The following is a 108,022-nucleotide window of genomic DNA, read 5'->3' as shown; positions in this document are numbered from 1 at the left end:
AGAATAAGTTCTCAACCCCAAAAAGCAACTCTAATAATGAATAACTTCATCCTGAGAGCCATTTTGGACAATAAGTCTGAACTTTTCAAAGCCTGAAATTAAAGTGGATCTGTTGAGGTTAATGATCAAGTTGAATATTTTTCATTTTTATTTTTATTTTTATTTTTTAATACCACCAACATTCCTTCTTGTTTTGTGGAGAAAATTAAAATAGGAGATCTTGGGGATCAATTTAGTTGTATAGACAGCCAAATGCTAAAAAAACATACCATAAGTGAAGTATATGCAACTCATGAGGGTCTTAATGATACACTTAGGCTTAGCTGGCCTGAACCAAATGCCAGATTCTACTACTATATGGGCCATGTGTTCGGGCTCAACTGAGAAACTGCCCACATGTAGACCTTGGTAAATGAAATCTTACATGGATCCAAAACAATCATATAAGAATGGTATGTGCATTCCTCTATCAGGATGGGATAGTTTGATCGACATTTACATTTGGATTTTAAAAAACTGGTTTTTATGTATTGGATCTTGCTGACACAAAATTCTGGCCATATCTAGGTCTAGACCCAACAGGATCTAATCAAACCAGATTTGACAATTTTATTGTTCATCACCTGAGAGAGTACAACTTCATGATTTTTTTGGGTGGTTTAACAAACTCCAATAAAAAATGCAATCTATTAATTTCATTAACCCATCACATGCTACACAATTTTTTTTAGTGTCTTACAATAATTTTAAACTCTTATGAGCCCAATCAACCCAATATATCTTGTGAATATTTTATTAAATATTCATATGGAAGGTTCATCAAAAATTCTCTTTTTTGAATCTTATCTTAAAATATAAATATTTAATTCAATTAATACCATAAAAATATGAGGTGGTCTTTTGGCTACTTCAATCTTTTATAAAGCACCTAGATGGTGCTTGTAGTGCTCCGCCTCGATTAGAATATTTTTTTTAAACGCAGTGGAAGACTTTTTTAAATCAATTTGAAATCATCCTCAGACTCAAACGCGTCACAAAGTTAGAATCAAATCATAACAATTCAAATATTACAAAATGATTTCATTTATATCGTAAATAAAATTTCAGAGTTTGTATATAAAACACTAAAAAGAGACAAGAATACAATCCAGTCTAATACATCAGGCCTCATGTCTCTAGACATTCGTCTACCTATTTCTGTAAATCTGAAAAGAGAAAAGAAATGAAGCATGAGACATATAATGTCTCAACACAATTTTGCAGACTCTTACTAGGTCTCAACAAGCAACTCATTCACGTGCATATATCAAACATACAATATATGTATACATTTATATATGGTTAAATATAAAATCTTACGCAAACATCAATGTGTAAACGAAGCATACAACTTACACATCTCATTATGCGTAAGTATACATACAATTCAAACATACAAATATATGCACTTGTATTCATGCATACAATTATGCGCATAGGACATTCAAACATAAACTTACGCTAGCATATCAATCCATGCAAATAATTAAGCATTGATCTCTTTTAAGTATGCAATCATGCTCACACGTATTTCATGCATACAATTATGCAGATATCAAATTAAACATACAAGCATACTTATAACAGTTTAATTGCATACAACTATATAGTTATGCCATGACTTACCCTATGCATGAATAGTCTTTCTTTCTTTTAGTTAACTTTCTTTTATAATTCATACAATGTTTGCAAACATTAAACTTAAATTTTATCTTGTTACCCCGAGACACCACGCCCAACCAACTATAAGTACTTAGGTCTCTCTGTAGTATCCATTCAAAATATTTACATTTTTTATATTTTAAACTCCAAGAACAAGAGACTAACACTAGAGTTTGAGACACGTCGTTCCTTGGACTGAAACACCGTATGCGCACTACTATAGGCATATAGTTGTAACTCAAACTCTGCCATATATATCAGAGCATAAAGTTTCCTTAAACCATCGTGGTAAAAAAAGGGTTCACATTTGACCTGACAGGACTACAATAGTCTACGTTCAACGGGATTGGTGTAAATGAAGGTTCACATTTAACCCACTTGCTCAACCTTAATAGTACGAGTCAATGTCACATCATCTTTTAGAGTAACGCATATAATGCAATTTTCTTAATTTTTGAAGACTTGATATCAATGCATATCATTTCACAAAGTAAACAAATATGCTAGGCAATAATCCAATAACAGTTGCACACAGGTCAATACCTATAAATTTTATATTATAAAATCATACATATCATGTATCACACATGACAGAATTGCAGATCAAAACACAAATAGCAAAAATTTAATACATCAAGCAATAACTTAAGTCAACACCCATAAATCCATGCTATTTGATCATGCACCACGTGCGTATATCGAACTTGTCATACTTGCAAGATTTAATGTATATTACATAATTTTGATAAACAAAATAAATATTGAGGTCAATACTAAATACAAAACATGTCTTTTGAATACTCATCACCTTTATAACCCACCATTTGCCATATTCACAAATGTCAATCACGCATCATAAGGTTTCATATTTGAAACCATCGTAAGGGCTGATACATGTTATGTATATTACATATATGTCATCCACCTACGAATATTCGATAAAAACTAAACATATATCTTATAATGCATGCAAATAATTCTATGCAGTTAATTTCTAATACATGAATCCATACATTCTGTCTCATTTCATATATTATCTCACAATTCATGTATAATAATAAACATACATCACATTTGTTCGTACGCATACTAATTTTTACTACAAGAAAATAGGTCATTGTTGACGATATTTATCATCGACAATATATGATTTATGGTAACCAATAACATAAATGACGATAAATATCATCTCTTGCATCGTCAACTTTTTACAATCGTTTATATTATTATTTTCAATAATATTTATATATCATCGTGTATCTAAAAATAATTTCGACGATATAATATAATCGGTATAAAATGGTTAGCTCTAGAATGTTGTCGATAATAGTAATTAAAGGCGACAATATTTATCGTCAGCTATACTAATTAAAAGCGATGATAAATATTATCATCTATATATTAAAAATTGATGATAATTATCGTCGTATATATATTGAAAAGTCATATATGTTTAAATAGCCAACAATAAATATCATCTGTTATATTAAGAAAATTGAGGATAAATGTCATCGCTATTAACTTTTATATAGCCGATGATAAATATCTTCGACAAAAGTCTTTTTTTTATTTATATTTTTACTGGCACAGTTTTTGCATGAAATCATGTAAATTTGCATGTAACTTTTGCATAGTTTGATGAAAATTTGCTCAATTAAAAAGAAAATTGCATAAAATCGTATGAATTTGTATAAAACTTATGCATAGTTTGATGAAAATTTACTCAATTAGAAGAAAAATCACATGGAATTGTGTGAATTTGCATTGAACCTTCGCATAGTTTAATGAAAATTCGTTCAATTAGAAGAAAAATCACATGAAATCATGTGAATTTGCATAGAACTTCTGCATAGTTTAATAACAAAATTTATAATTAGAAGGAAAATTGCATGGATTCGTGCGAATTTGCATAAAACTTTTGTATAGTTTGATGAAATTCGCTTAATTAGAAGGAAATGTGCATGGAATCATGCAAATTTTCATAAAAAATTTGCATAGTCATTTGAAAAATAGCTCAATTCTTGGGAAATTTGCATGAAATCATGCAAATTTATCTGTTCTTATAGAAACTGCTATTCGATTATTACAAAACACTTTAATTATTACAGAATACTTCAATTATTATAGAAAAATATAACACTTCAAACTTAAATTCAAATTTTAGAATTTTCTATTATTATAAAAATTGATATTTAATTCAAATAACCAAACATATAAATTGAAAACAGTCTATAACAACAATTATTACAATAATTATAATAATGCACAATGAAAAGTTTCATCGATAATCAATAAAATGTAATATTGTGCACTATATCCTCAAACAGAAACATCTTATATTTGCTTAACAAAACATTTTATTTTTGCTTAACCTAAATAGTAGAAACAAAAAATAAAATTTAATTGTTACAAGCCCCAATCATTGATCAAACACTAAAATACATCATGAACCTTTTTCATTCACTTTCTTTTCATCGAAGAAAAAATAAAGACAAAGCAAATACATCCAAATCCAGACAAAGGATCACCATGCACGTGTCCACACATGCATAAAAAAAATTCAACATGAGGATCTCAATGCAATGCTGCAGGTTGTCTCCATTTTTTTATGGTATAATGATGTGCATTAAAATCCATGTTTCTCTATTTAGTCTATAGAGATTCGGAGTAGAGATAACCTCAAAAAATCCGATGAACATAGAACAATGGAAGAAAAATGTAGATATCACACATTCCTTAGCCACAATGAGGACGAAAAATCCAAAGAAGGGAAAAGAAAAAATAGAACCACAGGAAATCATAGGAGAAGGAGGGCGTGAAACCCTTACTCTGATCGGTAGAGTTGATGGATTGTTCAAACTCTAAGTTATGGATGTGGTGATTGAGGTTGAAGAAGAGGTCCTTTAGAGCAACAGAGGTCTCGAGCTGAGAGGGAGATCAGTGGTGGCTGGAAAGAGGTTACCGACATCAATGACAATAGTAGATAGAGGGAGCATAGAAGAGAGAGAGCAAAGAGAAGAAAGACATGAGTTTTTTGGGGAGGGAATGAAAATAAAAAGGGAGGGAGGCCTTCTGCGTGAGGAGATCTAAAATTTTAACATTAGCGATGATATTTATCATCAATTGTTTATTAAGAGCGATGATAGTTATTGTCAATTTTAGATTTATATTAACGATGATAATTATCGTTGGTTTTAGATTTATAATTATCATGCATTTTCATAGTTTTATATTTTTATCTAACATTTTACCATACGAATGCAATAGAATGCATGATTTTATAGAAAGAACTTTTAAGGTTTGAAAATCAATGGCTCAAAATTTTTGCAAATATATAAGTATAAAAATCATATTTCTTGATCTGATTACGATGATCCAAAAGTCAATTCCTATCAAGTGGACCATGCAGAATGCATCTATAGGGTTAAATTTGTAAAAAAACCTATGAAAATACTGGTTCATACCAGTTTGCATATTTTGTTAGTTTACATATTTCAGTTTCCCTTGATCTAGGATAACTAAAATATGTCAAGATTTTTATAGTTTTTTTTTCTAAAATTTTACCATACAGATGCAATTTAGATGCACAATTTTATAGAAATAGATTCTTGGATCATCCGATTATGATGTATAAGAATGATGTTTTAAGGCTTGAAAATCAATGACTCAAAATTTTTATAAATATGCAAGCATAAATAATCATATTTTTTATCCCATTATGATGATCCAATAGTCGATTTCAAGCAAGTGGACAATGCGAAATGCATCTACAGGGTCAGATTTACAAAAAAAAAACTATGAAAATCTTGGTTTATACCAGTTTACATATTTTGTTAGTTTAAATATTCTAGTTTGCCTTTATCTATGGAAGTTGGCATGCAACGAGACTTTTATAGGTCCTTTTTTATTTTTTTCTAAAATTTCATGACACAAATGTGATCCAGATGCATGGTTTTATAGAAATAGACTCTTGGATCATTCGATTATGATGTATAAGAAAGATCTTTTAAGGGTTGAAAATCAATGGCTCAGATATGCTTCAATTGTATACGCACAATCACAACAAAATAACATTCATACGTATGCCTCAATTGCATATATATGAATCATAATACAACAAAATTCGTATGTATGACTTAATTACAAACATACAAATCACAATATAATATTTGTATATACGACTCAACTCTACACGTATTAATTCTAATACAATAACATTCGTATGTATGCCTCAACTGCACATGTACGTATCGTATCCCCATGATATTCATTAATAACAAACCACCCAAAATGCATGTACCTCATGAATATCCTCATTCACTCAAATATCTCTAACGATACAGGTCTTATCTAGTGCAACACATTAACTGAACTAAGCACTAAGAGGCACACCTGAGTGCAAGCACGAAGATGTAATGGCTCACTAGGGCATAATTTGCAAAGAAAATGAGTCGTAACAAGAGCCTGACCTCATAAATTGAGCACAATGAAGATATACACTCTGGGCACATGAGTACAACCAAGCATTCCCTTACGTATGTTGTAATTGCATGCATATCAACACACATAAAAGACATTTAATGTGTATGCCTTGTTGGCATATGCTCACACAACATACATTTAAGATCTACCATTACCTGCATCCAATTAACAAAATATACTAGTTTTATCTTTTTAAATATTAAGAGTTCAACCTGCAAAATAACACACTTCAAAATGTTTCTGATAAACCTGGTTCTACAATTATACATCTCGTTTGTCAAACTCAATTCTAGTTAGTTAAATATTATATTCTAACTAATTTATGAACCCAAAAAAGCTATTTTTGGGTTGTAAAGCATTTACAGGTAATTACTTATGCACCCTATGCATAATTAGGAATCCGATAAGTGTAGTAGGGGTATTGTACCCTGAGCCCTGATAAGGATTTGGGAATTATACCTCTAAAAAATATGTTCTTTATTTGACATGACTAACGAGGCAATGATGGCAATGCAGACATCGAGACAATACACGCATAGGGCGATAACGACATAGTTCCCATGGTAGTATGCAATTTATGAGGTATTGTGTGGTTTTCAAGGCAATATGTGGATCCCAAGGCAATGCATGGATCTTGAGACAACTATGACAATGGCAATGGTATGGTGGCAGCGACAACAGGTCACTGTTGGTGTCAGCGGGACCCACCTGGCCCGATGGTGGTGCGTAGACAACCATTGTTTTTCTTTTTCTTCTTCCTTTTCTTTTTTTCTTCTTTTTCCTTTTCTTCTTTTTCCTCTCTACTGACAACGAAGAAGGGGGTGGAGGAAGCTAGAACAACACAAGGAGGGGTGACATGACCGATGACTGCCCAAACCAGTGATCGAGTGGTGGCAGAAAGAGGCTGGTCCCCGATGGGAGATGGTTCCAGCGACACCTGTGGTGTGCACAATTGCACAAAAGAGAGAGAGAGGGTGGCGATAGACAAAAGCGGTGATGGCATCAGGCTGGGTGTGATCGGCACTTGACGACGGTGTGGTGGCCAGAGGGATGGCCCGACTGGTGAGGGGACATTGATTGGTAACTGACGATGGGGCAGATGGTGGCGTGGAGTTGGCAATCAAGAGAGTGACGTGGGAGATGAGTGAGAAAGGAGAGAGGTGATGAGGTTGAGATTTTTTGTGAGAGAGAGAGAGAGAGAGAGAGAGAGAGAGAGAGAGAGAGAGGAAGGGGGGGATACATGGAAGGGGAGGGAGAAGAGAGAGAGGGGAGCTGCCACATGGTAGCATCCTATGGGGTGAGAGGTCCTTTCTATCCTTTCTTTGAGAAAAGACCTTTTTGACCTTCACTTTCTCCTCTAATTCTTTAACTTTTATGATTTTTTTTCTTTTGCCCCTCACTCTAAAAAATTCTTTCGTACTTGCCCTTATGATTTTTGGATTATTTGGATCTCGATCCAAACCCAGTTTGTACATGACCCGTTTAGATCAAACAGGGTTCCTGGATTCCGGTCAATCCAAAATTCCTATAAAATCAAGCATGTAAAACACATATGTATGGCTAAATATAAAGAAAACATGAAAAAACCCTTTTGAAAACCCGGTTAGCTAGCGGTAAACTAAAAAAAATGGTTCGCAGCTACCACCATCTCTGAAGATGGACCTTAATTTTTATCCTGTTTTTTTTTTACTTCTAAAAATTATGTTTACTTCAAAACTCTTCAGTAAGCCCACAAGGTCCTGGAACACCTGGTTAGGTGGGTCAGCTTAAAAAGTAAACTAAAGGACGTCGAGAGTTCAGTATTCGGAGTACGCATCCCTTGCCGGAAACCCAAAGCAGGCCAAGGGATTTTAACCGATTGGGGATGGGCCAAACAGCCAGCATCATTCTCTTCTAGGCCCCACACTTAAATGGCCCTCGTTAAGTATATAAAAAAAGCCCAATTTTAAAATGTTCATTACGTTAGATATCACGAAATCTAATTGAAGCACCATAAAAAAAATTTAGGGGGAAAGGGTAAACTTGGTTTTATAAATTATTAAAGCATGAAATAAGAGTCTTAGGGTGATGAATTATCGGCCCCATCCTTACAAGAAGTTCAGGGATGCCAGCCAATATTGGAAGCAACCATCCCAAGTCTCTCACTGGCCACTTAAGAGAAGCCATATCTGTTAAGACACTAGTGAGTATTGCAGAGGTAGGCTTGGCTCTGTCGTCGGCCCCTTAATTCCATCATCTCACGTAGTGCTGTCAATGGGTTGGTTTTGTACCGGGTACCCGACTTGACCCGAAATTTTTGCCAGGTACTCAACCTGACTCTAGTGTTTTACATGTAATTTTAGTAATAGCGAACTTTTTAAATTATACGGATCCGAGTTTTGGATTTCTTTTTTGTAACCCGGTGAAACTCAAACCCGACAAATTGTTATTTGAGCAGGGCGGGTACACCTTGATGGGTTGGGTACCCGACCTGATGACAGTTTTTTTTTTTAAAGGAAAGTAAAAAAATATTATAATTGGATATGGGTGATCACACCAAAGGCTACAAAAGTCGAATAAAGTAAAAAAATGCAGAGAGAGCAACTAACAAAGATGTGATTAGTTACAACATCATAATTAAAGGATATTCAGCTACATCTAAATGTAACCTTCTCTTTATTCTCTTGCAAGGCTGGAAGTAGAGATGGCACCATAAGGACAGCAAACTTTACTTTTCACCCTACATTATAGAGATCATGGTTACTTTTCTCATTAAAAAAAATAATAATAAAGAAATAAAAGAAGTATAGTCAATGGGAACAAATTGCCAATTTATGTTCCAATCTTAGAAGAGTTCCTAAGGATAATAACGTTTTATTTTGGATCAAATGGATAAAGTTAGGGAGATTGATCTAGACCTATTATACAAAGGTTAGCCCTAGATGCAAACTTTCTCTGCAGACTCACTACCATGAAAAAGGGTGTATCTGGTTTGGGCCGACCCAACCCGAATTGATGCGCCGAACTGATTAGAAGCAACCTAGCTAGCCTGATCTTGATAGATTCATGGATTTGGACTGCATCTAAAATATTGATCCTTCCAAAAAATGAGTAGGTTCTTGGGTAAGAAAAATATAGACTTGAACCCTTTTGTGCTCGATCCCCCCTTTTATACCTGACCCAAATGATGCTGTGCAATTTGTATACCTAAACTTGAACTTGGTTCGTATCCAAATTCATTTCCTATGCAACCTGAACTTGAACCAACCCAAATCCAAACCTGGCTTATACATCCAAGCCAGTTACAAACAATGCTCTTTTTCATCTCTAAGTTTTGGTACGCTTACCAACAGGGTGGGGGTTAGGCAGACCCCTAGCAGTTATACAATCATACCATTTGGGGTTCGAATTTGTAACGTCCCAACACAAGGTGACTTGCATGGATGTGTGATATATAAATATAAATAGAAATAGAAATAGAAAGAGAGAGTTCCAAGAAATGCAGCCTGTAGTATTTCACAAGCGCTTCTGGATCTGCTTTTGTTTTCTTGAAGGCCTCTGTATTTTTCAGTTCCTGCATTATTTTTTATTGTGAGTTATGGCAAATGTCAAGGGCATTTCACCTCTTAAATTTAAATTCACAGCTAGCGATAGTTTCAACTTTCAAGGGCAGATTTAAGCCAAAGCCCTACTTAGACTGCCACCAAATAAATTAAAACCGGGGATGTGAACGGGTCAGATTCAGTTCATATAAGGACTTTCTAGAGCTGACCTTATAGGATTCTGGCTAATCGGATTTGTAGTTGGATTCAGATTCAGTTAGAAAAGGCAGTACTGTTTCTGGATCTAACTAGCATAAAATAGCTATTTCGATTTGTGGTTTTACATCCAAATCCGATTCAGATATTTGTTAGATATATATGGTTCCGGTTGGACTCAGATTCAGATTTGGATGCGAAACCCCAAATCTAATCTGAATCCAATTGTTAATCAGATACTCCTCAATCCACTGAATCCATCTAAACAAGTTTGGATTCAGTCAGATGTTGAACCCAAATCTGAATCATTGACATCCCTAAATACACATAACTATGAGAAAAATATGGATTGTTTTACGTTCTACACCATCCACTCACCTGATATAGTGACGCCAGTAGAGGTCTGAATGAGAAAATGTCATAATTTTGGAAGATTGGGAACAGGATATCAAACCTTTGAAGCAATGGAGCATATGCAATGTCCACCTGTTAATATGAGATTTTCACATCCCAAGAGTACCATTAGTCATTTTCATATGAAACAATCACAAACATTGCTCTCATGACTCAAGAGACCAACACATCTACAACCCAGCAAGACCAGTCCTGGATCCAACCTAGCGGGTCGGTTTTGTGTTTCATTTATGTGCATGGGATCCATGTCCTGGGCAGACCCAGATCTGGATTGGTTATTTGTTTACCATATCCAAATCTGACATACAGGGCTTATCTATGTGCATATTTGGTGCATACATATAAAGTGGATGTTCTGCGGGAGGCTCAAACCAATGTCACAAAACCTGCTTTCAAGAAAATCTTGGCAAGCCCCAAGGGGGGGTTGAAATAGTGGGGTGGGGCCTTGGCTTCTAGACGGGCAGGCAGTCAAGGTTCGATTCTCATGGGCATCGCCCCTATGCGCAAGCCAACACGTAGCATAGGCCCTAGGGGCAGGGGTCCTAGCCTTGAGTTTTACACTGCCAGCACAACAACCGTATGTATGACAGGCTGAGCCAGTGCGACCAGGTCTTTGTGCCGGGTGTGGTTTCTTCAGGTTATAAATCCAAAAAAAGAAAAGAAAAGAAAAGAAAAAACTTGGCAATGAAAAATATTGTGGTAATTTAAAAATCTGGTCTTTCTAGGAAAATTCCATGAAAATTATTGGCGTATTTAAATTTATGTATAAAAAATGTAAACAAATATTGCAAAAATTAGATATGTTTAGAAATGGGTGAATTTTGAAATTTGGTTATGATATCAGCATTTGAAAATATTTCAACAAAATCATGTTATTTTCAAAATATTGATGACATTTGTGACATAGGTTCAAACTGATAATATACAACTGCCCTCGGACCCCAAACTGAACTTGACCATGCTAGATCTGGTTGGACTCAGATCAAGGAGGGTTCAGGCCCATGGAGTTGAAGATCAATTGTATCCAGATCCCATGATTGCCTATTTCTTGATGTGGCTTGAACAAGTTGATCATTTTGAAGGATACTTGGTGCAACAGCAAATTTCTTTCAATTATAATTTCTTTGTTTTTTAATAATTAGAGTGTCCATTGGCTTACCATAGACAATTTCTGTCCCAAGAAGAAAGGGTCATCCCCATACTTGGACAGTGCAGCCTCCACTGCATCAAGGGCAGGGCCTACACATTATTTTGCAAAATTTCATCAAAATGAATAAGATTACAATTACCACCAAAATTCTAAAATAATTGCAAACAATTTTCACTTTATAAGGAATAATTTGCCATAAAGGATCCAAATACTGAGATAGCCGGACCACAGCTAGCAATATGTGAAACTGCCAGAGTATCTACCTAATGTAGAGGTGAAAAATAAGAACCCTCCTGAAGCAAGCCTCCTATTGATCACACTCTCTTTCATTCTCTCTGGCTCTACAATGTAATCTTCATCTATCTTACTGGCCCAATAGTGGTATCATAAAAACGTTAGAACGTGTGACGGCCTGATCTCCAGATCCAGGTATGTTTCTATGATTTGAGTTTGCAGTCTCATTGAGACTTTTGGCAAACACTTGGTGTGCAGATACTTTTTCTGCACATATTTCTTTTACAATGTAAACATATGCACAAGCATATGCGTTGGGGTCATGCCTAGATCTATGATCTATGCGCAGTCATAATAATGGAGACTATATATAGAGGCTATTAATATGTGTGCACAAGCATAATAGCAACTGCATGCATATCATGCACATACTGAGATGAGCAGAAATCGCCGGCTTATCTGGATCGCTAGCAGGGTTCTGAGAGCGTGAGTTTTTTCTTTTGGGTGGTCGTCGCTTTATCTCCAATGACACCTCTGGTGCATTGTCGGTTGTTTCTTCACTGGTTGTTGGCTGGCTGGATGATGCGGGTGACATAATTGCAAACAAACCAAAGAAGAAAGCGAGGGATGGCACCCTCGAGGGCCTCCTAAAGAGGGAAGCCAGTATTTCTAAGCCATCGATCACCGGAATCGCTCGCCAGGTGCTGGATGGGCTCAACTACCTCCATAGACAGAGGATCGTGCACTGAGAGATCAAGCCCTCCCATCTCATCAATCACAAGGGCAAGGTGAAGATCGCCGACTTCGAGCAAGATCATAGTGAGAACACTCGATCCGTGCGGGTCGAACGTCAGGACGTGAGTCTACATGAGCCCAGAGCGGTTCGACCCGGACGACTACCCCGGCGTTCGGCGGAGCTCATGCTGGGTACCACACCAGAGGCAGCAGAGGCCCTGCAATAAACGGGGGAGCTAGCGTCTTGCAAGACGATGGAGGAAATGGAGGCTGAGGACGGCGATGGCGTAGCTAGGATAGTCGTCGTCCGTGAGGTATGTCTCCGGTGGCCCCCCTCCTTTTTGTGTGTGTGTGTGCTGAGACATCGGCAGAGGGCACGACGAGGGGCGGCGTCGCCCTCTCGTCGGTGGGCATCGTTATCGGTCGTCGGCAACCTGGCTGAAGGGGGTTGGCGTCCTCTGTTGTGATGCCCCTTTTTTCTATCGCAGGTTATATACAAACCCCCACCACCACCACCCCCAAGGGACGGCCGTTAGATACATTTAGTGTTCCGGGGTCTCAATGAGCACCACTTAAACATCGTGGGGCTCGTATCTCCATGTTTGTCAGCATTATGTAGATCATGAAACGAACAAAAATGCCTTTCATCTAAAAGAGTAAAACGTTGGTTTGAGAAAGGATAAAATTGTCCTCCATCAAGAAAAGTGAAACGATTATTCGAGAAAAGCACAAAATGGTTAATCTTAAGGATTTAAAAAGTCCAAACATTTTGTTTTCGCTCTAAGCAGCAAAGTCTACTGGAGCACCGTTTGCCGTAATCTGCTGCTGCCAGAGCATCCTTTGCTTTCTTCAGCTGCCGTCAGAGCATTCTTTGCTTTCTTCTGTTGTCGTGAGAGCATTCTTTGTCGTTGTCTGCGCAGTGGCAGCATCGTTGCCACCATCGGCTACGTTTGCCTTCTGGGTATTTCTCCTCCACTGTTGGATTACCAAAATCATTTTCCTTCTGCTACCGCCAGAGCATTCTTTGTTGTCTTCTGCACAGTGGCAGCATCGTTGCCACCATCGGTTGTGTCTACCTTCTAGGTGTTTCTCCTCGATTGTCAGATTACCAAAACTCCTATCATTTTGATGAGTTTCGTGTAAGGTTTCATTATGCAAACGAATCGATTTATAAATCTGAATGTTAAATCTTACAATTAGGTGATCGTCTCCATGCTAAATAACACCTATTAACATACAGAAACAAATTGATTTGTACCTATCCACCTTGTGAGCATCAAAAACTGTTAGCACGATTGGTTCTTATAAAAGCCAAACATTTCAACGATATGTACTTATGAAGGTTGCGATTTATACAACGATTTGTAAGTTTGAATCCGCAACAATTTATACATTTAAAGCAATAGTGATGTGTATTTATGAAGTTACCTCGATTTGTACTTAAGTTTGTTAAATCTTATAATGATGTTTACTTATGAAGCCAAATATTGTGATGATTTATAATGTTAGTGATCATTTAACGAATGAGATAATTTGTATTAGTATATATTTGGGGAGGCGATTATAACGTATAATGATACAGTTAAATTTATGTGTTGTACAGGTTAGAAATGTTTACTGCTCGTCAGACAAGAAATAACCCTTCGTTCTATGAGATGAATATTGGAGAAGTTATCTGTCAGTCCTATCTATATGAGCGTTATGAAAGGTACCAAAATATAATAAAGGTTAAGAATGATAAAGACAGGGACAAAGCGTTGGAATTATATTATAAGAAGGATTATCCACCAGATATGGAGGCTGAAGATCAAAGAAAGAATGAGGAAAAACTAAAGATGAAGAAGAAGGATGATGAAGAGAAAGAAAAGCAAAGGAAGAAGGAAGAGAATGAAAAGCAAAGGCAAATGAAGAAGGTAGAGGAGAGAGAAAGGCAAAAAAAGAATAAGGAGGAGGAGGAGGAGAGGGAAAGACAATTAAAGAAGAAGGAAGAAGAAGAGAAGGAAAAGCAAAGGAAGAAGCATCAGGATGAGGAAGAGAATGAAAGGCAAAGGAAGAAGGAGGAGGACGAAGAAGAGAAGGAAAGACAAAAGAAGGAGAAGGAGGACGAGGAAGATAAGGAAAGAGAAAGAAAAAAGCAGGAGGAAGAGAAGGAAAGAGAAAGGAAGAGGCAAGAGGATGAGTAAGAGAAGGAAAAAGAAAGGAAGAAGTAGGAAGAGGAAGAGAAGAAAAGAGAAAGGAAAAGCAGAAGGAAGAGAAGGAAAGGGAATTGAAGGAAGAAATTGAAAAGCAGAGGACGGTAGTAGTAGAAAAATAGTGGGAGGCGACACTGAGGATGCAACACGACAATGTACTCCCACGCCTAGACCTACAAAAACAATATATTATTAACACTACAACCTCCAGCGAGCTTAGTCTACAAGTACTAAATATGTAATAAACAAATACCTAAACAGATGGCCAAAATCCACCGGCGGTTTTTGTACCCTTACTCGTACGATAAAGTTGACTGTATAAGTGAGCGAGCATAGCAGCACTCCATGCATAGTTGTCGACTTCGTCTAAGTCTTTCAGGTACTGTGGCTATAAGTAACTTATTTTTGAACCAGAACAATAAAAAAATAAAGTAAGACCAAAAAAATAAAGAAGGAAGCCGCACAACTCTTGGTCAGCTATTTCAGATACACATGTAGAGGACCGACCTTCCCATTTATTATAGAAAGAAGAAACTTTTATCGATGTAGAATTGCTTTCACCAGAAATACATTGACTTCAGTCATCCATCGACATTCCTAGAAGGGCCATGCACTTTTCTCTTGCGTTATAGTTTGAATCCCGTAATAGGACAGCACTTTCATGGCACTTAAGGCCAGTAATCCGCGCCACATCTTCTAGGGTCATGGTGATCTCAAAAGAATCAAACTGGAATGTGTTCGTCTGATGATTTTACTTATTTACCAGGTGAGTCATGGTGTTCCAGTACGTTTCAAAATAATGTTGGTCCGGAAGGCCACCAAAGTGCATATTTTGTAATTGATCCTTCTGATATACACTCAGTTGACCATACCACGACAGAACTATAGGCCACTGACACTGCTCTCTGAGCTTTTCACCCGATGCTCTACTTCTCTTCTGACCTCCCTGTAACATAAAATAGCATATTATTCGTATCAATTATAAATTAGTCTCATTTGTACTTATACACCTAGCTGTAGACAATAATCGCTATAAATAATAATCGTTGCACATACACTATCACAGTAATCGCTAACACAGTAATCACTGTACACAATAATTGATATCACAGTAATTGTTATACGAGATAATACCTATCACAGTAATCGTTATACATTAATCGCTAACACAGTAAATCAAGACAGACAAGATCGATTTACGTACCTTGGTCATACTTTTCTCTTCTTCAACCCATCCCTCCAACCTCTACCTTTCCAACCTCTAGCCTTGCGATTTGTGGTTTTCCAAAGATCGGTCGGTGGGCTAGAATAAATGTCAATGAGGATAATGCTATGTTCATTTTAGATGAGCTGCAACTAAATGAGGTAAATGGTCTAAAATCATTTACAATCGGTTCAACTTTTATCATTCAGTAGTATAAATTATTGAAATATTTAGCATTCTTAAGTAATCATCGCTGCAAGATTTTGTATTCGTTAGTACAAATCATTATCGCTTTAGCATTTATCTTTTAGTACTGTAAATTATAATAATCATTTACATTTTTAGTAACAGTCATTGTAATATATTTTGCACTTGTTATTAAAAAGAGTTTCAATATTTAGCATTCATTAGCATGCATAATTGTCTATACCTAAACCATAATCTCCAATGTACAGGTTGTGTGAAGACTGTATAGAGATAGGGAGGACGAGGACCAAGAGCTTGTTGCCGAGGGTGAGAGACTGTCTGACCACGATATTTGGTTGTTTAGCAATTATGAAGCCGAGTTGCAATATAGTAGTTGAGTTCTCCTACATTCTGGCTTGGGATAATCTATCCCAAAGAAGCCTGTGGAAGTGAGAAGGAAGATGAATAGTGGTGGGGCTAGGAACGTGAATTGACATGAACGCTACAGTGAACAATTGGATAATTGGAACATAGAAGGTGTCTGTGCCATAGCGTATGATTATAAAGAACGACAATATGATCCTTTCTATTTCCAAAAATATTGAAAACCCATGCGGCAAAATTTGGAGATTGAGAATATTGGGAACCCATGCCTCCCTCCTGTCCCCCATCATGTCGCATCCCAGCATCTAAAACCTGTTCATCATCTCCCTCCAGCTACAACAACGATTCCCTTAGTAACAGTACATGACGAAGAGCGAACACAACTCACAAAAGAGAACGTTGTCTTCGACACAAGGTTCACGATGTTGGAGAGGGAGAATAAGGACTTACGGAATGAGGTGTGCAATTTAAGGAGACAAATACAGTCACTGGTAGAGATGATGACCAGTGTTTATAATAAGATCTTGGAAACCAAGAGGCCACCGAGGATAGATAGTCCACCAAGAAAAAGAAAGATACGATTTGTATGTCATAGTCCATATGAGTCATCAAGTGCCACTAAATAAACGATAACGATTCTTTTTATCTCGATAATTATTTGTTGTAATTCTATAATGATTTTTTGTAACGTGACATTCTTTAATTGTTTAATTCTTTTTTGAATACTTCTAACACATATTTTGCTGAACAGATCATTGTAATGTTCAACCTTCATAAATAAAAGTGATCGCATTTGTTTTTTATAAGAGATCACAATTTTATTGCAATTAGTTTTATATAAGAGATCACAATTTGTTTTTTATAGAAGGTGTTCTATCACGATCTGTACAGCTTATATGAATATCCTATTGCGATTTTCCTTCACGAGATTTGTCCTAGGGAACAATACGTTACATCATGATTTGTTATCGCTTTAGCATTTATCTTTCAGTACTATAAATCGTTATAATCATTTTCATTCTTAAGTAATGATCGTTGCAGAATTTTGTATTCCTCAGTACAAATCATTATCGCTTACGCATTTAACTTTCAGTATTGTAAATCATAGTAATCGTTTGCATTCATAAGTAATGATATTTGCAGGATTTTGTATTCCTTAGTATATATCGCTATGCCTTAAGCATTTAACTTTCAGCACTGTAAATTGTTGTAATCATTTGCATTCATAAGTAATTATCGTTGCAGGATTTTGTATTCCTTAGTACAAGTCGTTATCGCTTTAGTATTTAACTTTCTTTAGTGTAAGTCATTGTAATCGTTTTTTTATTCTTAAGTAATGATCTTTACCAAATTTTGTATTCCTTAGTACATATCATTATGCCTTTAGCATTTAACTTTCAGTATTGTAAATCGTTGTAATCGTTTGCATTCATAACTCATGATTATTGAAGGATTGTATATTCTTTAGTACAAATTGTTATTATAAATAATTTGAATGATACATTACGACATTCATTTACATGAGTATTTAGTTACAATACATCATGACCAATGGTTTGGCTTAGATACAATACATTACCATCATCATCATCAAAGAAAACATACATCATCATCAGCATCAACCCACGTCCAAATAGGGATATGCTTCGAAACAGACATCATTAGCATCAACACTTTCAGTTTACTCAGTGGCCTTTGCTAGTCACTGGGAATGATTGAAGGCAAATCTATCTACCAATGGAGGTCCTTATCTGTTTGCAAGTTTTTTTTTCACGATGAATGTTGGCAGTAGATAAAGGTATGGATCCCAACATGCAAAGAAGATTCAACCTAGCCTGCACGACTAGCATATTTGTCATGAAGTATATCGAAGATTAGGCAGATATTTTTCTAACTGAAAAGTATGGTTTGCGAACTATTGAGAGTTCGACAGTAGGAATATATCAAATAAATGGTCATCAACACCCACCTATCTATCATGCAAAATATCTGTACTTGTTTCAGTATGGCGAAAAAGATTAAGGATGATTATGGTCGTTATATACTGCGTAAGCTTCGATATACTTCATGACAAATACGTCATAGTTATATGCGTCATGAATATATCGATGTATCCACAGAAGATAACCACTATAATCATCATCAAAGATTATACAAATCTTTCAACACGACATGAAACAACTACAAAATCAACATCAAACATCATCCATCAAGTAAAGGTAGAAGGAGCACAAAAGAACAAAGAAGAACAAAGAAGAAAGAAAAAATACAAGAAGAAGAAAGAAAAGAAGAAGACTAAGTCGTAAGAAAAAGAAGAAGAAGAAGTTGCTCTGCCGCAGAAAATAAATAGGAAGAGAGGTTAAATAGATTAGGGATTTAGACCTGGACAATGGGTCGGGTCGGGTCACTCCCCCACCTAAACCAATCACACAAATCGAGACGTTAAGACTACAAATCTAGGCAACTTAATAAATACAAATATAGGTTACTTAATAAATACAAACTGACTTACAACCACAATACTTTAATTTTCAAAATTTAACAATATTTGTCCAATTGTGATTTGTTGTTACGAGCTTTTTCAATGTGAACGATATATCCTATCACAATTTACACAATAACTGATTCATAAATGACGAAAAAGAAAACAATAAACCAATTGGCACGATGTTTAGACTGATACATCATATCACATTGACTAGATTTATAATAGGCAATTGAAACGACATTTTTTTATTTAATTAAAGTGCAATGCAATTAATTTGCGTGCAGTTTTTTAAAATGGGTGGTAGGTGAAACGACGTTTCCTTTATATATGAATGACACGTCGAACAAGTTTGGCAGGTTGTTCATTAGCTTTCCTTTAGAACGATGTGTACGTGAAATGAACATATAACCTGCTTCGTCACAAAGGGGTTATCGATATCGACGTAGTAGACGATGATGACTATACGTCCAGCGATGGCGCCGAAGAAGACAATGATAGCTAGATGGCCAGCGATGGTGAAAGGAGACGACCACAGCTACACGACCATCGATGGTGATTCAGACGTATATTTTCTAAACCTCGTGACTAGTTTCAACAACATTTGCCTCTTTATGGCGTATATTCGATTTATGTTGTGTACTGTAGAAAGCAATTTCAATGTCAAATACTGAATATTATGCTCGTGTCTAGGACATCCACAAAAAAAGGTGGGCGACAACGCTATAAAGAGCTCTAAGAGAACATCAATCGGATGCAAGATGAATTTACAGAAGGGAATAATATCAGTAATTTTGTACGTATGAAACCACTATCAGTTATATATTTACGTATGTCATGGGTATGTATGTTAACAAGTTCATATTTGTTACAAATAGACTATATCAAATTTCGTTAATTATATTCAAAGCAACGCAACAAGCAATACTAGACGCATTGTCACCACTTATTTCAAGGTATATATGTACTCTTATTGGTTTATTTTCTTTTATGATTTACTCTTGTTGTTTCATGGTTTAACCTTACTATTATCACTCTTTCGTTCCACAAACTTACATCCGTCAAAAGCCATACACCATTGGATTTCAAGATGCACTATCATGTTGGGGTAACGATGATCACTACAGAGACTTTTGGACAAGTGAAAAGGTAAGTGAACAAACCTCTTGTCCAAGGTTTAGGACTAACATTCCTAACACAATTTGTTTATCAATTTCTAATATATTGTATCCATTCACAGATATTAATTCCTACACTCTGGCAAACTGTTGAGCATTGGGTCTTATACGCGATAAATTTACGGGAAAAACAACTATGGTGTTACAACTAATTGGACTTGCACACTGGTGTATAACGTGACATTATGCATTTGGTAAGTTTATGTCCACAGGTGTATCATATCTTTTATAGTGACACAAATTTTACTATATTCTGCATTAACCACAAGCAGGATTCCTAAAAGACGTTTTGGGTGTCGACATTGGCGAGTGGATCTTGCTCTGTGCTGACCATGCTCCTTTACAAAGTAATGGGGTCGATTGTGGCATATTCGTAATGAAGTATATTAAAACAATATACAATGGGCGAGAACCTGGTTTCGACACTGTATGCTGTTTTTATCCTGTGTTATTGGGGACTCAATTTATATATTGGTTTCACATTACATTTTTATTTTAGGATGATATACCGGGATTCTGCACCAAACTATGCCAAAAATTGACTGAGTTTTTAAATGCGAAAGGGAAAAATAATCCACCAACAAGAGTATTTACAAGGAAATGAATGACCCGATCCCCCCATGATTATTATGATGTACATAGATTTCTAACATGTGTTGTAGACTATGTATACCAAATTTTGTAAGACTGTATACAAATTATGTAAATCTCTCTTGGTTGAAATAAAATTTCAATTTTACTAAACACGTTTGTAAATCGTCGTAATGCTTACCCTACGTAAATTAAAATCGCAAAATAGACTAGCAATGTGTGCGGTGAACAAATGCTTGTAATGTTCGCCCGTTGTATATAAAAATCCTATAAGCGATAAGAGATGTGTGTTGTTCATAAATAGTTGTAATGCTCACCCTCCGTGAATGAAAATCGCAAAATAGATTTGCGATGTATGCTGTAAACAAAGGCGTACAATGTTCGCCCTTTGTAAATAAAAATAGGTATAAGCGATAAGAGATGTGTGTTGTTCAGAAGTCGTTGTAATGCTCACCCTCCGTGAATGAAAATCGCAAAATAGATTTACAATGTATGCGGTCAACAATGGCATGTAATGTTCGCCCTTCGTAAATGAAAATGCTATAAGCGATAAGAGTTGTTTAATGTTCAGAATACATTGTAATGCTCACCCTCCGTGAATGAAAATCGCAAAATAGATTTGCGATGTATGCAGTCAACAAAGGCTTGTAATGTTTGCTTGGCATCAAAGAAAATCCTATAAGCAATAAGTGATGTGTGTTGTTCAGAAATCATTGCAATGCTCACCCTCCGTGAATGAAAATCACAAAATAGATTTGCGATGTATGCGGTCAACAAATGCATGTAATGTTCACCCTTCGTAAATGAAAATAGTCCACAACGCTAAGAGATGTTTGCTGTTCAGAAATTATTGTATTGCTCACACTTCATGAATGAAAATTGCAAAATTGATTTGCGATGTATACGGTCAACAAAGGATTGTAATGTTCGCCCTTCGTAAATGAAAATCCTATAAGAATAAGAGATGTGTACTCATGCAAAAACTTTCATAAGCAGTTTAGGGTTTTGGGTTTAGGGCTTAGTGTTTAGGTTTTAGGTTTTAGGAATTAGGGTTTGGATAGTAGGGTTTATGTTTTAGGTCTAGGGTTTAGGTAACAGAGTTTATGGTTTATGGTTTTGGGTTTTGGGTTTTGGGTTTAGGTAGTAGGGTTAAGGTTTATGGTTTAGGATTTAGGGTTTTGGGTTTAGGGTTTAGGTAATAGGGTTTAGGGTTTAGGGTTTATGGTTTATGGTTTTGGGTTTAAGTAGTAGGGTTAAGATTTATGGTTTAGGATTTAGGGTTTTGGGTTTAGTGTTTAGTGTTTAGGTTTTAGGAATTACGGTTTGGATAGTAGGGTTTATGTTTTGGGTCTAGGGTTTAGGTAGCAGGGTTTAGGGTTTAGGTAATATGGTTTATGGTTTATGGTTTTGGCTTTAGGTAGTAGGGTTTATGGTTTATGGTTTAGGATTTAGGGTTTAGATAATATGCATTTATGGTTTCGGTAGTAGGGTTCAGTGTTTAGAGTTTAGATAGTAGGGTTTAGGGTTTCGGCAGTAGGGTTTAGGGTATAGGGTTTAGTGTCTAGGCTTTTGGGATTAGGGTTTAGGATTAGGGTTCAACGTTTAGTGTTTAGGGTATAGGGTTTTAGGTTTTAAGAAGCAACCGCAATAACGATGTATCAATCATTGTCTTTGTGGATGATAGCGATACATAATATCGTGATTTGACGAGCTTTGTATTTTAGGTTTTCGGGTTTTGCATTTAGCTATTGGGGTTTAGTGTGGTGACGGGCTTTGTCTATGTGAACGATATATTCTGTCATAGTTGCAAATCAATATCACTGCAATGATTTGTCCTATCGTGATTTGTTTTGACGACCTTTGTCCAAGTTAAGGATTTTTCTATCATGATTTACACAATGACATATAAAAGACCAAAAAGAGTTTGAATGTCAAATCCAAACGAGATGTGCTATCGTGATTTGATTGCTACATCCTATCACATTGATTAGTTTTGTAAAAGGTAGATGAAATGATATTTTTTAATTTAATTAATGCAGAATGCAATTTATTGACTCATGCTTTTTGAAAACTGGCGATCAGTGAAATGACGTTTCCTTTATATATGAATTACACATTGCACAAGTTCTATATGGTGTGGGTTTGCTTTGCTTCGTGAACAAGGAACCAATAAACCAACGATTCTTTCATAAACAACGTATTCGTGAATCGAACATATAACTTGTTTCATCGCAATTGTGGTATCGATATCGACTTCTAACAAATTTTATGTACTCTACAACATAATTATGTATAAAAAATTTTACAAGACTATGTATACAAATTATGTAAATATCTCTAGGTCAAGATTTTTGGTGGAGGAAATTGGATTTATGGTTTAGGGTCACGATCTTTGTCTATGTGAATGATATAGCCTATCATAATTTATAATTTCATGCTGATTTAAATCATAGTTGCAAACCGATTTCGCTGCTACAATTTGTTTGATCATGATTTTTGTTGACGAGCTTTGTCTGGTTAACGATTTTCCTAATGCGATTTACACAATCACATATAAAAGATGCTAAAGATGATGAAAAACAAATCCAAACGAGACTTGCTATCGTGATTTGACTGATTCATCCTATCACTTTGATTAGTTTTGTATAAGGAAGATGAAATAACATTTTTTAACTTCATTATTGTGCAATGCAATTTATTGGCTCTCGTTTATGGTAACTGGCGTTATTTGTTTGAATATTGGTAGTCTGTGAAATGACGTTTCCATCATATATGAATGAAACGTCGCACAAGTACTGGATGGTGTGATTATCCTCTGCTTCGTGAACGAGGAACAAACAAACCAACGGTTCCTTTATAAACCTCGTGTTCGTGAATCAAACATATAACCAGCTTCATCATGAATGAGGTATCGATATCGATGAAGAAGATGAGGAAGGAGACAACGACAACTACATGACCAGCGATGGCGATTTAGTCGTATATTGTCTAAACATCATGTCCATTTTCTTCACAATTTGTCTCTTTTATATCGTTTATGTGATTTGTGTTGTGTACTGTATAATAAAATTTCATTATCGTTTATTGAATATTCTACTAATGTCAGTGGAACATCCACCAAAAAAGTTGGGCAAAAACTCAGCAAATCACTCTAAGACAACATCAATCGGCTGCAAGATGAATTCACAGAAGGAAACACTATCACTAATTTTGTTTGTATGAAACCACTATCAGTTATCTATTTACATATGCCATGGGTTTGTATGTTAACAAGTTCATATTTGTTGCAAACAGACTCTATCCGATTTCGTCAAGTATATTAAAAGCAATGTAACAAGCTAAACTAGAAGCGTCGTCAACCCTTATTTCATGGTATATCAGTTCTCTTTTATGTTTATTTTTGTTTTTGATTTACTCTTGTTGCTTCATGTTTTAACATTGCTATTATCACTATTTCGGTCAACAGAGTATCGTACGTTGATTGCCATACTCTATTGGATTTCAAGATGGACTACCATACTGGGTTAACAATGATCATTGCAGAGACTTTTGGTCAAGTGAAAAAGTAAGTGAACAAACCTCTTGTGCAAGGTTACAGCATAACAGTCATAACACCATTTGTACAATCGATTTGCAGATATTGATTTCTACACTTTGGCAATCTGAAAAACATTGGGTCTTATACGTGATGGATTTACATGAAAAACAACTATGGTGTTACAATTCATTGGACTTACACAGTGGTTTACAACTTGACATTTCGCATTTCGTAAGATTTCATCTATAAGGGTATCATATCATATACGGTGGTCAAGAATTTACTTTCTTCTGCATTAATCACAGGTTGGTTTCTTCAAAGACATTTTGGGAGTTGACGTTAGCGAGTGGATCTTTCGCTTTGTACACCATGCTCCTTTACAAAATAATGGCGTCATTTGTGGCGTATTTGTAATGAAGTATATTGAAGCGATATACAATGGTCGGAAACCTTATTTCGATGTTGTATGCTTTTTATTACCCTATGTTATTGGGGACTCAATGTATATATTGGTGTCACATTACAATTTTTTTGCAGATTGATATGCCTGGATTCCGCACAGATCTATGCAGAAAATTGACGGTGTTTTTAATTGCAAAAGAGAAAATAACTTAGCCGACAAGAATACCTAAAAGGCAATGAACGACGGGACCCCCACGCAGGAGTAATTTGATGTGCATTGACTTCCAACCAACTTTTGTATAAACAATTCTTATAGACTATATATACAAATTATGTAAATATCACTAGGTTCAAATAAATAAAATTTCAATTTCACTAAACACGCCAATAAATTGGACTGTTATATAGTAAAAGCAAATCATTGTTATGTTCGCCCTTCGTAACTGAAAATCGTTCAAGCGATTCACGTTGTGTAAAATGGAAATGAGTTGTTTTCTTGAACGTGACTTTATATAAGTGTACAAACATTATCTGCAAAAATATTAATAAATGGTGAAATCGTTTTGCACAATCAATCACAATGCACCTTTACCACGATTTGTGCTCATGAATAGAGTGATTGTCATCCAGTTGTGATTGACATAAATGTCAATCTATAAATCATTATACCATCGTGATTTATAAAATGGCGTCTATCTTTTAGACAATGAGCTTTGTCTAAGTGAACGATATGTACCATCGCAATTTACACAATGACCTATGAAGGCTACATGGTGTAGTGATTTGCTATTACGGGCAATGTCTATGTCATTGATTTTTCCTAATCGCTTTTACGGGCGATTGTGAAAGATGATTTAAGGATTTTGGGTTTTGCTTCAACGATAAAAAATGAGTTAGATTCTTGAATACAAATGATTTCATTCGAAAATAAAAATAAAGACATATCGTTGTCGCTGTAACTTCGTAACTACAAATCCACATGATTTACATGAATTACATGATTTACAACCACATTCGTATATAAAAAATATTAGTAGTTGGTTACAATGTCTATGAGCAGCTGAGGATACATCCTCTCCAAGTAAAGGAGCTCAGTAGTAATGGTATCCCACTGTACCTTATTTCTCAGTAAATAAGCTCTACTGTTTTGTTAAACTCTTAACAAATCCGACAATGTGGAAATTGGGTCATGCAAAGAGGCATGACAACTAACTTGATGGTAATACTTAAAAATAGTCCACACGTGATTCCTGTGTTCCATAGCTCACTTTCGAATTGATCTGAGTCTATCATAAAACAAAAATATAAGACATTGCATTAAGTTTCACAAGAAATGCAAGCATCCTTCTAACATTGATTACATACCAAAAGACTTGTAAAACTGATGCTATCGTTCTGAAAAATCTGGTCAGGAGGATCGAAGGTTACAACGTTTGAAATTACGTCTGTAGGGTATTGTTGCATGTTAGAAATTACACAAGTTAGATATTAATAAGCTTTACGTAATGCAATTTACATGGGAAGCAATATAATGTCTTATATACCTGTTCATGCGAAGGGCTTTGTTGCTTTTGATTAGAGGTTGGTTGTTTCTCAGACCTTTTCTTGCCAACCAATTGTAGTGCACCTTTTGCCCTCTGACGACTGCGATCAGAAGCAGGTTTTCTTTTGATACTCTTTGCTTGGTGAATATTTTCATCATAATCAATAACGTTCACTACTGACTTGTTGAAGATGATGTTTACGCTTCGACACAACTTTTCAGGAGTGTCAAGGAAAGCATGATTTTTACCTACGTTGTTCAATCCCATTATCTTGGACTAATATTCATGAGCTGCAACGGACCGATGATGAATTAACTGCACATTTTCAAGTAACTCCCTTTATGCTTTTCTCATGCATACATAGGCTTCTTCACTTTTCGATGCCAAATCTGCAACATGCATAAATGACCTACATAGTTGTTGGTAACGAGAGGCTATGTAGCACTTCTCATCAACACTAGATTGACTGACATTATCCATATTCGGCAGTTCAATCTTTGCTTGTATCCTTCATCTTCACATTAAATATGACTCAGGTATTTCTTGTATCTTCTCTTGATTAAGTGCCTTTAATGCATGATGACATAAAATACCTTTGAATTCATATATTTTGCACGTACATTCAACTTTTTTGTTGTCAACATTGTACGTGACATATGCTTCTTGCCTTTTCTGATGCTCTTCGCCCTCCCATAAAATATGGTATTTGTGCATATTCTCGGTTTGCACGAGTCATTTTATATTGCAATTCATGACATGTATAACATCTTTCTTAATTCATTCAAATACAGTTAGTGTATACAGATCTGCAGGTCACATCAATATTTTTATGCCCAAAGTTACATGGCGTGTATTGAAGCATTTTACATCTTGTTCAAGCTCATTTTGTCTTAGACCATTTACAAATAATTCAGATTGTTCCATGAAATGAAACATTGTTAAACATGAATACAGGGTTTTCTTCAGTGTGACATGCATAGATTCAGCTCTTTATGTGCTTATCATACCTGCACAAAAGTATTGTCTTCCATATGCCAATGCCCACTTCTCTTTTTCTGCATATAAATTTTGTAAATACAAACAATCTTCAAGGTTGTATATTTGAATCATTTTCTTCCAATCTGACATAAACTTGACCTCATCTACGCTCTCAAGTACACACCTTATAAACTTTTTGTCAAACTCTGTCTTCTGATTAAATATTTGTCTTATGTTCTTTGCTGCATTTTGAAAAATATGCCACAAATATAGGCGATGATATGCATCTGACTACACATGAAACACTGCAGCTATAATTGAGTGATCACTATCTGTAAGTACAACTTTAGGTTGCTTTCCATTCATTGCCTGTGCAAATACTCTGAACAACCACTCAAAGTTTTCTTTGGTCTGGTCATACAAAAAAGTGCTACCTAATATATAACTCTGTGAGTGATTGTTTACTCTGACAAACTGCATAAATGACCATTGTTCAATATTAATCTTCATTGTCGTATAAAAAACAAGCACATCATTGAAGCATTCATAATCTACTCTTGACTTTGAATCCGCCTAAAACATATTCACAACATATTCATCTTTATTCAGTTGTATTGCACTAAAGAAACGAGGGTCAATGCTTGATTTCTTCTATAAGTAATCAATCAAAGAACATATTTCTCCATTCTTCATGCTATCTGTCCTCTTCCTTCTCAAGTGGTTTCTTAGATCCATAAGTGTGCATGCCACATTCTCGCGACCACCATCTATGTGCGCAAACAAATTATATGTCTTTCTTGGTGCAATGCCGATGCTATCAGCTATTTTAGCCATTGCAGCATGTGCTACAATTACTTTACGATGTGACCTTAACATAGGAGTCATAAATGATGCAGATAAATCATGATTATGATCACTGATTAAAGTACGAACTAAAAATTTTCCATTCGGATGTCTTCTCAAAACCATTCTCGCTTGACATCCACATCTTGATTCTGGCATGCTCCTTGTTGGATTTTCCATTGATTTCTTTCAACCTTGCTTGGAACAAACATATGTCTTTCTCACCATGACACCCTATGCATTTTTTGACCAAGAAAACCTTCTAACACTGAAGCCAAATTTTAAGGCATAATCATTGTAACATTTATATGCAACATCCTTAGTATTAAACTCCATTCCTTCTACGGGAACAGAGTCAGGTGTACTATCATGTACATTCTCAGTGCCTGCACTTTTATCAAGTGTACTGTCAAGATCATCTACCTCATTATCAAATTGCATTTATTCTGTTGTAATATTCAAGTCAAGAGTGAATCCAATGCCTACACCCTCGTTATCATGTGCATCATTAATGTACATGTTCACTTCTTCAGGTGCATCATTAATACATATGTTCACTTCTCCATATCTTTCAAATGATTGAGATAAATCATCTTCATTACAACCAGATGATAAGCTCACCACTATTATAAGCAATATATCAATTTAGGTTAGCAAGTGCATGCATTTACTATGATTTATTCAGGATGCATATAACAATGGATACTAATAAGGTTAAGCAAGTCAAAGAAACGATTTAATGAATCGCAGTATAAAAGCAACTGCGGTTTATAAAGAAATGACATGTCGTACATGTGTGTTGATGATAGCGCTTTCATTATATCTACAATGTTGTGAAGCGAGTTCAATAGAAAACGCTAAATGAGCAGCGATTTGAATACGAAAATCGCCACCGCAAGCGCATAAAATATATTTTTGCACACACACGTTTTAAAAGTCTTTCTACAAATATATACTACAAAACACATAATATCTTACAAATCAATATACATATCGCATAATATATTACAAATTGATACGGCAATTCAGCATAATACCTTATAAATCGACACTACAAAACACATAATATCTTACAAATCGATAAATATATTACAAATTGATACAAAAATTCAGCATAATAGCAAACAAATCGATATTAAAAAACAAAATAATATCTCACAAATCGGTAGTATATTACTAAAACCACAATTTGAGATACAATGCATATACTGAGTGAATGGAGGATACCAGATGGGGTAGAGGCCCTTCCTCACATTTGTAAACAAGCATTCTTGTCAATAGTTTCCAGCGTTTTATAAATATCGATAAGTTTCCAACCATCAAAAGGACAAGATCCATCTGCAATAGCAAAACAACGCTTTAATGGCACTCAAGATGATATACGTTCTTCAACGATAGCATGATGACATGGAAAGGTACTCACGACGCCTTAATGACACTAGTTGGAATGTTTGTGCGTCATTGCTTTCTTCCATAATGCCTAACGACAAAGAAAAAGAAGAGAAGACTGTAAAAAGAGATGGCCGACAAATTCTCCTATGACACCCACCAATGATCGAACCAGTCAATCACGAACATAGGAATATTTTGTAACACAAGACAAGGACGAGAAGGCAACAATGTGTTATAAAATAGGCTAAAAAATAAGGCGGGAACCTCGACTCAAGACAATAGCAAAGTTTGCGTTGTCAAAGGGAGCTCTTGTTACAACAATTGGCGCAAAAGTTTACTGCTTAGGGCGAAAACGAAACGTTTGGACTTTAAAGAGTTAACATCATACTTTCTGGATGGAGGACTTTTTTGTCCTTTTCTCGAACCATCGTTTCCCTTCTTTTGAATAGAGGATATTTTTATAATTTTCTCGAACCGTCGTTTCATGGCGAGCATAGCAAGAAAGGGTACTTAAGTCTTTGCAACCACACCAGATTTCGATGCTAAGTGATGCTGACACACACAGGGATACGAGCTCCACGAGCTCTTATACGTGGCACTCATTGGGACTCTCGAACATGAGATGTAGCTAACGGTCGTCTTCGGGGGAGAACACACACCACCCTCTCGAATAAAACCTAAGCTATTGGGTTTCATTTTATTTTATTTTTAGAAGTCGGGTTAAATGTTGGATGTTCATATAGATGGTCATTTTTTAGAGAAAGTCAAAAACAAGGTTTAAAGAAAAAAATGCATATTAAAGGCTTTATTTTGATATAATTCAAAAATGTGGCTCTTTTGCTCAAATATCAATAAAAGATAGAAATTTCTTTCTAAGAATTCGTATTTGCAGAAATGTTAACTTTCTTATTATTTTTAGAAAATGGAATATCAAAATTGTCATTTTGTAGAGGCTACAAGAACTATTAATTTTCCCTAAAATGTTGTTTGAGTTCTTATATTTACAGAAAACTTATTATAATTTTGGAAATTCCAAAAAAGATATTGAAAATTCACATTTGACTGTAGAGTGAAAATTTATTATTTAACTAGTACAACATGTTATATTTACAGAATTATTGTTTAAACATTCAGGTTTACTTTTTATTGCATGTAATTTATGTTTTTATAGAAAATATGTTAAAACTTGAAAATTACTATAAAATCATGCTAAAATAGAAAATTAGATTTGCATAACAAAATTAGATGAAATTATGACTTAGCATGAATACTATTGATTTATCTTCTTTTGGAACTAAAAATGGATATTATTTTCATTATATGGATCTTGAATGTTTGATCTATCTTTGTTCATGAAATAGGCAAGAGAATTATACATATATTTTAGATTTATTTAAACTGAATAATTGACTTGCCCGGATATTTGTATAGTGCCCATGAAGCGTATGAATTCATTTTATTTTTTATGGATATAAAATTCTTATAAATATGAATTATTCATTAGATTTTGAAATTGCTTGAAGTTGGATATATCTTTGATGGGTTGCTACAGGTGTACATTATTTGATTTATTAAAGTGTCATTATTTGGATAGGGCATGATTACATACGATTTTTATTTTTTTAATATTAGATTTTTGAGACTTAAAAGTGAGAGTAAGTTAATACACCTTTCTGGGCAAGTGAGAGAATGTCAATGATGTGCCCATAATGTTAGTGATTAATTATGGTTTATTGTGAATTCAATTTTTGCTAGGGTTAAATTTTTATCATAAATACAATGAATCTGTATATAGATTTATGATTGAACTTAGATGCATAATGATCATAACTTAGTGTTTACTTCAAATTGCATACATGTTAATGTATGTATGATACATTGTTTGAACTTTATATGAAAGTTCTTGTGATGGGTATGATAATACACATAATATTGTTAAATAACATGTTTATCATGCTATATGAATGTTTAATGATACATGTGTGAAACAAGGTTACTTATGTTTCATTGTCCATGTCTTTCGCCATTAAGAATGTGTGAAGCGATACATTTTTTTGGCTAAGATAATCATAAGAGCATGATAATTGATAAATATGATCATGAAGTTATACTCTCACTGATATACATGTAGAAACATGCTATATGGATAGTTCTATGTCAAATAACTTTTGAACTTATCTTATGTATGAACATGGTGTGATTAAATAAGTAGATGTTGATGTAGTGGATCCAAAATAAATACAAGGATTCAGGTTTATTTCAACAACATGATGAGACATATATTGAAATAGAACATGTTTGATTGATTTAAGAGCTATGTAAGGTTATGACATGGATAACTCATTTTTTTTAAGACAAAACATGATTATCTTGATTTTTTTTCTGTGGATCTTGATTATCCCATCCAAATTTAAGTCATGAAATGATCCACAATGTATAAGCCCAAATTGAACTAAACATCAATGCTTTAAAATTAAAATGACACTAATGTATATTGATCTTCCAGTATTACTTTATTAGACACATTATGAATATAAAAAACCTTGATTTTATGCTTGAAAGTGCATGATATGATTGAATTTTAAAATGCTCTCTTAATCATATCAACTATTATACAAGTGGAAGCAATATTTTTTTTACTTGGAATGCTTTCAAAATAAACTAATTGTTTGAGAACATGGTTGCATGGTTTTAGCATATTTTAGATATTTTATAGTCTACAATCATGTATTTGGACAAAAAATGAATTTGGATGTATAAATCCAAGGTTGATACGCTGATATAGTGAATCACTTTGTGAAATTAGAGCATGACTTTAAATATGCATGTCTGAAAAGAAATATATCAATTTTCTCATGATATACATGAAAAGTGAGTAAAATTATGATTGATATGATCCTTGAATGAATAATTTAGATGAGAATATGATTGAATACTTTTTTGACATGATTTAAATGCTTAATGCATGACTTTTGATCATGGTTTTGGATAACAAAAATATAATGATCTAGATATATTGATCTAAAGATGATATGATTTAGTATTGATCAAATTATGATTCACTTTAAGAACGTAAGAGTAAAAAACTTTGATTGCATGTCTAATAAGAAACATGATTATGATTTTCATAATGCACATGAAAAGTTGGAGCATTTGCCATATTTTAAGATTTGACTAAAAAAGCTTGGTTTGATATATTTAAAGTTTATGGATATAAATTTCATAATGCGATTGAATTTTTATTTTGAATCCATATAAGGGTCCACTGGTGTTGATTTTAAGCATAAATATGCTTAAAAATTACTGTCAATATAGATGTTATCATGGATAACTTGCATCAATGGACTGATGAGCTGTATGGCAAAGAACCTACTGCTGGTGAGCAATATGAGCAGTTGGTATTGAACTAACTGTCAGATAGTCAAACCATGGATGGCATAAAAGGACTATACATTCCTCTTAAGATAGATGATAATGCATGAAATGTATATCATATTATCATAAAATCATGCATTCATATGAACTTTTATAGCTTAAACACCCTTGTATATATTGTTTTAGGTATGGAGCTACAATTAGAATTTCATCAGAATCAAAGTTAAAACGAAGAAATTAGAGCATTTTCTGATAAATTGGATATGTATCGATGCAAACTCGATTCAGATCCGATCCAAATCGTACAAAATGGATATCAAATCTAGTCCACACATCCTCTAGACCCAAAGTCTAAGATCCATATGTGAAAAAAATATGCAAAAACCCCTCTTTGAATTGGTGTAGGTGGTTTTTAGCAAATTTTAAAAGTTTTGGGTACTAATTTGTAAGTAGTTTTAAATAGGCTTATTTTTGGAATTTGTAAAATTATACTTTTATAAATAAGGGACCTTCAGCCATAGAGAGGCTATCTTGCTCCTAGGGTTTCATGCCCCTTCCCATATCCCCCATTCCCCTTTCTTCCTCCCTATCTCTCCCTCCTTTTTGCCTCTATTTTTTATGTTATTTTGCTTCTCTTTACCATCTTGTTTGCCATTATTTTTCCTTTTCTTTTTTATTATTGCTTTCTGTATTTGTTGCAGGTACACATGACTGGAAACTTCAACTTTGGATTTTGTGTGAACCACCATCTACTACCATCTTCGGCGATCAAGAACCCTTCCTTTGCAACTGTAAACACCCTAAAATTTTCAAGTCCTAATTCAGACTCGGATCAATTCTTTTATCTAATATCTTATCAATATTCGAGATCCGATCCATTCCAATTCAGATATTGGATCCAATGCTAGATTTGGTGTCTAATTTCTTCCCGGACCTGAATTTTTTTATCTCATTTATTCAGAAATCCATATTCATAGTCCAATTTAGTCTTTAAAACCTGGAATATCTCATCAGATATCCAGAATCCAATTAAACCATTTTGGATCCATTTTAGTCTAGAACCACCTTCTGATCCATTCAGAAGTTTAAATTGAATCAATTTCTAAACTCAGATTAATCTAACATCTAAGATTCAATTTCACTTCTTGGATTCTGATCCAGATCCAAGATTCAATTCCATTCTCGAATCTAAGATCCAAGATCCAAATCAAAATCCTAATTTTCATTATGAATATAGGGCTTTTCCATTTTCAATTCTTCAAAAATCCATATTCAGGGTTCGATTCTCATTTTGAACTGATTTCCTTCAAATCGAGATCTAGATCCAATCTTTTTCAAAATCTTGGATCCAGAATGAGAAGGCGTATCACCCCATTCAGGAATCGACTCAGAAGCCCAATGTCATACCCACTGATGAGTCGATCTCCTCCATTAGGCCTCAGGAGAAGGGGCAAGGCCCACAGTTTATACAGTCATCATTTAGTCCCCGAATCCCAGTCTCCTAGGCATTAGGACCATCGATTGCTTACAGCAAGCAAGAGATGCGAATGCAAAAGATGCTTGACCTAGTCAAGCAAGATCATATCCATCCTTTGTTTGAGTTTACATTCAGTGATAGTCGATTGATCTTTGACTCTCTTTTTGAGAGTAGTCTCTCAGAGAAGAGTAATCTCTATCATTCCTGTAGCGAGAGTCATGATATTACTTTTAGGGGTTGTGTGAGCGGGAACACAGTGTGCAAAGTCACAGATGACACTCTTTTCTTCAGAGAGCCCGATTAAGCGTGACTTTATGTCCATTGATCTCATGAATGATGAAGGGTTTTTCTAGGGATCCGTTTGGCTAGGGAACTGAAACGTAGTGCTTTAGGAGAGGCAACCTATATATTTGTGAATTATTAGATTTGCCTTTAGGATTTGTAGATTTTATTAGGTTTCATTTTCTCTTTTTTGTTTCATTCATAAGTTTTCATGTTATGTCATGTATCCAATGCATTCATTACAGTCATAGAACATGCATTCATATTTCATGTCAGGTTGTATTCTACTCTTTTCCCTCATTTATTGTGTCTCATATGTGCATTCACTTAGTTTCATATAAGCATGGGGGAGTGCCACTAGGACAATGTCATTCAAGCATAGGGGAGGGTGTAGTTTGCACACTTTGATATTTTTGTTGATGTTATTTTACATTTTTACACATCTTTCACGAAAAGTAGGTTTTAAAAGAAAAAATTTGAACTTATATGAATGTTATTTCAAATCTAATGTTTTTAGAGGATTTTTAAGCCCTACAAAAAAATTTCTGACATGAATCTAGAAATTATGGTTGTTTATATAGATTTCGAAGAAATAATAATAGATACATGTTAGAGTTTATTTTGAATCACAAATATGAATATGCATAGTTTTATTTTCGAAAAACTAAGCAAATGACCAAAAGCACAAAAATGAGTTCTAAAGTAAAAGTGCATGCGTTAGGTTGTTTGGATAATTTCACAATCCTTAGTAGTTGGGGCTTAGATGCAAGTTGAAGCATTTTGTTCCATTTCAAAAAGGAGAGTGAAAATCTTCGTGATACTTAGTAGCTGAGAACAGACACAAGTTGAAGTGTTTGAGTCTCATGTCGAAAATGTAAATAAAGGAAGTCACTTTTGTGTCCTAGTTAATATCTTTGGCATATATTGAAAATGCATAAAAGATATTGGCATTACATAGGGCATAAAAGTAGACCACACGCAAGCCATAAAAAAGTGCGCAAAAAGAAAAAGCATAAAAAATTGAAATTCAGGAAAGAAAAGAGATTAAAAAGAAAAAAGTTAACTGCTTAGAAGTATAATTGAGAAAATCTATGCAGGAAACATATGAATGAGGATAAGTAAATGATAAGTTATTTTTATTTGATTTTCTAAGAATAAAACATAAGTAATTATGATATTTATAAAAGTGAAAGAAATTCTTTTTTTGTGGTAGTATATAAAAGACTATATTTATGTTTAAATTATGTAATAACAAGAAATATTTGTAAAAATAAAGTCTTTAATTACCTACTACTTAAGAGGATGTGTAATATTATGCATACATGACAGAGATGTTTGTGGGTAGCATCACTGCAAACCCTCATGAGACCATACTCGTCCACTGGGGTAACCCAAGGGTTTAAAGGGTTTGTTGCATGTGCTAAATGCAACCGTGATTCCTACGAAAGTGAGGTTGTGATAGTTCGTGTTTCTTGCATTTTTCTACTTTGCTCAAGGACTAGCAAAAGATAAGCATGGGGATATTTGATCATGCATACATTTTAGAGTTTAATTCATATTAAACTATACATGATTTCATAGAAAAACACATTAAAATCTTGAGTTTGTTGTTAGTTTTGAGAAAACATGCAAAAAGAATAAACATTGGAAAATGTTTGAAAAATCAATTTATTTTGCAATTTAGTTCAAAGTTTATGAATTGTAAATAATTTAGAAGGTTAAGTTCGAGAAATAATGAAAAGAATGTGTTTAGAATGGGTTTAGTTTTTATTTTTACTAAAAGGTTAAGCTCGGGTAGCCCTTGAGGTGCACTTCCTCTACCTCTCTACTTTTCGGTATTTATTTTTCTACTTTTTAAAAAATAAATAAATCTTGGCCACTTTTCTTTTTCGTTTTGTTTTGAGTTTTTGATATTAAGTGTTATTTGTCATCTAGAATATGTTTTGATGTCTGATCTTTTTCTTGGTGGTGTTTTGTTCGAGTCTTGAGTCGTTCAGGTCAAAGAACTTAACTGAAAAGGCCCGTCGGGTAAGTTTTGATATATAAAAACTGCATGTATTGATTCATAGCGTAGTTTATTTTTATATTTGCTTTGATTAAATTAATTTTAGGTCGATTTTATAGTAGATCTGTTTTTCTTTATTTTTATATTTTAGTTTTTCATAAAATAAATTAGAGAAAATTAGGGTTTTTCAATTTTCTTGAATTTTCAGGTATAGTTTTGGATTTTTCTTCAAATCCTTAGGTTTAAATTAGTTTATTTTTATTATTTTCATGATTTTTTAGATCAGATTAGATTAGATTTAGGTTTAGATCAATTTAGATTAGATTCTTTATTTTTTGTATTAGGTTAAATTGATTTTTTAGAATATTTTAAGTAGCCGATCAGGGTTTTTGGTACTGTTTTAATTTTTTATTATTTTTGGTAGAAAAATCTAATTTTTTATTTTATTTCCCTTTGTTAATAGGTTAAATATCTCTTGATTAAATCATGTTACTTATTTCTATCATGTTACTTAGTTCTTTCAATTAGTAGTTAATTCATGAATAAATTAAATTAGAAATCGATAGTTAAAATTAGAGTAGAATAATAGTTTTTCTTTTATTAAACCAAATAGAATAGGTTTAATTTATTGTTCTTTATTAGTTAGATAATTATTATTTTAATCTCAAAATTTATTTCTTGTAGTTAAATTAGAAAATAGTTATTTTATTGTGATTATTGTTTTTAATTAATAGAATTAGTTAAATTGGATATTTAATCATTATTTCTATTTTAGTTAGTTAATTTTAATTCATGTTTCAATTTCTGTTTTGTGTTAGTTAGATCAATATTCGTGTGCTAAAATTCATTAGATTAAATTAGAGTAGTCATTTAAAACATTAGATTAGAATAATTATTTAGCCGATTTTCTTTTCTTTATTTCAATTATCGGTTTTCTTAGAGTAGTTTATGTTATTTTCATTTAGCCATGCTATGTTGTAGCTTAATATTAATTTAATTCAGTTAGTTAAAGTTGTTTTTTTTTAATCCACGTTAGTGTTAGTTAGTTTAATTTAATATTGTGAATCTTGTTAAATTAGTTAGTAAAAATTATGCATAGCCGATTTCGTTGTTCTCTTAATTCGTTTGTTTAATTAAGTAGATGTGATATAGATTAGATAATATTTAATTATTCCAGATTGATCTTAGTTAATTTAGATTCATTTTAATTTAGGTTAGTTAGTCTTAGCTAGTTCTTGATTTCAACCGTGCATGTAATTTAGTTAAATAGTTAATAGATGAGTTATGTTGTTTTTTTTAATTCATTGATTCAATAGATTGAATTAGACAGCCTATGTTAGTTTTATATTGTTTTAGCTTTGTTATTTGTACAGTTTAGTTTTAAAAATCTGTATAGCTAGTTTGTTAGGAGTTAGTACTTTTGTTATTTAGTTTTGGATTCTTGATTTTTGGTTAGCATGTGGTTTCTTGTTTTCTATTTAGTTAGTTATTTTAAATGGTTAATTGTTTCTTGCTTTCATGAATAAGTTAGTTCTTGCATTCGGTTAGTATTGTTTTCTTGTTAATTTTGCTAGTTAAGATCTTGATTAGTTAGTAGTTACATAGATTAGTTAATGCATGTTACTAATCATTGATTAATTTAGTTTATTTATTTATTTCTTGCTTAGCCAATAATTATAGTTTAGTCTTAGTTTAGAATAATTAGTTAAATTAAATATTTATTGTCTCCTTTTTTGCAATGTATTATCATCCCTTATTTAGTAGAATATACCATTTCAATAAGGTAGGTCCATTTTTGTTTCCTTTTTATATTACAGGTCCCTAATGTGCCAGCATAAGGAGGAGGGTGGGCTGAGGTGGAAGTATCGGATTATTCTCGTAAAGCTCTCTGGATTTTATTAGAGGGCCCGAGCTTAGTTTAGAATTTTTATTGTTATTGTCCTCGTTTAATTTTAATTAGCATTGTAATTAAGAATAGTGTAATTTTCTTTTCCAATTATTAATAAAGTAAAGTTTAGTGAATTTATTTTGCCTAAGTTTTGTTTCCTGTAGAGACAATCCAACTTACTACTCTATAATGAGTGCAAGAACTAGTTTTAAATTATTATTTAGTGCGAAGTTCTTGACTTAAAAATATTATTTTCAAAATGGTCACCAATAGGGATGTTGGGAGGGTTGTTGGCTATGATGGCCTTACCTAAAACTCATGTGGTTAGTGGAGGCTGCCACCTCTACTTACCGTGTGAGGAGATAATTGTGAATAGCAGAGGTTGACCACCTTTACTAACCATGTGCTGAAATCTTTTTTACTGCACAAGATGAAAGAAAAATGTGATATTGCAATGCGTAGACAAGTGGAAGCTGAATTATAACTTGCACATGTATGTAGATATTTAGCATGAATGCTTGTTTGAGTGCATGAATAAATATTTTATTTTCATACTTTAGATGCTTTATGCATGGTATGCAATATGGTCATTAATTTTTATAATAATATTTATGACTATTTGGATCTAGATATATTGATTCAAAATAGAGCATGTTGCATTTAATAATGATGTACATGGATAGTGGGAATATAGTCTACTGTGAATTCTTGAAAAGTTGAAGCATTAATCATGTTTGGCAAATCAATTTTTATGAATTCATGAGATGTTAAATTTTTATAGAATTTTTACTTCACTATTGTGCACGAGAATTTTATGTAAAATTATTAGGACAAGATGATGTCTTATGGTATGGTCATGAAAGAGTAATATGAATTCCCTGACTATCTAAGAATACAAGACCCTCATTAATTGAATATGAAAAATGATTTACCATGGTTTGTGGCATACTGGATCTAGTGGATATAAAAATAAAAATAAATTTTGCACATGGTATTACACATTAAGGGTTAGGATTGAAATTTTTGACATGACGTGAAATACATAATTGTATGAAATGAGTGCATAAAAGAATCATGATGGAAAATCAACATAATTTGTGAATATCCGCTTAATAGGGATATATCATGAATGAAAAGTCTAGCTATTGTATATAAAATCTCATAATATCATAATTAAACTCATACTATATGTGAGAAAAAATCATGTTTCATATGATAATGAAAAAACCACATGTCTATGTGAGAAAAGTACCCATAACATGTGAGAAAAATATCACACTTAAATATTTATATAACCCTTGGAACCGTGCAAGGTCACTTGGTGCATACTTTTCAATATATAATACATGATGCACCAATTGTGATATAATATGCTAGTTAGTTCTTATGGCTAAGTGAGAGATGTTGGATCCAGGTATTAGATCTTAAGTATGAATCCATATATTAGATCCAAAGTATGGCTATTGGGTCTCACCATAGAATCCAATGAACCACTTAGTTAGTGGACCCTTTGTGTAGTTAAAATAAGGGTGGTTTATTGGATAATGAGGCATGGTGATAAAGTTGATTAGCCGAGCAGATGGAAACACTAGGAGGAGGAAATTATATATCCCTATGTATCTACCTAATACAGAGGTGAAAAATATGAGCTTCCCTCCTGAAGCAAGCCTCCTATTCATCGTACACTCTCTCTCATTATCTCTCTGGTTTGGCAATCTGATCTTCATCTATCTTACTAGGCTAACACAACCACCAACCGGGAAGTAGCTTGACCGGTGTTGCCCAAAACTAGGCTACTTCTTGGCCGGTGGCTGGTCAAAAAGTGGTCGGTCATTGCCTAAAAAAAACCTTTAAAAAGGAAACTTTAGCCAACATTTTTTGGGCAGTGGGTGGCCAGAAAATGATTGATCGACCAAACAAAAGATTATATCATTGAGCAATTTTTGGTCAGCTACTAACTGGAAAATGACTAAAAAAGTGTTGCACAATGCCTATAACACCATCTTGGCTGACTAGAAAATGGCCTGACAACATTGGTTTTCAAATAAAACATTTTTGGCTGAACGGGTAACACCCTAGTGGCATTACTAGTTCGGCATGTGCCTAGCTGAAAATGGTCAGAATATAGAAAGGTATGGGAGGAAAGGCCAAAATGGTGGAGAGGTAAGTGTGTTGGGGGTGTTGGAACCACCCTCGATAAACTAGCATTAAAAAAAAATGTTAATTAGCGACGAAAATAATCCATCACAAATTTGCGATGGATTAGCTAAAGAAAACTAGCCATACCTAAAATTGGAATTAGTTGCAGAATTAGCGATGAAAAATTTTTGTCTCAACATTTATTGCTAATTAGCGATGGAAACATTCTGTCTCAAACTCCGTCGTAACTTCGCGACAGATGAGCGACAAAAATTTTCTGTCGCTACTCTGTCGCTAAATTGCATCGGCATTTAAGACAGAATGTTTCTGTCGCTAATTTTTGATATAAAACAGGCCATCTAGGGCACAAAATGTTCTCCTCCCCCTGCTCTCTCTCTCTCTCTCTCTCTCTCTCTCTCTCTCTCTCTCTCCCCTCTTCCATCGATCGTTCCAGTTTTTCCTCACCTTCTTCGCCCCCGCTCTCCGGCGACCCACCATTTGACAGCTCCCTCCGGAGACCTCACCGACCACCTTCCATTCTCCTCCCTCGCTCATTGCCCCTTTCCCTCGGGTAATCCCTCTCTCCCACTCACCGTATTTTGGCCACCAACGCAGACGACATCACTCCGCGTCCAGCCCTCTCAGGTGAACTCTTCCCCCCTCTCTGTTGTCTTCTTCTTCATCTTCTTTCTTCTCGTCTCTCTTCTCCTTCTCCGATCGTTTGTGGCAAAGGGGAGGGCACCACTGCCCACCCCCTTGCTTTTCTCTCTTCTTGTTTGATAGGGAAGGAGCTTAGACCCTCCCTGTTTTCCCTTTCCTTTGGCACCGACCGAAGGGCATTGGCCCTCCGGCCTCCCTTTTCTCCCCACCCCCCCTTTGGGAGGGTCGGGCTCGACCAAGTTGCTGATCCCACCCCAGCTCCGGGCCCCCTCACTTCCTCTAGGTCCGACTCAGGCAAGCCCACCCCCCTCGCTTTCTCCCTCTTCTCATTTGACAGGGGAGGGGCTCGGTCCCTCCATTTTTCCCCTCTCTTTTGGCACCGATCGGAGGGCATTGGTTCTCCGACCTCCTTTTTCTCCCCCCTCCCCATTTGGCAGGGTCGGGCTCGGCCAGACTGTCGAGCCCACCCCAACTCTGGGCCTCCTCACTTGCTTTGGGTCAGGCTCAGGCAAGTCCACCCCCCTCGCTTTCTCCCTTTTCTCATTTGACAAGGGAGGGGCTCGCCCTCCTCCCCGTTTTCCCTCTCTTTTGGTATCGTATTGCTTTTCTCCCCCCCCCCCCCCCCTCCCCGTTTGGTAGGGTCAGGCTCGGGTTGGACTCGGCCAGGTTGTTGAGCCCACCCCAGCTCTGGGCCTCATCGCTTGATCTTGGTCAGTGATGTCTATTTTGTGAAAATGATTTTTGAAAAGATATTTTTATATGTAAAAGTACGTGAAAGCCAGACACCAAAAATAAAAACCGGCTCGCATGAGTGGTGGAGTTCAGGTCGATATCAGGGAACAGGGGATACTTATATTCAAACATGCAACTAAACTACACTTTATTGCCTAAAATGTAAAAGTACGAAAAAATATAACTATTTAACTATTATATTAAATGTTTACCCTACGCAGAGGGTTTAAAATGATTTTATTACAAACCCAAAAAAAATGAATTAAATTCCTAATTCTAAAAGAAAAGTAAGAGAGTCTTCTGTGCTTGTGCCTCGTGTTGCATGTCAGATGCATGCCACCACGTATCTCGCTCACTTGCCTTTACTCTGCACTATCCTGCACAACACGAGCAACACAAGAGGAAAACTAACACCTATGCAAAAAAATGTAAATGCGGAAATGAACTAAATTCTAGAATATGATAGAACTAAGTAAAGGAAACTACGTGAAATGCAAATAGGCTACATAAGCAAGAAAATAAATGCGTTAAATGAATGTTAAATGTGCTAAAATGAAAAGTATACTAACTACACATGCAAGTTTGAGAATGAAAGGGAATGAATGCAAAATTAAACACTAAATGCAAAATGCTGAAATGTAATCAAGAAGGTGCGATAAACGAAATGCAAATGCAAAATAACTACCAGTGAAAAATGCACACAACAAGCATATGAAAATAGAAACAACAGGGAACAAAGTATCAATTAATAAATGCAAAATAGGAAAGCAAAAAAAAGGATTGAAATGCATATGAAATAAATTGCAAGAGTTAATGCAATTATGAAATTTAAAATGCAGGAAATCAGCAAAATGAAGTGATTAACATGAAACTTAAATCATACTTAGGAAATGCATATGAAATTTCAGAAATGACAACATCTTAAACTAAGTTAAAATGAATAGCATAAAAGAACACAAACTTTGTAGCAATGCAACATGATGCAGGGGATAGAATGCACAACCAGGAAGAAGGGATTTCAAATGGCAATAAAAAGGCAAACCTGATTTTCACTTTCACAAAAATCAAGTTGTCGTGAATGATGCTCAGGTGCTCAGCCGTGAAGACTTTTAAAAACCAGCATGTGGGATGAACTTTAAAAACACAACTGCCTTGAAAAATGATTTTAACGGCAGAGTAAAGGAATGCGCTGGTTGATAGTGTCATGAAGTGGAATGAGGATTCCGGCTACTACAGAGGATTTTGACAGTTGAAATGCTTTCCCGATGGCTCAGCAGAGCTCCGACAGACTGAGGACAAATCCAACAGTGAAATCTGGCAGATCCGATGGATTTCAAAACACTTCACCGTGAAATAGAGTTTCATTGTGAAGAAGAAGCAGATTTCACAGTGAACTTCCAGCTACTACAGAGGATTACAATGGAAGGAAGTTCTGGCAGATCTGTACCCAAATCTGATAGATCTGCTCTGCCGTTGAGTTGATTTCATGGCGGATCAGAGATTCACTGTGAAAATCAGATTTGATTTTAGAAATCACAAAAGTTGCAAGGCAAATCCTGTAGATCTGTGTGCAGAACAATTCATGGCAGCTTAGATCTTCACTGTGAATCCGAGGATTTCACAGTGAATGCTAGATTGAAGTGCTGAAGAAACATTGCAATGAAAATTAAAATGAATCGATGCAATACAACAACCAATGGATGCAATGAATTATGCGATGTAGGGAATATCAAAGAAAACAGAATAAATAAGGAAATAAAAACATCAAAGTAAATGTTAAACAAATGCAAAGATGAAATATCACGATTGTTGCATGAATGTGTGTGAATTACAACAAGATTAATAGAAAAAGATTTCAGACAAATAAAATTCGTGCAATAAAAGGGGAAGAGAAGAGAGAAGAAGAAGAAGAAGAAGAAGAAGAACTACTTACATATTTAGTTTAGGTTGAGAGAAGAGATGGACTCCATCATTTGTGCCACCTCTGGTGTGTAGCTTCTCCGCCGGAAAGAAAGAAGAGGGATAAGAGAAGAAGAGAGGAAGAGAAAAGAGAGGGAAGAAGAAGAGGGAGAAATTCCAACAAGAGAGGAGAGGGAAGAAGAGAGGGAGGTCATGCGTAGAGGAGGAGACCCCTTTTCCCTCCTTTACATGGGTTTTTAAAAGAAGCTTGGAGTTTGTTGTGGTAAAATTACCATAACTCCAAAAAATTTCAGAAAATTCTAAACACTACTCTACTAAACAAAGCTTATTTGCTAAAAGCCTCAATTTCTCTATCTTTTCATAAAACTAAAAACTAAACCTATTCTAAACACATTTTTTCATTATTTCTCGAACTTAACCTTCTAAATTATTTACAATGCATAAACTTTGAACTAAATTGCAAAATAAACTGATTTTTCAAACATTTTTCAATGTTTATTGTTTTTGCATGTTTTCTTGAAACTAACAACAAACTCAAGATTTTAATGTATTTTTTTATGAAATCATGCATAGTTTAATATGAATTAAACTCTAAAATGTATGCATGATCAAATACCCTCATGCTTATCTTTTGCTAGTCCTTGAGCAAACTAAAAAAATGCAAGAAACATGAACTATCACTAACTCACTTTCATTGGAATCACAATTGCATTTAGCACATGAAACAAGCCCTTTCAACCCCTAGGTTACCCCAGTGGACGAGTATGGTCTCATGAGGGTTTGCAGTGATGCTACCCACTAACATCTCTGTCATGTATGCATAATATTACACATCCTTATAAGTAGTAGGTAATTAAAAACTTTATTTTTATAAATATTTCTTGTTATTACATAATCAAAACATAATTATAGTCTTTTATATACCACCACAGAAAAAGAATTTCTTTCACTTTTCTAAATATCATAATTATTTATGTTTTATTCTTAGAAAATCAAATAAAAATAAGTTATTATTTACTTATACTCATTCATATGTTTCCTGCATAGATTTTCTCAATTATACTTTTAAGCAGTGAACTTTTTTCTTTTTAAGCTCTTTTCTTTCCTGATTTTCAATTTTTCACGCTTTTTTTTTACGCACTTTTTTATGGCTTGCGTATGGTCTGCTTTATACCCTGTGCAATGCCAATATCTTTTATACTTTTTCAATATATGTCAAAGATATTAACTAGGACACAAAAGTGGCTTCCTTCATTTACCTTTTCGACATGAGACTCAAACACTTCAACTTGTGTCTGTTCTCAGCTATTAAGGATTATGAAGATTTTCACTCTCTTTTTTTGGAAATGGAACTAAAATGCTTCAACTTGCGTCTAAGCCCCAACTACTAAGGATTGTGAAATTATCCGAACAAACCTAATGCATGCTTTTTTACTTTTGAGCTCATTTTTGCGCTTTTATTCATTTGCTTAGTCTTTCGAAAATAAAACTATGCATATTCATATTTGTGATTCAAAATAAACTCTAACATGTATCTATTATCATTTCTTCGAAATCCACATAAACAACCATAATTTCTAGATCTATGTCAAAAAAAAATATTTTACGATGGATTAGCGACGAATATTATCCATCGCTAATATTCAACGATGGATTTTTCGAAGAAATTCAGTCACAATTTGGCGATGGTATTTGGCGATGAATAATATTCGTCACCAATTTAGCGACGGATTAAGGATGAATATTTATCTGTCTCAAAAATTGAATCAGTCGATATTTTGTGACAGAATATAATCCATCGTTAAATGGGCGACGAATATTAGAGATGGATACACATTCATCGTTAAATTTTAGCGACGAATATGTATCTATCACAAACTAAATCATTGCTTATTTAGAGATGGATTAGCGACGAATCATGATATTCGTTAATCCGTCGTGAATTAGCGATAGATCAGTTCTGTCGCTAATTAGCGACCAAGAAATTGGGACAAACGTTATCCATCGCTAAGCTATCACCAATCTATCGCTAAACAGTTCAGCGATGGATTTACGATGGATTAGCGTCGGATAGTGTCTGTCTCTAATCCGCAGAATTCTTATAGTGTAGGTTGAAGAGTGGTTTTAACCCAGTTATGCACAAACCAAGTTTTTGGGGTAAAACCTGGTTTGGCACCCAAAACTAGGTTTTCACTCTGGTTTTGGGAATCATCCAAACAATACCTAAGGGCTTTTTAAAAATGCGAGATGTAATGAGATGCTTTTAAAAAAAATTATGTAAACCTGATCAAGTAGCGAAGCGTAAGCTTCAATATTTACAAAATTTAAGCTTAAAAATATTAAAAATACCACTACTAAAATGATCAAAATCAATTCAACAAAGAAAATATTTTGTCAAAATACGAACAAAATTAAAATAAAAAAAAATAAAACATAAAAGCCTTTAAACTTTCGATAAAAGGGTTTGCCTTTTTTGCTCCTTTTCTAGCAATAAAAAGTAAGGATACATAGGTAACAAGGACATAATAAATAGCAATTTGAATTTGATCGACAGAACTTACAAACTTGACCATGAATGCTTATGCACCGGAGGGTATCTCTCTTTTATGTAATACCCCTTTATGAAAGAGGGGTTCTCCTTTAATTCACCAACCATTTAAAAATGGCCAAAATGGGTAATGTTTTCTAATATTGTGATAACTTTTTAAAATTTTGTGATTTTATTGTGGTGTTTTTACATTTTTTATCCATAATATCTTGGATAAAAGCAACATTAATTATATTTTTTCATATTTTATTTTCTATTCCTTTTTACATTATTTTTACTATTTTTTGTGCTATCTTTGTTTGCCTATATTTCCCCAATTAGAACATGAAAAATATGAAAATTTTAGGTCTATCACAATAAATTAATAGACATCTATTTGTCTCTTTATTTGCTTGTCACTATGATTGTAGGAATGTCAAAGTTTCCTGAATTTTCTGAACCTCTCTTACAGATAAAGAGCACATTCAGTTGGAATTCGTCCCTCGTCATCATGTTTCTGATCTCTCCATTCTAATTAATTAATTTGATTCCAATGCCGAATGAGTTTAATCCAAGCCAAATGATGATGGTTATGGACCTTTTAACCCACTATCCTTGTCTCTTTAAACTTGTGTATGCAGTGGGTCGCAACCTAGTCAGACCTAGCCCAATGTCTTGACCATATTGGAGTTACACATGAAATTACTGTGGGTCCAAAAACAATCAGACGTGCCCAATTTTAAGGAGGGGAGAGTGAATCAGTGGTAAGTGAGGCCATATCCAGGAAACGAAATGAATACGAGAAGCGATGTGTGAAGCAGAAGTGGGGAAGCGAGCCATTATGCAAGTGCACGAAAAATGAAAAGGAAACACAGAGACATAGATATGATGAAGCTCGGGCAGAAGTAAATATGAAATGACAAACACATACAAAACAACATAAAACCATGCAAACTTCTTATAAAAAATTATAGTTTTTTAATATGAAAATCTTAGGAAGTGAGGGAAAAATGAGTGGGAAGTGACAAGAAGCAAGAGAAACTTTAAGGAAGCGAAAAAGAATCGATTTGGGAAACAAAGAAGAAAAGCGGGCTTCCCACTAAAAAGAATCGAGTTTCTCATATTTTGAAAGCCAGTTTTCCAAAGCTTCCCTTACTTTCGAAGAAGTGAGGAGTTTCTCGCTTCCAAAGCTACCTTCTGGGTAAATGAGTTTCCCCTAACAAGAAGCTTCCAATAACTATGAGTGAGACAGTCTCTAATGGTTAAAAAATTTTAGTTATCTTTTGGTTAAGATCAAATAGTCATCATGCTTTTATGTAATTAGACTTTAATTAAGATGGCCAACCTTATCTTTACACTTTTAATTAGTGTATAAAAATCAGATTGGGTTGGGATGTACGCTTTATTAAATCCAACCATATCAAACATTGCCTAATGGAATTTGGAGTAGGATTCAGATTCAGATGAAAAAAAAAAGATAACGAACCTAGATCTAACAAGCTGTAAATAGCTAATCGGATACAAGATTATGCATAATTGGATTCTAATATCCATTGAACTTGGATTTCTATACAATTCAGAATTGGATGTAGACTCCATTCTAGGTCCTTTTTACCATATCCAACTAGAGAGATTTAGAGTTGGTTGGATATGACTAACCCAGATGCGAACCACGACAAGAAATCAGAGTTGTGAACAACAAGAGAGGAGAAGAATTGAATTCTCTACTTCATTTACCATGAATGGTCTGGAATCTGGATATAAATATAAAATCCTTTCAGTTGCGATCCCTTGATTTCATCTAATTATATAGAAAGGAATTCTACCCATCACAATTCATCCAGCTTATCACATCTGATTGAGCTATCGTAATGTACTGAAAATTTATATTTATATTGTAGAGCTTCCGGTTACTACCTTACATTTTACTGGCCCCTAAGAAACCATTTACTTCCTACCTTTGATTAACCCCAACCTAACATGGTCCTCATCCAACACTATAAATAAGAGTGGAAGCAGCTAGAGCTGGTAAATGATCCCAATGAACCCAACGGGACATGTTCGAGCTCGGCTCATTTACCAGTTGACCAAGCTCGTGACTCGGCTTGTGCCTAAATGAGCTGAGCTGAGCATGAGCTTATTCGCGTAAAATAATTCATGTTAATTATTACATATAATATATATATATACAATGTTTTATATTACACATAATTATATGTATTTTTATATATTACACATAATAGTTCATATTATATATATGTTTTATGCATTCTTTTGTTTGTATATTACACTAAAAATATATATTTCACATAAAATATGTACATATTTTATCGAGATGTGCTTTGCCGAGATGAAAACCATGTGTTCGGGCTTGCCTCATTTAAGTTGAACGAGCTGCTCGAGGTCATATCCTTTTACTTGAGTAGCAAACATTTAGAAAGATTCTCAATAAAATATACTCACTTTCCTCGCAATGAGATGCTAAAACTCTAATAATAGAAAAAACTAATGTAATTGGTAGCTAAGAGTAGAAAAGGATGACAATGACTCCAGAAAACGCATATATGCAATCCACCATTTCATGCACATCATTATCACCCACAAATATGGTGACCACTAATATGTCACACATGTCAACTTAGGATATTTTTGTACCCACAAAAACAATATATGTAGCAATTGATGTGTAATTATAGCTTATAAAAGAATAAAGTTGACATATTCTTATATGTCACCCACCTAACTTGCTTGAACATGGGAACTAAAAGCTACACAGCCTACAAATCCCTTGAGTTAACAAAAGGAGTGGTATCAAATCCACTTTTAACAAAAAGATTTAATAGCTTAATTAATTAAACTAAAAGAATAAGGCAAGTTGAAGTGAAACATAAAAAAACACATATTTTTTGTTGTTATAAAATGTTGGTGTGTCTCAATATATATGGCATAACTAGGTTGAATCATGGAATAGCCAACTTTACCTCTAAATATGATGATGTTCTGCATGCAAAATGAATACCCCACATTAGTTAATGTAGTGCATGTAAAAAGTTCCATATTCATGCTATTTGGAGCTTTTAGCCTAAAGCATCAATTTATTTATTTATTTTATGATGAGGAACCTGCATAGAAATGGAGGTCACTTTAATGAGGCCATCTCCTAAATAATAAACCTGAGGGAGCTGACTCAAATCTCAACTCTGGATTTCACAAGAACTTTGGAATTAATCATGAATCTGAAAGTTGTTTTAATTCAGGCAGACTCCATAAACCCTAATGATAAACATTCTAATATTCCCAAAAAAGGGAAAAAAATGAATCATGTTAATAGTAGTTTCCAAAACCTTAAGGCATGGTTGAAAGTGAGAATGATGTAGGAAAAGTGAAGGTAGGAAGGAAAATGTACAGATTTTTCGACCGTTGAGTTTTTTCTAAAAAGTACAATTTTTTATAGGAAACATTCCTCAAAGGAGGTGGAAGGCCTCCCAATCAACAAGCTCAAGATCATGTGGGGGCATCCTCTTGGGATCAAAATTTAGTTACTTTGATCATTCATTTTGTCTAAACTATATGTAAAGATCTGATTAAATATAGTCTTGGGGTTGTTCACTCATAAATAGATCCAGACCCGAACTGACCAAAAAAATCCCTTTTCGGACTCTTCCTGAGTCGGGGTATCGGGTCCCCGAACCTTCCATGCATTGGTGCTGGCTAGGTTTTTTTCTGAAGGAGACCAGACATACACTTTCTTAGGTTGGTGAAGGTGCAGCCATTTTGGACTCAGCCGACAGCCTTGCCATTGTGATGAGACTGGTTGCTTCCCACTTTCCTATTAAAAGTTAGACAACATTTTTTATTTCACTACTTCACTTCTTTTTACTTTTTGCCTTCCTTTCTTGTATATTGCTATGTAGGATTCAATATAAATTGTTGAGCATATGGATGAGCTACAAAATGTAGGATATGATGTGTCTTTCTTGAAGATATATCATTCATATACACAAGCAACTTGCTTGTATGTATCCTATTTCTTGGTTAGATTCTTAAATGACAATACTGCCCCTATATAGTGCTTGTATATTAAATTAATGACGTTGATGGTCTGGATCTAGACCAGGCTTAACTTGATCCGATTCTTAGTGGGGAAAAAGAATAAAAGATAAAAAGCTAGATGACCGTTTGCCGGGCGCGAGTTGGGCCCTGACTAAATCATTATGCAATATGTTTGGATGGATCAGGGTCTTAAGTTATGCGTATTTAGGAGCGTGATTGCAAGCACCACTTTCTCAGGTTTATGAGAAAAGGAAGCTCAACCCCGCCACTTTCTCAAGTACTTGGAAACCTGAGAAAGTGCTGGAGACAGTTGATGCCTACTTAATTACCTGAGAAAGTGGGTCACGAGTCTGATTCCATACCTGCTTTCTCAAGAATGGCACATACATTTTCCCGGGTGGATATTAGAAGCAGTTGCAAATGTGCACTTTAATGTTGAGGATCAGTTAGGTCAAATTTGATCCTGATCCAGTCTAACCAGCTACCTAAAATCTATCAATTATCACAAAAAGGAGGACCCGGCTTGAGGAAGGATCCAATCCATTTGAGACTTCTAGGTCTTGGTGAACACTGTGCCATGAGATGAAATTGACCAAGTCCAAGAATTCCAAGCATTGAAAACTAAGATACATTGTTACCGTTAACCATATATTTCGTTTCCCTAGAGCCCTACATGAAGAAATGAACCCCCAACTTTTATCTGTTCTATAATGAAAATATAGGAGAAATGGTTTCCCCTGTTTGTTTGATCAGACAAGGAAACCAAGGGAAGCATTCTGCTAGCATTTAAGTTTACTATTTGGACTTCGTGAACTTTTCAATTCTTTACATGATGCTAAATGTACACCTTAACATGAGGTTTTTTATCCAATTTTAGAGGTTAAAGTTTTTTCTATGCAGGGCATTAAATGGGTTAGGTCCAAATTGAAGACAAATGGGTCCCCAAGTATACATGTGCCACCAATAGAAACACTAAAAAGACAGACAAAACTCATAAGATAGCATTATTATAGTCCACCTAGTACATTACATGATTGGATCAAGCGATTTAGATGTGTACTTTATAAAGTTGGGCCCAAATCAATAGTATGTTATCCCATCAACCTATAATTACATTTGTTAACCTAAAATTCAAAAAACCCAAACATTAGCTCCTTTTCACTTTGTTATTAAACAATTGACTACCACATGAAACCATACATTAGAATAAAACATTAATCATGTTTGCATGATGTCATCCAGTCTACTTAATTACAAAAAACCATACATGAGCACCCTATTCAGAAGCACCAAATTTACAAATCTAAATTCAATGAGCTCTTATAATCTTAATTAGGACTCAAAATATGCATGCACAACTTGAATGGAAAATCTCTCTCTCTCTCTCTCTCTCTCTCTCTCTCTCTCTCTCTCTCTCTCTCTCTCTCTCTCTCTCTCCATATACATATATAGAAGCAAATTAAAATAGTTTTATCTTCTAAATGCCCTAAACACTTCTACAAAGCATAGTTACAGGCATTTTTTTGCTTAATATAAACTTGTAGATTTAATCATTGGTTTATTTACCAAGAAATGTGCATTGGATCTAATCAACTTATCCAAAGAAGTTTATTTTTATTATCAAGTTTTATTGTGATATAGGTCAGTGATTTTTTTATCGCTCTAAGAAACACTCTAACATTGAAAGTACCACATGCAAAGTGCGAATTTACTAAATAAATTATATAAGAATATCTTAGGAACAAATCATTCTTGCCGTGTGTCGTTGGTGATACAAGCAGGGATGCTGGTTTTGATAAAAAAAATATTTTTAATAATATTTCAATAAAACCCTTTTAAATACTAAAAATAAAAAATTTTGATCGACTAAAAAAAAAAAAATCTTGATCCCGTGTCCTATTTTTTAATATTTTCAAAATTAAAAGTTGAATCCATGCCACGTGTTGTTGAGTCCATGTATTTTTGTAGCATAGGTTCAAATTAAGCAAACATCCATAACTTGTTTTCACAAGTTGTTTAAGACAGTTTAAGAGATATACCAGTTTAGGACCTCTCTCTCTCTCTCTCTCTTTGTATATATATATATATATATATATATATATATATATATATATATATATATATATATATATATATATATATATATATATATATATATATATATATATATATAGCTTTCATATTTCTAATTCTCATATTTTCAGTTTTTTTTTATCTTTAGAGGGCAACTAACTCGGTCCGCAGGGAGGGCACCACTTTCCTTTGCACGGGAGAAGAGAAGGAGAGATTGAGCGAACGGATCGGCAGTAGGGTTTTTCATTTCTTTTTCGGACTTTATATGGGGAGATCCTGGCCGTCCAATTGCACTTATAATCGGATGGCCAAGATGGATCGATATCATCAGATGCAAATAGGTCTGATGATACTCCCGACTATATATATATATATATACTAGAATATGAGAACTAAAAATATGGGCATTTTCAACACTTTTTTTACAAATCCAAACATGTGGATGTACTTGGCATGGTGAATTTGCTAAGAATCAACCATTGAATCCTGGATTTTTTATGAAAAAATGTTATTTTTTAATGTTTGAATATTTATGAAGATTATGAGTCATTAATTTTAAAGTCTTAAAAAGATCTCTTAAATATAACATGTCTGTAAGGTTATATTTAAGAGAAAAAAACGAAAAAATTATAAAAATTGTGGTTCACACATTAGTTCTCATTTTTCAGTTCTCTCTCTCTCTCTCTCTCTCTCTATATATATATATATATATATATATATAGAGAGAGAGAGAGAGAGAGTGAGATGAAAAGTTACTATCGGGGGACGTCTTTGGAAGCCAACGCACAACAGTAGTGACTTTAGTTTCCAATGTAGGTAAGAATAAAAAGTGGCAAAGATTAGCCCATTGGTTTTGGGCCCTGCAATCTGCTAAGGATTGCCGTGGACACAAGTTCCAGAGGAGCCTCCACGACAAAAAGAAAGAGTTGTCAGGCACAGTGACACCCAAAAAGAACGGAACTAAAATACACGCACTATATGTAAGAGCTACTTTCAACTTAACAGATTTTGAATAAAGTTGTTAATGCAATAAGTCTGAAATCAAGCTTCAAATCAATCTTCATCTCCATGTGGGTCCTAATAAGTAGGGGTGTCAACGGGTCGAGTTTAGTAGCACTAAACTTTATAGGATCAGGTATGATGACAAACAAATAAGAAGACCCGATTAAGTCTCAGGTCTGGACCTGAGTATAGTTTGTGAAATTTTATATCAGACCCATGCCCAACTCGAGTTCCGATTAAGACTTGCAATTTTGTAATGTAAAAAAGATAAAAAAAAATATGATATTACAAGTATTGTTCAGGTCTGGTTCATGTAGTTTGCATCGGGTTCGGGTATGAGACTCGATTAGACTCAGGTCCGAACCTAGTATCATACCCAAAAATCTGGTCCAAGTCTGGTTTCGCCTGGCTCCAAACCAAAACCAAATCCCACCCCTTTTGACACCCCTACTAATAACGCTAAAAACAAAAGTAAATTGTACATAAATAGTTATATATAGTTAATCAATATTAAACTAGTTGTATTTAACGCTAAATAAATTTAACTTTATTAAAATAATTAAAATACATTTAAAATAATATTTTAAAAAATATATAATTACTTTTTAAGTCAAAAAGGTAAATTTGATGAATTTATAAAGTTTCTTTTTTTAAAATAAATGTATGACTTTTCAATTCTCTTCAAGTTCAAAAGACCTTTGGCTCAAAGGTACCCTTCTTTTAAAAGTATTTTTATAAAATTAAATAAATTTAATGTTAAATACAACTAATTTAATTAGTGTGAGATTGAAAAGAAAAAGAATAACCTATTGATACTATTCCCTTATAAAATTGAGACATTCTACTGGTTTCTTCCCTTAATACATTTCAATAAGTTTTTTCAGTTTTTATATACGTATTCAAATACGTTGGAGGAACGCTCGACGGTTCACAACCTAAGGCTTAGCCTCGTGAAAGCCAGCTCCCGTGTCCCCACTAAGATCCGTCGTATCTAGTAGCGGGCCCCACCTGTCCCCCACGCCTCGTGCCGATGGCCAACCGCGCCCTTCCCTTCTAGGCTGGAGGAGGGAACCGTCCCTGGCACGTGGCACTGTCTACTGTCACACGTGGCAAGGCAGGCAGGTCCACCTTACACGTGTCTATCCCAATCCCCATCCTGCCGAAACTGTGGATCCATGAGATCCTACACGTACGTACGTTCCGAGACAGCCAAAAAAAGTAGGTCGCTTTTTACCTTTCTACCCCTTACAATGTGTTATGCTAGACCTTACATGACATGTGCACTTCAAATTGTTAGCTAATTTAATAGAAAGTCTAAAAATCTTCCAAAACACATCAAAATCTAAACCCAACAAGAAACTCTCCGTGTCCAGATCAAACCGAGCCCGATCCAGTAAATAACCCGAGTCAAGGCAAACCAAACCGAGATGAAAGGTGGTGGTCGCGTGGTCCAAAGAAGGGTGGTTTGGTAAAAAGCCAAGGCCGTCCTTAGAATCAACTCACAGGATCCACAGTTTTTTTGGTTTTTTGGTTTTTTGTCCATGTGGTCCACCCGAGATCTTGGTTTCCCGAATTTGGGTTTGGGTCTGGCGAGAAAATCCTTCCTCAAAAACGCAAAAGCCGCAGAGAATCCGAGACCGGTGGGTGCGAGATCTTCAAAAGGAGGGTCAGACCTACGTCTACTCACACGAGCCCTCTTTTCACCAGATTTTGTTTCCCTAATCGAACCTGTACGGCCAGATCTCCCACCATAGAAAATTACCAAAACATCCTTCTATCCATTTCTATGGATCTATATATCCCACCACCACCCCAGACCTCCCCCTCCCCCAACAGCGCACCACAATGCCTGGATCAATATCTCTCTTCTCTCTCGTTCACCGTCTGCTGCTGCAGCTACTTGTTCTGAACCCCGAGGCTCGGGCAGACGCCGGAGCCCGGTTCAGCACAGACCATCTCGATCTGATCCGTGCCTCGCGCGACTTCGGCAGCATGGTCCGATCGCGTCCGGCGGCGGTCTACTTCCCCGCCGGGGCCGCCCACCTCGCCGAGCTCGTCGCGTCATCGTACAGGGCCGAATCGCCGTTCGGCGTCGCGGCACGGGGCCACGCGCACTCGATCAATGGCCAGGCCCAGGCACCCGGTGGGGTCGTGGTGGACATGGGCTCTGCCCGGGGTGGGGCCCAGCCGATGGTCGGCGCGACCGTGTCCGGGGCTCGGTACGTGGACGCGTGGGGCGGGGAGCTGTGGGTTGACGTGCTGCGAGCGACGCTGGAGGAGGGGCTGGCGCCCAGGTCCTGGACCGACTACCTTTACCTGACCGTGGGTGGGACCCTCTCCAACGCGGGCATCAGCGGCCAGGCCTTCCACCACGGCCCACAGATCAGCAATGTCTATGAGCTCGACGTCGTGACCGGTAAAAAAAAAACTGGACTATCACATGATACGGACACGTACGGGAAACGACACGATGGAGACACGGAGACATGTTTTTGATGGAAAAAATTAGGACGCCGTATGTTTTGATTTAACCTTATTTTTATTGGTACGACGACGTATTAAAGTGTATTTAACAAAATAAACCACAAAAAAGTACCCGCAAATAAATAAATAAATAACATATTGAAACCGTGTCTCCGTGTGGTTTCGATATGCCTTCCTTTCTCCTGTATCTGTTTCCCTTCTCAGCCATTTTCTAAAACCTAATAACTTCCTTGTCCTAATTCGTAATCAACTTTGGTTTTTTTGTCATTTTTCTTTTTTCTGATTTTTTAGGTAAAGGGGAGCTCGTGACGTGCTCGGAGGAACAGAACTCGGAGCTCTTCTTCTCCGTGCTCGGTGGCCTCGGCCAGTTTGGCATCATCACACGGGCACGAATCGCTCTAGAGACCGCACCACAAAGGGTATGTATCAATGATGAAAAAAAAAACTGTTATAATCTTTAAATATTGGGTTATAATCTTTCTTAGTGACCCTAGCACCAGTTTTAAAATATGGGTTTTCATAAAAAAATTGTTGGTATCTTGATAATTTAATGTTGATACTAACCCTTTTGTATAGGTGAGATGGATACGGGTCTTGTACTCGGATTTCTCTGCCTTCACGAGGGACCAAGAGTTCCTAATATCTCTGCATGGTGACACCATGAGATTTGATTACGTAGAAGGATTCGTCATAGTGGATGAGGGTCTCATCAACAATTGGAGGTCCTCCTTCTTCTCCCCACGTAACCCAGTCAAGGTCTCCTCCTTGGTCAACAAGGGAAGTGTCCTATATTGCCTTGAGATGACCAAGAACTACGACGAGTCGTCCGCGGACACAATTGACCAGGTACGTGCTCGATATATACCTAACCCTAATTATCCATCTTCGCATTTTTACACAATGATCTCTTAATAAAGTTGGAAGGGCTGGTAAACAGGCCAAACGAGCCGAGCTCAAAGTGTTAAAAGCTTGATTCACTCTTGTGGTGAGTCAAGCCAAGTTCGAGGTTATAATGAGCCCAAGCTAAACGAGTCGAGCTTATGCTGGCTTGTTCACAGAAAAAGGACAATGTTTCAAAGGTGGAAGTAACAAGATTGTAAAAAAATAATTGTTTTAGATTTGGAAATAATATAATATTTTACCTCAAACTATTGCTTGCAAAATATATCTAAAAGTAGCCAAGCCAATTACGTACACATTGTTCATGTTCAGCTTGTCGAACCTATTTTACGAGTTTAAATAAGCTCTTTTCGAGTCGAGAGTGGCTTCTCTTTTTTCACAAACTTAGAGGTCTGTCTCTCTGAATGGGGGTGGTTGAAAACACGATTCTGTTTCGTTTCTAGTTTAATACTTAATGCACATATATACTAAACAAGTAATACAAAAAACAAGATAAAATCCAGCAGCTCGTGCATATCATGATGTATATAGTAGTTATAATAAGGCATTTATTCCTACCATCCACATCATATATTGGGGTGGCCCCTCATCACATGAGATGTTCTACCAACTAAAGATTTGCTTTTCTTCCATCATCTCACTCTCATGTGACGTGTCATCAGATCTTCATATGCAACCCTGGCAAAACTAACTCACAACCATCTATCCTAACAATATACATAAAAAGCAGTACATTATGAACGTGGATATAGTTGTCATACGTAGTTTTTAGTACATCATAATGGAAAAAGTTACCCACAATGTATGAGATTCTTTTTGTATGGCTGAAACATGGTTTTTCAAAGGCTAAGACCTAATGTGTGTTTCTACTTGAAGTAAAACTTAATGAAGGAAGATGCTCATAATACCATATATTACTGAATTTATAGTCACCAAGGTTTTTGGTTGAGCATATTATGTTAATGAATTTTTAGTCACAAGTTTGTTGGTTGAGGGGGTCATGATTCAGTAGATACCTACGAGCAAGAGAGTAGGTTTAATTTGAAAAATAGCAGCCCTAGGTTGAAGGTCATGGTCCTAACTCCTAAGATCATTTTAGCTTGATATGGTGATTAATACTGATGTTGTTGGGATAAGATCATTAAACTATAGCGACCCTGATACGCTGACGCAATAACCATTGTCATATCTAACACCAACGATTACGAGAAGAACACCATTCTGACCCTACTCTGCATTATCACATTTAAAACCTGTATTATAGTAATTATTTTTATTATAATATGATGATTTGTTTCTTTATGTTTCTTATAAAGGAAGTGCTTTCTCTTAAGGTGAAACAAGTGCCTACGTGATAAAGAGATCATGGTGAGACCCACTCGTTATGGGGGCATTTATTTGACCCATTTCTCGTGAGAGAAGGGCAATGAAAATGACCTCTTTTCTCACGTAAATGAATATGAAATGGAATCACATCCCTTTCCTTGGAAAAGGCCTTTCCCTGGTTTCCCACCATCTTTCTCACGTGGGGTCCTTGTAATAAAAATGCAAAAAAAAAAATACTTTTTGCATGTGAAGTAGAACAACTTTACGACTTTCTTAATTATCTAACATGAAATAAAGAAATACAGGTCATCTGGTTCTTATGTTTCTACTATCATGTGAAACACAAATCATGTGAGATTCACATTTTTCTTTCTCACATCTGAAACAAATGTGTCTTTAATTAAGTGAATCAGCTCTTTTCCTTATGAAAATGAAGTTATACCTTCCTTCATGGGAAAGCACTTTCTCTCACGGACATCCTTAATTTTCAAGGAAAAAGTGCCTTGCAGTGGGTGTGGTGTATAACAAACGACCCTTTGGCATATATATAAAGAAGGTTGTGATGGTATCATAATTATATATTTTTATATAAAATATTATTTGTCAAGAATATATCTGAAATATTTTATTTTTATTTTTATTCGGAGAAACCGCTCCTGGTGCAGAAACCTAGCAGTGCTGGCTCAGCTGGTCGTACTTACAGTCTCTGTCAGTGTTAAAACTCCAAACCCCTTGGGTCTTATATCTGAAATATTTCATCACCCTACCATCATCATTGTGGTTTTTCTCAACTACATGGGGTCGGCTTGATCTTATTTTTTCATTCCTGTCCATCTAGAGCTACTATCATCATCCGATGATGATGAATATCTGAATTATTTGATTTGGCACTTGATCAGGATGTGGAGTGTCTGCTCAAGAAGTTGGATTTCATCCCGGTGTCGGTGTTCACAACCGATGTGAGCTACGTGGACTTCTTGGATAGGGTGCACAAGGCAGAGGTGAAGTTGAGGGCCAAGGGTCTGTGGGAGGTGCCGCACCCTTGGCTCAACCTGTTCGTGCCGGGCTCGAGGATCGCCGAGTTCGACGCTGGGGTCTTCAAGGGCATCCTCGCAAATAAGACCACAAGTGGGCCCATTCTCATATACCCCATGAACAAGGATAAGTAAGTGCCAAGGTCACGAGAAGGGTAGTTTCGTAATTGTCTTCTCGTTTGTCGCCTCCTCGCCGCTACCTTCCGGCGTGTACTTCGATCTCCGTCGTCGTTACTTCCGCAGCGCGAATCCGTGGAAGATACGTCCGTTCCAGAGGGGACCTTTTCGTTTCACCAAATTAACGTCCAAAATGACCATTTCATCCATGTATCATCACATTTGTACGATCAAAATATATGAAAAAAGGGCCATGAATACATACGTACAAACGACTTACTCCAATTAAAACTACCAATGGCAGGTCTCGAGTTCGAAACTCACGGCCGGGTTATATTTTCATGCAGGTGGGACGAGCGGACGTCGGTTGTGATACCTGAGGAGCAGACGTTCTACCTGGTGGCGCTCCTCCGATCCGCGCTCGACTCCGGGGAGAATACGCAGGCGCTCGAGTTCCTCTCGGCCCAGAACGACGAGATCCTCCGGTTCTGCGAGGAGCGGGCCATCCCGGCCAAGCAGTACCTCCCCAGCTACGCCGAGACGGCCGACTGGGAGCGCCACTTCGGCGGCAAGTGGGACCGGTTCGTCCGGCGGAAGGCGGCCTTCGACCCCAAGGGGATTCTCTCCCCGGGCCAGGGGATCTTCCGTCTCGGGGCGATCATGCTCTCCGATTCGTGACGACCTCTGTACATAAGTTTTTTTCACCTTTTTGCCCTAATTATTGTCCCAAAATACCGACGCGTCCCCACCTCGTTCGTTTCGCAAGTGGACCTTTTGGATGGTAAGAGAAGCCGTGTATACGAGGAGGGGTAGTTTCGTCATTTTGCGAATAATGATTCGGGGTAGGAGGAACTGGGGATACAAGGATGGCACCTTCATTTTGTTTGAGGGGTAATCTAGTCAATTAAAAATTAATGAAGCTCTTTTTACTTTTTAGATCTCTCTCTCTCTCTCTCTGACTTCGTCTAATTTAGTTGCTCGAACAACGCCGGCCTCTTTGGTTTTACAAGTAGGGCTAGTTTGGTCATAAAAATTGGGATTTTGTCTAGGTTTTCTTCGACAGTAGACTCGTTTTCTAACACCCAGTCCACCGACTCGGTCAATGTCATAGATCTCGCTTTCAGGAAATTATCGGCATGACAATTTCGAGATATTTTGAAAAATCGAAAAAAAGGTTAAAACATTGACATGGGTAAACGAATGTAAATAGTGATTTTTTTTTTTTTGAAAGACAAGCTGGAGTTATATATAGTTCGACCCCCACCTGTTACTGCTCAACGTAGCACTGGGGATTTGAACCTGCAAAGTCTCACCACAAGGAGACGACCACAGACAGCTCCTACCAAAGGCGCGGAGCCCCCATCCCTGTTGGTAAATGGTGATTTTTTTTTTTTGAAAGGTGGGGTAAATGGTGATTTTATTGCCATGAAAGCATGATATTTTTTTTTTACTATGAGCAACCCGAAGCGAGGAAAACCCTGCCACACGTGGCCCACCTCTGAAAGCTGTGGACTCATCCATGCACCATTGGGTAGGGATGCACATGAGCTGAGTTCGATCTGTGTTCGGGCTGGCTTGGCTCAGCTCGTAAAAGAAAACAGATTGTTCAAGCTCAGCTTGGGCTCGAACCATGTGAGGACACATCTTTGTGTTAAGAATGTGAACAAAATATACAGATATATAAATCTACTTTTTTTTATATAACTATATGAACCGAACCTAAACGAGCTTACCAAACTTATTGGAGCTGGCAGTTCAAACTCGGCTTTTATGTGTTTTGAGCCATGCTCAGCTCATTTATTTTTCAAATGAGTTCAAGCCAAGCTTAAATGAACCAAGCCCGAGCTATGTTGGCTCGTTGTGTATCCCTACCGGTGTGGGGTTTGTGCCTTCATCTCAGCAATATCACTGTTTTTTTTTTTACTTGAATATGTAATCTCAGCATCCTCACACCCATATATATATATATATATATATAGTTGTATAGGCCTAAAAAACAATACATAACTTAGACGAGTGTCTGCATGCAATCAATTATCAGATAACTTGTGCTAAGTTCCCAACTACCATGTGCCAATCACCAAAGTGTGCCGCTGCACCTGGCTGCCTTCCATCACAATGTTGGGCCCACAGATAACAGGCTGTACTAAGAGATGGAGGGCAGTCAGGTGCAGTGGTACACTTCTCGTGCAATGTGATTGACCTGATCTACCCTCAAATGTAGCAGCCCTGTACTGTGTAATACGACATCACTTGCCCAATAGTTCTTCACAATGGGACAACCCACAATCCCATGCAAGATTTAGATATGGGTAATATGTAACCGTGCTTCATGTATACCAATTGAGGGACGGTAGACGGGCCAGGTTTAGGCTGTCATCAGCATCCCCAGCCCGATAAGAGTCGAGCTCAACACCGCCAAAACATGATCTCGATGGATCCCAGCCTGTTCATTAGTCAAATTTAATGTGCCCAACCCATCCCATCTAGACCTCACCTCAGAACCTGTCAAGCCCTAAGGGCTTCGTTTGATGGCGTCGCGGCCGTGCGGGATGCCCTTGCCATCAAACAAAGGATGTGGCATTGGCATGCAATGCCCTTTTGCCGCATCTCAAGAATGGTAAATCACCGTTTCAACCCCTTGTTACGAAAAGAACACGGGATGGGGAGCACTCGTTAAAAAAAATGATCGGGAGAGGGGGTCCCCCGTCTCTCTCTCTCTCTCTCTCTCTCTCTCTCTCTCTCTCTCTCTCTCCGCAGCTGCCAAGCAGCGAAGCCAGGGTGCCGCTCTTCTCCCTTTTCGCTTTTCCTTTTCCCTTTTCTTCTCTCTCCCTCTCCCTTTTCTTCTCTCTCTTTGTTCTTATTATTCTCTCTCATTAGGGCTTGATTAGGGTTTTTATTTGATTTTCTAAATAATTTGATTAGGCCTTTTCTTTGATTTCATTATTTTTTTTATTAGGGTGTTGAATCAAATTTCTTAAATTAGGGTTTTTTTGTAGCTAATTTGATTATGATTTTTTTCTATTTGATTAGAGTTTTTTCTTTGATTTTTTAGTTAATTTGATTAGGGTTTTTCTTTGATTTCATTAAGTTTTTTTTCTTTGATTTTATTTGATTAGGGTTGTGAATTAAATTTCATAAATTAGGGTTTTTTTTAGTTAATTTGATTAGGGATTTTCTTTTATTTTATTAATTTGATTAGGGCTTTGAATCAAATTTATTAAATTAGAGCTTTTTGTATTTAATTTGATTAGGGCTTTTTATTTGAATTTCTTTGTTCAGAGCTTTGAAACAAATTTTTTTAATTAGGGACTTTTATAGTTAACTTGATTAGAGTTTTCATTGATTTGATTAGAGCTTTTTCCTTTGATTTTCTTTTATTAGGGCTTTGCATCAAATCTTTTTAATTAAGGCCTTTTTTGTATTTGATTAGGGCTATTTTTTTATTTTCTTTGATTAAAGTTTGAATTAGGGCTCTTTTATTAAATTTTATAATTTTTTTATAGTTTAAGGTTTTTAGCTTTTGGATCTAAAAACTAAAAAATCTTTAAAATTTGAGTAATTTGAGAAAAACAAAAAAATTATATTTTTTTATATATAAATGCTTTAATCAATGTCATATTATATCTAATTATAAAAGTTTATCATAAAATATCAAACTCTAAAATCAAATTATCAAACCCTATTAAATCATAAAACCTTAAAATGCAATAAAATAAATCATAAATAAAATCCATAATAAATATGTTAAAACACTCTTATGGATGGGCGAATCGAGTCGTGCAATCTAAAATGAAGTTATCCCATCCATTATCCATGTCCACACAATGGATCTAACAAACATTGATGATAAGGACACAACTTCCATAAACAGCCTACAAAACTTTAGACTGAGTATAGTTGTTGCATAATAGTGTTCTGTTTGTTTTGTTCTTTTGTTCCATTCAATCTTGAACAAACCATCAAACAAGCCCTAATGGATCAAAGATTTAGACAAACCACGTCACATCCATAACATTTGATCTACAACAAATTAAAAAATTTTGAAGAAAAAAGTGATTTCTATTCATTAGTTTTGTACCTTCATTAGTAGCCAATATTTACCCCCCTTGAAATTACCAAATGTAAGCCATATACTATGTCACTGGGGGGGGGGGGGGGGCAGTCCTACCTCCCGAAACAATTACTCTTTTTTTTTTAAGCCCAGACCTAGCCAGCCCTGATTCCATATGAAATAGATTTTTGTAGCCCAGACCAGTCCTAGCCCAACCCTGACTGCAGCAAATAGTTTGATTCGTCCATATGAAATAGATTTTTATTAATAATTGTAGCCATTTTTTATTTTATCTCAAAAAAAATTGAGATAAAAAAAATATTCTTTATTTATAATGCATTTAAAACTTCATAGTACAAAAGAATAGAAACCACTTGGCATAAGAAAAAAGAAACATCGTAGAGGTTCAACTTGCGTTATTAATGGCTTCAATAGAAAGCTTTATTTTCAAAATAATGTGTTATTTCAACTTAAAGTAAAGTTGTTCCTTTCGTAATCCCCTCATCCATAATTTGAAGCTGGCTTCTCCCACTAAGCTTGAAAGGGTAGTGTCGTAATTTGTGGAGGACCCATCGTTGCCACTGCACAAAGGAGAAGAGCAACTGCAATCTCTTCCTTTTCATCTCTCTATCATCATGACAATCCTATCATAGATGGACAAAGAGTGAAAGTGATGCAGTGGGGGTGTCGGAGGATGCGTAGCACCAAATGGCTGAGAGTGATGGCCTGAACCTTACGAATCGTGGGATGCGCCAAGTTGAATGTTCTTTGTCCTTCACACAACCCTAGAATAGGGTTTTAAAGATGTCAATTGAATTTGGGTCTCAGCTCCGGTACCGGACCTGAGACATCTCCCTGCTGTTGAGGGGTCTGTGTCGTTTGCGCCTACACTCTTCTGGAATAGGTACGCAGGGGTACGTCGCCCCTGCATCGTGGTGTCATGAACTAGGTTGGATCCAACTCCTGGGTCCGACCGTCCATCCCCTGAAGTGGATCGGGTGCCTGGGCCGAGTTCGGGTCACGAGATACAGACCCAATCGGGTCCTGCTCTGCATCATTCTCCCCTGGTTGAGAAGAAGTCGGCTCTGACGACTTGTTGTCACCACAATAAGCATATAGATCAAACACATTGAAGATGGGCGAGATATGCCAATCATCGGGCAATTCAAGGAGATATGCATTTGAGCCCAGTCGTCGAAGAATCTTGAAAGGAGCATACTTCTTAGGGCTCAACTTTCCATAGGTACCTACTGAAAAACGCTCGGGACGCAGGTAAACCCACACTAACTGACCAACTCAAAACTGGACATCACGATGACCCTGGTCTATGAAAGCTTTGTAGGCTTTATAACTCTGAAGTAGCTTAGCCCGGACTTGTTTGTGGATATCACGCATGTATTCAATGGCATCAAATGCATCTGGGTTGGATCAGGGATACTAGACACAGGTGCTAAGTCAACTACATGATTGGGTGACCGCCCATAAACCACTTGGAAAGGGGACTTGCATGTGGACCTGTTGATGTAATTGTTATATGCAAACTCGACTTGAGGCAAAACTAGGTCCCAGGTTTTGACATTTTTCCCAACTAAACTTCATAACAAATTCCCTAAGGTGTGGTTCACAACTTCGGTTTGGCCATCAGTTTGTGGGTGGTACACACTACTGAACTGAAGCTTAGTCTTCAACAAGGCCCATAACGACTTCTAAAAATGACTCATAAAATGCGTGTCACGATCAGAGGTGATCGTGTGGGGTAAACCATGGAAGCGGGTGACGTTCTTGAAGTAATAGGAAGCTACTAGTGAGGCGTCGGTGGTGCGCTTACACGAGACAAAAATAGCCATTTTGGAGAACTGGTCAATAATGACTAAAATGGAATCAAAACGACACAGGGTTTTGAGAAGATCCACAATAAAATCCATGGACACATGCTCCCAAGGATGCTCCGGGATGGGTAACGGAGTATACATACCACTATTTTGACGATGACCCTTAGACACTTTACACACTCGACAACTTTGAATAAATTTGACATCTTTGTGCATTTTGGGCCAAAAGTAGCGTTCATCTAACAGAGCCAACGTCTTATCATATCCAAAATGCTCGGCTAATCCACCTTCATGTAACTTGGAAATCAATTGAAGCCTAAGAAAGAAATCAGGCACACATAACTTGTTTCCACGAAAAAGGTAACCATTATGAATATAGAAACGGTGATCGATGGTGCGATTCAAGGAGAGGCACCTTTCCCAAGCTTGCTGGAAATCAGGGTCCGTCGAGTAAAGCTCCTTGCACTGCTCGAACCCAATGATCTGCACTAACATAGTCATCAGAAGGTTGTTCTTCCTGCTAAGAGCATCAGCTACCTTGTTCAAAGTACCCGATTGATGGTGAATCGTAAAGGTGTACTCTTGCAAGAAACTGACCCACTTGGCATGATGAACACTCAACTTCTTTTGACTATTCAGATACTTCAATGCCTCATGATCCGTGTACAAAACAAACTCCTTATAAATGAGATAATGCCTCTAATAACGAAGGGCTTATACAATGGCATAAAACTCAACGTCATAAGTGGAATACTGGCACTTGGCCTGAGTCAATTTCTCACTAAAGAAAGCAACAGTTCGGCAGTTCTGACTCAAGACGATGACAATTCCCACTTTAAAGGCATCACACTCCACCTCAAAGACTGCACTGAAATCAGGAAGGGCTAAGATAGGGGCACTAGTCATATTTTCTTTGATGATCGTAAAGGCCCTTCCTGCGGCAGGCGTCCAGTGGAAACTAGTACCCTTTAGGCATTCCGTGATAGGGGCCATGAGAGTGCTGAAATTTTGCACAAAACGACGATAGAAAGTGGCTAACCCATGGAAACTACAGATCTCTCGTATAGTCTTTGGGGTAGGCCAATCTACGATTGCACGAACTTTCGCAGGGTCTGCCTTAACTCCTTCGGAAAACACAATAAAACCTAAGAACATGACATTGGGCGTCATAAATTCATACTTTTTGGCATTGACATACAACTTTTTGTTCCTTAAGATCTCTAAGACCTGACGCAGGTGATTCAAATGGTCAGACAAAGATGAGCTATAAATCAAGATATCATCAAAATACACAACGACAAACTTTCCTATACAGGGATGCAACACTTGGGTCATCATATTCATGAAAGTACTTGAGACATTAGATAACCCAAATGGCATGACTAACCACTCATACAACCCATCACGTGTCTTGAATGTCGTCTTCCACTCATTCCCCTCCCGGATACGAATCTGGTGATACCCGCTTGTTAAATCTATTTTGGAGAAAATGGAAGCACCATACAACATATCAAACATATCATCCAAACGAGGGATGGGAAAACGGTATTTGATCGTGATGTGATTGATCGCACGACTATCAACACACATGTGCATGGACTCATCTTTCTTAGGGGTGAGCAGGGTGGGTACTGCGCAAGGACTCACACTCTCACGAATAAAGCCCTTTTGCAGTAACTCCTGAACCTTTCTCAACAACTCAGCATGCTCGGATGGGTTCATGCGATATGCGGAGAGGTTAGGGAAACTCAATCCTTAGACAAAATCAATGGCGTGCTAGACCACCCCTCATCGAAGGTACACCATCAAGTAGGTCATCTGGCATAATGTCGTGAAACTCCTCAACAAGAGGGGCGACGTCCGCAGGAACAGATAAAGACGTACTCAACAATGGCTTAGCCACCAGAGCATAACAATAATCATCTTCTTGACAATGGCTTAAGAAGGACCGATATGAAAGGCCCGCGAGCCTGGGGACTCGTTCAGGCTTATCCACAATTGGAAAATCGGACTCCTTGATAAGGAGGAGGACTATCTTATGGCCCTTAAAAATAAAAGAGTAAGTGTTCTTGCGGCTATCGTGAATTATTTTGCGATCAAACTGCCAAGAACGACCCAAAAGAATGTGACACTCACTCATAGGGGCTACATCACACCACACCTCATCGTGGTAATGCTCCCCCATGAAGAACCGAACTAAACAATGCTGGGTGATGGGAACCTCGTTTCTTTTCTTGAACCATGCCATCTTGTATGGGTGAGACAACTTCTCGGTTTTCAGGTTCAAGGTAGACACAACACTCTCGGACACCATATTCTCACAAGCACCGGTGTCGATAATAATATCACACGCGTGACCCTCACAGTTGCACCAGGTTCTAAAAATGTTGTTCCACAGCCATTTTGCCCGAGTTGACTCACGAGGTGCGGTCAAAACATGACTAATGGATAATAAATTTTTTATATTGTCGTCAAACTCGATGACTTCTCTCTCATCCTTGTCTTTAACCAATGACTCACTCTCACTCTCGAATGTTGACTCTACAATACCCTCGACGAGGTGGGTGTTCTTGCTCACAGTGGGACACTTATACGTGACATGTCCTAACTCCTGACACCTAAAACAACGAATGGTTGACTCACTAGGTTTGGCTTTAGACCGGGTATTGTATGCAGGTCCTGACTGATCAGGCTTGCTAAGGTCTGCTCTAGGCTTTGAGTCCTCCTTCCTAAGGGAGCTTGCTCCCCTAGTTGGGAAACTCGACTTAGGCCAACTGAACTGTTCACTATGGGAGGTCATATATTCTTGCATCCTTTTCAACTTTTCTTCGATGTTCATGAAATAACTGCTTGCCTGATCTACTGTCTCAACTGTGATACAACTAAAATCGTCAGATATAGCAAGACGGAGACCAAAAATATACCTCGTGACCTATTGGCAGGCGGTCTCCTCCACTTGCACTCGCAAGGATAGACGATGAAACTCAGTAGTATACTCCACCATAGTTCAGGTGCCTTGACGTAGAGTCAGATACTCCTTGTAGGCTCGCTCGGCATAATCTGAAGGCACGGACTTTGACTGCATCTCCTCCTATGTCTGTATGTGCCCTAGTCCTTGCCGCTCTCTCGACCTCTGCAACTCAACCTACCATGTCTGCGCTAGGCCTCTCAACAGAGTGGACGCTGAAGAGACACGACGGTGCTCAGCAACAGTATGGTAGTCAAAGAAAAATTGTACGGCATAGGACCAGTCGAAGAACTGCTCTGTATCAAATCGTCTGGCGAATTCTGGAAGGTCCAGCTTTACCTCATAAGTGGAGGAGTGCTCTGATGCTCTCTGCTGATGAGTCCCCACCATTCCTATGGGATACTCGTTCCAGAAAGCATCGTCATCCCACACTGCTTTATCGCCCTATGTGTGGTACTGTTTGCCTAGATGATGGTACTGACGAACTCCACCGATGTGTGGTCGATGCTCAGGTCATGCCGGTCCCTGCTGATTTTGCTGTGGTCTGGCTTGCCCGCTGGTGGAGGGCTTCTGGGGCTGGCGTTGTTGCACCGGTATGTAAGGAGGTCCCACTAAAGGTGGACGAGTTTGTCGGGTCTCAGGCTCTAAGTGGGTAGGAATGGGGTGATACATGTTTGAGTTATGATAGTGGTGTTGGATCGGGTGAGGTATTGGGTTTTGGATTGGGAAGGGGTTAATGGGTTGGTTCAGGTCCGGGTATTGGGTCGGGTTGGTATAGTAATGGGATGATGCGCCTGACTGGATATGGATCGGGTCTAATCCTAAACTACTCGTCGGACCTAGATTTGGATAGGTTGGATCGAGGATCGAGTTATGGGGATAAAAAGCTTGGTTTGAACTCGATCCACAATCCACAAGATTATGGGTCTGGTTTTGACTAGGCTCAAAATCAATCTGAAGCTCTGTCCAGGTTCGATACAAGTTTGGGTTGGCATTAGATCCATTTTGGGATTCAAATATAATGGGTTGGATCTGATTCGAGATGACCCGCGAACCAAACCCAACGGGGTAGGTCAAGTAAGGGGGTTTGAAACTCGGTCCCGCTCCCGAGGACCCAAAAGATGGCCCCCGAGACCTTGGCCTGGGTCACGTGAAAAAAATTTCCAGTCCGGACCCTCTCGGGTTCGGACCCACCCATACGGATCCCCCTTCTCCCACCCGCTGGTTTGTTGCCATAGGACCTCCATGTGTGGGATCAGGGAGAAGGGCGAGGTCCTTCCCGGGTAGAGTTGCTGCACCTGGGACTGCAGCAGGGTCCTACGTGTTGTTGGGGTCCTACGGACCAGACCAGATCGGCAGCAGACCCACAGGAAATCGCATCCTAGGCTGGGGCGCACCCGAGTGCACTGGGGTGCCAGCCAGGATTGTCGAGTTTGCCTGAGTGCCACCAGTTACCGGATCGAGGTGACAAGAAGGCCCCACGCTCAGGGCAGGGGTGTGATCAGCATAAACGAACCAACCGGGGTCGGCTGTGACAACAGATGTTTGACGGTCGATGTCGTCACCCGATCTTGCCCCATATTTAGCACATCCACCACACGCACCTCCTCGGTAGACTCGATAGCTGCAAGTCTATTCTCGACCCCATCTAGGCGCCTTGACATACTGGCCACGTCATGGCTAATGTGCATCATGTTCTCTTGCAGTTTTGTCATCATCTCCTTCATCTGCAGCATTGAGTCTTCGTTGTCGGCATCCTCTTGCTCGTCTCCCATCGCCGGATCGCCCTTCACCTCTGGAACCATATCATTGACGAAGGAGGAGAACCTGGCTCTTATACCACTTTGATGCAGTGGGGGTGTCAACTACGTAGCACCAGATGGCTGAGAGTGATTGCCCGAACCTTACGGATTGTGGGATACACCAAAGTGGAGTAGAATGCCCATCGATAATCAGTGAGGCTTGTTTTTCTTTTATTGCAATAGTAACTTCAAAGAACAAATAACAATGAGTTGAACGAATAAGAATGAATAACGCACTGCAAAGGAAAAACATGCAATAGGGAAAAGAAAAGAAATTGTTGAAGACAATACGGTTGCTGCCAAGTTGAATGTTCAAAGTCCTTCACGCAACCCTAAAATAGGATTTTAAAGATGTCATTTGGATTCGGGTCTCGAGTCCAGTACCAGACCCAAGACATCTTCCCGTTGCTGCTAGGTCTGTGTCGTTTACGCCTGCGCTCTTCTAGAATAGGTACGTCGCCCCTGCGTCGTGGTGTCTTGAACTGAGTCAGATCCAACTCCTAGGTTCGACCGTCCATCCCCTGAAGTGGATCGGGTGCCTGAGCTGAGTTCGGGTCACGAGGTACATACCCAATCGGGTCCTGCTCTGCATCAGAAAGGGAGAAAGTTGCCAGTCTGACATTAAAATGCTTCAAATGGGTGACAAGTGGCACTGTTTGAGTGGATACCAATGTCGGGCATGGTCGAGCAACCGATTCAACCTTGCCACTAGTCAATTCTTCATCTTCCTATTGTATGCACCAACTAAGGCTTCAATTGTCTAGTAGTAGTAGTTAGTGAGCTTTCTTTTAAAGATTCATTTGCATCTTAAAATGTGATATCCCTATAATAAGTGAGAGTCTAGACTTTATTCTTTATGATTAAGTTATATTCATCTTTTATGTGGCAAACCATTCTTTAGAATTAAGATTCTCAAATCGTAGAATAACATTCACCCAAATATACAAAATAATCAAGATACTTTTTTGAATGACTTATCCTGCAACTTCTTGAGATAGGTGAATTTGTAAAGGGTCCCATTGAACTTGTTGTTGGTTCTTGTTTTTAAACTTGAACCTTTTGTCTTTTAAGTTTTGAAACATCTTTTTTTTAGAAAACGAGCATCTCTAGACTTAAAAAATTATTTTGCTCAGTATAATAAAACTTATAGCATTTAAAATCTCTTAAATATTCGATAAAAGTGCCTTTCTGGTTTTGAGATTTAATTTGTCTTTCTTCTGATATGGTATCATAAGATGTGCATGACATTTTCAAACTTTAAGATTTGATTTATTTGGCTTTCTACCCGTTTATAACTCGTAAAGAGTGTCAGTAGCTTTAGAAGGAATATAATTTAAAACATATATAGCAATAGCAATTGCTTCTCCCCAAAAGCTTAGAGGGAGGCTGACATAGCTCATCATAGCACCTGCTAAGTCTATGAGTATTCGGTTCTTTCTCTCCACAACTCCATTTTGCTGAGGTTTATAAGAAGTTGCAGTTTGATAGATAATATAATTTTCTCTGTAATATTGTTCAAAAGCAGTTGATGTATACTCACCACCTCGATTTGTAATAGATTTTTTAAAGTTACTTCTCTGTAAAATTTTTATACTGTCTAAATTGATTAAGTGCCTCAAATTTATGATTGATCAAGTAAAGTTGTATCGTGAATAGTAATCGATAAAAGTGATAAAAGAAAACTTATGAGTTCCTGCAGGAATAATAAGAGGTTGCAATAGATCTCTGCTGGGCTGAGCCTTTGGAAAAGAAGCGTGAACCATCTTGCATGGCTCACTCCATCATCAATTAATATGTCCAACTAATCAAATGAGAAATAATTTTATTCATCACACTATTAATGATGTAGAGATCATTGACAATAGAACCATTAACGACAGATGAACCATTAGCTGACTTATGCCACAGAACTTCCTCTCTATCTCACTCGTCCCCTGCAACCCTCCTCCTCTCCCTCGCTTCTTCCACGGCCCGACCCTGACGCCCTCCTTCCCATTCTTTTCTCCTACAACATTCCCCCTCTCCCTCTCTTGTCCTGCGACAGAGTTCAGCGACGCCCTCCATCTCTTCCTTGCTGACAGAGCTTGTCGCCGTCCATCTCCCCTCTCTTGTCCAAGTAGCATCACCTCTCTCTCTCTCTCTCTCTCTCTCTCTCTCTCTCTCTCTATTGGGCCTGGTGGGTTATCTGGTAGGTTCAATGTTGGTTGAACCTGTTTCGTAATGTTGATGGTTCTCTCTCTCTCTCTCTCTCTCTCTCTCTCTCTCTCTCTCAGGCCTTGCCCGAGACAGACTGGCCCGACCCAGCTAGGTGCCGTCCCCCTCTCCTCTCTCTCTTCCTTACCCCTTTTCTTCTTTCTCATTCTCTCCACCTGTTCATTCTCTCTGTCCGCCAGCGACCCAGCTGTGACACCCCTTGTTCTCCCTACTTCTAGCACCGACTCTTTTGGTGACAAGCGTCGAATCCGAGGGCGGACCTTTTTGCAACAAGCAAAGGTGATTTACCCTTGCTGACCATGCCATCTCTCTCTCTCCTCTGTAAGCATCAATGGAGCATGTTTTAAGGTTTTTATCAGGGATTTTGTGTGCTGTATGTTTTGGGGTTTTTGCACTTTTTTTTGCAGCATATATGTATCAGGGTTTTAGCAAGGTTTTTTTTTTTTGTACGTGTTGGGGGTTTAGCAAAATTTTCGAAATTTTGGTATTTTCCTGAATTGGGTTTTCTTCAAATCGAGAAAAAAAAAACGGTTCTTCGTATATAAGTTGAACGTTCTTGCTATATGTTTGGTTTTTTTCTCATGTCACTGATTCTTCAACTTACTCCTGTGTTGTGTTCTCATTGGGATCATGACGTTTCTTTGGTGTATAAGTAGACTCATTTTCTCTTCGTGGTTTTAATGGAATATTGCGTTTTTTTTACAAAAAAAATCAATTCTAATGATAGTCTTATAATTCTAAAAGCTAAACAAGGAACCAGGGTGTGGTTTCATGGCTTATTTCCCTTCCGGATCCTCATGAAACGCATGTTAAAGATTTCAAGATTTGATTTCTTTGTGTGTAGTTATTCACTAACTAAAGCAAACTCTTTTGTGGGGAAACGCTGGCCATCAGATTGCACATGCAGTCAGACGGCTGGGAATGAGTCAGATGATATTATTGTCTGATGATACTCCGTTCTTTATATATATATATATATATATATATATATTGCTCCTAATGATAGGAAGGTGGGGATAGTCTTAATTTTTCACTTTTTACTCTTTTCTTTTTTTGGGAATCTGTCATTACAAATATGATCAGTTTAGCAAGAATAAGGGGTTTGGAACATCCAATTATAACATGTCAGCTGGTTTAAGACTTAAAAAATAGACTCGGAATTTGTTTAAATTTAAGGACACATAAAATCATATATTTATATTAAAAAAACACAATTAACAATCGATTCCTTAGCAAATATGGCTTGAAACCAGTGTTGTGAGAGGCGTTAGAGGCGAGGTGCACACTCAAGGTACTGAGGCGTTTTAGGCTTGAAGCGCACGCCTCACGTCGAAACGTGCTTCGCTTCTAAAGCGATGCATCATGGCACTGTTTCTTCATTTGTGTAGTCCCCACAAACCGTCGCTTTCCAGCCAAAATCCATCACCGGAAAACCACCCCGATACCCGAAAAACCACCGGACCCAGAATGATCACAGCGGCAGACTTCTACCACGTGATGACAGCGGTTGTTCCGCTCTATATGGCGATGATCCTGGCCTATGGTTCGGTGAAGTGGTGGAGGATCTTCTCGCTGGACCAGTGCTCCTGCATCAACCGGTTCATCACCCTCTTCGTCGTCCCCCTTCTCTCCATCCACTTCATCGCCACCAACGACCCCTACTCCATGAACCTCTGCTTTGTCCTTGCCAACAACCTCCAGAAGCTCATTGTCCTCGTCGTCGTCTTCCTCTGGTGCAGGGCGAGAGGGAGGGCCTCCCTCGAGTGGGCATCACCCTCTCCACCCTTCCCAACACGCTCGTTATGGGTATCCCCCTCCTCAAGGGAATGTATGGTGCCTCCTCTGGCGGCCTCATGGTACAAATCATCATCCTCCAATGCATAATTTGGTACACTCTCCCTGTCCGACCCCGATCAGTTAATGGCAGACACAGAGATCGGTGATGATGGCAAGATTCGATATGGACTCGAGTTCGGTCTTGATGCAAACGGATCTGGTAGATAAACGGTTCGGCTTCATAAGCCCGAAATATAAAACATTACTTTAATATTTAGTATGATTTTAATGCCTTTTAATAGTGTTTCACTAAAAATGTAAGTTTATCTATCAAATATCAAAAATAAGTTTTATTAATTAAAAATGAAAAATCAATGTTCTCTTATGGCTTACCTTGCCCACTACAAGAAACCTGTGGATTAGCGACAACCTAAATCCGACGCTAATCCGTCGCTAAACTGTTTAGCGACGGATTAGCGTCGGATTAGCGACGAATAACTTTCATCGTGAATTTTTCGACGCTAAGTAGTGCCACAACTTATCCGCCGCTAATTCTGTCGCTAATTTGTGATGGATTAGCGATGGATATGATCCATCGTGAGTCCTTCGCTATTTTAAATTAGCGATGGATAATATTCATCGCTAATCCGTCGTTAAATTTAAAAATAAAAAATAAAAAAATTGCTCGCTGTCGGCGCGTTCTCCGGCAGGGAGCAATTTTTTTTGTACAAAACCGGCGTCGGGACGCTCTTCCGCAGCGAGCCAGTCACGACTGGAAACGGGATCCGGCGAGGGAGATGGGATCCGGCGAGGGTCGTAGTGGAGACGGGATCCGGCGAAAGAGAGGCGGGACAGGCGGTGGAGACTGCCGAGGGACACCGCCGGGAGGAGCAGTCAAGGCAGGCAGCGTAGCCAGGGTTCACGGGGAAGAACTTGTAGGAGGCGTCAGACTGGACGACGATGCGAAGGATGGAGGTGCCATTGGTGCCCGAGCAATCTCCACCGAGAGGTGCCTGAGAATGGAGGATGGAGGTGCCGTCGGGCTGGACGACGAGACGGGGACGGAGGGATCACTGCAGAGTGGCTGCAGAAGTTGCACGTGGTGCGAGAGGTGCCGTCGGGCTGGACGATGAGACGGGGATGGAGGGATTGCTACAAAGCGGCTGCAGAAGCTGCGCGTGGTGCGAGAGGTGCCTGAGAAGGTCGACCTTCGTGGTGCGAGAGGTCGTTGCGCATTGTCAGAGGAAGGTGGGGATGGTTTAAATCGAACGGGAGGAGGGAAAAATAGAGGGAAGAAAATTTTCGAACGAGGGGGGAGGGAAAATTTCGTGCCTCAGGCGAGACCGTTTTAAATCGAAAATGAGCGACGGAATTAGCGAGGGAATTTAGCGACGGATTAGGGACGAAAAAATTCCCTCGCTAATTCTGTCGCTAATTATCATTTTTTGTAGTGTTTTGGCGACGAAAAAACATTGTCGCTAATCCGTCGCTAATTAGCAACAGATTTAGCGATGGATATATTTTCGTCGCTAATTTTACAAATATTTCAAATGTTAGCGACAAATAGTTTTCGCTCGCTGATCCGTCGCAAATTTGCGACGGAAAAAATTTGTCGTAAATTTTCATCGCTAATTAGCATTTTTCTTGTAGTGGCCTTTCTTTAAACATCTTTATTTTATTTTCTTATGATTTTGTACTAAAATAACTAAAAGCAAATTAATAGTTCTTCTTTAAAATTTTCATTATTTTATTAATATTGTATATTTTATTATTTTGATCATGAAGCTTACACTTCAACGCCTCGAGGCTTACACCTTGCTTCATAACATGCTCAACGCCTCACTTCGCCTCATCACATTTAACAACCTTGCTTGAAACATAAAAAAAAATCAGCACTTTTCACATTATACAGATGGTTAGAAATAACTGATTTCCCTATATGTGTGTGACATGACCTTCAACCCAGGTGCAATATTTTTTGAGGTCAGTCAGTGACCAGGAGTGAGCATCGGTATGGCCCAGCCCAATCTCTGATCCATTGCTGACGGGCCCGGGTTTTAACAGGCTGAGGCCTAGATGGGTTGAGTTGGTCACATTAAATTTGACTAATGAACAGGCTGGGATCCATCGAGATCATGTTTTGGCCCTGTTGAGCTCGACTCTTATCGAGCTGGGGATGCACATGATAGCCCAAACTTGGCCCGTCTACCAACACTCAATTGGCATACATGGAGCATGGTTACATATTACCCATACCTAAATCTTGCATGGGATTGTGGGCATAGTGACAAATATTGCGAGAATTATGAAAATCTCGCGAGAAATTGCCTGAAAGTTTAAAACGGCAATTTCTTGCAAGATTTTCAAAATATCGTGAGTTTTATGAAAAAACATAAATACTGTGATTTAAATGTGATATTTGAATTTTAAACAGCCATTTATGATGAAAAAATAGTGTATTTTTATTTTTTTAAAAAAATTTATTAATATTTTCTTATAAAATTATTTTTTAATTTATTATTTTACTGCCAAGATTTTGCCAAAAAATGCAAGATTTATAAAAAAAAATCAATTTCTTGCAAGTTTTTGAAAAACGATAAAAATGTTTGTCACTATGATTGTGGGTTTTGTCCCATTGTGAAGTACTCTTGGGCAAGTGATGTCCTATTACACAGAACAAGGCTGTTACATTTGAGGGTTTTGTACCTTTGTGAAGTATATATATAAGGCAGGCTGGGTTTAGGAGGACCCTTATCAGAACAACAACCGCCCCATGTGACAAAGAGATTCAATCTTGGGCTTTTAGCTTCACACAGGACCCCGCTTGAAGTGTTTTATGATAGATCTGAACATTTAGTGGGAATCAACACTTGGATCATGTTTTTCGATGAAAAAACATGTTTTTATGAGACGAAAAAATGGATACCTTCGTAGACATTGATTTTGGATCACCGAAAAAACCTATATATAGGTCAGATTCTGGTGATCCGAAATCCAATTTTCACTAAACAAAACCTATAGATCACATCTTTCAATCAAGGGTCGACTCTCTAAAGTATAAGGGTCAACTCTTTCATTCAAGGGTCGACTCTCTAAAGTCCAAGAGTCGACTCTTCCAATCAAGGGTCGACTCTTAGAAACAAGTTGGTTGCCTCTTATTACTAGGTGTGTTGACTCTTGTTGACAAGGTTAACCCATACTCTGCAGATGTTGACCCTTCCAAATTAAGGGTTGACTCTCACGAACAAGGGGGTCAACACCCGATATGCTGGGGTCGACTCCCTTATAACAAGTCTAATAACTGAAATTTTTAAATGTTAAATAAATTTAATTTTTTTTATCTTAAATCTGGATTTATAGTCTAGAAACTCGATCCAAAAAAATAGATATGGATCTCTTACAAGATTTGGATACCGATTTTGACCCATATCCAAAAATAAAATAGATATTTTTTACAGATCTAGATATTTATTTAGGTCCAAATTTTATGGACATGTATGTTAATATTAAAATTATCTAGGGGAAAATAGTAATTTTACAACCAAAGGTATTTTTTTGAAAATTAGTAAAATTGCCCAAGGGTAAAATGGTAATTTCAAGACCCAAAAACATATTCTAAAAAATAATTAAATTATATGAGGGTAAAATAGTAAAATTACTAATACCATTAAAATATTATTTAAAATGGTTATTATAAAACTAATCAAGGATAAAATAGTAAAAATAAATAGGATTTAATGGGATTATTAAACACAATAAATAAAAATAATATAAAATAATTAAAAACCATTAACTTTGATGGTTTTGGAGGTGGGGCCAACCTGAGGAGGGTGAGTCACCCTCTCCCCTCTCCTTAGTGTGACACCTAGAGGGGGGGCAACCTCCTCTCTCACCTAACTTGACCCCCTCTCTCTTCTCTCTCTAGCTTTCCCTCTTCTCTCTCTCCTCTTTTTCTCTTTTAGAAAGCTTAATTTAATTTATTTCTTTGTAGTACCCGGTTAGTGTCAAAGATTCAACAAGTTGCAAAGGAAATTTTGACGAATTTAAGGCATGAATAAGGTATTATTCTTCAAAACTTGCTAGATTCTAGTATGATTTCCTTAAATTGGTCTTTCAAGGCAAATTCTGTCAAAAATTTTATTTGATTTTCAAAAAATTTGACCTAACCTAAAGGAAGTTCTGTTAAAATTTTCATTTGATTTTCAAAAATTTTGATTTAATCTAAAGGAAGTTTTGTCAAAATTTCCATTTGATTTTTAGAAATTTTGACTTAATCTAAAGGTTGTTCCATCAAAATTTTCATTTGATTTTCAGAAATTTCAACTTAATTTAAAGAATGTTATGGAAAAATTTTCATTTGATTTTCAGAAATAATGATTTGATCTAAAGAAAATTTTGGTAAATTTTTCATTTGATTTTCAGAAATTTTGACTTAATCTAGAGGAAATTCTTGCAAAATTTTTATTTTGATATTAATTTGATCTAAAGGAAGTTCTGTAAAAAAAATGATTTTCAAAAATTTTGATTTGATCTAAAGAAAGTTCTCAGAAATTATGACTTGCTATAAAATAAGTTATGTAAAAAATTTGTAGAAAAATCATGGTCTAAAATAGCGACTACGGTAATCGCAAGTTTGACAAAACATGTACTTAATGATAAATGATGCATGTTTACAATTATACTATGTCCATGCATGGATGAATGAAACTCTTATGATACATGTTTGTAATTATGACATATGCATGAATAATGAATAAAATGCATATATGCAAGTATGACATATGCATGAAAGGTCGTAGCTGAGTTAAATATCCATCCTAAAAATGTTCAAGGACCTGTTCGAGAAAGAAGAGAGTAAATGCATGATATGATACATTGGATACTTATCATGTAAATACTTGATTTAAATTTCTGTTGTTTATGTTTTAAATTTGTAAGTATGTAAATGTTATTAATGCATGAGATGCATTGATGAATATCATGACAATTTTTCAATAATAACCCTGGTGCAACTTAAGACGATTTTAAAAATGTGACATGTATTTAAGAAATTATTCTCGAAAAGTTGATTTTAAGTTGCATTAAAAATACGGTGACATTGCTCATCAATTGTGAACAAGTGCCTACACCAAACTTCTTCTTCTTTTTTTTTTTTATTAGGCGAAGCCACCCAAGATTAAAGACCTAGCCGTGCTCCGTACTTATTATCACTGTTCTGGCAGTGTAACTCTGTTGGCTTAGCCCCTTGGACGCTTCTAAACATCAATCATTGATTAACACATGCTAGCCTCTCCGGCTAACGTATTTTGACTGTCACAAAGACATACCATTTTTGCCACGTGTCTAATGACACGACGTGACATGAGGACACAGCACGTGACATATCCATGCTATATATATATGAACAATATTTTATTATTTTGTAAAATGTAATATTTTTAATAGCATTTTTAGTAATAAATATATTTTATGTTAGCAGAACATAATTTTAATCAATTATATTAATAAATCCATGTCCATGTCCATTTTCATGTGTCTTATTTTTTGAAAAAAAATTGCAACTCAAATCTGAACTTGTAACAAGTTATGGTTCGTGTCCATGTCTTTGTGACATGGTCTTTTGATTGATTATAAAATTTAGAAACTTGACTTTGACGCTGATCGTGGGCATACCATAAAGATGTGACCTAGAGGGCGACGTTTTGTGGTTACGTAGGGTACAAAAATGTGTAAGCTACTTAGACCTGTCTACCAATTGGGGCGGCTCCAGGAGCAGCTAGTGCACATCACCTTGTGTTTGAACCACATGTTAGCCTCTGTGGTTTGTTTTATCACATCTTTTGACTATGTCACAAAGACATGCCATTTTTTGCCACGTGTCTAATGACATGATGTGACATGAGGATACAGCACGTGACATATTCATGCTATTTATATAGATAATATTTTTTTTATTTTTTTAAAAATGTAATAGTTTTAATAGCATTTTTAGTAATAAATATATTTTCTGTATTAAAGTATCACAACATATCAATTAAATTAATAAATCCATGTCCACGTCCTCGTGTCTTATTTTTTGAAAAAAATTGCAACTCACATCTTGAACTGGTAACGAGTCATGGTTAGTGTCCATGTCTTTGTGACATGGTCTTTTGATTGGTTATAAAATTTAGAAACTTGACTTTTAATCAAGGAAAATGTTGGATGATTTGTCTTGGAGTGTCTTAGTCGTCGTACGGATCAAGTTATCAAGTTTGGGAGGAATCGTGTGTGGTTGCAAACTAAGATTGTGGGCATACCCATAAAGATGTGACCTAAAAGAGGACACTTTGTGGTTAGGTAGGGTACAATAATGTGTAAGCTACTTACACCTGTCTACCAATTGGGGGCGGCTTCGTTTGCCTAGTAGGAGCAGCTAGTGCATGTCATCTTGTGTTGGAATGTTGCAAGTTTGAATCAAAATGGTATTGCTGTATGACTTGTAGGAGTTTGCCTAACCCTAGCTTGTCTATGAAAAAAAACTACCTTAGGAGTACTATATATATATATATATATATGAACATATTAGGCTCATTTTTCTCGTTCTGCCCGTTAGGCCCCATAGTTTGAAGTGTTTTATAATAGATCTGAATCGTTAGATGTATTTAACATGCTCAATTTAGTAGGAATTGATTCTTGGACCATGTTTTTTTTATGGAAAAACTTATTTTTATGAGCTCAAAAAAACTGATGTCTTCATAGCCATTGATTTTGGATCACTAGAAAAAACTATATACAGGTCAAATTTTGGAGATCCGAAATCTGGTTCCCACTAAAAAAAACCTATAGATCACATCTTTAAATCAAACGTTGACTCTCTAAAGTCCATGAGACATCTCTTTCATTCAAGGGTTGACTCTCTAAAGTCCAAAAGTGAAATCTTACAATTATGGGTCGACTCTTCTTACCAGGTGGATTGACTCTTCTTAACAAGGTTGACTCATACTCTGAATAGGTTGGCCATTCCAAACATATCAAGCATTCAAATTTAAGGCACTTAAAAGCATTCCATTATTTAATATTTCATTCAACCTTAACTCACATCATAAAGCATAATCTGTATGCATTCAAGACATACAAGTTATCGCACAAATATATATGCATCTAAGGCATTCAGGTCATTGCATTGTTTTCATATGTATTCATAATTCTTTTAAACAATAGCTCAAATGATATTTAACCACTCTAGCGTGAAACACATGCACATACTTTTTAAGTAAATTAGTTAGATATTAATGATACACATCAATCATGATATATAGATACGATATATTCAAATAAGATAATCATAATCCAATCATTTGCAACAAAATTATGTAGGTGTGATGTGTCATTCACCTAATAAGTCAATTTAGCCATTTATATGTGTAATGTGTCATTCACCTATATGTTAACATAAGTGTTGTAATCATAACCTCATATCAAGATCTAAAATCGATAAGGGTTTGATTCTCACATCTAAATTCAACATATAATCATACTACAACAGAAAAACCAAACCTATAGATTCATAACTGGCGATCTCAACCAACTCGCAAGATCATAACATTTCATTTAATCATAAAAAATATTTACAAGATCTATGCCAGATCACCTAGTTTAGGAGATGTACAACCTCACAAGAAGTTATTGCCCCCAAACAGATGACCTATCTAATCTTGGACAATGCACTTCCTCACAGGAGTATCTCGTCTTCATGAGATATGTGCTCTTCGACAATACAGTTTCGCTTAGAGACTTACTGCTCTAACTGGATTACCTGATCTTGTCGTGCATACCCTCACAAAGAATCCCTCGTGAACAGTTCTTATTGGGTGCCTTATCCAGTAAATACTATTGCTATGCATTCATCAATCAACATGTAACACATCATATAACATATCATATGTCACATCAACATGCATGATATCTTCAACAAGGTTCTATGAACAATATCTCACTATTGAGCTTAAACATTTATTGCATATATTCATAACTTCATATCATGTGACATTTCAATCAAATCATATAGAAGCATATCATCATACGCATCATAACATCGCCATAAAAAATATTGCATTTCATAACTTGAACCTCGAAGCATGCACAAATAACATTTATAATTTCAAGCATGAGTATGTGAACATGCATATTTCATAATATGAAGTAACTAAATCTCAACATACGTAATTCTTACGTAGTTTGAGTTATGCACACAGGATTCAAGTCATATATACATTTTTCACCACATGAATTGATATATCACATTAGATATAATTGTGTAAGAAAAACTAGGTCAAAATCTCATTGACCATCTCAGCGTACATCATACGCACAGGCTTCTCAAGCAAACACAACTTACAAGTCCAATGTAATTTATAACATTCGCATTCATTATTTCCTACAAGAATAAACGAGTCCATCATATGACAAGTCAATATATGACATTCACAGTTTGCATCGAACTTGACTTACACACATCCATAGCAGTTTTATGTGCACCATATATCTGATTAATGCAAACACACAAAATAATGTAGTACGCTCAAACAAAAATATAATATCACACATTGCATATATATCATATATTTATAAGTGCACGGGCATTCAAACCCACACACACGAGTGTACCTATAATACACACAATCCATATTTCGCTAACTACAAGCATGTCAAACATGATCTCTTTGACCACAATAAGATGAACACTTATATTCTCATATATTCAAATCATGCTCAACATGATCTCCAAACTTCAGTTATTATTCGCACGATATTGTTGTATCATATTCACTTACCATGGGCACTTTGCCTGATTTTATATCTGTTGCATTTCAAGCAATGCACATTGGCCTTTAGCCACTTTGATACTTAGCACAAGTATCATATTTTGCATTTCCTGTGAGCTTTTTCATATAGACGAATAACACACACATTGCACACATAACATCCCTAGGTATCCACAACTAAGTAGGTGTGTGCACATAGCGATATTCAAAATATTATATTAAAGATGCACGAAAACTTATGCATAACTTGTAATACGATGTGCAAATTAGCGTGCTAACTATGCACATTCGGACAAGCACATAGGCATTCAAATACACATAACAGCCTAATAAAAAACCATAGCATAAACATATACTAAAACCATTTTAAAACTTAATTTTAAATACGCTTAAATATCTCTAAATAATTGGTTTTGAAGCATGCCAAATATGACACTCAAATCTGATTTTTTTTCTCTTTGACATTTCACCGAACACTTAGCATGCGAGTGTGATTTTCAAGGTAAAAACCAAAATTTTAGATTATATAAAGGGTAATACACAATTTATTATGTTAAATAGACAATTCTAATTGCATATTAGAAATTCTACTTAACATATATTTAGCATAATCTCAATTTTAGGCATGCTTATGACCAATTACGTAAAAGTTAGAAAACTACGCTACATGTAAACTTAAATATGCAATATATAACACATGCTCACGCACAAAACAACTAAAGAGTATTCTTGAAATTTAGTTAAGGGTTCCTACCCTCATGAATTCGATGAAACATTGTAAAAAACCCCAAAAAATTTAAGGGTTTCGTAATCCCCAAGGAACCACAACAAAGGCAAAAGCTTGAACACTTGATGTGCACGTGCAACACCAAGAAGGACAGCACCGTAAGGTTTAACTGGGGCATCCCCACAGGTCTGCATGCACTCCAATGTTGTAAAATTCTTGTTGTTGCACGAATCCCAAAAAAATATATACCAAATGCCTCTCTACTAGTTGGCCAATAGGGTATCTCAAAAAGAAATCAAATAAGATAGAGAAGGTGAAGAAGGTGGAGGTGATGTCGATAAGGAAACACACGAAACCAGCTAAGCATGAATCCCAATGATGGGCATGATATTCTATGTTGAGAATCGAGCACTAATCCCAAGAAAATTGCTATAAAAAGAAATTGGCTATGAGAGAAATGCTTAAACTAAACAGGAATTCAATGATGAAGTAGGAGGGAAGGGAAGAACTCACCGATTGTCGTCAATGGTGGTTGTACAGTGGCGCCAAACTCCAAAAATCGCAACACAAACCAATATATAAAAAAAATGAAAACAGGAATATAATAGAACATTAACTTTAGTTTTCAACCTAATTTAAATGTATTTAAGACTTATAAAATCCTTTAAAATATTTATTTTATCAATATTTTTGTTAAGCATTTTGACCCAATAAAATAATTATTTAATTAAAATAACCAAAATACCCATAAATTAAAAATAAAAACTTTAACCGGCTAAATTCATCTAGTTAGCTTCAAAATTTGATGATATCATTCCAATACATTATAAACCTCATTAAAAAGAAGTTTTAGATTATGTAATAATATAATTAATTATTAAATATATGAAATAATTTTAAAAATACCAATTATACCCTCATTGGTCACAAATAAGCAAATAAACATGCAATACATCAAACAAATACAAATTAAAACCCAAAAAATAAAAACTCTTAGACAATGCACTTCCTCATAGAGACTTACCACTTTAACTAGATTACCTGATCTGGTCGTGCATACCCTCACAGAGAATCCCTTAAGAACAGTTCTCAATGGGTACCTTATCCACTAAATACTATTGTTATGTATTCATCAATCAACACATATCACATCATATAGCATATCATATGTCACATCACATGCATGATATCGCCAACAAGGTTCAAAGAATCATATCTCACTATTGAGCTTAAATATTTATTGCATGCATTCATAACTTCATATCATGTGGTATTTCAATCATATAATATAGAAGCATATCATCATACGCATTATAACATCGCCATAAGAAACATTGCATTTCATAAATTTAACCTCGAAGCATACACAAATAAGACTTGTAATTTCAAGCATGTGTAGGTGAATATGCATATTCCATAATATAGAGCAACTAAATCTCAACATACGTAATTCCTACATAGTTTGAGTTATACACACATGATTCAAGTCATGTATACATTTTTCATCATATGAATTGATATATCACCTCAGATATAATTGTGTAAGAAAAAATAGGTTAAAATCCCATTGAACATCCCAGTGTACATCATACGCACATGCTTTTCAAGTAAATACGACTTGCAAGTCTAATGCAAATTATAGCATTCACATTCATTCTTTCATACAAGAATAAATGAGTTCATCATATGACAAGTCAATATATGACATTCACAGTATGCATCGAACATGATTTACATGCATCCATAGAAGTTGTATGTGCACCATATATCAGATTCATGCAAACACACAAAACAACATAGTATGCACAAATAAAAATATGATAGCACATATTGCATATATATCATATATTCATAAGTGCACATGCATTCTAACCCACACACGAGTGTACCTGCAATACACACACTTCATATTCCGCTAACTACAATAATGTCAAAAATGATATCCTTGACCACAACAAGATGAACACTTCTATTCTCATACATTCAAATCATGCTCAGCATGATCTTCAAAGTCCAGTTATTATTTGCACGATGCTTTTGCATCATATTCACTTACCACAGGAACTTTGCCCGATTTCATACACATTGCATTTCAAGTAATGCTCATTGGCCTTTAGCCACTTTGATACTTAGCACAAGTATCACATTTTGCATTTCCTGTGAGCTTTTTCATGTAGACGAATAGCCCCCACATTATAGACATAACAACCTTAGGTATCCACAACTAAGTAGGTGTGTGCACATATGATGTTCAAAACATTATATTAAACATGCACGCAGACTTACACATAACCTGTAATACGATATGCAAATTAGTGCGCTAACTATGCACATTCGCATAAGCACATAGTCATTAAAATGCACATAACGGCCCAAAAAAAAACCATAGCGTAAATGTATACTAAAAACATTTTAAAATTGAGTTTTAAATATGCCTAAATAACACTAAATAATTGGTTTTGAAGCGTGCCCAATATGACACTCAAATCTGAAATTTTTCTCACTTGGACATTTCACTGAACACTTAGCGTGCGGGTGTGTTTTTCAAGGTAAAAGCCAAATTTTCAATTATATAAAGGGTAATACAAAATTTATTATGTAAAATAAACAATTCTAATTGCATATTAGAAAATCTACTTAGCATATATTTAGCATAATCTCAATATTAGGCATGCTTATGACCAACTATGCAAAAGTTAGAAATCTATGCTACATGCAAACTTAAATGTGCAATATATAATACATGCTCATACACAAAACAACTAAAGAGAATTCTAGAAATTAAGTTAAGGGTTTCTACTCTCGCAAATATGATGAAACAACATAGCGAAACACAAAATTCGCAATCCACAATGAACCGTTGTAAAGGCAAAACCTCAAACACTTGTCGTGTGCGTGCAACACCAAGAAGGACAGCATCGTAGGGTTCAGCTAGGGTTTCCCCATAAGTCTGCATGCACAACAATGATGTAAAATCCATGTTGCCACACAAATCCACAGAAAAAATATAAACCAAATGCCTCTCTAGTAGTCGGCTAGCAGGGAACCACAAAAAGAAAAGAAATAAGATATAGAAGGTGGAGGACATGTCGACAAGAAAATACATGTCCCCAACTGGGCATGAATTCCAATGGTGGACATGATTCCCTATGTTGGGAATCAAGCACTAATCCCAAGAAAATTGCTATAAAGGGAAATCGGCTATGAGAGAAATGCTTAAACTAAAAAGGAATTTGATGATGAATTTGATGGGAAGGGAAGAACTCATCGATTGTCATCAATGGTGGTTGTAGGGTGGCACCAAACTCCAAAAACTATAGCACAAGCCAATATATAAAAAAAATGAAAATAGGAATATACTAGTTTTCAACATAATTTAAATGTATTTAGGACTTATAAAATCCTTTAAAGTATCTATTTTAGCAATATTTTGTTAAGCATTTTGACCCAATAAAATAGTTATTTAATTAAAATAACCAAAATGCCCATAGGTTAAAAACTAAAACTTTAATTGGTTAAATTCATCTAGTTAGCTTCAAAATTCGATGGTATCATTCCAATACATTATAAACCTCAATAAAAGATGTTTTAGACTATATAATAATCTAATTAATTGCTAAATGCCCAAAATAATTTTAAAAATACCAATTGTACCTTCATTGATCAGAAATAAACAAATGAACATGCAACACATCAAACAAATACAAATAAAAACCCAGAAAAGAATTTTTTTTTATAAACTCAAAAAATTTACAGGTTTAACATTCTTTCTCTCTGAAATAGAAATTTCTGCAATCACTCAAACAGATGGAGGGTATTCATCAGGTCATTAACCCTTCCCTTACAAGCCATCTGGCCAAAAAAAGATCACATAACAAATATAAGTCCTAGGCATATTTTTATGTTCACATAAAAAACATTTCAAACCTTACACATGTTTAAATTTTTACTATCACTAAGGCATATTACTTACCAGTGAAGGTTGTCTTACTCAACATCTCGTGGACACTGTTACCAAACCACTCTTATACCATTTTGTAATGCCTTCAAAATTGTAACATTAATTATTTTCTCAATATTAAAATTTTGAGACCAAATTTTTTTTTATAAGTAAATCAAATCTTATAATACGAAAACAATTTCTTAAACAGTTAAGACCTTGGGCGGGGTCACAATAGAGATAAAAATCAAATCAAGATATACGATATATACACATTTTAAACCATATACAATATAAGATTGAAATATAAAGAGTTTTAATTTCATTTCAAAATAGAGTACAAAAATAATGGTTCAGTCTCTACCAAGATCATGTCTACCAAGATCGTAAGGTAAAACTGGACCCTCGAGGATGTAGCTCGACCAGTCCTTCGCTTCTGCTACTCATTATATTTTATATGCATTACCTATCTCCCATTAAATGGAGTTAGACTCGCTAAAGCTTGATAGGGCAACCCAAACCCAAACTTGAAGAAAACATATCAAGCATTCATATGAGGCCATCAAGGTGGCCACTTCGCTTGAAGTTGACTGGGTGGTGATACAAAAACATTAGCCGACGAAGTTCATACCACAGACTGGAATCTGAAGGAGTACCAAAAAGAAGGATTCAAATGAAAAGAATCTCTCACCTTCTGCCAAGAAGCATAAGCCACATAAAGAAATTAGGCCTAAGTCAGGGTCAAATCAAAGATGTTGAAAGTGACATCATTTCCACAGTGGACAGATGTGCCCTCTTGATACAAGTGCTTATATCTATAATAGAAAAATGAGCCATTACATCCAGGAGTGTTCCAAGAAGCAGACCAATGATGAGCAACGAATAGCTGGGGGAGTCCAACCACTACAAGAAAAATGTTAATTAGCGATAGAAATTTACGACGAAAATAATCCATCGCAAATTTGCGACGGATTAGCTAGAGAAAACTAGTCGTCCTTAAAATTGGAATTAGTTGCAGAATTAGTGATGAAAAAATTTTGTCTCAACATCCATCGCTAATTAAAGACAGATTAGCGACAGAAATATTCTATCTCAAACTCAGTCGCAACTTTGCGACAGATGAGCGACAGAATTTTTTTGTTGCTACTCCATCACTAAATTGCATCGGTGTTTGAGATAAAATGTTTCCATCGCTAATTTTTGATATAAAACGGCCCACTAGGGCACGTAATTCTCTCTTCTCTCTGCTCTCTCTTTCTCTCCCCTCTTCCACCGATCACCCCCGCGCTGCTTGCCTTCTCCGCCCCCGCTCTTCGGTGACCCACCATCCGATAACTCCCTCTGGAGACCTTGTCGGTCACCTCCCGTTCTCCTCCCTCGCTCGTTCCCCCTCTGTCGCCCCTTTCCCTCGGGTGATCCCTCTCTCCCACTCGCCGTATTCCGGCCACCCAACGTTGTCGACCCCCACTCCACATTCGGCCCTCTCAGGTGATCTCTTCCCCCCTCTCCGTTGTCTTCTTCTTTCGTCTTCTTTTTTCTTCTTTATTCTCGTCTCTTTTCTCCTTTTTTTATCGTTTGCGACAGAGGGAAGGGCACCGTTGTGGGGGCCCTAGCTCGCTCTAGGTCGAGCTCAGGCAAGCCCACCCTCCTCGCTTTCTCCCTCTTTTCATTTGACAGAGGAGGGGCTCGGCCCCCTCCCTGTTTTCCATCTCTAGGCTTGGGTTGGGCTCGGAGAGGTTGTCGAGCCCACCCCAGCTCTGGGCCCCCTCGCTTGCTCTGGGTCAGGCTCAGGCAAACCCACCCCCTCGCTTTCTCCCTCTTCTCGTTTGATAGGGAAGGGGCTCGGCCCCCTTCCTATTTTATCTCTCTTTTGGCACCGACCGGAGGGCATTGGCCCTCTGGCCTTCCTTTCCCCCCCTGTTTGGCAGGGTCAGGCTCAGGCCGAGCTTAGTCTGATTGTCAAATCCACCCTACCCCATGGATTTGGGTACATGTTTTAGAATGTTATTCATGGTGTATGATAGGAATCTAAATATTAGAAATTGCATTGTATTGCCTATATAAATGTGCATTGCATGTGTGTAGCAGAGAAAAGTGTACGATGCTTAATGCTAAGCATCGCATGCGGCTTAAAATGTCATGCGAAAAGAAACAAGAAAAATGCAAATGCAAAAGCATGCAAATTAGGTAAATACCCGTGGTGAGTAAGTGATACAAGTGCATCACATGTTATTTACTTGCTTGGATGCAACAATTTTTTGCTCACACACTCACTTAGTTGCGTATATCTAGGATTGTTTTGCTGGATTTGGAGATCATGCTGAGCATGATTTGAATGTATGAGAATAGAAATGCTCTTATATTTGTAGTTTGGAGACCATACTACTCATGGTTGTAGTTAGCGGGATATTGGAGTGTGTTTGTTGCAGGTACAAGTTTGACATTGTTGTGATATGAATAATTGAATGTATTGCAATGTTTGACATGACTATCCATGCTTGCATGAAGTTATTTTCGATTTGATTATGCATTTTATGTGAAATTTTATCATGAAAATATGCTTAAAATGAATGTATCATGTTTATGAATGTGATTTCATCTTTCTAAATATCCTTGTGATGTGTGTAAATATGATGTGATGGTGTTACACACAAAAATATTGAATTATCAATGCATGCATAATAGTTCATAGAATTGCATTTTATGTTAAGCATGTTTATGGTAGAAAGGGGAAGGAAATTTACGCATTAACTGAAACAAAAAAATTACTTACCAACAATCACCAAAAAAGACTTTCTAACAGATTTGTAAACCACAACAAAGTGTTAACCAACTCAATACAAGCAACAAGCAAAATGAAAAATTTATGACCTACAATATGCAAATTATAGCAAACCAACAAGGACAAATCAGTCATTTCATTCTCATTAACCTGGAAAAATGGAACCTACTTTGTAATTTCATCTGAATATATGGAAAACTACTTTTGCTTGACAGTAGTTTTCTTGGAGGTGAATGACATCATATATATATATATATATATATATATCAAATCATTACATCAACCATTAATGCATGATAAATTAGATATTTTCTTCATCATAGGATTATTATGATTCTCTTTTAACTGGTTAAGATAATATCCATAACATTATAGGATAAAATGGCTGCAAACCGTGAATAGATGTATCATAGGATAGTTGATAATGAGGTGTCGCTTAAATATATGGATGGTGTTGACAGTTTTATTGAATTTGCAACGACAAGTGTCAGTACAGTGGATCATACCGATCGGATTAGGTGTTCCTGCATGATGTGTAAGAATAATCAATTTGTAGAACCTTATCACGTTAGACATCACCTATACGAGAAGGGTTTTGTCAGTGGTTATCAGAATTAGATGCTTCATGGTGAAGAATTTTGAAATAATTTTGATGCACGGGTAGATGTGGTGCACGATAATCCATATATGGATTTGATATTTAATATCACAGGACTAGAACTGGGTTCTGCTATGTGTCCTAGTGATGTACCACTTGGGGTAGAGGAAGAAGCAACAAACGATGCAGCTAGTAGATTTTATGACTTACTTAGAGATGCTGATGAGCCACTGTGGAATAGTTGCGAGAGTCATACTATCTTGTCTGCAGTTCTTTAACTACTAAATTTAAAGTCAGAGTATAATTTGAGTCAATCATGTTTTGACCGTCTGTGCTCCGTTGTGAAGAGTATGTTATCCAAAGATGAGAAATTGTCACAAAATTTTTACCATGCGAAGGTTATGGTCAACGCTCTAGGTATGAGATATCAAAAGATAGATGTTTGTCTAAATTACTGTATGTTGTATTTCAAAAATCAAGAAAATAGCAAATCATGTCTGTCATGTAGGCATCTTCGATTCAAGCCAAAGACAAGGGGCAATGCTAGCACAAGTGTCATACAAGTCACTCTTCTACTTACCTCTCACTTCTAGATTGCAACGACTGTATATGTCTTCGAGGATAGCTAAACACATGAGATGGAATGCAAATAAAGTTCGACATGATGAAGACAAGATCACGCATCCTGTTGACGCAGAAGCTTGGAAGCACTTTGATCATACTCATCTGACCTTCGCAATAGAAGTGAAAAATGTTACGCTCAGTTTATGTACATATGGATTTAATCTATTTGGGGGTAGATCAACCCCATACTCATGTTGGTCGGTATTTATCACCCCATACAACTTTCCTTCAAACTTGTGTATGAAGCATCAAAATATTTTCTTGTCTCTATTGATCCCTGATATGACGTCTCTGGGTCAAAATCTTGATGTATATTTAAGGCTATTGATTGATGAACTAAAAATATTGTAGGATGACGGTGTTCTCACGTGTGATGCCCACAAAAAATAAAACTCCAATATGAAGGTTGTTGTTCTGTGGACAATTAGTAACTTTCCTGTATATGGTATGTTATCTGGTTGGAGCACACATGAGAGGTTGGCATGTCTGTACTGCATGGAGGATACAAAATATTTTAAATTGATGCATGGAAAAAAGTCGTGTTGGTTTGATTATCACCGTCGATTTTTACTCAGCGACCATCTGTTTCGATGACAAAGGAATATGTTATGAGCAGACACAACTAAAATAGAAGGTCCACCTACACGGTTGTCTGGCATAGAGATTTTAAGACGATTGTGATACTTTCTATATAGACTGACAGATGCCTGTAGTGCGATGCCCTTCCTTGGATTTGGGAAGGATCATAATTGGACAAAGAAATTTATATTTTGGGAACTACCATATTGGCCGATGTAAACACCCTAAATTTTCCTCATTCATTCTCAGACCCCCCCCCCCTCCCTCTTGCAGATGTCAACCTTGGTAGATCAGTGTAGGAGTCCAACCCAAAGTTTGTCCCAGTTTAGGTGTCATTTTACCCCCCCCCCCCCTTCACTAAGAAAATTACTATTTTACCCCTAGGCCACCCTAGATCTCTACCAGTCAAAGTCGACCAAGCTCATTTTAAAACTCAGAACAGTTAGAATGTTAGTCATTTCTAGCTCACCTGAGCTCTTGATGAGCAAATCATATTCATTTCTGACCATTTTGACTAAAATTGGTTCATTTCCTCATAAATTAGCTCATTTCTAACTCGAATCCAAGTCAATTGTCTCTGAGTCAGTTATTCCTAGTCAATCTTATTCCTCTAAGTTTAGCATGAGCTCACCAGGAGTTCAAGTGCTCTAGTTTCAGTTCAAACCAATCTTTCATGGTGTCAAAGTCTATTTTAGCTCATTTCAGTTGAAATTGAGTTGAGTCCAGTCAGTTGAGCTAGTGTTTGAGTTTCAGATTTAGTTCATCTAAGTATTTTTTACTTTTATTTCAGCTCAACCTCAATATATTTTGTGGTCATTTCACTCCAGTGTGCATTTCTCACCATTTCTTTGAAAATTGCACCATTTCTCGATCATTCATCCTAGGAGTCTGTTCGAGTCAATGTCATCTTAGTTCTCCTAAGTTTAGAAATCGTAGGACTCAGTTAAACCAGTTGAAACTAGTTTAAACTTCATTTTAGTGTTTTTCATTTCATACTATTTCTTATCATTTCATGTCATTTCATTGTATTGCATGTCATTGCATGTCATTTCGAGATCTAGCAATCTTAGTTTCCAAAATCTTCAAATCTAGATTCAAGTTTTAAAACCCTCTTTTCAAAATCAATTTCAAAAACCTGGGTTTTAGATTGATATTTTCCATTTGTTAACCCCCAGGGTCTCATTTTCTTTTAGAAAAACAATCTGGATTCATTTTAAAATTGATTTTCAACTTATCTCATTTCTCAGCTGAGACCCATCTAGGTGGTGTCGCTTTTGGATTCCTTTATTTGTCAAGTTTCTCAAAATTTTAGACTTCTAGGTAGACTAGGACTCTATCTTTTCATCTTTTTAAAACCTTTTCAAAATTCCATTTTGAATTTAATTCAACTGTAGTCCTATCCCTTGTCCACTTCTTCTATTTTTGGCCAAAAACACAGAGTCCCAATCGAACTAGGACTCTATCCCAATTTCATCCTTTACTCATGTTTTTTACTTGTTTTCAAAAACCTTCTCATCTGACTTTCAAAAAAGATAAAAAAAAAATCTAGAGTTTTACTTGGACTAGGACTCTATTTTAGAGTTTCAGTCGGATCAAGACTCTATCTTTCGTTGCTATTTTCACCTATTTTTAAGAAAAACTTTCAAAATCTTTCGAAAGAAGTCAGAATCTCATAGTGTTAGTCTGATCAGGATTCTAACCCTGACTTCAATTTTGAGAGAATCTTTCAAAAATCTCTTTATTTATCTTTTCAGAAACTAAATTTCAAAGTTTCAAGATTTTATCTCAGAGTCCCAGTTGATTTAGGACTCTAGGCTAAAGTCCCAGTTGAATTAGGACTCTCATTCTGGTCTCGTATTTTGTTTATTTTCATTATTTTCTGAAAAGATCTTCCAAAACCTCTTCGTTTGTCTTTCAAAAAACCTAAAATTCTCAGAGTTTTAGTCAAATTAGGACTCTTCCCCAGAGTCCTAGTCAGATCAGGACTCTGAACCTGACTTCAATTTCTATCTTATTTTCACCTATTTTCTAAAAAAAAACCCTTATTTGTTTTCTAGAAAACCCTAAATTTTAAGAAATTTAGTCGAATTAGGACTCTGTCTTAGAGTCCTAGTTGGATCAGGACTCTAATTCTGATTTCAGTTTTCACCTTGTTTTCATCTGTTTTTGCGAAAAGCTTTTAAAATCTTCTTGTCTATTTTCAGAAAATTCCAATTTTTTAGAGTTTTAGTCGAATTAGGACTCTGTTCTAATTTTTGTTTTAACTCTCATTTCGCTTGTTTTTAAAGTCTTTTCCCCTATTTTTCAAAAAAAAAAACTAATTTTGTAGAGTTTTATTCAACTTAGGACTCTATTTCAAGAGTTTCCGTTGAACTAGGACTTTGACCCTAACTTTGTTTTTTAGCTCATTTTATCAAATTCTGATAAAACCTTTTAAAATTCCTTTATTTATCTTTCAAAAATGACAGATTTTCAGAGTTTTACTCGAATTTGTCCCAGAGTCCTAGTCGAATTAGGACTCTATATTTTTATGATTTTAATCTTTTATTTTCATTGTTATTCATTTTAAAAACCATGTTTCTTAACCATTGTTTTAATCTTTTTGAAATCCAATTTTATAAGCTTTCTTCAGGTGGGGCCCACAATGCATGAAGTGTCCAAACCCTAAATTCTTCATTTTCATTCAAATTTCTTTTATTTCATATCATCCATATTTCAAAAAAAAAATATTAGTTAGTTTAGATGTCCTTTTGAACTTTTAAGAAAAATCATTTTAACCCCTTTGTTTTTCAAGTTTTAAAATCGTTTTTGAAAAATCAAGTGGGACCCACTCTAGGCGGTGCCACATTTGAAAGAGTTAGGGTTAGTCGGTGTTCTAATTAGGTTAGGAGTCTAGAAGAATCAAAATTGATTTTACAATCTCACTTTCATTTCAATATTTTTAAAACCTTGTTTTAGTTTTTATTTAAAGCTTTAAAAACCAAATGTGGGCCCATAGTAGGTGGCACCACATTTGAATCTTTTCTAAACTAATTCGGACTCAATTAGGTTAATTAGAGTCTAATTAGGAAGGTTGAAAAGTCAAACTCAACTGGAAAAATCACCCCTCTTAATTAACTCAATTAAGAAAGTTTTAAACTAATTAAAACTCCACCTTAATTAATGTTCTTAAAAACTATAAATAGGGGACTCTAGGGGGGGTCAACCCATGCTTTTTCTCTCCTCTCTCTCTCTCTAAAAAATTGTGGTCCTCTCTCTTCTCCAACAACCTCCTCCATTGAAGCTCCAAGGTAAAGTCTTCTTCCCTTTTCTTAGTTTTTGTTTATTTTTTATTAAAATCACCATTGTCACCTCTTTTAGCATGCTTTTCTCTTATTTTTATTTCAAAAAAATTATGTGAGGGCCTCAAGATGATGATCAGCTGATGTTTGATGGTCCCTTACACGTTTTCGATCCATTGATAATATTTGTTTTTCGCTTATTATGTTGAACGCCTGAAAAAGATTGAGATTTGACTGTTCGATGGTCGAATCCCTCTTTCTAAAGGCTAAATCAAATTCTAACCATGTATTCCCTATTTTTTTTATTATATTTATATTTATTTTATTCATCAAAGCATTAAATCTAAATTCATGATGTTATTTGCCTATTTTTTTATTATTTTGCATGTTTAGATTAGAGTTTTTCATGATTTATCGATAATACATGATTCTCAATCCCGGGCACGCAAAAACAACGTTATTTCATATACATTTTTTTGTCAAAAAATCTGATTTTTTAGGGTTAAACCATGAATATGTCAGCGTCCTCCCATAAAAATGTTGAAATATTTTGAGTTCTGTAGCCCTGCTAAAAAAATTGAAAACTGGACCGTGATTCTTGAACCGTGAAAATGCTACATGGAATCAGAAGCGGCCATGGAATCAGAAGCGGCTTGTCGAGGTGATATCTCCCTCATCGAAGATCCGATCGATGATTCATGAGTTGCAGTGGTTTTGTATTAATGTCTAGTATTTTCTGTAAAATTTTAATATTTTTTTTACGCTCAATTTTTATTTTTACTCTGACAGAAAATAGAATTTGTTTTACAGAGCCTGTTATGCATTGCCTAAACCATAGATCAAATTGTGTCGATCATATCGCCCTAACCAGAGATTTGATTGATGATCCATAAAAAATAAAATCTTCTTCTGCATATCTTCTATCATCTAATAAAATTTTGTAATTTTTTAATACAGTTTGATATATTTCTCTGTACCCGAAACTGGATGTGTTTATTTCACCTCATTATTTATTCGCTGGAATCAAGCGTATATTGTCGGAATGATATCTCGCGTACTGAAGATGATTTTTCCAATATGTAAAAAGGGAAATCTTTATTTTTCTGTCTAGTATATCTCTGTAAAATTTTATAAATTTCCATGGTGGTTTGATACCTTATTCAGGTCTGACACTGTAATAGGTTCATGCCCGTGGGCAAAATCACATATTTTAAAGGTTTTATTTAATTTTTATATTAAAATAATGTCAAAAAATCTATTTTTTTGATTTCATATTATTTTTAGAGTTATTAGAAGTGTTCATGTCAACTTTTACAGATTTTAAAATTTAATTGATGCCTTATTTGATTAAATCATGAAAACAGGATGCCCGCAGAATCCTGATTCGAGTAAAATATGGGCAAAAATGATGTTTTCTTAATATTTCAAAATTTTCATAAAAAATATCATGTTTTTAAGGTTTTATCATGTTCATAATCATGTTAGGGTACTTCATATTCGATTTGGTGTTTATTTGAATCCATTTAAGCCTTAAATCCAAAGTTTTACCAAAATATTTTTTGAAAACCCTGATTTCAAGGCCATAGTGTTGTTTTCAGGGGCATTTTGGTTATTTTTCTCAAAATTTTAAATTTCAAAGTTATTTATCTTCATTATTTAATCAATTTTATATAGATTTTTATTATGTTTACCTTAGGAAAACATGGAAAAAGGCTTATATCCGGATAAATCCCTCAATTTCAGATATTGTTGGATAAATCCAAAAAAGCTGACATATTTTCACTAACAAGTTTGCTAATCTTGCAGAGATATTTAGGATTCGTTTTTCTTTTATTTCAATTCAATTAGTTATGTAAATTAAATATAAATTTGGAATAAGAATATGTCTTTTCTGCTTATAATAGGTTTGCATTGCATATAGTTTATTTTTCAAATAATATTAATGTGTGATGGATGATGATTCATGCATATTACAAACTCATAATGGTCTACACAAATGGCACGTGCACTAGCTTTTAAGGAGTTGATAAACTCGATGGGTTTCGTATTTGTAACTATAGTCAGAATATGACCGAAACCCAGATTTATCGTCTTTTTCTAAGCTACAATCAGCCTACAGTCTTAGGCTATCTTAAAAAATTATTGCATATTTTCAAAGTTTTCTAAATATTTTCTCACTTTTAAAATCGAAATGAATTATGTTCAATGCATATTCATGGTCATAGTCAGGGATACATGGCAAATCTATTTCAACTAAATTCTATAAGGCACATAAACTCTTTTTCAAAGATTTTTCTTCAAAATTCTTCAGAAAATACTTTTGCAAATTGCATTCATTCATTCATCTAGACTAGACTGCATCATGAAAAGCTTTCACAGGGCTACACGCCCATCTTTTTTTATCAAATCAAGAGTTCAAAATTCAGAAAAATAAATTTTCTCAAAGTTGCTTTGATTTTCCTTAAAATCAATTTTCTAAAAAATCCTTGGTTTTTCAAGAAATTTTCAACCTTTTCAAGCTCAATTTATAATTTTCTAAGTTTCAATATTCTCAATTTCAGAGTTCAATCAACTTTCTCAGGGTCACTTGTATTTTCTCAAAAATTGATTTTCTTAAAACATTAGGATTTCTTCAGAAATCGATTATCCTTTCCTTCAAAAATATTTCTCAAATGCAATTCACAAGTTTCAAAGTGTCCTTTTTTCAAGTATTTTTTAAGTATTCCAAGCAAACATCATGTTTTCAATCAAAAAAATTCTAAGTCGTAGCACATGCCTGATTTTTGGTGCATTTAGGAATAAAACATCGATTTAGACAAGTTGACAAAGCAAAGCACTTGATTGATCCTTGGTTTGATTACCCTTGGTTATGGCGCCAGGAACAGTTGAACCTTGTACCGACAAGCGAGTCCCATTACTCAGAATTTTCCCGCATTTTAAAATGGAGGCGAGTTATTTTCAAAATCTTTTTCAAATGTCAGATTGACTTGCAAAAGTAAAATTTTGCAATGATAACATGTTTGGCGACCGAGATGGGACTTGTCTTCACCTGATCAATCTAGTGCCTTGTTCTATTCAACTTGTCAAAACTGTGTTCTACAATATCAGTTTTATATCTTGTGAACCTATGAGCCTGGAATCAAGCCCAAATAACATGGATTTCATGTAGACTTAGGCATGGTTTGGTAGGACCAATTGAGGAGGCATTATTCGTAGGGCATTGTGTAGGGTCATCTGAATTGATTTGTGTTGGTGCCCCAAAGTGATGGCTGATAATCTTGTACTTTGATAATTGAACTTAACAAAAATGATTATACCTGAATAGTGGCCTTTGACCTTGTGAGCGGTCTATTGTGCTTATGCATATACAACACCAGAATTCACTTGATGAATTTTCAAGATCAGGTAACTCATCGAGGAACGACTCCCTAGAGGACAATCTTTATAAGGATAAGTCCAAGACCAGGTGATACCGTCAGTTCGATCTCTATGAAGATGTATGCGTCCAAGATCAAGGGATGCTGTCAGTCTAGCCTCTATGATGGTTTACATGTCCAAGACCAGGTAATTCGATAGAGGACTTGTTTCGAGATACAGTAAAACCTTATGAGGATGAATATGTTAAATAAAATAGTTTTGATGAATTTTATGAATTATATGAGCTTGTTGTGATAGCTCATTTGGAAAAACTATAGATTTAGCTTTCCTCCCATTGTGGTAGCATGATTTTATGTTAAACTCAGGTGTGATGATCATATTCTTATTGATTTCAGATTATGGGATGAGGTTTTGATTTGAATGCTTATGATAGCATATAGGTGAATAAAACATCACGCCTATATAGTTTTGTTGCAAATAATTGCATTGTGTTTTATCCAATTAAAATATATTCCCATATGTACCATGATTGATATACATCATGGATAGCTGACTAAATGCATTGGGTTAAATGACATATATCATGTATGTGCCAAACAGAGAAGTACTAATAATAGATTTATGATATGTTATACTTATGTGGAGCCTGGATCGTGGCATAATATGGAGCCTGATAGTTGCAGCATGATGCCATCATGTAAAGCCTAAAATGTAGCATAATGCACTCATGTGGACCCTAATAGTAGATTTGTTACTTATTGTACTTATATAGAGTCTGAGTAGCGGCATAATATACACATGTGAAGTCTGATAATAGATTTGTGACATAATGCACTTATGTGGAGCATAAATCATGGCATAATGTACACATGTGGAGCCTGATAGTTGCAGGATGATATCATCATGTGAAGCTTGAAATGTGGCATGATTCACTCATGTGAATCATGATAGTAGGTTTGGGACATATTGTACTTATGTAGAGCCTGAATCATGGCATAATATACACATGTAGAGCTTGATAATAGATTTGTGACATGATGCACTTATGTGGAGTCAGAATCATGGCATAATGCACTCATGTGGAACTTTATATATGCAGCATCATGTCATCATGTGAAGCTTGAAATGTGGCATGATGCACTCATGTGGAGCCTGATAGTGGATTTGTGACATGTACTTATGTGGAGCTTGAATTGTGATATAATGTACACATGTGGAGCCTAATAGTATAAAGTTGTGATATGATGTGATCATGTATAGCCTAAATTGTGGCATGATGCACTCACATGATAGACAGGGCAAAATCTTGTGACTTGTGACATAATAAATCATGCAGAGTCTGATATTACCACTTGAGAAGCCCAATATAAACAGGTGAAGCTTGTTACGAAGTACAACATCTATTTTAAAAAAATTTGGGATGTGATGTTAGCACCTGATCAATATAATTTTTGGGAGACAGTGTTAGCACACTATTGATATTATTGGGATGTGGTGTTAGCACTCGATCAATATTTATTTTGGAGACCACTCGTAGCGTGTTCAGATTCGGGAAGAAGGATAAGTTAAGTCCAAGATTCGTTGGACCGTTTAAAATCCTGGAACGGATCAACGAAGCAGCATACCATGTGGAGTTACCGCCATAGTATGCCCAAATTCATAACATTTTTTATGTATCTATATTGCGAAAATACATTCACAACCCTTCCAACGTCATCATATATGAGGATGTGGAGGTGCAAGAGGATCTAACCGTGTCGGAACGACCGGTAGAAATCATTGATCGACAAGATCAGGTTTTGCGATCAAAGACGATCTCGTTAGTCAAAGTACATTGGCAACACCATGGAATCAAGGAATGTACATGGGAACCCAAAGTCAGTATGAAGAAAAAATATCCTATCCTTTTTGTATCGCTATGTAATCAGATTTCGCAAACAAAATCCTTTTTTAGAGGGATAGAATGTAAGACCCACAAAATTTTTGAGTTTTTTAATCAAAATAAATAGAAATTTTAGTGTGAAAAATCTAAGTTGTGAAAATATTAAAATTTGAAGTTTAAGTATAAATTAGCCAAAATAATTAAACTAGTATTTATTTTTTTAAATAAATCACAAATAATTAGAAATTATGCCTAATTAACTTTAAGTGACTAATTACATTTGAATTATTCCCTAAACTATTAATTTAAAACAAGAAAAAATCTATTAAATTGGCATTATAGAGTTTGAATCTAATTTAGATTTAGACCGGATCCAACTAAAAGATTCAAAAGTAAAAATTTTATGATTTAGAATTTCTAAAAATAAAATAAGGACCAATATAAAGATTTCATAAATTGAGGTTCCTAAAAGTAATATCAAGAAATAGTAAAACTAACAAATAATAAAATATGTCAAAAAGGTAACCAAGTAGTTAGAACTAGTTAAAATAAAACCAACTAGAAGCTAACCAGGGGTGGCAGTTTTGGCCTAGTTACCACCTTGGTACTTGTAGTCAATAGGATTCTACAAGGATCCCAAGGTAGAATATCTACAAATCCTAGGAAAAACAAAAGTGGAAAAGGCTAGAAACCATAGCATTTTTATAGGTTTTCAAATTGGTGAAAGTCTTCACATGATTATGGAAGTCAAGGGTCATATTTGAGAATTTTTTTTTGAGAAGAAGATTAGACCAATCTCAACCCTCCATCTTCTTACATATAATCACACATCTCATTGTAATCATTAGTTTTTACCTATAAATACCACTGAAAAAGAGGAGAGTTATCCAAAGATCCTTCTCTCTCTCTTTTCTCTCTCTATCCCATGATTTTAGGGTTTTACATCTTCTTCCACTTGAGTGTAGTGTAGGGTGCCCTTGACGAACTCTAACTTACACCACTTGTTGATTGAAGATCAAAGTGTAACTTTGTTCAAGCATCTTTGCAACAACAAGAGAGGTAAGTTAATTTACATTTTATGCATTTTGATTTTTGTTTAAACTCTTCTCTCTCTCTATCTTCTTAACCATACAAACATGCATTTCATAATGCATGTGGGTATGGAGAAGAAATTCTCATGGTGTGAACCATGATTTTTGCACATATGTATACACTCTCTTGACTTACACGCGATTTTGACAAATACCATGGTTGAAATTGATGACTTGATATAAAATAAGTTATGTAAAAAAATTGTAGAGAAATCATGGTCTAAAATAGAGACTACGGTAATAGCAAGTTTGACAAAACATGTACTTGAATGATAAATGATATATGTTTACAAATATACTATGTCCATGCATGGATGAATGAAACTCTTATGATACATGTTTGTAGTTATGACATATGCATTAATAATGAATAAAATGCATATATGCAAGTATGACATATGCATGAAGTCATAGCTGAGTTAAATGTGCATCCTGAAAATGTTCAAGGACCTGTTCGAGAAAGAAGAGAGTGAATGCATGATATAATGCATTGGATACTTTTCATGTAAATACTTGATTTAAATTTCTGTTGTTTATGTTTTAAATTTGCGAGTATAAATGTTATTAATGCATGAGTTGCATTGATGAATATCATGAAATTTTTTTAGTAATAACCCTGGTGCAACTTAAGACATTTTAAAAATGTGGCATGCATTTAAGAAATTGTTCTCGAAAAGTTGATTTTAAGTTGCATTAAAAATGCAGTGACATTGCTCGTCAATTGTGAACAAGTGCCTACACCAAACCCCGTGGATTAAATGTTGGCATGGGCATGTTTTGACAGTCATATCTTGGGTTAAATGTGAACCCCTTCCCTTCCACGTTGGCGTAAGAGACAACAGACTTCGATACTCAGGCAAAAGTGGAGCTGTCGCCGTAAAGCATGTGTCCAAGGGGATTCAAAACTAGATCTAGCTAAATTTTCCCACTGTCCCCCACTCCTGCCCTGCATATGCTTGGTGTGCTTACAGTGTTGCTTGGAAGAAACAAGCCAACCACTTTAATATTTATTGCCTTGCCATAAGTGAAAACTTTTTTTTTTTTTGATATTTATTAGGAGAAGCCACCCAAGATCAAAGACCTAGCCGTGCTCCGTACTTATTATCACCGCTCTGGCAGTGTAACTCTGTTGGCTTAGCCCCTTGGACGCTTCTAAACATCAATCATTCGTTAACACATGCTAGCCTCTCCGGTTTGTTTATCACCACGTATTTTGACTGTCACAAAGACATGCCATTTTTGCCACGTGTCTAATGACACGACGTGACATGAGGATACATCATTATTGTCCATGCTATATATGAACAATAATGATGAATGATTTGGCCTGGAGTGTTTTAGTAGCCATACAGAACAAGTTATCAAGTTTGGTAGGAATCTTGTCTAGTTACAAAATAAGATGTGGTCCACCCTGATTTTTTTTTTTTTTTTGGATTTATAACCCAAAGCCTGCACGAAGACTAGATCCCGCTGGCTTGGCCTGCCATACCTATGAGGGTATGACCCGTGCCCCCGGGGTCCACCCTGAATTATTACTTGAAGGAAGCCAAGAATGCCAATGTTGATTATTATTGTGGGCATATACCCATAAATATGTGACCTAGAAGGTGACACTTTGTTATTTTGTAGGGTACAATTATGTGTAAGTTCTACCAATTGGGGCGGCTCCGCTTGTCTGGTAGGACCAGCTAGTGCATGTCATCTTGTGTTGGAATGTTGCAAGTCACAATGGTATAATTGTATAACTATGTCTAACACCAACTTGTCTATAAAAAAAACACCTCTCTCTCTCTCTCTCTCTCTCTCTCTCTCTCTATATATATATATATATATATATATATATATATATATATATATATATATATATATATAACATATTAAGCCCACTTTTCTCATTATGCCTGTTAGGCGCCCCATAGTTTGAAGTGTTTTATGATAGATCTTAATCGTTGCTCAATTTAACAAGAATTGATTCTTGGATCATGTTTTTTCTATGAAAAAACATATTTTTATGAGTAAAAAATTTTTTGATATCTTCATAGCCATTGATTTTGGATCACCAGAAAAAACTATATACAAGTCAAATTCTGGTGATCTCAAATTTGGTTCCCACTAAACAAAACCAATGGATCACATCTTTAAATCAAAGGTCGACTCTCTAAAGTCCAAGAGTCGTCTCTTCCATTCAAGGGTTGACTATCTGAAGTTCAAAAGTTAAATCTTTCGATTAAGGGTCGATTATCAAAAATAGGTGGGTCAACTCTTTTTATTAGGTGGATTGACTCTTCTTAATAGGGTTGACCCATACTCTGTAGAGGTTGGCCCTTCCACATATATAAGCATTCAAACCTAAGGCATTTAAAAGTATTTCATTACTTAATATTTTAGTCAACCTTAACTCACATCATAAAGTACAATTCGTATATATTCAAGACATATAAGTCATCGCACAAATATATATGCATCTAAAACATTTATGTCATTGCATCATTTTCATATTCATTCATAATTCTTTTAAATAATTGTGGGCATGCCCATAAAGATGTGACTTACGGGGCAACTTTTTGTGGTTATGTAGGTTACAATAATATCTAAGCTACTTAGACCTGTTTACCAATTGGGGTGGCTCCACTTGTCTGGTACTGCACATCACCTTGTGTTTAAACGTTGCAAGTTTGAATCCTAATGATATCGTTGTACATTTGGTAGGTGTCAGCTTAACCCTATAAAAAAAAGAACTAATAGGCTTGTCTTCTTGTAAGCTTGCCTATCATAAGCTAGTCTTTCAAGAGGAAACCTTTTTTTTTTATATTGACATGAAGAAGCCACCCCCAATATCAATGACCTGCTGCACTTACTGTCCTGGCAGCATAAAATTCATTGGGCTTACCCCTTGCTGCTTTGGCTTGTGCAAGGGATGACACTCATGAGATTTGAACCTCAACGCCTGTCTGGCAGCTTAAGCTCCACTTCGTCAAAGCCCTTTGGGTCTTTCAAGGGAGAACCCCTGAAATTGGTAATTTGTGAACATGGTTCTAGGGTTATCATGTTTATGGTTATCATGGCATTAGCATTTCCAAGTAACAGTTTTTTCTTCTTTTCATTTCTTTTCTTTTTTAAACTGTTTTTATGTCACATTTTACTACCTAGAGGGCGACGTTTTGTGGTTATGTAGGGTACAATAATGTGTAAGCTACTTAGACCGGTCTACCAATTGGGGCGGCTCCAGGAGCAGCTAGTGCATATCACCTTGTGTTTGAACGTTGCAAATTTGAATCCTAATGATATCGTTGTATAACTGGTATAAAAAAAAAAAAACTAATAGACTTGTCTTCTTGTAAGCTTGACAATGTTGATTACGATGGATGCCTCTCTAAACATTGATGATAGATGAACCACATGTCAGCCTCTCTGGTTTGTTTTATCACATCTTTTGACTGTCACAAAGACATGCCATTTTTGCCACGTGTCTAATGACACGACGTGACATAGAGAGAGAGAGAGACAATATTTTATTTATTTTTTGAAAATGTAATAGTTTTAATAGCATTTTTTAGTAATAAATATATTTTCTGTATTAAAGTATCATAACATATTTTTAACCAATTAAATTAATAAATCCATGTCCATGTCCATGTCCATGTCCCCGTGTCTTAATTTTTGAAAAAAAATGCAACTCACATCTTGAACTGGTAACGAGTCATGGTTAGTGTCCATGTCTTTGTGACATGGACTTTTGGTTGATTATAAAATTTAGAAACTTGACTTTTAATCAAGGAAAACGATGGATGATTTGGCTTGTAGTGATTTAGTCGCCATGCGGATCAAGTTAACAAGTTTGGGAGGAATCTTGTCTGGTTGCAAAATAAGATGTGGTCCACCCTGAATTATTATTTTTTTGGATTTATAACCCAAAGCCGGCACGAAGACTACATACCGCTGGCTTGGCCTGCCATACCTATGAGGGTATGACCCGTGGCCCCCGGGTCCACCCTGAATTATTACTTGAATGTAGCCATAAAGTGGGGTGCAGGAGGCCAATGTTGATTACGATTGTGGACATACCTATAAAGATGTGACCTAAAAGGAGACACTTTGTGGTTATGTAGGGTACAATAATGTGTAAGCTACTTACACCCGTCTACCAATTGGGGCGGCTCCGCTTGTCGGGTAGGAGCAGCTAGTGCATATCATATTGTGTTGGAATGTTGCAAGTATGGATATCATTCTACTAGTAGGAGTTTGCCAAACACCTTGAAAACAACCACCTAAGTGGTACTATATATATATATATATAGGCTCACTTTTCTCATTCTACCACATTTTGAAGTGTTTTATGATGGATTTTAATCCTTAGATGTATTTAACATGCTCAATTTAGCGGTAATCGATTCTTGGACCACATTTTTTTACGAAAAAACATATTTTTATAAGCAAAAAAAATAATGTCTTTATAGCCATTGATTTTGGATCACCAGAAAAACCTATATACAAGTCAGATTCTGGTGATCCGAAATCTGGTTCCCACTAAACAAAACCTATAGATCACATCTTTAAATCAAGGATCGACTCTCTAAAGTCCAAGAGTCATCTCTTCCATTCGAGGGTCAACTCTCTGAAATACAAAAGTCAACTCTTCCAATTAAGGGTCGACTATCAGAAATAGGTAAGTCGACTCTGCTTACCTAGTGGATTGACTCTTCTTAACAGAGTTGACCCATACTCTATAGAGGTTGGCCCTTCTAAACATATCAAGCATTCAAACCTAAGGCATTTAAAAGGATTTCATCATTTAATGAGTGAAAGTCTGATGCATCATAATGATGGTGTTGGAAACTTCTCTCGCTCTTTTCATCCATCACCTGGTACTAGTGAACGATGTTTGGTCAGGCCAAAGCTACCAATATATGAAAACACTGTCTGCATCATGGTCTTGATCCAGGTATAAGCCTGTGTTTGTACTCATAGGGCTAAGAAGTGAAACCTAAATGTATGTGCATTAGATAGACATAGCATGCACCATCTAAGAAAGAAAAGTTAATTAAATATAAGAATCAGCTCATGCATAAGAACGACTTTTACATTGGTAAGTACATGTATTATTAACTGTTTATGCATTTTTAATTATGTTCGAGCAATTTCAATTATTTATATTTGAATGAATAATAGATTAAGATTAGTTTCACAAATGTATGCTTGTACAAGATATTAAGAATGCATGATTAAATTTGTGGTAATTACTTTTGTTAAATGTATAAAAATTTGTAGTAATTCCTACTTGTAAATTTCAATTTACATGTTTTGTATAATTCTACCCTACTGAGACAAGTATTGTCTAACCCTATAGATTTTGATGCTTTTCAAGAAGTGAGCTCATGTACGATGGCGGGAGGTTGCGACGAATACCAAGCCATACCTTCCCCCAAACCTCTGAGTATTTTGGATTGAGAGCAATTTTAGTTGCTCATAGACTCTGATAAATTTAAATTGTTAAATGAACAATTATATTTAATTTTGAACATGTATGAACATATAATTCAATTTATGAATGTTTGATTTCTAATTTTAATGCTTGTATGATTACGAATGTAAACAAGAACGCATCAAGTTTTTGTCCCATTTGATTTTTTCGTTGTAATTTTATAAAAATATTTTTAAAAAAAATTACGATTTTCAGGATATAAAATTTGAGGTGTTACAGTTCAAAAAGTTCTAAGCCTTCCTTTACCTCAAGAATATGGTTCTTACAATATATTTGCTCTTCTAGGTCAGAAAAATATTACCTTATTTATGAGTTGATTTGGAAAAATGCCCTTAACATATGAAGTTTAAAGGATATGCCCCTAAAACATAAGTCTCATTCCTTAAATTATGAAAATGAAAATGCAATCAATTATTTATCATTTTAATAAAAAATATTGAAATGCATGATTTACCCTTTGTGTGTGTGTGAAAGAGTAGAGCTGGGAAATAAGCCAGAGCTGTTCATGGCTCAACTCGTAAAGAGCTAGTTTGAACTCGTAAAATAGGCTTGGCAAGCTATATATGAAGAATAGATACTCGGCTCAGCTGTTATGTATTAAAATATATATTTTACATGCATTTTTATGTAATCCTATTTCTTTCAGCCCTAAACCAATGTATTTTTTCTATAAATAAGCCAGCTTAAACTCAGCTCGTTTAACTCGAGCTTGCGGCTTGGCTCAACACAAAAATGAGCCCAGCTTGAACACTTCAAGCTCGACTCCTGCCCATTTACCAGCCCAGAGAGAGAGAGAGAGAGAGAGTCATGGCATTATCAAGACATTTAAAGTCTAATTAAT

The 108,022-nt window shown here is 36.1% G+C and overlaps 1 protein-coding gene and 1 long non-coding RNA gene across 2 annotated transcripts; one reads left to right on the top strand and one right to left on the bottom strand.

Annotated features, from left to right (window-relative positions):
* Positions 1-8,690: 8,690 nt before the first annotated feature.
* On the bottom strand, positions 8,691-12,290 carry LOC149827869 (uncharacterized). Its single transcript, XR_016434579.1, has 3 exons — positions 12,151-12,290; positions 11,494-11,573; positions 8,691-8,902 (listed from the first exon to the last, which is right to left on the bottom strand). It is a non-coding gene; the product is annotated as an uncharacterized LOC149827869 (long non-coding RNA).
* Positions 12,291-12,707: 417 nt separating this feature from the next.
* LOC149827868 (cytokinin dehydrogenase 5-like) lies at positions 12,708-60,239 on the top strand. Its single transcript, XM_090018586.1, has 9 exons — positions 12,708-12,900; positions 13,307-13,414; positions 32,686-32,768; positions 33,447-33,536; positions 55,400-55,919; positions 56,279-56,406; positions 56,564-56,833; positions 59,113-59,378; positions 59,712-60,239. Exons 1-9 carry the CDS (start codon positions 12,708-12,710, stop codon positions 60,040-60,042), a joined length of 1,989 nt encoding a protein of 662 aa, XP_089874712.1. The 3' UTR covers positions 60,043-60,239.
* The last annotated feature ends 47,783 nt before the right edge of the window (positions 60,240-108,022 follow it).

This window comes from Nuphar pumila, chromosome 10, assembly GCF_984573655.1.
Source record: "Nuphar pumila chromosome 10, dmNupPumi1.hap1.1, whole genome shotgun sequence".
NCBI lineage: Eukaryota > Viridiplantae > Streptophyta > Magnoliopsida > Nymphaeales > Nymphaeaceae > Nuphar > Nuphar pumila.
This window is presented reverse-complemented; position numbering and strand designations above follow the sequence as displayed.

Excerpts from the sequence above, each read along its gene's own strand:
- LOC149827868 (XM_090018586.1), top strand. The coding sequence starts at position 12,708 with ATGGAGGAAATGGAGGCTGAGGACGGCGATGGCGTAGCTAGGATAGTC. Across the intron at positions 32,769-33,446 it reads GTGAGCAATATGAGCAGTTG|GTACACATGACTGGAAACTT; the intron begins GTATTGAACTAA and ends TATTTGTTGCAG. Across the intron at positions 59,379-59,711 it reads TACCCCATGAACAAGGATAA|GTGGGACGAGCGGACGTCGG; the intron begins GTAAGTGCCAAG and ends ATTTTCATGCAG.